At 28.4% G+C, this 144,179-nt stretch overlaps 5 protein-coding genes and 1 long non-coding RNA gene across 14 annotated transcripts; 3 read left to right on the forward strand and 3 right to left on the reverse strand.

Moving 5' to 3' along the window:
* The first annotated feature begins 643 nt into the window (after nt 1–643).
* LOC111039353 lies at nt 644–1,356 on the forward strand. The gene is made up of 2 exons (XM_022322842.1): nt 644–848; nt 919–1,356. Exons 1-2 carry the CDS (start codon nt 778–780, stop codon nt 1,199–1,201), a joined length of 354 nt encoding a protein of 117 aa, XP_022178534.1. The 5' UTR covers nt 644–777; the 3' UTR covers nt 1,202–1,356.
* Nucleotides 1,357–15,367: 14,011 nt separating this feature from the next.
* On the forward strand, nt 15,368–47,498 carry LOC111039348 (sodium-independent sulfate anion transporter-like). 2 transcript variants are annotated; one of them, XM_022322828.1, is made up of 13 exons: nt 15,368–15,487; nt 26,499–26,789; nt 37,556–37,779; nt 40,451–40,646; nt 40,862–41,082; nt 41,188–41,365; nt 41,436–41,600; nt 41,849–42,010; nt 42,937–43,077; nt 43,233–43,378; nt 44,636–44,809; nt 44,899–45,052; nt 46,570–47,498. In XM_022322828.1, exons 2-13 carry the CDS (start codon nt 26,570–26,572, stop codon nt 46,605–46,607), a joined length of 2,019 nt encoding a protein of 672 aa, XP_022178520.1. In that variant the 5' UTR covers nt 15,368–15,487; nt 26,499–26,569; the 3' UTR covers nt 46,608–47,498. The 2 variants fall into 2 exon arrangements, with proteins under 2 accessions (XP_022178520.1, XP_022178519.1); XM_022322827.1 differs by lacking the exon at nt 15,368–15,487 and adding an exon at nt 21,562–21,752.
* Nucleotides 47,499–50,718: 3,220 nt separating this feature from the next.
* LOC111039377 (cryptochrome-1) lies at nt 50,719–65,787 on the reverse strand. 3 transcript variants are annotated; one of them, XM_022322880.1, is made up of 11 exons: nt 65,542–65,786; nt 58,739–58,939; nt 53,779–53,919; nt 52,711–52,883; nt 52,483–52,644; nt 52,319–52,423; nt 51,945–52,189; nt 51,601–51,874; nt 51,261–51,508; nt 51,043–51,199; nt 50,719–50,901 (listed from the first exon to the last, which is right to left on the reverse strand). In XM_022322880.1, exons 3-11 carry the CDS (start codon nt 53,900–53,902, stop codon nt 50,725–50,727), a joined length of 1,665 nt encoding a protein of 554 aa, XP_022178572.1. In that variant the 5' UTR covers nt 53,903–53,919; nt 58,739–58,939; nt 65,542–65,786; the 3' UTR covers nt 50,719–50,724. The 3 variants fall into 3 exon arrangements, with proteins under 3 accessions (XP_022178572.1, XP_022178571.1, XP_022178570.1); XM_022322879.1 differs by having other exon boundaries at nt 58,739–58,945; XM_022322878.1 differs by lacking the exon at nt 58,739–58,939 and having other exon boundaries at nt 65,542–65,787.
* Nucleotides 65,788–69,740: 3,953 nt separating this feature from the next.
* LOC111039351 (sodium-independent sulfate anion transporter-like) lies at nt 69,741–95,219 on the reverse strand. Of its 2 annotated transcripts, XM_022322837.1 has the most exons (12): nt 94,723–95,219; nt 78,268–78,602; nt 75,302–75,497; nt 74,121–74,341; nt 73,890–74,052; nt 73,640–73,804; nt 72,918–73,079; nt 72,712–72,852; nt 71,817–71,962; nt 70,949–71,125; nt 70,493–70,649; nt 69,808–69,887 (listed from the first exon to the last, which is right to left on the reverse strand). In XM_022322837.1, exons 2-12 carry the CDS (start codon nt 78,454–78,456, stop codon nt 69,808–69,810), a joined length of 1,797 nt encoding a protein of 598 aa, XP_022178529.1. In that variant the 5' UTR covers nt 78,457–78,602; nt 94,723–95,219. The 2 variants fall into 2 exon arrangements, with proteins under 2 accessions (XP_022178528.1, XP_022178529.1); XM_022322836.1 differs by lacking the exon at nt 94,723–95,219 and having other exon boundaries at nt 69,741–69,887; nt 78,268–78,456.
* A 26,934-nt stretch (nt 95,220–122,153) lies between these two features.
* LOC111039339 (sodium-independent sulfate anion transporter-like) lies at nt 122,154–132,409 on the forward strand. Of its 5 annotated transcripts, none has more exons than XM_022322814.1 (12): nt 122,154–122,257; nt 124,519–124,871; nt 125,865–126,060; nt 127,033–127,253; nt 127,321–127,483; nt 127,563–127,727; nt 128,508–128,669; nt 128,736–128,876; nt 130,322–130,467; nt 130,860–131,036; nt 131,340–131,496; nt 132,175–132,254. In XM_022322814.1, exons 2-12 carry the CDS (start codon nt 124,683–124,685, stop codon nt 132,252–132,254), a joined length of 1,797 nt encoding a protein of 598 aa, XP_022178506.1. In that variant the 5' UTR covers nt 122,154–122,257; nt 124,519–124,682. The 5 variants fall into 5 exon arrangements, with proteins under 5 accessions (XP_022178506.1, XP_022178505.1, XP_022178507.1 ...); XM_022322813.1 differs by having other exon boundaries at nt 122,184–122,487; XM_022322815.1 differs by lacking the exon at nt 122,154–122,257 and adding an exon at nt 123,764–124,134.
* Nucleotides 132,410–132,695: 286 nt separating this feature from the next.
* LOC111039340 lies at nt 132,696–134,710 on the reverse strand. The gene is made up of 2 exons (XR_002605086.1): nt 134,580–134,710; nt 132,696–133,174 (listed from the first exon to the last, which is right to left on the reverse strand). It is a non-coding gene; the product is annotated as an uncharacterized LOC111039340 (long non-coding RNA).
* Between the last annotated feature and the right edge of the window lie 9,469 nt (nt 134,711–144,179).

Consider the following 144,179-nt stretch of genomic DNA (forward strand, 5'->3'; position numbering starts at 1 on the left):
AAATTAATATCATACTAATAAAACACCAAATTTTTCTTCGCTCAAACTTAATTTTTATGTTATGGTCATTGGTCAAAATTGTATTTCTATATTAGTTAATAATAAACACATAAGAGTCATATGGAAATCTGGGTTCAGTTTAAATTTAAATACTCTAAAGTCTAAAGAAATGAACATTTCCAAAAAAAAAAAAAAAATTAAGAAAAAATGCTTGGGAAGTAAACTAGATTCGTTCGCAAAGTTCAAATGCGGACACCGTCACACAGTATGTTTTGAAGAATCGGCCTTCTTAGCGCTCCTGGAGGACAATGCCCGCCATAAATGCCGTCAAATTACGACTCAAAAATGTCTTAATAAAAGATAGGAAGTGACCACACCGTGTTAACTACATCGTGGTTATAGAAATATCTAACACTGTAACGTCTGTAACTCAAAAATGTTACACATCGGTTATAGTTGCTTTAGACAGCTAATTATAAGATGAAATATTTACCGCGATCTAGGGGAAAATATATGAGGTTATATAGAGTAAATATTTACGCATTTAGTTATATCACGGACGGGACTTCAACGGGCGACTACAGATGTTGTAGCAGCTGTTTTTCTTGTGAAAAGGACAATGTGATAAGACAAATCCGCGATATGAGCAATTCACGATATTATCAAATATGTTATTAGTCTCGTTTTTGGACTTAAAAGTTTTCGAGTTGAATATTACTGGAATTTTTAAAGCCTAGGCAAGTTACGCCAACCATTTTTTACAACTCAACCACAGCCATGTTGTCAAAGCAGTTATGGAGGTCATTCGCCGCTAGGAACAAAATCGTAAATGGCTTATTAAAACACAAGTAATGTTGTTACATTTTTATGATAAATCAACTTTATGTGCTGTTATTCATTTTTAACACTGGTTTTTAGTGAAAAGAAAACCCAATCATCGTCGATAGTCACTCGAAATGCATCCAATAACTTTGAAGAAGAGTTAAATAAACCCGTGAAATATACAACAAGTCCTGCGCACAATTGGAAAGCTCAACATTCTCGTATAGGAAGCAAGGCTGAATTTGGTCCATGGTATGAACCCCACGTCGTCAGTGCAAGCTTAATTTTATTTATGGTATATTTTTTCATATTACGTGAAGAAAACGATCTCGATTTATTGCTAGAGAAACCATTGTCAGAGACTTTAAAAAAGGAATAATAATTTTGTTATTTTAGAATTTTATTAGGTACCTATAAATACATTTTAAATAGACCGATGAGTCATATATGTACATTTGTTTTGATTTTCAGTAGTACATTTATAAATTTGAATATGTCATAGGTTCATACAAAATACAAATTATGTAATTATAATTGCTGTGTATGTATATTTATTTAATCTGTAAGCTTAATAAAATATCAATTGATGAACGGATAAATCTGAAATAAAATGTGATGCAAACTCCATTTCTTTATATTTTTAATTAAACAAGATTAATATACAATATAATAACGAATAACTAGTAAGACTATAAATTAGAAAAATATTTTAAATTCTTTAAACATTCAAGTGGTACAATATAGTCAGGGAAGGTTGTTGACAACTATGTGAATTTTTTGTAAGTGTACACATTATTTTGGATATTTTATATTAAATATTATTGTGTCAATGTGTGTAATAATAATATAACTGTTATAGGTATGTTGTACATACTAAATTAAACATTAACATTTGATTTCTAATTATAATTCATCTTATATAGTTAGGATATATTCCCCCATGACCCCTTTTCAATGTTTAATTTTTGGTAACCATAAATTATATTTTTAATAATTAAATAGTGAATGTTAAAAAATCAGCCTTATTCCCTCCCATGATAAAATCATTTGACCATCACTGACTGAACATCTGACATTTAAACTTAAATTATCATTTATAGTTCTAAACATAACACTATGGACAAAAAGGACAATCAAACAAGTTTTTCTTTTCCTATGTTCTAATATAAGAATACAACCACAAAACAATTAATAAAATATGTTTTTTGTATATTTTATGTATAAAGCAGTGATCAATGGATAAATAATATATTCATCACAAAATACCGAAAATCAACATTTATTACCTACAATTAATCCACTTAACCACACTCTATAATACCAACTTATATTATCTAAGTACCTATTTGACTATAAAATTATGATACTATACAATACATTTAGAAATTAAATTTTGATTCTCTATGTTCTATACTTTATTCAGTCTTGCCGACTCGAGTTATTTCAGTTCTTTCTAACTGAATCAGTAAATAAGTATTAATTTGATATATTTTAATATTTTAGACTTAAGTGCTTTATAAGTTTTTAATTTATTTTAAATATTTTATGTATCAGATGGTGAAATGGAGTTTGATAGTGTATATTATATTGTAAATAACAACTATATTTACAAGAAATAATAAATTGATTTATCAATATCATTGTTTCTAAGAAAAAAAATGTCTATTGTAATGGAATTATTGGAAGTAATATTATATATTATATAATTCAAATATTGCAGTACCTATTTTAAAATCTTTTGATCATTTGTATTAGGTATCTGCACCTCGTACCTACACAAAAGTGTCTACACATATATTATGAATATAACATTGTGTCGTTGTACATGTCTTGTACCTCTACGAAAATATTTGTGTGTTTTACATTTAATACGACTTAAAAATATGCTCATCACTCCGCTCAGAATCTAAATTATAAATGTTTCTAAAAATAAGTTACTAAAATCCTTATTATTGTGGACATCATTATCTAAAATAACATTTATTAAATAATAATATATTACTGAATTTATATTAATTTTAATTAATGAAGATATTAATGAGATGTAATGTTTTGATAAAAAAGTCTCTTTTTTTGATCATTTTTAATGTTCTTGAATTATTTTGTAAGACACGAGACTCTAGTATGTTTACTATAAATAAAATTTTGGTCTATATCTTGCATCGTTAAACATAATACTATGTCGAAAAATGAGACCAAACTTAAATAAAAATGAAAATTGTTGGGATGAAAACTTTAAAATCTCACCTTAAAATGTAGTTTTTTACAATTTTAAAAGTCATCAAAAACAGTTATGTTTTGGTGGCAGGATCTCTACACCATTTTTCCTTTCTAATTGTCTATCTACTTAAGGGGAAGCGTAATTTTTCAATATATATATGTACGAATATTATATCTAAATTTGTCAGTTCTCATTTCTCCATAGTCTTACTTTATTTTGCATGGAATGGCATTTCCGCGGATCAATAAAAAATTGTGAGCTGCTGACATTTTGTAAATAAATGCGTGTCTACTGTCTATCAGATTTTGAGCACACCGAATTCTCAGCACTTTTCAAAATAATTGGAAATAACCGGATGATTAGTTTTTGACAAAATCAATTTATTTTTTTTTGTTATAATACAAAAATTACCTAATGTAGAGACTTGACATTTTCACCTTATGTTTATAGACATATAGTTTTTAAAATAGCTTAGCTAACTTCGAGCTATTTACAGTCATTTTACATTTTTTTAAAAATTTTTATATCGAAAATACAGTCACAAATAAGCGTTTTAAATTCAAATTTGGACAAAAAAAATATATCTCCTTAGATCAAAATCGTTTTTCGTATTCAATGAATTGAATTTCAAACACAATCATTACAATAATGGTCAATGACTGAATGACGATGTATTAATACGCTATAACTTGTGTGTAGTAGAAGCATAGATTAGTATATTATAGAGTAGATTATGAATAGAAGCTAGCTCCTTGCAAGGGTTTAGGTATTTACATATTTTTTTACTAATATTAGCAAAATTTGAATTATTTCGTAAAATATATTGATTGGTGTATCCAGTAGGCACTTATTAAGTATTTTTAGTTAAAATACAATTTTTTATATCTATACCATTTACTTTAAGAGTTAATATGCAGTTGGATACGTGATTACTTCCCGTGTTTCACTTTTAACCTTCCTCCGTGTAGTCCTCGCAATAAAACAATTCTAAAAAATAATAATAAATGCATGTGCGTGTTTATTAATAAGATTATGTGCTATATTTTTAAATGTACTGAAAGAAGTCCAAAAACGGATTCATCAAGTTCAATTGTGGATATTGTATGAATACTTAATGTCTATATACTTCTTATGTTTATTATTTTAATTTCGAAACAACCTGAGATTTGTGTTTAAAAATATATAAATTTATAAATGAGCACGTGATAGCGAGTATAGGTAATAATTAATAAATAAAGACTTTTTGTTAAAATGTGGAGGCAAAATTTAGTTATTTATATTGTATTGTATATTTAAACTTTTATATTTTACATTTTGAAAATATATTTTTAATAATAAATCCCCTTAAACTCAAAATACGAAGAAAATTATTTATATTTTTCTAAATCTGAGAGTTACTGCTGGGTAGCTACTCTCCTCAAGATGTTAGGCCATTATTTTGTTTTTGTCTTACGCTTGTAACAATGTAACTATTATTACAGATTGTATATATTCCAATAAATAAAAAAAAAAATAATTTTCAATTTAAAGACATTTTTTTTATAAATGATTTCCCTTAGTATTATATAGTTTTCCGGAATCCATACAGGTTTCTTGAACATTTATTTTAGAATTGTTTTAGTTTCTTAATTGTCTATAATTACAATCCATTACTATATATATACGATCACTTAAACAGCTAATGTAACAATAAATTCGACAACAGTCGTCGTTAAAAAAAGTTAATGAATTTTTTATACCGAGTACATTACTCATATAATGCGGTACCTACGAGCACGGTAGATAATAATAATATGATGTATAGTGATAATAAGTAAGTGCAAATTGGTATTTATACTTCTTCAAATATTAATTTTCGTTTTTAGAGACAAGTAGATTCATTTCAGTCATTAATATCACTTTAAATCTGGTCGAATTCAATCCTTACTTGAAACTTTATAATATTATGTGTATAAGCTTACATTATTATTTGTTTTATAGATATTGTTATGGATTCTACAGTTAATTAATTATTTCTTATTGTATAAACTCTATAACTCGTAACTGGAATATTTATGTCAATACAATTTGTTTCTTGCGTTAAGCCTTTCTTTCATTGTGTTCTACTTCTATGCTTGATTAAACTCAGTACACTTTCAATTAGGATGTGACGCATTTCCTAAAGCGCATCGTTGAAAAGATTAGGTATAGTTGTTGCAGATTGCAGATGATCCTAATAAATAAATCGCAATCCATTCTGTTTAATTGATCGCTATTTAGTTGTTATAGTTACTTGTTAGTAATTAGAAGATATAATTTTATTATTTATTTTTCAAAAATTGTCCAATCCTTTTTTTTGTAGTTAGGTATATATTTGATGTAAGCTGAGTCTAGACTAAATCACATACCCACCCAATTAAACAAATACGATTGCTCTGATTATTTCAGTGTTGATATATGTTCAAATCTTTTCTAAAATCTGTGACGACATGTGAAAGTAACCAGCGTTTTAAACCAAACGTTTATTGATAATTATAATAGATTAAATTATGTTGACATTATTAATTATTGCCTAAGTATCTGTAATTAAGTATTATATGAATTTAATCATTTGTTTATGTAAAATATACTTGGTAAATTTGAGCTTTTAGAATATTTTTTTTTGTCATTATTTCGTTTTAATTTATTGATAAATTCCATTTAATATGCCGAGCTCTGTATATTATTCAAATGTTTGAACAGTATTAAAGCTTAAAAGTTAACATCTCTGTTTATTACAAGTTTATTATTGTTGTAGATCATTTTTACCAGTAGATAAAATCCTCCCAAAAAAATGTATGCGAAAACAGTGAAATTTATGTCATATATAGCTCTACGTATAGTTTTAAACATAATCTTGAAAATTAAATAAATATAATGCATTACTATATTATAGTTTATAGTGTTGTTCTGAAGTGAAAGAAATGAGACGTGTACCTCAATTAGGAATCTTTGACCGGACTGCTTTATTACTATTTACTAGTATTTAGTTTTCCTTTTGAACATTTAGTGAGTTGATTGATAGCTCTATTCAAATATGAACAGTGAACATTTTTAGATTTTTATATAATTTGGTGTGTTAATTCAGATTGATAATATAGTTGGTCGCCAGAATGTTATATCGTAACACGACAAAGAACTAGATATTCAAAGACTGCAGACACGTGTTTGTATGCAGAAAACATATTCTGAGGAGTAGTTTACAAATCATAACCGATATAAAATATAAATTATAATATACAAGAACAATTTTCGTAAATCACTTAGGTGGAGGGGGGGGGGAGTGGTCGAACCCATAGATAGAGTCATAGTGTCAAAGATACCTACCTAATACAACTGAGTAATAGATAGAGTCATGTTATTATATTATGTTATTACTATCTATACTCAATAGTCAATACTAATACCTAGGTATTATGCATACCGTATACTAAACTTATTTATTTCAGTACCTAGTCATAGTGCATCCCTCGATGCATCCTTATTTTGCCGTAATTAATTGTTCCTTCTACACTTATTATACATTTTATATTTATGTTATTAATATGCATTTACAATAATTATTATTATAATTACTATCTACTAAAAAAGTATTTTTAATTCCTGTTTATTAAGTGCCAATGTCGATAACCTTTTGGCGTAAGGAATATACAATTGTATAGCAGAACCTTGTCCATGACAAAATACAATGATATGCATGATAGATGGATTTCCGGTTTTCTATTGATACTAAATAGTTAAGAGCATGCGTATCAATGAAAACAAATTATCATATCAGAACCGTCTTTATTATTTTTCGAGCCAGCCATAATATAATATATGATATATCATACGTGTGAATATTTTTTTTCTGTTTTAGTTTAATAAAAAAAAGTGAATTGACTTGCCACCTGTAGTGCTATAATGCTATAGTAATAAAATTAGATGCGATCACAGGTCATACTAATATATTATACAACATAATTTTATATTGGATACATGTATGATGTTTTTTTTATAGTTTTTTTTACATACCATGATCTACACTTCCTTTTAAACTTCCGATATTGTATAAGGAAGTGTGATTTATTTCATTATTTTAAAAGGTAACAGTAATATTAATTTGTCCATCTTTATATTATGTTTTAGTGCAATTCATTGCAAAAATAAATGCAATTATTAATTTGTATTTATTTCATTAATTCGATATTAAGTGCAAGCAGCTCTCTATATAGCCACTTGTAAGTTGTTTGTACGTAATAATAAATTATTTTATTGCATGCTCAATAAAATATTAAAAAGTATTAGTTCAACAATAATTTTGTAACAAATTTAAATTATGTAACTTCATAATAAATGAAAAGGATAAAAGTAAAAAAAATTTTTTTAACTAGGTGTTTGAACGAACGACTATTTAATGTAATGCATTTATGTTTGACGGTGAATATTAAATTATCAGCTTTACTTTGGCTATGTTAACATCAAAAGAAAAATCAAACAACGATAGAAAAGAAAGATTTGTTTTATAGGTGTACTTATTGAATAATAAGTGGTAATAAACTGTAGACGCGCACACGAAGACTCGTAGATATTTACCTCAGAGCTATTTAGTAAGTGGTAACAATTATTATACAACACGTGCAAGGTCCTTATTTTAGCTGTGTCAATTGCATAATAGATTAGGTTAGGTTAGGGCCTATACGAACGAAATGGCCGCCACATTAAGGTCTTTCACATGCTGTCTCATCAGTCCCACGGATCCTGGGGAAATACTATTGCCGTTTGATCCATCTCTAGGCCTAAAATTCAATATTATCGCAGATTGTAAACCACTTAACGGAATTACACATGTTTACTCCCCCCTGAATTTTCTACTTGTATTATAAAGGCTCGGTACCTAAACGGTGCCTCATTTTTTCGTTTATGATCATGGGTGACTGGTATAGGTAATTTATAAGTTTATAAATGTAACGAGTTGAATTGAAAATATAAAATATATTTAAGTTGACTGTCGTAGACATAAAAAATAACGAAATTGATTATATTGTAGTATTACCTACATAGGCTATAGGTCTATAGAATACTGTTTACTTTTTGACATGACTCTTCTGGAGATCTATTATATATTAGAATGAATGTAGATTATTTTGTGTGATAATTCATCAGATGAAAATGACAAAAGAAAAATATTTTGCATGCAAATTCTTCCAAATCTAGATATAGGTGACTTTTTTTTTCCTCCGATTACCTTCAATTTCTTGTGTTTTCGTGTGACTTAAACTTCTATTTGGGTGTAGGTACTTGAATTGCTTCCCATATCATCTTTATCATACCCACACAAAATAAATACATCGATAAACTTTATCGTCTTCATCGTAATATTGATAATTATATTGATTTTTCTAATACGTTAGAAAAATATTATTTTTATTTTCCTACTTCGTCAAGCGTTGCAATTTTAATTTGAGACGGATTTAAGCTTGATTTTTGAAAAATTCTAGCAAATAAAGTAAAATGATACGAAAAAGATTAAGTTAGGTTTAGTTCGGCGGCTCTCAACCATAAGTCGAGTATTATTTTCAACGTGTCACCAAAAAGTTAGTTATTAAAAATATTATTAATATATAGGTAAGTACCCAATATGAGTAAAAAAAATAAAGAATTATAGTTTCTCTAAGTTATGGTAATTGAAAAAATTAAGGCGGTAGGGATAGGTGGATAGCCCTCTTATTAATCAATATTTTCAAAAAGGTCACATGAAAAATTGGGAGATTGTAAACTCGGCCCGAGGAAAAAACATTTTCAAAAGGTCGATGGTAAACTCGGCCTGGGTTTTTTTCAGGTCAAAATTATTTAGATGTAAACTCGGCTCTGATTATTTTCAGGTAAAAATAATTTAGGTGTAAAAACCATGATTTTTCTTATAATATTGGGGTGAGTGGAATTAAAACTTGAATTAAAATGCGCATGAAATGATTCACATGCATTTGTTGTTAAATAAGTTTCAACTGATGCACTGGCCCACATTTCAGGCGGAAACATAGAATCTTCTCCTATGATGTTTTCGGGCCGAGTTTACAATTGATTTATTTTACTACCTGAAATTTCCGGGCCGAGTTTACAATCTACCTATTTTTATTACCTAAAATTCTCGGGCCGAGTTTACTACAAAAAAGGTAACTTCGGGCCCAGTTTACATTTGCCCGAAAAATTGGGTAAATACAGAGGTTGAGAATCGCTGGTTTAGCTTATTTAATTACTCTGCTTTTACTAGTGATGGGCATAATCGAATTATTTCTATAATCGAGTTATTAGTAATCTATATATTATTATAATCGAGTTATCACTCGAAATAATCACTCGAAATTTACGATTGATATTACTAATATTAGTTATTACATATAATCGATATACATATTTTCATAATCGAATCATCAATCGAAATAATTACGCAAAATGTTCAATTAATATGATAACTTGGAATAGTATTAGCCTTTTACCCGAGTATAACTATAACCTAAGTTTCATAATGTATAATAATCAATAAAAATAAATTTAGGTAACGAGCTTTAATAAGTTATGAAATCAATATATAAACTAAAAAGTAAAAAAAATATTCGATCCATCGATTTTTTAAATTTATGGAAGTTAAGTTGAGTACCTATATAAAGGGTCAACTATCGAATGTAGGACTTAATTCGAGAAACCTTCTAAAAAAATAATCACGAAATACAAATACGTCAAATAGTATGTACCCAAAATCTGTAGTGAGTGTATAGTTTGTACCTTATGTCCTTATATACCTATAACTCGAAGCTAAGTGTTTGTACATGCGGAGTTTATGGTTATTTTTGTTTTATTAATAATAAATATGTATCTATGATTCGTTCTGCATAGTACAGTTGAATATTATAATCTACTCAAAATATTGAAAATGTATGCTGATGGTTTCATGAAAAAACTATAGGTAGGTAAAAGTACAAGTAGTACAACATTTAAATAATAATGTTGAAATAAATTATATTTCTGTTAATCTTGAACAGTTAAACCACAGGTTGTAATAATTTTCTTCGCTCTACATTAAATCTTAATTTTTTATCTAAATGGAATAATTATTAGAATAAAACAAATAGATTCCCAGTGGAAAGTACATTACTTAGGTAGGTATTTATGTTTGTACAGGCATCCTTGACATCGTCACCGCAAGAAAATTTTAATACAAGAACATTCATAACTATTAAAATTATAAGTTTTTGTGCGAGATATAAAATACATATTTACATATAATAATTACTTATGATTTATAATGAAAGCTGTGTACCTGTTCCAAAGAACCACAATTTATTTAAGTTTAATTTTTCACTGAAGAGAATAATACAGATCTCAGATTTAAGTGATATAAATATATAATACATACATCAACTTATTTTTATTATCTATATGAAGGTCTTACAAACCATTAATAATTGAGTGTTTTGGTTTTTCATACTGTATATAATCAATTTAAACATTGTGTGTGACTTACAAACAAATATGCAGAACCAATCGTTTTAGTTTTGGTACCTAGGTAGTTGAAAAGTTTTTTTTAAGTCTGCAATATGCATTTTCATGATTTTTTTATAAGTTTTATGTTTTGATAATGATATTATTATGTTAAGTTTTATTTTATTAAACACTTTTTGAGATAATAAAAGGACGCCGAAATATTCACCTTTTGACCGTAGGTTATAAATGTAAAGTATTATGAATAAAATGTACATAAAATAAACGTATAAAAAAAAAATTGAGCGTTTATCAACATAATTTACTATGTATTAAACAATATTGGTTATCTACTGTTGTTAAAATAATATACTTTTACTAGGTAATGGTAACTAAAGTTAGTATTTTTGATTTTTAAGCAATAAGTTGGAACAATGATGAGTGATGACTTTTATTATAATATTTAATAAATTATAAATACCATTTATTTTTAGAATCATAACCATCAAATTTGTATTTTTTATAAGGTTTATAAGGTACCTCAAGAACTAACCATGCAACATATAAAGTAGTAGTAGTACAATATAATGTGTGTATATATTTTTATATTGACATGTCATATAGTTACCTATCTAAAATATTTATTTAATAATAATTAATAACTACTTGCAAAAAAACCATTACTCACAATAATAATTTTATCATTACATACTCCAATTTATTTAGAAAAGTATTTTCTTTTTACTCTCTATATTAAACGATTGGCGTTTTTATAAAATTGTCTTTAGAACACTAATTATTTTGGTAGGTTCAAAAATAACTACTATTGGCATATTTCAAGTCGCAACTCAAAAATGTATTACAAACTATGGATAAAAATTAATTAATTTCTCGTTGTGCAATTATAATTGAATATGCATGCATAAATATATAAAATTTTCATTATTGTGTATTGTATGTGAGTAGAGCATGTATGATATATTAAAATTTAAAGTATTATGAATAATCGTATACACATTTACTTTGTTAAATTGATTTGAACAACTCTAAAAACTAAAATTCAAAACCAACTTTTATCATTTGCACGGAATTGCTGTATGTTTGCAAAAAATATTTCTGAATATGTACCTATCTAGTTTTCTATAAGATAACAATACATAAACACAGTTACACAAATATTAGTCCATACAAAAATAGTGTAATAATGTGATTGTAAACTTGCCAACATGACCCATGGCTGTAAAAAGTCTCGGTCACATGTATCGTAGACTACAAATGAATTGATAATACTTCAATTATAATCTATCTATCGCTGACTGGATTTTGTTTGTCATATTACGAAAACAAACTAACCATTTGAAGTATGTATTTATTATTTATTTTTGTCCATATTTCACTGATTAAAACTTTCTCCAAAGATGAAGCACATGAAGATAGTTTCATCTATTCTACAGTAGATGAAGTATGTGTGGTTAGATGAATTTCGTTACTTTGTTATTCATTTTTAAATGCCGATCTTGTCTGGAATATGTACAAATGTATAATATACAGAGTGATACTCACCCTTAATTTTTTCTACTATAATTTTTCTACTAGGTATTCAAAGAGTAACTTGTGTAGAAATTTATTTTTTTTCAAATCTAACCAAATTTTTTTATGTCGATTTTTAACCAAATGATTTTTTTTTGAAAATGTTAATGTATTCAAAAAACGATTTTATAATAATATAAAACATGTAATATTGGATCTAGCATTTATTATAGTCGAACATATTTACAAATTATACAACGTTGATGGATTAATATTAATTATTTACTTATATTTTTCAGTCATCATAATCCCCACGTTATATCAAGGTCCATGGACCTACATCCTTGGTATACAATGTTAAATAACTCGGGATGAATAACGAATCTGTGAATATAAGCCCTCAGATATATTTAAATTTTAAAAAATCAGAATTTGAATAAATTCATTACTAAAAGAAAAATGGGGTAGAGTATGCTTAGTGAATAACCTTGTACATATTACATATAACGTACCTACAATTGCATTATTTGATAAATGCTGTCCTTAGTAGTTTCGTTGTTATAGTATATATGTATTTCACAATACGTAGTTCTTGATGACTTTGGCATTTCACTAGCTTGGTTTACCGTTATATATGCAAATCTTTGCATTTATTTAATTTAGGTTTATATAGTGATGTTTAACAATGGTTTAAAATTTATTTTTTGTCATCATTCGATGGTGTCCCACCGAAATACCGAATCCCTTTACACAAATATTTATTTTGATCACATGTCCATGGTCCTCCACGACTTTAAGATTTTTTGTTTATGTATACACCATGCACATAATATTTACAATTGATTAGAGTTCAATTTAAATGATACATTTTTCGCCGTCTCGCGAGGTCTGAACAATTTTGATTTCGTCGGTTGTAATAATACCTACACTTTCTCAGATACACGACGAATGATAACACACACACGTCACACACATGACAGTGCTAAACATTTCGCTGTACAAACTGGTAGCACTTAATAAATAACATAGGTATTAATATATCATGTTTAGTAAACTTGAGAAAATTAGAAAACGCCATCCAATGAACAATCCATGTATAATGTAGTTATATACAGATATACAGATATGTGAAATGCTCAATCCACTAATTTTCGGTTGAAATCCAAAATGTATTAATTTAATTATTAGCACCTAAAAAGCAAAATAAATATAACATTATGGTTACAATTTTTAACATTATATGAAATAATTATGTGATTGTGAGTCAAATAATATTAGGTAGGTAGGTATAAATATATAGGTATAGGTACATCGTACACATCTCTTATAGAAAACATTAATAACATATTATTTAATATTATCGTCCATTTCAGAAGATCGGTGTATCGCAAGAGAGAGTATTGATAATGTAACTGTGTATAGTTATCCAGGTAAGGAATAACTGAATTTTTCGAATCATTTTTATTGTTCAAGTAATAGAAAATTGCGATTTTAACTTTTTAGTTATGTCCGAAAAGGTGGTCAAACAGACATGATTCTATAATTATTTTCCTTGAATTATTTGATGTAACGAATGAACATTTTAATAATTTGTACTTAAAAATACTGATAAAGGGGTTTTCTGGGAACGTATCAATTATTGCAATGTGGCAGTGCTATAAAGCCTAAAATATAGGGTGAGGCAAACGTAACACTTAACAGTGCAGTTTTGAAAGACTGGTACTTCCGTGTGTTTGGAGTAAAGAACCTGGGAAGGGTCTCATTGTGTTGGGCAGTTATACCATGGTTTGGTCCTGAGAACAAAGTTTTCAATTGTGACAGACGTTCCCTGCTTACCACGTCTCTCTGAGGGTTGACGTTTAGTGGCTCGCTCGTTTTCACGCTCACCTTATTTCAGCATATTTTGTAACTTCTTCCTGTGTGACTACCCGAAGAAAGATGTTTTTAAAAATCGGCCTCACACATTGGAATAACTCAAATATTGCTACACCCGTCAATATTTGCCAAAATGCAGTAGGAAACATAAGAAATCGTCTTCATTTAGATGCATTGCTATCGAGAGCTTTCATCTTTCTAATATCATTTTCAGGACATAATGCATAAAACTGCTCGATGTACCTAATATATATATATAAAATAAACCTAATTTCTATAAGTTGAGTCGTTTTTAATAGCATTTCAAAACTTTACTGTCTGTTTTTCCACACTCTGTACAATCTGAATTTCTTCGTGTACCCAACGTGTTATGGCCACCGTGGTGTTAAGAAGAATTGAAAAGGTTAAGTTAAGTTAAGGTGGGTTAGCCAATCAAAGCATGTTTGGCTTCAAAAAAATTGAGAATTTTTATATAGACACACAATTAAATTAAGTGACTAATTAAAAAATTGTATTTTTTATAGTTTAAGGTTTCTTCAGAACATGTGTTTAGAACCCTCTATATCCCCTTAATGTCCATGGTCCATCCGTCCATCTTTCAGTTATCGTATCCAGTTCATATATATAGTTACGATTGTTGGTGTTAAGGTATTTATTTATTGTCCATATACTTGGATTATATGTTACTGTACATAAATTATACACGGAATAATAATTTATTGCGTTGTATTTGGAAACCTGGAAACCGGGAATTAAGCACACTCGCAGAGTGAGTTTTCCTAACTTGTTTTTTTATTATTGCATTACGAATGTAACTTAAATTTAAACAATAATAATAAATAATATTATAATAATATTATCTATACTGAGTAATTAGCTACATACAGGTATAGGTGTATGATTATAATATATTCTAAGGATTGAGGAATTACTAATAACGTAAATAACGTACCTACCTAATCTCTGAGTTGACGAAGTTTTTATTTGTATTTATCTTTGACCAAGCTTCATGCAGATTTCACTGCAATTCATAGAAACAAATTGCATGATTATTTAAAGAGAGACGTGATGTTTTTAAAAACGTATTGAGAAATGTATCTAATAGGTATTTTTTTTTCATTATATTTTTAATCGTACTAGAAAATTATCAATTTTACGTTGAGGTTTTAGAATTTGTACGCGTCATGACGTGTGTATTTCGTACGATTATACAATTTCATTGACATCACACGTCAAACGTGACTGAAAATTATAAACATGAGAATAAATTGACTAGCTATATCTACTGTAGAAGTTTAGGTGTTAAAAACAAACAGTCGGAAACCCGAAAAAGGAATACTTGCGTTTAAAAATGTAAGAAATGCGAACATTTTAAACGGGAGTGGGGTCTATAGGCATTCTAAGCTAAGCACACGATATGCTCTCTAGCAAAACGCCAAACCGTTGTACCGTAGCTGGACATAGCCTACACTCTTATATCCAATTTTCCAACTATCCAGATTGATACATGGCAGCCCGGTGTTCAATAGAACGTAATCTTTTACGCGAAGTGTACATATAGTGAGTTATATTGACTAATATATTTTTCATCCTTTGTTTTATTTTTTTTTTTAGCTATTGTTATTAAGTCTTGATAGTTTGTTTTTATTGTACGTAATATTTGTTGCATTTAGCATGAGTAAAAAACCTCAAAAACAACGACTGTTCCTAGATGACTAGGTACTATTGTCTATTGCATATTATGTCAACAACTTGGTTCGTTTTAAAAACATAATTATTAATTGTGTTCAGAGGTTGGCGAGTTGATGAAAACGATTGATTTGACTTAGTTAAGTCAAGTCAACATTCAGAAATAAAGTCATATACAAAACAATATATTTAGTACTAAGTAATGAAAAAATACTAATCTAACTCAGTTAAAAAAAAGTTGATTGATATTTCTTAATTACCATTTGGTCCAGGGGTGCCATTTTAATGAAACAACTGGAGGTGGTGAATCTATTTTTATAATTAGTTTTATGGCCGTGGATTACACGATGAGCGAATACCCCCGCCCCACCCTTAAACACACCGAACTATTAAAAAACATATTTATGATACATATTAATTTTATAAGCAAGGAACATAAAATAAGAACTAATTATCCACAATAAATGGTATAAATTACAGTAGAACCTGCTTATAACGATATTCAGGATAAAACGATTCTTAGTCATGCACTTGGTTTTTCTTATATATCACCTAGTCACGCGGATAGCATGTTTTTGTCATCCGGATATAATTGAGTTCGGATACAACAATTTGATTTTTTAGGTTCCTTGAAGATCGATATGAAATGATTCTACTGTATACTAATATCAAAATTTGGACCCTTTCTCCCCAAATTGCACGTATAGCTGAATCACATATAGTGACCGTGGAATTTAAAAATAACTAAACATTTTGTTGTTTTTATTGAACACCATTATTGTAGCGGCTTAAAACTTTATAGACGTTTGTATTAACTGAATAGAGTAGAAATTCGAACACCGACATCGTACGTTAGGCTAGTACGTCTTACTATAATGCAATAATACAAGTATACCTAATATAAATACACATTATAATAATAGAATATAATCATATTATGAGTTATTATTGCCCATAAAATTCTATTTTCGTCTTATATCATATTAATAAATTACAGTTATATGAATATTACTACATTGTCAAAGGTATTAGTTCAAGACATTTTCTAGTGGCGGGAGGAAAGGATTTATAGATTATAATAGTAGAATATAGCTTTTTTTAACAGTTCTCCAAAAATAGTATTAGGAACAGAAATTTAAATAAATCTTATTTATTATATCCATACCTGCGTAGTTTAGTGTTTATGTATAATACAATCTGTAGATTGTAATTTATGGTCAATACAATTTACATAACATACCTATATTAGACAATTCCAAATACACCACCAATGTCTTCAAATTGTCAAAGAAATTAACTTAATTTGACAAGGCATATTAATACTTTTTTTCCTTTTTTCATTTTTGGTCCTTGGTTGATATAGTTTAATGTTCAGCATGATTGCATGAAGTAACCTTGAACACATCCATTCCAATATAGATAGAATCTTCCTTCGCGTACGTACATAGTGTTATATTTGCCACACAGCACGACCATTCCTCACACACATCTGGATGAATTTATAATATATTTCGTTTAAGTTATCATAATGTTTGTAGGTACCTGAATTCTTGAATACTTATAAAAAGAAATGTTTATGGTTGATAACTGGAAAAAAATACTTATAACAATAATACCGGTTACCTATACAATTTATCCGTAATCCAATCCGTGGATCTACGTTACTACATTAGGAATACAATTCGTAAATTTATTTTATATTATTTTTACTTGAACAATCTTGAGGTAAATTCATTCAAATCACAAATCACAACTACAGAAAACGAAAACCCAATATGGCAATATCCAGTGCTTGTGAATGAGATTTGTGGGTATCCGGTATATAGATATTTAGTAGATGTAAGATCCATATACCTAGTATTACCTACTATTTATATACCATGAACCATGGTTAAGTATTACAACTAACTATAGAAGATAATATATATTCTGCCTTGTAAAGAATATTTAAAAAAAATATATGAGTATATTTCTTACATACTTTAAGAATATATTTTTTTCCCCGCTTATTTATGTCAGTTTTGGAATGATTGTATACTCGTTTAATGTTATTTTTGTATTGATTAATACATAAACATATGAAGTATAGAAATAAGTATTATTATCGTTTATTTGTATTTATATTATATAATATTTAATAATGCTATACATTATTAAGTAATAACATTATACAAGTAGATTGATTAGAAAAAATTGTTTTGTCACAAATTCAAAAATATTGTCTGTTATGAAAAAAAGAATATTTAATGAATAAAAAAATAGAAAAAATGTATTCAAAATACGTATTTGAATACCCTTAATACAAATTATTTAAAATAGTAGGTATTAGAATTTCGAATAAAATAAATGTATAAGAGATTCTTAGAATATTTTTATACGAATGCATTAAAAACTGTTTACAATACCTACTCGTCTAACGTCGGAAATATTGAAAATATTTTGCATTTAGATTATCCCCAGAACAAGACACTCACTTGTATGATTTATGACATTAAAACGTTCAATTTATTTACACACGCAGTCGCGTATATTATATTGTATCAAAGCGATTAAAATCATGTATGTAAATTATATAAGCTTCGGGGTGGCATGCAGGATGCAATGCAGTCACTATAATATAAGTTATTGCCTATTGGATGCAATTTTGAAGTTTAGGTTTAATATTATGAAGAAAACACATAGAATAGAAATTTAAATAATATCGACTGAATTCAAAAATGGGAACGTAGGTATATGGTATATTGATTATAAACACAATCAAGGCTGTAACGGGGGTTGGAAGGGTTAGTTGTCCAGACCCTTCTCTGACATTTTTAAAAGTATAACAAGAGTACAAACTCTTTACTTCAAATACTTTAAACTCTTTACATACTTTGAACTTAAAAATTGTTTGTATCCGTATAAAACAAATGTTGGACTCCTAAAAAGTGTTTTCAGTTAGTACAGCCTTGAATACAATATTAAAAACAATTAGAGAGATCTTAATCATACCAATGGAATTAAAGTCATATTATGCTATTTAAAGATAGGTAAGACGTACAGTATTTAAATGTTTTTTATAATTTGATTTAACCATATTCTTTTAGTTTAAAACTTAAAAGCAAAAACACTGGATTTATTCTTGTTTTATCAAAAAATGAAAAAATAGATAATTTATTGTAATACATTAATATACGCATTACAATTTATAACTATGAACTAGGTATAGAATAAAAATATTGTTTTATTATTTATGTGAAGGAGTATATTACGAGAATTTATGATTACCAAATTATCATATTATGAAATTGCTCACTAATTTTAAGTGAATAAACAAATCAATAAATTGAGTTTGGTAAAAATAATTATTATATTGTTTACCTATTTCATGACTAAAAATAATTTTTTTTTTATCATTGAGTAATGTTTTTTCCTGATTTTGTTATATTGGATCCGTTATTCATAAAAAATATTTTTGTTGAGAATGGCCAACCTAACAAATTTGTTTATTAGTAAATAGTAATGCTTATTAAGTTTTTAAATATCTAGTTTTTATCAAATTGCAGTAGGTAGATATTATACTACAGTATAGTATTTTTTCCCCTATTTTTTCCTTAAATAATGAATTTATTCAAATTTTGATAATTAGGAATTTTTAAACATATTCAAAGATTTTTTTGTACTACTTGAACTCTCCTTTTCCGATTTAAATTATTTACTGGGTCATATTTTTGGAAATGCTGAAATACCTAATTCAAAATTCAAACACTCCTTATGTAGGGGAAAAGATTTTTAAACATTTGAAAGAATAGTTATTCAATATATTTAAGAATTTAAAAAATCAGATTTTGAATAACGGTATTATTGAAGAAGAAAGGAGTATGTTTGATGAATTACTCTGTATAAAAAAACCATACGATTTTCAGGCTGTATACCTGAGCCAAAATATCGTACATCGTTTGCGCATCAGTGACCGATTATCGTTTGTGCATTGTTTGCTTAACTCCATCAAATTATAGTACATCATATGCGCATTAACATACTGAACAACAGAAGGGTATAAAAATAATTGTTGGTTGAAAATTCAATGATTTTCATAATTCACTAATAATACCTAAATAGATACAGACAACTAAAAATAAATTGGATTAATTCAATTTAATTGCAGTCATAATTATATAAATTATGTAGACAATGAATAATTTAAGATTGTTCAGATTAAAAATAATAAAGATATATAAGCACGAGTTATCGTTTAATTAAAGTTAAAATTTAAGTTCAAATTTTGACGTTAATTCCAAAATTAACATTTTATAATTTTTTAATTACAAATCAGTAATCACATAGTCATAGTTGTAGTATAATATATATATAATTTGGGTAAAAATGAATTAAAATAAATAAATACATAAATAAACCTATTTTCAGTTCTATTTTTGAATAATATTGATGCGCTAATGATGTACATTCTTTTGATGTATAAGGTAAACGGTCGATGCGCACACGATACACAGCCCAAAAATCGAATGATGCTCAACCGTCTTACAAAAAGGGTCGAAATTAACAATTGTGATGTGCGTTGAGTGATTTCCATTTGCTAAAACAAAATCCCTGGGTGAGTCCATACTAAAAATGTGAGTTTTAAAAATTCTTAGAAATTTTTAATTAATGTATTTGCTGTATTTAGGCATTAGGTATAAGCTTACAGGTATTAATTGTTGTGCACTATAATACAACAATACAACCTATTGGTATATAAGTAATACTTATATAGTATTATTAAGTATAAATATTATGCACACGGTCCTAATACTAAGAGATTAATAATAAAATAGAAAAACGGTTATTTAAAAATAGTAATAATGCATACAATATTAGGAATGAAAAAATAACTTTTAGTTGTCCAGAGGAATAACAATTACTATTTAAAGTTTATTTTAAATAGTGTATACAAATATTAAATATAAGAGGCACTCGGCTTCTACGGTCGACGAACAAATCTGTTATGTTGGTATGTTTTTTTTTTTTTAAATAATATTATATTATCTTATTAGAAAAATGATTCTAACTCTTTTTCTATAGGTGTTTATGTGATGTTTTAAAGTTTTAAATGCCCATAAAACAATGTAAAGTATATTTTTTCTTAATTTATTATTCTAGCCTATAGGGGACTATTTTAGAATACCACTGCGTTTGTTATTTTGCATTCATGTCTAAGTATTTAAATTTTAAATGCAAGTTTTATTAAACGAAATAGTAATTTAAAATTAAGTATCATAAAAAAATGTGTATGGGAATCTTACACATTTTTTAAAAATATTTTTGTTTTAATTTTCTACGTAATTTAATACTACGCGTATTATGTAAAATATCTAATAATTACAAATTGCATAAAAACAAATCGAAAACTACTTAGTATATATTTCGTATTATAGTAATTTTAGTCTCGTCAAGATAATATACATAATACATATATTATATAATATTATTGATTCTAAACCTAAAATGTTTTGTTTTATTAGAAAAAAAATATGAACTCGGTAATACATGCTTTGAACTTGAACCTTAATCATTGTCTAGGTCTAGCAATATTAACCTTGCTATGGTATTCGGTTTTGTTGGTTTTTTTTTTCATACCACTATTGTAATTTGTAACACAATTATTTATAATTTTTATCTGTGCGTGAATGTAACAATGAAAGAAAAAGTAATGACTTCTTAGGTAAGTACATTATATTGCAAAAAAAAAAAATAAAAATAAAAATAAAAACAAAAATAACCCAAACGTCTTGTACACCATAACGACCATTGATGACTCGGTCATCAAAGTGATACTACGCGGTCCCTTGACCTTCGGTTTCCCCCTCTGCCCCCCCTAAGTCAACCCCTCCACCGATAACCGTTCTATATCGACTCGTTTTGGCGTACCTATCTGCGTACCGGTTGTGTACCTACATGCTACCTGAACCTGAATATCAGTGTTTACTCGCGCTGGGCTCGCAGTACCTACTACACGAGTACACGACTGTATGCGCCTGCTAAATGATCCATTAATAATAGTCTCGCAAAATCCGAAATCGTAATTTTCTCAAAATAGTGTTTTTAATCGGCCGTAATATTACATTCAGACTGAGTGCGCGCTTCCAGGATTTAAATGGTGAGTTAAAGAATTGTTATAATAATTCAACCTACGAATGCGAAAATACTTACCTATATTTTTAACACTTATATTATAAACTATTGACAATGCGATTAATACGAAATAGTAATAAAACGGCGAATTACCACATTGTGCCACATTCGAATGCGAAACGATTCGAACAAATTAAATCCAACGCCTCAATAAAATAATATTGTACTTTTTTTATACTGCTGACTCTTTATTGTCATTAAACAATATACGTAAACAGTCGCGCTGTTGGAAACCCCACCTCTATAAATGGACTCGTATTCACGGTTGTCGATAGAAAAAGTATTTCGAAAGTTAATTCGTTTTTTGTTTGAAAATTGTTCAATAGTTTTCTCGTCGTACATTCGTACAGACATCGTGTTGAATGTATTCATTTGTTGTTATCGTCGACCGTTTTATTGAAAACAATTTCAGCCTCTGTTCAGTGCTGTTTACTTATATATATTTCGCTGACTACATAGTACAGCTTACAAAAATTATTCGGCTCTATTCGTTGGACGTTATAAAGTCAAGCTGACTTAAAAATTGTAAATTACAAGATGCTGGTGGGAAAATCGATCGATATCCACTATGCCTCAATAAGTTCTCGATTGAGTAGGGTTCATCGCGTGAACGGTTTTTTTTCTTAATTAGCCACCAACGTCTTCATAAATCGTCGATAGTTTAAGAGATGGGGTGCTTATTAGATATTTAGGGTCAAAACGAATGTACAGTTTTCAGCAGTTTTGTGAGCATTTCCTTATATTGTCTGATATAATATGAGCTCTTCGAAATAAGTTATATTATACTTTTATAGTTAAAGCTGCTGGCACAAGTATTTTTTTAGTATCAGTTGTCTTATCGGTGTCTAGTGTTTTTGAAAAAAAAAAATTATTACTTCATGAATATGAACAGAATGATTTTTGTCACCATTGTTTGAAAAAAAAATGTAAACTGCGGACCCTGTATTTTCGTATATAATATACATGCATACTTATATTGTATAGTTACTTAAATATTGTGAAATAGTGTGTGAACTTAGAACTTGAGTTATACGTATGCTACTGATGTAGAAAGATGCAATTTTGTCTGCAGATAAGGTACAATGTGTGTTCGATGGGCAACGGAAGATAAAATATGTGTTTGGAATGACGTTACGCTATTAATAATATAAGACTGTGGCTCAGAAACACTCTGAGTGTACGTACCAGACGGAGTTGCTATAGCATCCGGATGGGTGAACACCCGGGATTTTTAGCTTCAAAACCCTTGTCACACATACAATGTGTGTTCTAAACCAACCGTTTCCACTTACAGACAGCTAATGGCCATAGTTGCCGGGCTTTAATTCAATAAGAAAAAGAAAATTAAACTATTACCTAAATATAAAACTATATAAACTGCGTATAGTAGGTGACTTAATATTTTTCAAAACCATGATGTCGTTTTCGCGCAGTACTCTGAAATTTAAATTTAGTGTTTACTAATTGTATGTGCGTACTTTGCCTACACAAAACGCCTTTCCTACATAGACACGTATTATTATTATTAGATATACATATTAGTTTGATTGAGGATAGCTTAATTCGTAATGTATAGCAAATGTTATTAGGCATTTATAAAATGCTGCATTATGAATATAGAAATACAAGTAATAATTATATAAATTATATTAAATGCTGAAACATAATTTTACAATTTTAAATAATAAACATTTATTCAAAATATTATTATTTTATTTCGTATCATGTTTGAAATAATAGATTATAAGGTTTCTACCTCATTTCAGCTGTTTTTTAGATTACCAATATATTCTATACCTAGTTATAAGTAAGGGTTATTAATTAAAAACTAACAAGGTTATAGATGTAGTTGTACAGTTTATTAAATTAAAAACATAAAAAAAATTATAAGTATCAATATTATCAGTTTCAAAGTTGCACATACTAATAATTACATATTTTGGGTTTTAACTTGTAGGCTGGTTGGTGATTATCAATATTATCCTACAGGCGTAGAAAACAATTGTTTTGGACCTACATTTATAGATTAAATTAATTTTAAATTGACGAAATAAATAGGCGGGTGTCTTAAACTGTATTCTTATTATTATTAATTAAGCTATATTTGTATTGAAAATACAATCATTCTATTTCAATATTTTTGGTACAAAGATGACACTTTGTGGTTGTTTCATTGTGTTTTTGCTTATATTGCATTATAACTTATAGATACCAATTAGGATTGTATTATGAATAAAATATTATTCGTTATGTAAAATTATTTGGTTCAATAAATGTTAAAATACATTTAAAATGTTAAAAATGTATAAAAGTTATTAAACGGAACAATTTTTCTTTTTTTCAACCGCAATAATTGATGTATTTTACCACATGATGTTAATTGAGTTATGATTGTTAAATAAATAATTTCTTATTAAGTAATATTTAGGTAGGTACATTAAGGTGTTACATTTTATTTCAACTATAAATTATTAATATTAACGTGTATATTTATAACTATCCTACTGTATATAAATATATAATACTAATATTTTCCTTATTATTTCGTAACTAAATGAATACCTATGATTCAGACAAAAAAATAAAAATAAAAATAAAAATAAATTTATATTTGATTATGTTTAATAACAAATAAGGAATATCGTAAATAACACGTTTATAGTTGCAATTGATTGTTCAGGTGAAATGTCAATTCGTGCTTTCATCATTAAAATGGATTAAAATATATATCAATTCAATTTTCATCTCTAAAAGTTTTTAATTTATTCTAATTCAAACCGTTGTTGACGATTATTTATCAACTACTACTAAAGATTTAAAAATGTGTTTATAATAGTAAGTTACTATTAACTTAATTATACATACGATATTAAGTATGACTTCACATGCTATGTGTATGTGAGGACGTTAGGTACATCCTAGAATAAATTATATGTGCATATAGGTATCATTATAGGTACCTAACTACTATTCATATTAGTATAATATTTGTACCATACAAAAAGTAGTTGAACAACATTATAAAATATATTACCTATTTTATAAAATATTACTATTATTTTATTTCATGTTTTGTATTCAAGGATTGTCGTCTTCTACGAATTACAATTTACGATGTTCAATCATTTTGGAAGGGTTAAGAATAATTAAAATAATAATGATAATAAGTTATAGCAAATATATTCTGGTTGTTCATTTCAAAATGCAAACAAAAATACTAATTTTACTATCTAATATTCTAATGGTTTTTTTAAAATTATATGATGATAAAAATCTTGTATTTCAATGATTGAAATAATTCAATTTATATTATAAAATGTATTTGTTGAATGTGATTTAAGTTTGTTCATTTCTATTTCCTATACTGCTTATTACCTGTCAATATTGTTTCTACATGGATAATATTTAAAATTTTGAAAATGCTATTATATTTGGAGGTGTTGAATTTTAATACTTATAAATTATAATAATAAAGTTACAGTTTTTTAACATACTTCACAATTTTATAACTATTGCATTTAAATTAAAAATAATTTTTATAAATTGTTTAATTACACTGAGCGGGAAAAAAATAATTCAAGTATAAATCTATTTCAAAGCTAACCTTCTTCTAGGTTCATTATTGTATTCAGTCATTCCGAATTCATTTTTAAAATTAAATGACTATTATATTATTATTATGCACCTATTATTGTGATTGCTGAACCGATTGCTTGTGTTATTATTACATTACCTATTATATGACTGCATCTAAACCATAAGTGTGTTTATAACATTTGTTGAATCGCAATTACTGTAGTATAGTAATGAATATAATTCATAAGCCTCTCTTTTGTTTATATATTTGACTAAAAGTACTTCAATACCCATCCAAAAATTGATAATACGTCATGAAGCTAATAATACTTTTCGTACGGAGGTACACGGGTACATAAATTATAGGACTATAGGAGCATTAATTTGAATAAATATTCAAACCAGAAAAAAGTATTTTATAAGAAATTGAGAAGAAACACTACAATGTTCTTGTCCTTCATAGAGTAGACATTTTAAAAGAACACATACAATATACAATTAAGTATTTAATGCTTAGTGCTACCAATTTAAAACATGAAATTCTATAGTTTATTTTGTTTTAAGAATTATGAAACTAATTAAAAATATTATGAATTATTAATTTAAGATAACAAACTATTGTACTGTTTTATACTGGAAATTAAGGAATAACACGTAACTGCATGAAATATTTGGTTGGGTTTAAGTTAATTTAATGGAATAACAATTAGTTTCAGCAACCTTAATGTAATTGTAACTTTTATGTGAAATATTTTTCGTTTTTATTTATTTTTTAATGAATAATTTTTTAATATTTGGCTTTTCTATTTTCCTGAAAACTGGAAACAAAAATAGATTGGTACGTGGTATCGTCGTTAGCGTATGCCAACCATAGCGATGATGTACAATGTCACCGTGCGCATCATTTTTATGATATTTGTATTTAAATTTAGCCGTCTACCGTTCGGATGGAGCTGAACATAAGATAAATAGTTTTTTTTAACTATGCTATCATCTATTAATCATTGGTAGAGTGCCTGCCCAGCTACCTCCTATATATTATTTAATTGACGAGTGCCGGGGTAGATAAGCTTAAGAACTCATAAGATAGTTAATTTAACTATATCATACCTATTATAATAATTTGTTTGCACAGATTCGCATTCGTACAGTCATTACCTATAAGCGGATAATCACATCGATGCCTTGATTCACCACAGTGAAAATATGAATAAAATTAACAACCATTTGAGCTACAAAATGGAAGGTGACAAGTCGACTGACAACGGCGACGATTACTACAAGAACGTTAAGCTGGTTGGATTCGTGAAGACAGACTCGGAAACACTGCCCGGATATAAGAACGATGCGTTCCAATGGAGTTCAGAAGACAATTTGCCCAGTTACCCGTCATCTTATAACAGAGTAAACGACATTTCAGCTTCTAGTAAGTATTACTGCACTGCATTGCGTAAGAATTATTATTGTCCATTTAATACTGCCCATACATTAGTATTTAACCAACAATTCTCACCTAAATTTTTTCTTTTGGAGTTATTCAAAATAAGATTTTTGAAATTTTTAAATATTTTTCTTAAAGACCATATTTTTGAATACTTAATGAGACTTTTGTACTTTTTGAGAAGTGTCTTGAGGTGCAACAAATTAAAGTTTTTCAAATAAGTAACACCGTTTTTTTACTTTAAATTATTTAGTAGATTATATTTAAAAAAAAATTGTATGTAGGTATTTAAACATTTGAACAATTAGCTTCTGAATTATTAAATTTTATGCATTATGGATAATAGATATTATGCTTATATACATTATAAACATAAAATAAAATAGATAATTATGTAATATTTATTTGTATACATTTACGAAAAATGTCAGATAATTGATTCGATACAACATAAAGGATATTATTGTATAGTTTTCTTTTTAATTGATTTAAAAATTATAGTAAGTAAACTATATTAATCCAAAGGTGGGAAAGTGAATAAAAAAAGATAACACAAAATCGACAAGTTAGGAGTTCATAGTTAACAAATCTTAAATTCAACTCGAAAAGTTACAGCCAAAAAAATGTTAACTTAGTTCAGCTTAAGAAAAGTTAATCTTTTTTTTTTAAATTTCCATGTGGATCGCATAAAGACTAAAAAGTGGCTGCGTTCTTCCTAATTTCCTAAATTTTAATAAATAATTTTATTGATCGTGTACTGTAAATGTACCTATTTTACTTTTCATGATTATTAAATACCTATTTAAACTACTAATAATAACTAAGAAGAATTAACTAAACATTTATATACGTAGAGGTATCTACCGGCTACTGTACAATTTAATTTTTTTGAGTAACTATAGCCCTATTTGATAAAGTTTAATAAGTTGGAAACTATTCCTTCGAATTTTGGTTTGGATATATCAGCATAAAAAAAAATTATCCCATGAATAATTTAACCCAAAAAAGTGTGGTTCTCATTTGAAAAACAGGAGTTTATTTCGCCACAGAACACACAGTTTGAATGGTATAAAAAATCTAATGTATTCAAAAATATAGTTTCAAAGTATTTTTAAACATTTTTAAAATCAGATTTTGAATAGCTGCATTATTAAAGAAAAAAGGGGGACGTATACTTAGAGAATTACCTTGTATAAGGAATGCTCGTTGATGATGATTATTATTTTACCATCGTGGTGGCGTTTAATTAGTGTAGAGTTACCTATATAATTTGAAAATTATTGTAAGACCTGATGTAACAATAACATGTATACCTAGGTACGTATACTGTTTATTTCTTACTCTCGTATTATGTACAATACGAATCCGGCACTGTTATAAGTTATAATATTTAAACATTTTAAACGTTAAATTACTATGTGTCATTGTGTCCATGTGTTTACTTCAGATAGTCTAGTTGATTACAATAATTTTATACTCTGGGAAATCTGAAAAAAAAAACAAAAAAAATGTAGGTTGCTGAGCAAAAAACTTCTAATTTAGTACTTTGTGAGTATGGAAAAAAACTACCATACTTTTTTAATTAAAAAATTAACTCAATAGACGATTTTTAATGACGATTCAATAACTTTATCATAACTGCATACAGAAAATAATAAATCAATTTAAAACTGAAGGTTCGCTTACGTCCTAATTTTACTCATATTAATTATTACCTACTTAAAATAGTATTAATCTTTTATACCTGATCATGGTTGTATGACAATTCTAATAGGTACCTTGGACAATTCGACGTGTATAGCGAAACTAATATTTACGATTATTATGAGAACAGCGTGTTTGTTAATGCGATCAAAACTCAAACGATGATGATATTATCACCAAAGTATATTTTAATAGTTTCAATATTCGAGAACAAAACATTTTGGTATTGTTTAGATGACTTTACAAACAGTAATTATTATTATTCATAAATATCATAATAATTCACCCGACACTGTCATGCACATCATAGGTAGGCATTAAAAAAAAAAAAACCAGCATCTGATGTGTAATCGAGACATTCCCATCTCCCGGGTATTTCTATGTAAGAAAGCGTCGTTCTCGGGTTTCCCCAATATTTTTTTACCCGTTCTGGTAATTACATGTTCGAGTAGGCAAGCTTCCCGCCTAAAAAAACGCGTACCTATAACAAACACGATATATGCATATGTTTCGAGTAATCGTGACGGTCGTTGAAACATAACCCCTTCCACCGCAACACTGACGTAGTAACCGGACGTGTACCTACCTACATTAACAGCGATGTATTGTCATAGGTACTGAATAACTCGAAAAATACGTCATAGAGTGATAGACAGCTTGGGTAACTTTAAAAGACGGGACTTCATAAGAAAAAAAAATTTGATGAGGACATTTTTCGACACTGCTTTTTTCGTTTTGAACCAATCATATAACGCTTAATTTTTTAGCTGTTTTTTGAGTTAAGTCCCTTGTCCCTAAGACACAATGCTTAGTATACAAGATTCAGTCAGATAAATAGAGTTTACTAAATTATGTTTTTTAGACTTCTGCATATTCCATTATTTACATTTTAAATTCTACATAATACAATATTATTGTGTTGAAATCGAAACGATAAAATGAGTTACTTGATATTGTTACAGAAACGTTTATCTTTTTATGTTTTCATTTTGATGCATAGGTACTGTTTGTGAAATATGTTTTTGAGATAAGGGTATTATAATTCGAATTATAATATTGCAAATTGTAATCAATACTTCATTGGAATGTTGTATTTATATGCTTGGGTTATTATATGGTAGGGCACCCAAGTTCTTCGTAGAAGTGGATTCGTAGTACCCAGTATTATATAGTAGTTGTAGGCTAACTGTCGCTTGACAATGAAATTACAGTATGTTTATTTAAGTCCAATTATTATGAAGGTTAAATATAATAATATAATATTAGAGGTGTTTTTATCAACACTAATATAATATTCAGTCAATTTTTGATTTAATGAAAAAATTGGTTTTATCATATTATTAAAAAAATTATGTCATTATAACCTTTTGTGATATCTGAGTATATTTTGTGATACATATTTAATTGACTGATGTCATCGACCATTAAAACAATAGTTTATTATTTAAAAGTATTTAATGTGATCAATATGACAACATTTGTAAATATAGAATATATATGTTGTAGGTATAAGACATATTAGAAAAATAATATTGCGTGTTTCAAATTATGGTTATTAAAATAATCCGGCAAGGCTACTGACTACAGTGATAGCCTTAATGTGTGTGTTTAATGATATTAAGTTAGAATAAAATAATAAAATATCGCAATGAAAACACGATTTACAACACTGATTACTCAAAAACTTGTTGGATCAAATTTTCAAATTTCAAATTATGTATAGGTATCTTATCAATTGTATGAATTAGGTTCGAAGCAGTATTTAATATTCATCAAACACTACAATCATTTTGAAAAGATTTTTCTGAAAGTAATTACACTATACCAACGTAGAAAGCTTATCAATTTCAGCTTAATATATATATAGTATAGTCTTACGGTTATCCATTATCTGCTTAAGTTTTGCACTATTTTTAAATCAAAAACCGCTGCAACCTTCATAGAGCTGGATTTATTATTTTTATTTTACCACCATTCGGTACCGTTAAAAGTGAATGACCACGCTATTCATTTATCACAATTCACAGTTGATTCTGGACAGTAATTTATTCAGGCCGATGAATACAAATATATTATATTCGTTAAATTATACTTTTCCTATAGATTGTAATATGATTGAGATTTAAGACGAATGGAGAAACTAAAGAATTACAAACTTAAGAGATAACCGGATTTTTAGAGTTGCGAATATTATTTTGCGTAAATGATTAATTAAAGTTGTTTTTATGTGTATTATGTATACATTGTCAAACCTCCGCTTCCAGCAAGTTCTTGGTAACATCGATTTCTTCTTGCAAAACAAAAAATGAAATACAGCTAAAACCAATTAACTTGTAAGTAATAATATTTATGCTTGGTATTCATGTATAGGGTACACAGTAAACGTGCGTCATCTAAAATACCAATTTACCCATGTTACTGTTAACCTGTCGTAAATTCGTAATACCCATTATAATATAATGATTATCCTGTTCAAGTTTAGATATTGATCATGCTAGATGAACGTAAATAGTTTCTTAAATTGAATTTATGTAGTTAGAAATAGATTTTTGTCTATTCTTACGAAAAAGTTGAATAATAAAATGACTAAGGATATTACCCGCAGTGTTTCGAATATGAAATAATTTTTCACTGGAATGTTCTGGAATAATGTACGTATTTATTTAAAAAAGTGTTTGGAAGTTGTCGCATTTGTATGTTTTTTTCGTTCTATTCAATTTATTACAAAGTAAACTTGAAATTTTTTTCACGGCACCACGAAAAAAATAATAAATGTTTTCAGTGTATATTTTTGCATAATTATTAATTTTGTTGTTTAAGAGCATATTTCTTAATTTCACCATTTTTAGAGCATATATTTTGCATTTTTTTAAGCGCATAAGTGTAATGTGCATGCATATTAAGTACTTTTTAATTGCATCAGACATTTAAATAAATAAATATGACTAATGAGCAATACACTCTTCCGATCCCTTTGGCCTTTTTGTGATTCATGAAGAAAATCACTTAACCGTTTTTAAGAAAATCTTCAAGCTCTACGTGATAATTAATTATCTTACAATTTTAACACCTATTCCATTTCTGTATAGGTATGTGTGTGCTTAATTTTTAGTTTCTTTGTATACATGTTTCTTACAAATGTTGTATTTATGATACTGACTTCAGTGACTGCACACTGTGACAAAAATTGAAGGGGATTTAAGTAAGAATATAGTGTCGTCCTCATTCCGCTATAGTGCTATACTCTTTGATACGTTAATTAAGTACAATATATCATGTTAATTAAATTCAAAGCTCTGATACCAAATACAATACACGTACACATTCAAATTATTTCGGTAAAACACGATTGAGTATATACCTGTTTATCAACACGGTTGAGCATAGAATATTTTGTGCGATGTTGCCACATTTTTACAACTGAAATTTTGTAACTATTATTTTCAAGTAATATTACAACAATAAATTATTATGATATCAAACTTCAACGAGCAGTAACCCCGCGAGCCAAGCCAAGCCTTATCGACAATGTTGTCAATTAATAAAATAGTTCCGGAGCAATAAATATTAGTTATATCAGTATAGTATACTGAATCTTAATATGAAACTATTAAAAGCTTATAATCTAATTTTGTTTAAATACAGAATAAATGTCCAAATATTTTCATAAATAAATTATAGATGCATATTTTTGATCATTGCCACTCGACACAATAAAAATTATAACTAAAAAAAAAATAATTTTTAAAAAAATGTGAGAAAATATACATTATATATTTACATAATAGCTAGAAGGTTTTCAATACACTATTTAATTAATAATTAGTACAAATATTTGGATTTCTGTCTTTAGATAAAATTAGACATTACACAAAAAAAAAAAAATTTCATATTAAATTACAAATTTACAAATAATATAAACGTTTAACACCTCTCAATCAACTTTAAAAAATATTCGTGGGTGGAAATATCAGCATCAAACAATTTTTCGGGGTAAAATGTCCAACTATACCAAAAACAGAAGAGGGGGCGGAATGTCAGGGAAGAAAATGTCCATTTATCAAATAACACAACGATAGTTTTATCGAAGATAACTAGTATCATATTTTGAGTTATTATAATTATTTAAAACAAACATCGTTTGTATAATACAGTTCAACATTGAAAATGGCATCACCGCAGAGTTTTTATGCTCAATCGTGTTGGTTTTATTTTATATTTCTATATCTTTTGATATGATACAAATTGGCTCAGCGGTGTCGTAAAATAGATGGTTTATGCTCAATCGTGTTGTAGCCACCAATTATTTACAGATAACACCATGTAAAAGGGATTCAACAATTCCCATTTTTGTTTTAATATCGAATTTATCCGAGTTAAAAATCAGGCAAATTTTAACTATAATTATTGACTATCATATTTTTAATTATTTAGATTTTTAAAACATTTTTAGGAGTGTCCTATGGTGATACAAACTTTTTTTTTCAAATAAAAACCAACTCTTTCTTACTGTAAATTGTAGAGCAGATCATTTATGTTTGAAAATTTTTATAAATAGAAAACAAAATTCGTACCAGTCATTTTTGAGTTATTAAAATGTATAATATTATAAGAATAATATTCTTAACAATTTTATTACAAAAATATAAAATATAAATAATATTGAAACTTTTATACAATTTACTAGGACATTTTTAAAAATTATAAAATTATAATAGATAGATATTCATTATAACAAATTAAAAATAATTATAGCGTATTTATAAAACCCTTCATTTTAGGTTTGTTATTCTTAGTACACAAAGTTAAATAGGTAACTCAAGAACTACTCTTTTAAAATGTTCAAAAAATTCATCTGGTTAATAATTTACTAGAAAAATAGTTAATTCTCATTTGAAAAAAAACCGATACTTAAAATTAGACCTCCTTAAATAGTAAAAACAATTTTGCCATTTAAAAATATATTCCTTTAGTATAATTAAAAATTCCAAAAATCAAAATTCGAGTAAATTCAGCATTTTAGGAAAAAATGGGGGGAGAGCATGCTTGGTGATTTAGAGATTAATTATCATCCTGTATAATTAATTCGTGTAGCAGAATATCATAATATCTTGCTAATTTATATTTACTATATTAATTTTATTTTATTTAAAACGAAACAGGATTCGTGGCGGTCATCTGGTCCTTGTCATTTATCGTCGTAGAAACTCATTATGAATGCAATTACACTATGTTGTTTAATTATGGTTATAATCATTTTACTAATACATCAAATGAAACCTTTTCTATAGAAACATTAGAAACTGAAAAAATAAAATAGTTCTTATTCACTCTAACGAGTGTTTTACTGCGTTACATGCATTTATTGTGTAGATGATATTGTTATGTACAGTTTTAAAAATATATACTATTATATATCTCTGCCGAGATAAAATTACTTAGAAACAGTACAAAATAAATAACAATAAATAAATTATCAAAGTCATACGCTTCTGTTTTTGTAAACTTCGTAAATATCAAATACGTACAGTCCCAACATAAATATGGGGAAAGTTTTATGCTATTACATATTTTAATTTTTACTTAATACTGTTTTAATAACTAGTTAGTTCAAACTAAATAATTAGTACTTATGATTAACTGCATCAGCAACTTAATTTAAAATTGTACTATAATTTATTACATATACTTTTACCAGGCTGTACCTATGCTTTGCACTACTCTACTCTCGTAAAAAAACATTCACTATCTAAAAGTATAAATATTTAAATTTTGGTAGTGTTAGTTTTATTTATTTGAGTTTAAACGTTTGGATTTAATTATACTCAATACAAATAATAATCTACATTTTTGTTCGCAAATTAATTTATTTTAAGCAAATTATTACTTACATTGTTACTATAGTATAGCATAGTCATTTATCAAAAATACAATTTAATTAGGCACTGTTAAATTTTTATTGAAATAAAATATATTTTAGATGATAAAAATGATTTATCACACGGTGGATCTTTTGTTATCTTGTTTCCAGTTCGCACAAACACGTGCTAATTATTATTCAAGGACATTAGGGCGATGTTCATTGTAAAAATAAATATAAAAAACTACCGAGTATGATAGGTACTTTAAATATAGATGTGTTGGTATTATGGTTCGTTAAATTTCGTCTTTCAAAATTTGCAACGATATTAATGTAACTAACTTGGGTGTATTATGTATAGTGTATATAATATACTTGACCGGAATTAACCATGACCCAAGTTTGACCGGTTTTGTAAGCGTGCAAAATGAATATATTCCTACTTGATAATATAATATATAATATATATTTTATTATAAAATTATTTTCCTTGACTCCTTCTCTATAATTCTGATTCGTTTTCAGTATTGCGTCTACGATTATAGTCAACTGATCAATATTGATGTATAATAACACGAGTCAGTAAACTTAGAGTAACAATAACATGTTTTTTTTAGTGTATGTATCATAGAATTATTTTCAAACAGACGTAATTTTTTTTGTATTACTGTAAATCCTCAACAATTAAGGTTATTACCTTACATATTTACAATACTACTATAACATTCACATACTGTATAAAATTTGACAATATTAAAATATGGTTAATCTTAGTATGAACAATGTATACAATGTAAAATAAGAAAAAAACGGCAAAAAAGACTTATAAAATTATATGAGATTATGAGGTTTGGTTGTTTTTAGAAAAGTTAAGATTTTGTTGGAATTTTCATAATCGGGTCCAAGTGCTTCATATAGGTGCTCAGGTATGTTTAATGAGGTTCAAATGTCTGCATGATTACGGCAGCGCAGAAGGACGTGTTTGACACAGTTGATAAATAATGTATTACATGAAAAGTTGTTGTAGACAAGTAAAGTAACACACAGTTTTGTTTTTCTTCATATTTTTTCTCTGAAAATACTAAATAGTATATACCACATCCAGATTTAATTTAGGGTACAATATCTCTGTATTCGAAAAGTTCAATTATAAATTATAAACATATTATATTTTGTTTGACGAAGATAAGTTTATAACAACTATTTATAATTGTAAATAATATAATAGGTAGTAACTTTTTACCTACATGGCTATTTTCAATTCATTTATAAAAAACGTACTTTTTGTTTCTGGTATTATAACTGTAATATTATAACCATCTTATATAAATTATTTTAATACCACAAAAATGTTAAATATTGTTGGATTGGATGGGGTGAGCTAGACAAAGTATAAAAATGCCTTAAAAAATCATAACTTTTATTTTGAGGTGTCGTTAGCTTCCCCCACAAGTTATCCACGTGAAACTAAATATTGATTTATATTTTAAATGAATAAAACTGTTTTGAAGCTAATATTATTAAGTTGGCTACCAATAATTATGTTGTTCCGATAAATCTATTCTGTATATAGGCCACCTTCAGATAAAATTAATGAATTTTTTACTCGTTTAAAAGCAATCATTTTATCAGATAAAGACATGCACGACAAAACCATGATTATCCTATTAGGTGTTATGGAAATAAGTATATTAAGTATAATAGGTAATAAATAATATTAATGTTAATAACAATTACCTTGATTTGTTATCAGCAAATGGATTTAGTTCCCTTATAAACTTTTATATGAGAGTTCCTAGTAATAGGAAAAACTCATGTACCGATCATATATTATTTATTAAATTAAATAAAAAAATAAAAAACACCGATCACTTTCAAGCTGGTGTACTAGCCTGGTGTTCAAACAGATTTTTCTATATTATTAAACTAATATTAGTAATATTATATCTATTCCGATTATAATTCAACACAATTCTGGTACATTTGAGAGTATAAACTATTGAATGATAAATTATATATTAAATAATGGGAAATGGACTAATTTATATAATATTTGTAACTTAAATGATGTATTAAATATTGTTGATGCTATAAATAGTTCAAGCAGTGGAAAAAAACTAAAAAAGGTAATTCTAGATCAAATCGTTAAAAAAATTGTATGACTCCAGGATTAGTGTGCTTAGTTTGAAAAAAACAAGAATTATCTTTAAAAGCTAAAAAAGTCAAAAACAATAAAAAAAAAAAATGTAATTGAGTACTATAAGAGTTATAGAAATATGCTAAATTATAAAATTAAGATGGTATAGATAAGTTTTCACAAAAATTAATTCCAACGTTTTTCCGGAGTCGTTAAAAACTCATCGAAATTATAATAAAAAGTCTAACAAGTGTATCTCATAATGATAATCACAAAATGAAAAGTTGAATCTATAACGGTAAATTAATTAATGCACAAAAAGAACCCCAAATTGGGTATAATAATTTAAATAATTATTTTTCCACTATTGGCCAAAACCTAAAAAATATTTTGGATCAAGATACCGCCGAAAGATCATCAAAGTTTTTTTTTGAAAAATATTTCTCAGTAAAAATAGATACTATACTGAAGTCGTGACCATAATAAATAATTTTGAAAAATATAGCACCTTATATTATAATACATCCTTTAACGACTATTTAATTTCAGTCTGCAACATGATATTTTTCCTGTTAAATGAAAAATAGTGATAATTAAACCTATGTATAGAGGTGCTGATAAGGAGAATATAATACGAGCAATATTACCGACCGATATCTATGTTAAGTAATTTTTCAAAAAATCATTAAAGGTGGTTTGATAAATTATTTAAAAAGTAACAATCGTCTATCAAAAATCATTATGATGGTTTTAGACCTGGAAGAAGCACCGAAGATGTTTCATAATATGCAGTCACAGAATTTTTATCGAAAGCAATCGATTCCGTACATCATAGTTTATAGTTTTAAGTTTTCACTAGTTACGGTATAAGTGGAATGTGTTTAAGCTGGTGTAAAGGTTATCTCAATAAGGGTCAATAACGCATTTTTTTTTTTTAATATAGTCGAAAGCTAACATAAGTCATAACTATAAGCTTTAACCGTTTTTGAGCTCGAAAAATAGGATAACAATTATTATTCCGTTATTAAGCCTTGATTTGTTTTCGTCCAGGTAAAGTTTTGGGTTTCGACACAGCGGTGCCCGTCGACCAGGATTCGGTGAACAGGTGCTGTACGAGAAAAGTGTTGTACAAACGCCTACCCATCCTCCAATGGTTGCCCAAGTACACCGTCGCCGAACACGGCATATCCGACCTCGTGGCAGGCATCACGGTCGGACTGACAGTCATACCACAGGCCATAGCTTTCGCGAACGTAGCCGGATTACCTCCACAAGTAAGTCGGTCGCGTCCACGAATCTTTGAAAACCGCGAATAGAAAAGTCGTTCATTTGTGATATTATTATCAGATGTACTATACCTACCGATTAGTTGTTTATCCGTTTAAACCGATGATGATATCCCCCCCCCCCACACACACACACACGCACACATCCAACAGGGAGTGAGCGAGGCGGTCCGAAGAGAACTGACAAATAATGTGGACTACATAGGAAATCACTTTAAGGACGATTACCACGCAACGTGCATTATTGTAATATATTACCTATGATAATATTTTGTATGTAATATTATTATTATTATTACCGTCCCAACTCGTATGACTACATTAATTCTTTTCCTATATAAAACATACTGTGTTATGCAATCAATCGGTAAAACCTATTGCGAGGTTATGTACACTGGTATTTAATTATTCTTCTTCCTTATTAGTTATTATATTATACAAATGCGCCCAGACGTCTGGTGCGTTCAAATGCCGTTTTCAGGAAATTACAAAAACAAAACAAATACAGCACGAATTGTTTGTTTATAATATAGTTACTTTCATTTAAATCGGTGGCAATTTTTAAATAACAATTTCTATATACTTTACTCTAGCTGCTTTAACGAACCAAAAATCGAAATTGTCGTAATTATTATTACTTTTATCATGAGTAATATTTCATACTTAACAGTTAACAGTTCTTACTATTCTATGTTTAGTTTGTATAATTACGTTTCCCTCAGAACGTATTATTTAATATAATATCGAAATTACATTTTTCATACTTCGGTAATTTATTTTTACCTTTCAATACATTTTTTTAGGCAAATATTTTATGAATCTAATATTGCCTGCCCAATGACTGGGACTATTTAAAGTTTAGAATGGAGAAGTTTAGCTAGGTACGCATAGTACATATTTAAACATGGATAAGAAATCTCTGTCCCATTGGTTATTTCCACAATCAATACATAAAATTACTAAATTTAATTACACAAATCTTTCTGTTTCTTTGAGCTATGTAGTTAAATTTAAATATCATCACAGTTGAGTATAGATAATTAGGTATGTCAAATTACATTTTGTTGAAAATTTAAAAGTTAATTAAAAATATTAAAAAAAAAAACTCAATGTTATCTAGATTCTAGAGGTACTAATACCCAGAATTGTTCTTTTTAGAATGTGACGACTTTTAAATTAAATTTCTTGATATCATATTATTATCTTAATGATCTTTCTTGAATTTAATCTCTCCAATCAGCGTTCCATTTTATGTAATTTCAAATTAACTCTTATTTTCTTAGCAGTTACGTCGTAATTTTCACAAATTAACCTAACAGATGACATTTCCAAACTCTAAAAGTGGGGCTGGTCTAACAAACTTCAACATAGTATTTTTTTGTTGATTTTACACGAATACGCTATTTATTTTGAACAACGATATTAAGCATTTTAATATATGATAGGCACACTCTACTATGTTTAAATAAATATTAATAATTGTAATAATCGTTTGTATAATATTCATTATGATTGCGTGTTTATTTATTTACGAGTGTTTGCCACAAAACATAATATATTATACAATATACAACTCTTATGAATAGTCCAAAATATTATTAAACAATTTGCGACTACATTAACTTATAACTTATAAGGTACCTAAAGTTTAACTACAAGTTAAAGAAACTGCAGATAATTTATGATCTACTGTTTTTTACTGGTTATTTCGTTCTAAATCACGCTTAATGACTAATATTTATAACTATAAACCAATAACGACAATATACAATTTAGTATTTTAGTTAATAAAATTTATCTCTACCATGAACAATATAATATACTGAGAATACAATAGACCATAACTCCCTTGGACATTTTAAAATAAATTATAGTTTTTTTTTTTAAGGAAAACTTAAATTTGTTTGGTTGTGCGTTAGGTAGTAATAATAATCAACCTATTAAAATATTATTTCTTATTTCTTTTATACAAAACGTTTTGTCGTTCGACGTTCATCATAAAATGCGAGTGCCATTGTATACAAAAATATTGCAGTATCACCAATATCAGCATCCGGTTAAAATTTTAATTACAAACGAATGTTATTAGAGTCGTATTCGTATTGCATTCGATATAATATGTTTCGATTGTGTTTTGTCCAATGGTTTTCGCTCGTAAATGAATAAACGATAATCTTCACAACGAGTTCAAAATAATTTCGATACTGTCACGGTCATATTTGTGGTTAATCTGCTTACCAAGTGATGTTTATACATTATGCCCAAATGTATAATGTTTAACTCTCGTGTGATTGCGTCGCAAGTTTGAGGTCAGGTCTTCTGACGAAAAGTAATCACAAAATTACACACACAAAAAAAAATAAATAAGTCAAAAACCTATAATAACGTGTATAATAATATATAGGTACCTACTTACATCTTGCGTATACCTACGCGTAACCTTGATAAGTATACATTGAGTATAATAATTATAATATAAATATCAATTATATAATATTTCTAATTCGTGTATAGGGATATATTTTATACTTAGAATAGTGGTTATAATTATTACCATTGATATATCTATTCATAGCTATAGCTATTTATACATTTGATCTAGTTATGATTATTATACTGTTATAAGACTGTGGACTGTGACCGAATGATTATTTTTTAGATTGGTTTGTACTCTTCGTTCATGGCATGCTTCGTGTACACGATATTCGGTAGCTGTAAAGACCCGGCGTTGGGTCCTACGGCAATCATGGCCATCATGACCCGTGAAAACATACACGATATGGGACCAGAATTCGCCATCCTGTTGTGTTTTATCACCGGTATCGTACAACTTATCATGGGTTTTGCGCAATTAGGTAATTTCATATATATCTACTGTAGGTACAAGACGTGTACAACAGTATACGTATATTATTTCATTATAATATTGACGTGGTCAAGTGGGCTTGCCAAACATTATGCCGGCGATGGTTTAAACGCCGTGGTTTTTCGCCCGATCAAAACGTTTTGCCAATGTGCGGTCTATGAACATAAGCTTGTATAACTAAAATAAACTTCGTGGATTTTATAGGGTTCTTAATCGATTTCATATCCGGACCGGTGTCGGCTGGTTTCACGTCAGCAGCAGCGATCGTGATAGCAACATCCCAACTGAAAGACCTGCTCGGTATCAACATAAAAGCTAATTCGTTCATAGGCTTCTGGGACCAATTGGCCATTCACATCAGAGAGATCAGCGTAGGCGACGGGACTCTCGGCATTACGTGTATGATTGTGCTGCTGCTGTTGAGGGTAATATTATACCCTATCTATTAATATTCTCCCATGTTAATCTACCTATTATATCATCGTCCAGCGTTCTCGAATATATTTTATAATTGTTCATTAAATTCACAGAAAATGAAGGACATACAAATCGGCCCTCTGGACATGAAGGATAAAACGACCGGGCAGCGAACGGTCACGTCGATAATTTGGCTCATATCGACGGCGAGGAACATCATAGTTGTGGTTTTTTGCGCAGCACTGGGTTACATGTACAAGGAACACGGGAATTTGCCGTTTAAACTGTCAAGTAATTCAACAGACATTTTGTTTATTTAACTCGCACAGCGATTTGACGAGAAGATATGTTCTGTTTCCAGGTCACGTGGAATCTGGTCTCCCGAGTTTCAGACCACCACCGTTCGAGAGTCGGGTCGGGAACGAGACGTATAATTTCGTAGAGATGGCGTCCAAATTAGGTTCAGGGATTCTGGTAGTGCCACTTCTGTCTATTTTAGAAAATATATCACTAGCTAAATTTTTCGGTGAGTTGATTTTACGTTTAAAAACGCGCTTAGGTAGGTGCGTTTATTTTACGAAACGACATTGAACAATGTCATCATATTAAAACATTGAATGTGCGTTTTTAATACGACAGTATAGTCACTATACCGTCGTATTAAAAACTATACTATGGTGTATGATATTGACTAGTCACGACTCGCTCGCCTGCAGTCAAGTGAAATTATATATTAGCTAAGTTCTTGAAAACATGTTCTATTGTTTTATTTAGCCGATGGTAAGACCGTCGACGCCACTCAAGAAATGCTCGCCTTGGGCGCTTGCAATTTGATTTCGTCTTTTGTTGGGTCCATGCCCATATCTGGTGCTCTATCGCGCGGTGCCGTGAACAACGCCAGTGGAGTAAAAACCACATTTGGAGGAGTTTACACAGGTACAATATTTCTTTTGGTTGCGATTTCGTGGACTATACGGTTGGATTATTATTTGTATTACTAATACTATGTGCAATGTGCAATGTGCATATAGCCGTTATGGTGCAAGTCATACCCTGAATTCTAGGGTAAACACCAAGAATCCTACTTATTTTGATATAATATTATAAAAGATATGCTTATATTTTCAGTTTGCATCAGAAAATTAATATAATATTTAGTTATCTATTAACCTTTTTGAGAAATTCATATTTTTATATATCAAAGCCAATACATATAATAAATTATACTATTTTGTAGATAGTGTTATACATTATTTATTAGAAATAAAATATGGAAGAAATATGTTAGAACACTATTGATAGAAATAATTCAAGTTAGAATTCCATAGTTTCAAAAAATAAACAATCAAAACAATGTTTAATCAATGATGATGTATCAATGTAAATTCATGTCAGCTTGGGTAAACCATATGGTCTTGTCAGATTCACTGATCATTTGTTATTGCATATTAATATGTTTTGAAAAAATTTGGGGATGAAACTGGAAAAAAAACATGTTTATTACATATATTTTATGTATATATAAAATCTATTGAAAAAAGTTTGTTAGTCAGATAATAATTTTTAATTTCATACTTTTAAGCAGAATACTATTTAAAAAAAATGTTTTTGTTAAATCTCTTAAATTAGCTACATTGAATACCACATAATCTAATAATACATGTTTGATTAAATGGGAAATATAATTACACAATTATATATTTTTTACTGATAAACATCTAAAGTCTTAAAAAGTCTGCGGCTTTTAAATTTTACGATACTAACACTTTTAATATGTTTTTCTGGTGATTTGCGCTTGTAATGTATTTTATACCGTTACCTATATAACCAAAATAATGGAAAAAACTGATTTAACTTTTTAGGAATAATCGTCATAATAGCTTTACAATTTTTCACGCCGTATCTCGTGTACATACCCAAAGCTGCTTTGGCCGCTGTGATAATAGCCGCCGTCGTGTTCATGGTCGAACTGCAAGTTGTCAAACCGATGTGGCGAACGAAAAGTATGTGTCATCGTCGACATTATAATAATAATATATGATATATTATCTATAACACGGTGTTGTCTCGTTTAACTTATTGTCTACACTGTCTTATTTATTAACACGCTACTGGATATTTTTACGAACAACGAGTAAAATATGTTTAAAAATTTCAGAAATCGATTTGATACCGGCATTCGCCACTTTCCTTTGTTCGCTGTTAATCAGGTTGGAAGTCGGGATCGTTGTCGGCATAGCTATTAACGTCATAATACTGCTTTACACCTTGGCTAGACCTAGCGTCCATGTCGAAAAACAACAAGTCAGTAAACATAACAAATTCAATAATGTCATTATATTTTTAAGATTACACACTTTGACGTTATATAATACAATAAATATAATATTGTGGTTCACCAGGCATGCTCACTCCCTATTCATTTCATTACTACCGAATTTATTCAATATAATCTGAGTTTTGGAACTCTTAAATTACTGGAGTGCCATATTTTCAAGCACTTAGATTGTATAATGTATATGTAATTTAAAGAAAAGTATCCTGTTTAATTAAATTTTTTTTTTCAAAAGATAATTTCCATTTTTTCCTACATTTTTTAATGTTCTGATGTATCTAAATCAAAATTTGTATGAGTGGTTTTGAGTTATTTAACTTTGTATACTACCTATCAAGAATGATATTTCTATGATAAAGGGTTTGGGAGGTATAGGGCTTATAGATGATGTGAATATTTAAGTAATTATTATAATATTAATCCATCAAAGTTTAATAATTTTGAGTTTAGGCTCTACTTTTATTAGTTAGTCAGTCAGGACAAGTTCGATTAGTATCTGGTATATGGGGATAAGTATTGTGCAAACAGTCCACCTCCATGTGCCGATGCCACAAGAAAAAAAATTTTCTGGTATATATTACACTCATAGAAATTTGGAGTTGTTCTGACTACAACAAGTGTCAATGTTATACACATTTGAACTTCGATTTTGCTCTAAGGATTTATAAGTGTTACCTTAACACCAGAACTGTGTCAAATTTCAAAAAGTAAAAACCACCAATAGGTCATTTGCACAACCCAGGAAAGTTGTTCAAACAACATCATGTTTTAAAATAACTCCAAATCGATATGTATACAATATACATAGTTACTAGATTCAATATAAAGTCTACTTTATGTCTTGATAAAACCATTTTAGAATATATTTTGGATTATCCTTAGTATATACATTTTAATAACTCAGAAATTACTCATTCGAATTTTGATTTAGATACATCAAAGTTTTAAAAAAAATCGTTGGTCAAATAATAATTTACAGTAAAGAGTGTTAATCGCCACTTGCCACTTATTGGTTTTCGTTTGAAAATTAGAAGTTTGTGTCGCCAAAGTACTCCCCTAAAATAGTATAAAAAATCTAAATAATTGAACATATGGACCTTAACTATTAAGTCTTAAGACGTTTATGTTAAAATTCTAAAAACTAACATTTGAATGAATTCGTTACTAAAGAAAACAATGGAGGTTAATCAGTTTGTATAAAACCCTGAATGTTTTGAAATCTGCAGAGTGAATTTGGGTACGAATATTTAGTGATAACGCCGGACCGTAGTTTGGTTTTCCCGTCCGTCGAGTACGTGAGGGCAGTGGTGTCCAAGGCCGGACTTAAACAAGGACTGAGTTCGATTCCGGTCGTAATGGACTGCAGGCACATACAAGGAGCCGACTTTACCGCGGCCAAAGTATGTACAAGTTCACGTATTTTAAGTCATATACCTAATACGAGTTGTCCTGTAAATAACGTCAATAATCGGTTTTTTTTTTGACACAGGGTGTCAAATCTCTAATAGACGACTTTGTCAGGAGAGGTCAACCATTAGTGTTCTATAATGTCAAACCTAGTGTGATATCCATTTTCCAAGGAGTACGACCGACTGAGTTCAACTGTTGTGTCACCGAACAACAATTGCACGAAAGACTTAAAGGTATTTACTAATTATTGATATAATTTTTTTTTTTTACAAATTTAAGTTACTTAATTTAAATGCATGTACCCAATTAAGCTGTATACCTAACACGTTAAATGTTTTTTTTTTATTTTATAACAAAACTTGTTATTTAGAGGACGTCATATTATAATCCACGTCCCGTCTTATAAAACATACCAAATTTGTGTTCAGCAGAGCCAATTGTATGTTGTTAGCTTAAATATTATAATGAATTCTTCTAATATTAAACTTAAAGACAAGAACATTGTCAGTGTTCTTACGTAAGCGAATGGGAGTTCTCTCAAAGGTCCCTTAAGTTTAGGTTATTCGCAAGCGGTCTTCGATACGTTTCGACGGGCTTACATTTGCTTAGCGCCTGCTAACCAAAACTGTAATCGATATTCGATAGGTAATCATAATACTAATCACAGGCGCACCCTGGTTCGTTTCCAACGCGACCCTTAACTTCGACCTCAAACTACCTTCCATCGACAATACAGCTGATACCTACTACAAACGCTTCCACGCTAAACTTCAAGATATTCCCAAACAACTAATAAATGAGCTAGCTTCACTAACACTTCCAGGTAACCCAACCAGACGCCTCAAGAGGAAATGGTGCAGTGATTTGAAAACTTAAGTTAAAACTTATAATTCTAAGAGGTGTCACAAATGTGTGATTTCCTCCTCATGTTATTTCTATGTCAACTGTGTAAATATTATTAATATTACTTATTGTACAAAAATGTATAGATTGTAATTCTCCAAATAAAGTCAATTATTTAAAAAAAAAAAAAAAGGTAATCATAATATATCATAACGTGTGTCGTGTATTCCTTAAATATTATAAATGTATATGACTATAATGCTTGACTAAGTCATTGATCCGGGTAGGACACAGGTCGACGTACTTTGTCGTGGGTATTACATTTGAGGCGTGTCGCATTGTTTCGTTTTGCGAGACGCTGAAAAAATGTTTGCATAGAGATTGTTTTTAACTTTGTATTGCAAAGTGTACATAACCATAAGTTTGTAATAAAATTTCAATAAAATTGTTCAAGTCATACTTAAACTGTATCGTTGCATGTCAGTCTTTTAAATGTATACGATTAAAATAACGTACACAAAAAACATTTTTAAAAACGACGCGAAAATTACAATGTCGAATCACCACCGTTTACAATCTATAGAGGAGGAGAAATGATTAATAATCATGGTATTCGACAATAATGCACATAGCATGATCAGTTTTATTCCCCCAAAAGTGTGATTAATAACTTATATACAATTTTTATTAAGTTTCTTAATTTCTTTGCGTATCTTTAGGACATGACGCTATAGCTTTATTAAATTAAACAATTGTGTAGGAGAATTAATTAAACGATATACAAGAGAATAATACTACAATAGTAGTTTTACTCCAATACCTAATTTGTATTGTATTTAATTATAAAATCATTATTAAACATAATATACCTTTATATGACTATGTAAACTGTTTGTATTTGTTTCAGGATATTATTATAGCAGAATGCAGACACCGACATTATAACATCGATATTTACATTAAATCTTGTCCCACCGACAAATTGTACAGATATAACGATAACTATGTAAATATTGTTAATATTATAAAAAAATAAACTGTAAATTATAAATAGATCTTAAATACAAACAAGAGCATTCTAGACAGTTAAGTTTCCGAAATTCTCTTAACTGACTTAACCAAATTTTGTTTGTTAAATTGTAGTTATTTAATTGTTACACATCGGTATTATTATGTAAGTTAATGCATTTTGTTTATCGTAATTTATGTATTAGTACAGTATTTTTCAAAATCAATTACTTTTTAAATTTTGTGAACTTAAATGTGAAGTACTGAAATGTATATAACTACCTAGTGTATACAAAAAATATAGGATGCAACGCTTGCAGTCCTGTCACGTTTATTGTTATAAAAAAAACGAGTTGCTTTTAATATTGTAGTTGACGAACTTTGCTTAATTACACACTCTTAAAAATTCAAATGAGTAAATAATATTTTAAATATTGAGTGTCGCGTGATGTGATGAATAATATATTGATTTTACGATGATGTGTGGGAACTTCTTTTTTTTCAAATGTGAATCACCCATTATTTATGTAAATAGTCGAATTAATAGTTTCTCTGTTGTGTAACTAATATCCTAAGGAAGATTCAGAATTCATAATGAAGGTTTTAGTTTTAGGTATCAAACTGGATCAAACAGGTATATTATGTAGTATTCAGTATAGTACTTATTTTACTCATTCTAAGTAATTTTACAAATCATATTTGTAATATGTTTTTCGTAAAAATAAATCAATTTTAACCAATTTGATGAATTTCCATAACGATTTAGCGCAGTGGTTCCCAACCAGGGGGATTCCTCCCAGGAGGGAATTTAGAGTCTTCTCGGGGGGGGGGGATATAGCGATGATCGAATTACGAAAATAATTATGTTATTTTACTATGTATAAAATTGAAAACACTATATTAGTTTTCAGATTATCGGCCATCGATAGGAATTATATATTAGGAGTACCAATAGAGTCGATAGACCGAGATATTATTTATACATTATGTTAATATTTTTGTTTTTATATTCAATATTTTTTTCTCATACTTAATATTATTACTTCGTAAGTTGATTTATAATATATTTTTAAAATTATGAAAATAATAAAAGTAAATAGTTGTATATTGTGTAATATATTGTTATTTTGAATGTTCTATTTGTACTACTCACAAAAACAAACATTTGCCTAAACTCTAATTTAAGGGAGGGAATGAGATTTAAGTAAATTTACAAGGGGGGCGTAGAATGAAAAAGGTTGGGAACCACTGATTTAACGCAATCAATGAGTAATAGTGTCCAAGTTAATGCAATCTTTAATGAAATTATTAAAGGCCATTGATAAAATAAATATTAATAAGTAAACTTGACACTATTGGTGTTAGAGATCTCATCATTTCGTGGTTTAAATCAAAACTATCAGACCGAATTCAACAAGTTAAAATAAGAAATTCAATTTCATAGAAAATTAATGTAATCTCAGAAGTTCCACGATAATTGTTTATTATAGCCTTTATTTTTAAAGTTTATCATATATATTTTTTATTTGACTGTTCCTTGTAAGTTGTAACCTGTTTTATAATGTATACTGAAATAACGTTGAATATTTGTACTTTATGCTCACAGTGCGTTTATACATATATATGTATAATGCTAATAATTAAAATAAATTCAAATTTCTGGATAATTCGAGAAGAAAGAAGAAACTATAATATTGAGTTTGATTTCCAAAATAAATCGATCCTTAGCTAAATCAGGGTAGGTCATGTTAGTATTTTTATATTGACTATTAATATACAATAGTAGGTATTTATTTTAATACTTTTAAAGTTTAAGGTAACTTAATGTAAAATAGTGTGTGATTTGTATATTAATCATAGAATAAGGTATAACTATAGTTTATAAGGTTAAACAAAAATAGTTATTTTATACATTATCTTATTCATATTATAATTTATAATGTATTAATCTTTAAAAAATATATATATTTAAGTTTTTCCCCAAATAAAACAAATCAAACTTTACATTTCGTATTTTAGAAGGATAGGTTGATTTTGTTTTGTGTACTTCAAGCATTCGTAATAGACCAATTTAGTACCTAATCGTTTTAATCTCAAAGAACTAATTTTTTTTAGAAATCCGATTTATGCGAATCATAAAATTTGTATGTACCACAAAAAGCATGTTTTTCGTTTAGTTGGTAATATGTTTAAAGACATACGAGTTCATATAAGTTTTTTGTTATTTAAACTTATTTCGTCCATATAAATTTGAATTCGTAAACGTTTATAATTATTTATATGATGGAGTTTGTACACTGCTTAAGTTATAACTAACCAGCACTTAACAAGTAGATTTTGGTCATGATATAACAAATTTGAACTTAATGTTATTTTTAAGTACTACAAAGGTGAAAGGGGTTAAGAAGTGTTCTTAACTATATACAGTGTAATTATTGTGTCCCTGTTTTAAACAAAGATTTCGATATCTAATAATGTTTTGGAATTTCGAACTGCAGTCGAGAACGTTAACATATCCATTCGCCTCGTTTATTCAATATACTTTTATTACTTTTAATAACAATTACTACTTATTGATGATCATTGATTAGCGACTGTGAAATTGACTGCTGTATGTCACAGTATAGGTTCGCTGTGTTTCCTCGGTGTTTAAATGTTCAATTTATTATTATAGTGATTGGTAGTTTATAGTAGTCATACAAAGTAGAGTTTGCCGTTCAAACGTGATATATATTATAGAGCAACAGTCGATTCCAAAGGCAAACGATTTAATACTGTCATACCTATAATATTTGGAAAGAAATCCAATGTATGTTTATTGTTTATATGTAATGATAACTACGATGCCATAAAACTACCTACATTTTATAAATTTATTAAATCATTTAAAATTTAAATACTTACTACTGATCCAATTGAAAATTACGATTTTTATTTCAAAAAAATCAGACGATCTCCTTTTATATAGATAATTAGGTAATACGTAAAATACCTTCATGAGTGTGGTAAGTTTTACAGAGTATACTAAAATTGACCAAATAGGACGAGGTAATAATAATTAATTAAGTTTGAATAGTGATTAGAGTTTTTAAGGTTGACTTAATGATAAATGCACATTTCAACAATTCAATATTGAAAATATTTATAATTTTATCTCGAAAAAAGAAAGAAACAACATTTTAATTTTTCGAATACAATATAGTTTTTCCGTACCTATAAGAATATATTGGAATGCAGGTGTAGAACAACATTTCTGTTATAACTACTACACTATACACACTTTTAATATGTAAATTCTGAAAACATTAATATCAAAATTAAACTAGTTATTTGTTTGGAATATTTATGGCTAATTTGATGAATAATGCAAGTACTATATTTTATGAATATCGATTAATATATATTGGTAGGTAATAAGTAATATTTTAGTGGAAATATTGTGTGAGTGAAATTCTTAATTGTTTAAATCTATTGTCTATTTATCAAGAAAAGTGTGATTAAACATTAAAATTAGAAATTCAAAACTGATAGTGTATTAATAAAACCGTAAAACAGATAATACGTTTTTCAATTGAGTGATGAAATATATATTATAATATATATTGGCTATTACGTACTTTTTTTTTAAAATGTAAGCTAATATTCCTTAAATTTAGAAGTATATGCATATAATATCCATGCATAGTAATTTATATAAATTAATTTTTATCGTAATGTTTTGTTAAATTATTAAAATCATTCTATACTAATTTCACGAAAAGTCTAAAAATAAGTGATTTAAAACTAATAGGTTGTAACACAACTACACAAGTAAGTAATAAATAGTTCAACTATCATATAAACACACATAGTTATTGTAATAGGTAGAATTTTAGAATAGTATAAAATGCAAAGTATGACTAATTAACAACGCCGTTTTCAAAATAAGTATAGAAGTATTGTAGAGGAAATAAAATAGTTTGGCATAATCGTCATGGTTAGTTATGAGAAACAAAATGAAATCGTACTGCTCAGGAATAGTATGGGCGTTGTTTTTAATGTTGTATCCTATGATTCAATGACATTTGTAGAAATCATACGCTTCGCTATCGTTGTTTTCCAAAGGAAGCAACTGTTGGATGCATTCATCAGGAAGGTACATGAATTTTTGAACTTCTTCACGATCCGAAGGACAGCAATGTGGTACCTGCATGTTATCGTTTGTCATCGAAACACGCAATGCCAGCATTTTCTAAAATTAAAATAATTCAAATTTTATCTATTAATATGTTTTATTAAATGACTGTTATTGACTTTTAAATTTCTACATAGATTACGGAGTAAGTGGAAAACTTGTCAAAACTGTGAAGTCGAAATGAATGGATTCGCTTACCTTTCTGTTTCCTCGTGATGCTATTGTATGGTCGACAATGCGATTAGGGTAGTCCTTGCCAATAATGCATCCCACCTGTTTTTGAACTGATTCGGGACACTTCCATGGTTCGTACAAATATTGGGCGGGCATGTTTTTTAATTCAGGAACATATCGTCTACGAACATTAGATTAATATAGATGTTTATTTTGAAAATCTCCTTATTTAATGACCTTACTTAATGTATTCGCCAGATGGATCGAGCCTTAAACCATAGCTGACAGGGCAAACACACAAAGGGCAGTCCAACAGCTGTTCAAACGTAGAGCTTGACACCCAAATCCAGTTACCAGCGCAAACGGAAAAATCAGCATCCAGCAAATACTTCATAAAATGATTCAAACCTTCGACCCAGCTAATCCAGAGATCGCCTCTCGTCAAAAAAGATGCCAACGAATTTCGTACTACGTGATGAACCCATCCTTCCTAGATAAACAACAAGGATGTTGTGAAATGGAAAGTGATATTTGTATACGAGAAGGTACATCAAAGTACCTGAGAATTTTAAATTTATTCACCTGCATCAATTGTCTCATCCCGGCGTCTATGAAAGGATATCCAGTTTTGCCGGCTTTCCAACATTCCAACATCTTTTTATTTTCGGGAATTTTTACATCATTCCAAGGTATTGAAATACATGCCGGGTTATCCTCCATTTGGCCAAAGTTCTTGTTGTCAATAGACATAGTGTAAAAGTAATCTCTCCAAATGAGTTGGCTGGTCACGCTGTACTGAGGTAATAAATCTCCTTCGAATTGTTTGATAAACAGTTTTGAAAGTTCCCAGTGAAACCTAACAATAAATTATTGTATATAATATAAGTATATATTATTTATTTTTATTCCAAAATTATATTTATTACTTTCTTATGGATAAACATCCATATCGTAAAGCAGCGCTAAGGCTAGATGGTGGGCTCAAAAGGTCAGGATTTACTTGGTTAGGCAAGTAAAATCCATTCACGAATGCTTCTCTTTCATATTCAAGTCGTTCCTTTAACTGTTCTAAAGCTCTGGTCTCACCGCCGTACCAACGATATGGAGATGTAAGATTTTCTGGAACTTCTGGATAAATTCCAAAGGTTTCCGGGGTCGGATTGTGCAGAACCTAAAAATTAATTAATGCCCATAAGTAAGGCAAATTGTAAAAAAAAAATGTCTATAAATTACAATATTTAAAAGAGTACCGTATAAAAAGTACTAATATGACGTATCTACTTTTTTTAAATGAAAATACCTTAATTTCGTCTAGAACAGAAGCTGGAAGTTCCTCAAATATTACACTCAGCCAGTCTACATTACCTACTGGTATTGGAGGATGACCAATTTGGTTTGCTGTATTCTAAAATATTCAATGTGCATTTTAATATATTGTGAAAGATATTATTACCAATTACTCACTTGGAACTGTTTAAAAGTAAATGGAGGTACTCCACCATTTTTTTCAATTATTGTTTTTGGATTCCACAGTGTATGGGAAACTTTCTCAATGTATTTTACATCATTTTCATTGCAAAATGTCTTCACCTTTTCATCACGTTTTCTACCAATATGGTCACAATCCTAAAATTATAAATGCCCAAGATTAATCTACGTTCAAAAATAATATATAAATATAAAAATAAATACCTGTTCAAAAGTAATAAAATTTAGGCCTATCTTTTCTTTGATAATTTTAAATATATTAACAGGGTTTCCTTGAAGTATGTACAAACATCCTCCAACTAAAGTTAAATTCTTATTCAGGTCCTTTAAACTTTCCAGAAGAAATCGCATCGGATTGTAGCCATACCATTTTGCATCTAATTAAATAAAATACACTATTTAAAATAGATTAAATTAAAATTAATTAGTTAAAAATTAACACAATATTTTATTCGTGCACATCTGTATTATATTTTACCCATAACAAGGACTTTAATTGTAAAATGTATCAATTTGTATGTGTAATTTTCCTCAGCGAGATTATAATCAATAATTGTCTATTTAAAAAATAAACAAATTACTTTTTATTTTCACTGAAGCTATGAATTATATTTTGATATTTTGATATTTTATTTGCATTCTATATCTACATAGCTGTTATTATTGCAATACAAAACTCAATTATTTACACAAAATAATTGTAAAATAAATTCAATTTCACGATGATATGATACATATATCATATTAAAACATATTCAAACGATTGCTGACGAAGATCGATATTTCATAAACTAATTAATTCTTAGGCAAAAACAATATAGTAGGTAGGTACCCATATTTTTTTCATTTAGGTATGTGTTTTTCCATAATATTTTATAATATGTTTTTATGATATTATATTAATCCATTTATAATTGTTTATAGGTGTATTGTAAATAGTTTCAAATATTTATTCATTATTCATGAATTAAAAATTAACTGCGATGTCTACTGTTAGTCACAGATATATAAAATCGTAAATAAAATATTCGTGACTTAATTAATAATTTAATAGACCACATTGTGATCACTGATCAGTTATCCTTATCACTAATGCCACTGTACGTGTATTTATTGACTAATTTTACGAACGGACCGAACGGTGACACTCAAATTTGAGTTCCTAGGTGACTAGGTAATGATTTACATTTTAAATATTCATAGATTTGGTATGAATAAATATATCATACGTGATGTAACGGAGTCCATATTGCCATGTGTAACTATACTTACTGAACGTTGTTTCGTCAAAAATGTACAGTGTAATAAGCTTTTCAGCATTGTTATGAGCTTCAATCAAGGCTGGGTTGTCGTGCAACCTTAAGCCGTTTCTAAACCAATGGACAGCGACAGTCATAATTACCGTTTTACGACCTGCACAAATAATATCATATCATATAATTACCTATAGAAAATAAGTTATATTTACAATAATTTCAACATTAAGATTTTGGTTTCGGTTTCGGGCGATGGCTACGGCGATGGCTATATATATCATAAAGCCTTCAACACGTGTCCCAAAAATTAGTTGCAAGAACAAATTGTAAATATAAAAAGTATTTGTTCAATTGTTGAAAGTTTTCACTTTAAGTAGGTTAGCCTTTAGTTTTTAAGTGTGTACAATGTACAAGTCTACAACAGAACGATTGTAAAACGTTATAGCTGTATGTATTTTTTATTCAGAATAAATTCATGGAGTAATAAGGATATAAATCCAATTTAAAAAACCTATAGCTTTAAAAATTAATTTCTTCTTTAATATCACTTAGACATATAGTGAATTTATTTTTAACAAATAAAAATTGTTAAAGCAAAAACTAGAGCTTGGTTGACTGACCCTCATCATTTAGTAAACTTACTCAGAATTCTTTGGTCTGAAATAGTGGAGAGAAAACAGTGTTAAATATCCAATTAAAAATAAATAATATATTTTCTTAAATTCGTAAGATAAAAGATATAAATGAAGTTATAAGGTATAAATACACGAAAAAATTGATTTAAATTTAAAAAAAGATATAGGTACGAACAACACGTGCTACTGTGTTATTATGAATAACGTAAAAATTGTAAAATAAGTTGTTTCGTTGTGTAACTATCATGTCAGTGTGGACTACGGGCGGGGAGCATGCTCTTCTTATAAATATACGTTTTACACAAAATATTGACAATATTTCGACGCTTTAGACGATTGTTTCGACTTCTATGAATTACTTCGATGTAACATACTGACATACATATTTTATTTACGTATAGATATTATTAAGGTTTGTGTTTTGTTATTTTTAAAGAGTTAACCAACTACACACATTTTAATATTCAATTTTTGTGATTTTGAAAAAAAAATGTCCATGTAGTTAGTTTAAAAAATTGTATAATAATACATTTTAACAACAAATATAGTTATTATACTAATTATTTTTCTTAAAAGTAATTTTTAACTTTTTTAAAATCTAGGTACATAAATTTATGACCATCTTATACTGCAATAGGTACCTATGATTCCCTAGAGTGATTGTATGAAAAATGTAATTCTATAATCGTTTTATTTATAAGCCTTTTAAGTTTAGACGAGTTTGGAATATTGCAACACAAATTCATAGTGGGCTCATGTGAAGATGCTATTTTATAAAACGGTACCATAAAATATTATAATAGACCTATCATATATTATATATTCCCTGACGTGATGTATTACCAGATTTCTTCAAAATTCTTTCTATCTTTTACCGTTTTTCTTCAGTTGAAAATCATAATAAAAACACAATTATTACAATGATACATTTTTTGATTAATTCTAGACATAGTTTTGATATTAACACTAGATACAGATGCAACGAATGCTCAAAAGCCGATGTAAATACGGAATACAAACGATTTGTATTCGTATTTATGTGTGTACATGCAAGACACGTCAAGAATTAAGAAAGTAAATCATTATATATAATTGTATTTATAAGTAAAGTACTCGTATGTTTATAGTGTTTGATTTGGATTTTTTTTTTTTATATTTATTTAAGTGTAAACATTTTTATAGAGGACAAACTAACATTGGACGATCCATTGCATAGTTAGTACCTATCACGGTTATACTTGTGAAAAAAAATTATATACGGAATTCTATCGTTTAACAAACGATGGACAATATTATAATGGAGCGTCCAGCGACCACGACTTTCAGAAAAGAGTTAAGATTTGATTTTTCACTTTTTAGTCGAATTTAATACTGAACGAATGTAAAAAAACATTAATAATAAATAATAATTATCTGAATATGTAAAATAATAATATATAATATTAATACGTATTTATGTCAAAAATATCTAGTATTTATCACTTAAGTGACGATTGTTACATTGTGCCCAATATAATATGATATCTTGTTTACATAGTTAGATTGCCAAAATGTATAGAGTATTTTTTCAGTTTTATTTTCACATCATGTTGAGCATTTTGTTTGACGTAGGTATACCTACTTCGTCAATTTTTTTTATGTATCTGCTTATCTACTATTTATGCATTATAGTTTATACTACCTTTAGTGTTACGTAAATACATTATAGTAATGGTTGGAGAAACTATACTAGTACACAGTATATGGTGTATAGCGTCTGAACACAGCAGCAGTGCAGCACACAATTATGAAAGCATAATTTAATATAATTGTGCTAAAATTATTATGATTTAGTATTTCTTTTATCTAATTGAATCTCAGGAATATCGATCAAATATTACACTACGACTACTTATTACTTAAATTATATTATGTATATTCAATTCAATTGATATATCATATTAAAACAGTTCATAGCCAATTTGAGTCATTTCTAGAAAGAAAAAAAATAAATATCTACTCCCATCATCTTTAAGTACATTTTATTATTTTGTTTTAACAGTACTCTGAGAACAGTTACTTAGTTTTTTAAAAGTACAGTATGCATATATTTATTTTTCATGTTTTTATTAATTTGTACTGAATTTGATTCAATTTATGTTTAAAAATATTAAAGGGCCTTTATTAAATAAACATGTAACTAAATTATTCTATAAAATAATATGGGTACAATAAGAAACTAATCATTTCAGTGTTTTCTCTTTTTGAATTTGAATTTTTATATAAAAATTGAATTATTTATTTTTCACATTTATTGATATACACTTTATAAATTAAAATTATTTTTTAATTCAAATGGAACAATGGTTTACATTTTTTTCAGTAAAAACTACTAATATATTTTATTTTTATACTTGATCGTTGAGTAAGGTGCAGCCCTAAGTAGCAGGGAATCGCCCACCCAAGTTTATCACGATGGATAGTTTATCTGATATGTATATCATTCGACAGTTAATTGACATCGATACATTCTATACATGTTTAGTTCTAATTTTTCTTCAGAACATGAAATACACAGTTTAGGTTACTTTTGGAAAAAAAATTGTTGATCACAAGCTAAAACCACTGCCTACGATAAAACAAAATATAGCAGAGGCCAGAGGAGTATTATGAAATTATACCTCGAGTTTTTATCGTTCCAACACGTGTAAGAATGTATAATGCGGTCGTACCTATAACTTATTTACGTGGTGTATATGCAGTCAAATTTATGAACGAATTTTTTTTTCTTCAAAAATACATCAAAGTAAAATTTAATTTGAATTAATTATGCTTATAATATTTATTTTTGTTACAATTAATAACCGTTATTTGTTATAATATTTTGTTAGTAAACACAGAAGTAGTATTCTATTCATATACATATTTTATAACAATTAATTGAATTAACTTACCACAATATGAAAATATCAAAGACCCGATTTCACTTATTACCTATAATTAATTATTTTATACGATGATAAATAATAACTACTATAGGCCATAGGGCTCAAAAAATTACCAATTTTCATTTTTTTTTTCAAAAACGTCTCTATACGTCTCAGCTGATACTTCCTAGATAAATGTTTTTAATTAACATACGAATCATAACTAATTTATATTTTTGTATTTTTTGACAAATTTTGTAATTTCAAGTCAAATTTAATTTTTTTTGATCATGATTTATATTGAATATTACTATTAAAATAACTTAAAAATCAAGTAACTCTAATTAAATTTAAAACTATTCGTGACAAATAAATATTTATTAACTCTTCCATAAAAGCATAGGCATTTTATTTATTTATGTCGTATTTTAATATTGAATGTTAATAAATAAATAAATGAATCAGAAAAAGTTATTTATCTTGGTATTTATACTTTTAAATTGCGTTGTTTTTAACGTCAATTCCTAAGCCCTAACAATAGCTAATAACCGATATGTGAACATGATTTTAATAAACACATAATGAATTATTTGAATAACGTAAAACAAAAAAATTGTTTAGTCGAGAACCACACATTACGAGTTTACGACAGTGGATAATATTAATAGTGTTTCCTTTAAGGCTGTAACAGACATCGGTCGCATATACATTGCAACAGACTTACAATATTATTAACATATTATACTCAAGGTGATAATAATCAAACGTACCTATGAAGTTTGTTGGACTCGACATGGTTTTATGATTTTATAATAAATGTATGAGTATTAATTATTTTCCTCGTTCCGTTTGCGAATTTCAGAATCTGGATTGTTACAAGCACAGATTGAACGTCATCGGACAGTACAGTATAATATGTTATTATCATCTGTCGTCTATCATAATATCTTAAGAGCCGACCAAACTTGAGAAAAACGATCCTAATTAGTGAACAATTTCGAAAACGATGATGGTTCATTTTGACAGTTATACATTTGTAAATACATTTATAGCTGAAATTTGATAAAATACTATCGATGGACAGTAGATATAGTCGTATTAAAATTTAAATAGGTAGTTAAGAGTAGATAGGTATTGTATACATACAGTGATTTAATATTTTATAAGATCGAATGTCGAAAAGTTTCTCAATGATGCCATTCACATCATGGCTGTACTATGATATTATTGTAATAATTATTCAATAGATACTACACATGGATAAAGATTTCATAATATTACAATATAATCGTAAACAATCGCGAAACTTTACGGATTAAACCCGACGAGATAATAATAGAATAATTTTACGTATATGCGGATCGCAGTCAGAACGTGAATTGAATGGTCTTCGACGGACGATATAATATAGTTGTTAAAAATATGTTAATTTTACCTGGTCGTGAACAGCGAACAGGTATACCGTGATCGGTTTCTCGTTATTACGCCAATGCAACAGTTCGAGATTCGGCCGTGATGTGTGTGCGTGGTCGTAAAAGTCGGCTAGCTACTTATATACAACTGATGCTGGAACGAGTGTGGAGGGGTTCGAAATCCAGTGACACGTTTAAGGGAAGGGGTGCATTGGTGGACATTTCTGTAACTAAAAATATATAGACTTTATCGTGTGCCAGTAAGCAAACGTCGTTATTATATTAATCAATAAATATTATTGCAATTTGTAGGTTATTAATAGGTACATATTTATATTATATTATTATTTAATATTTATTGATATTATTTCAAGCATTCAAGCATAAACGGGTTGACCCCGGTTCAAAATATTTTACTAAATACAGACAAACATAACAAAATTAAAGTAAATTACATCAAAAGTAGTAAAAATGATACCGAAACAATTTTAATAATCGTAACATTTGATAATAATTAAAAAATAAATCAAATTAGGAATTTTCTATTGGCCAACTTATCATTTTATACAAGGATTATTTAAAAATAATGTGTAGGACAAATAGGAATGGAAAGATCGTGGGAATGGTGAAATTTCCGAGAAGGGCAAGAAAACTAACATTGCCCAATTAAATATACTGGAGCATCTATATTCGTATCAATATTTGCTGATAAAAATAATATAATATTACTATTAATACTTCTATCAATAGTTCTAATTAAATATTTTAAGTCGAGTACAAGAAAAGGAGAGTATAATCATGACTCATGAGGAGGACTGAATCTTATCAGTATAATAGGGAAGAATTCTAGACGATACATTTTGTAGCGTACTGGGAGTCAGATCGAACAATAAGTACACTTGAATATTTTCAATCGAGAATACTTCGTCATATTTGCAATATTATATATTAGGTAATATATTACACCAGGTTAGTATATCTATAGGTACCTAGTATTATAAATCATTTATCGTAAACTAATTATTTTGGAAAAACATTCTAAATTCTACAATTTTTCTAACGATTTAGAAACGAATAACTTGTTGTCATATTATTGGGTGTTTATAGTATGTAGGTACGAGGTATCTATGTAGGCACTAGGCACCATTGGTATTAACAGAAAGAAAACGACGTATCCTCGTTAGCAGCAGGTATCATCCTGACTATTAGAGAGAATAACTGGTGGTGCAAACGGGTATGAAAAAAGCATAAGTTATATGTGACTGGAAGTTAGGGATTTTGAAACTAAATCGACTTAGCAATACAGGACAGTATATAGAGCTGTCAATGAGCTTACTTATAAGAATATTTGGTTTTGCAGAAACAAGTATATCAGTTAAAACCGAATGTCCTAGCGCAGTAGTTCTCAATCTTAATACCGGGACCTAAATTTCCTCCGAAAAATCTTTCACGACCCACATCGTTCCACTTTTCAACAATTTGTGGAAAAAAAAATTTGTATTGTATAAATATGTATACATTTTTATTAGGTATTTAATTTTTTTACAGGTTTATAATTAATATGAATAAAAATATAATTAATATAATTAAAATGTACTTTTTATAATGAGGTACTTAACATAAATTTCTATAGGAATCTATATAATTCAAAAAAATGTTCCCGACCCACTAAAAATTGACTGACGACCCATCACCAGTGGGTCGCGACCCACACTTTGAGAAACGCTGTCCTAGCGTGTTAAGTACCGGATCCTAAGGGCATCGCCCATTTGCCTCAAAAGAATTTATTCGTTTTGGGTACACCCCATTTGCCCCAAAATCAAAAAGGTATGTTTTTTCAGACAGCCCATTTGCGCCAAATTTTTCCAACGTAAACATTTTAAATTAACGGCTTGGTTAATTCTTATATTTTAAAAACTTCATGTCTGTAACTTATAGTAAAAAATATGTAAGTACTATTAACTATTATTATTTATTTGTTATAAACTATAATAGTTTGTAATAATTTATCACCTATAGATTTTAAAAACAATTTGTATTTATTCTGATTATTGTTTCAAAAAAATATGTATTATACAGCTATTATTTATTATTATTTAAGAAAAATTCATATAATTAATTATGATTTAAATAAAATTGTATATAATAAAAAATATATTACTTTATTATAATTATACATTTATACCAGGTAAATTTGGCGCAAATGGACTATACCCAAAACGAATTCATTTTTTTCGGCGCAAATGGGGAGCACCCGATCTTAAGCATGAGGTATGTAGTAAATGTGCAGAATCCCTAGAAGCAAAACTTAAGAATGTACGTTGAACCCTTTCTATGTGGTTCCTACTACTCGCAGTACCAGGGTCCCAAACTCCCAAATAAAACGGCATACTCCAGAATACATCTAACAAGAGCACAGTTTATGCTTTGGATTTTGTGGAAGGATATACAACGGCACTTTGAAGTATTAAACTTTAAACCAAAGTTTTTGGCCCACGCAAATATCGTATAAAGGTCACTTTGAAGTAGAAGTTAGTCATTTTTACAACAAATTTCTAAGAATAATTGTAAACCGTCAGCAAACAGCAAAAAATGCAGTATGACGTAACTATAAGTACCTTGGTACTTAAGTGAGTTCAATATAGTTGTTTTATAAAGAAAAAAATATTTTCTATTAACATTTAATAGGAATACAATTTAAACATCAAAAAATGTAATACAGGTTTAAATTCGAATGTTATTCCAAGTATAATATTATTAAAATCGGTAAATATCAGCTCAAATTTTTCATGAACTGTGGTCGATTATATTTATATGTTTGTGAAATTGTGAAACCATCATTTTATAAACGGCATCTATTCTAATACGCGCCGACATATGCTGGTATTTATGTAGGTATAAAGTTTAATTTTGTTGTTGAGGTTAAGTTTTTTCAGATTTTGATTTCCTAATATCAAAAATAAGATATTTCATAGTTTTCAGTAGGTATAACGAATAAGAAAAAATTGAGCGTCTTAAAAATAAGTACCTACCTAAATTTAAGTGTACCTTGATGATGACCCATACAGTTTTAAATATTTATCATTCAAAAATATAATAGATACTAACAAACCATTCGATTTCAAGTTTCTTTTTATACTACTCCTCACCTCGAATAATTTAATTGATGAACCACTAAGAAGATTAATGTTAATTGGTTGATATCCCATATTTATCATAGTTAATATTTGATACAATATGATCTATAATTTTTTAAACGAGTCCATAAGACAAATTGTATGTTGTATATTATACTATAGGTACCTATATAATAAATAAATAAATATTCTTCTTTTTTTCTTCGCCCTTCGCTCAAAACCATATGGGGTCTGCCACCCTTGGCCTACACCTCCATAGGGCCAATACGCATTTTATTATATTTGGTAGTTATTAATTTGCCTATGCAATTACGTCTTATATGAATTATAATACATAGGTAGCATAAATAGGTATCTATTATAATATTTTTACTTATTTTGTAAATTATATGTTAATTGTATTGATATATGAAAAAAAACATACATAGGTACTCTTCTATTTTATTATGTGGATAACGACCAATTTTCCTATTTATTTATTATCCTACTGCTGCAGGTTACAACCCATGGGTTGCATGAAAAATCACTAAACATTTTAACGAATCAATGGTGAGCTAATTGTCCTTTAAACATGATTTAGTGATTGGTCCATTAAATTTTATTGGACCGTTAAATGAATACAATTTTTCATGATATCTAGATAATTATTTGATTATCTGGACCCAACACTCATAGTCCGCCTCGGTCTTCTCGCCTGTGCCTGTATGTGTGTGTGTGTGTGTGTGTGTGTGTGTGTGTGTGTGTGTGTGTGAGTGTGAGAGTGAAAGAGAGAGAGAGAGAAAGAGAGAGAGAGAGAAAGAGATAGACGCGGAGAAAGAGAATGAAAGACCCTTGAGAAAGATGAGAGCACGTGGTTTGAAATTATGTGTCACGCGGTGTCACGTGCGGGCACACGAATCGTATCGAAAGCACGTTAGTCAGTTGGTATACGCCGTGGGACACGCGGTTATGGCGGTCAAAAGTATTCCAAACAGCTGAAGAGCGCCGGCTCACGTGTCCCGTGCACGCAACATATGTATAGGTAAACATACCTTATTTATTATATAACAGTGATATTATGGTATACGGTAATAATAAATATCGACGAATTTCTGTGTACTTGGCTATTGTTAATATCGTCCCGTTTGACTGACTTTAAAGTTCCAATGAATTATGTACATGATAACATATAGGGGGCTTAGCAGTTTGATTTTCGACAAACTCCCTTGCATTCTTATGTAATAAATAACAATAACTTTACAGTCGTCGAGAAACCATACTATAATATATTATATTCTAAAATTATAAATTTTACAGTAAAATCCTTAAAAGTGTACAGCACTCATATTTTACCGCCCACGTTTTGCGTATTTATAATAATCATTATTATTACTATTATTTTAACGTTATGTACAAATTACCCGTACTAAATTCGTCCAACGGTTCGTCGTTGACGAGATTGCTAATGACCCGCGACGTAGATGTAGGAAATAGGAATTGAAAAAAATATTATCAACGAATCATATCACAATATTATAATTTATAATCATTTTATACCTAGGTAGCACCCACGTTTTTTTTTGTTGCAATATTTAAATGTATTAGTAAATCATAAAGAAACGGCTATAGTCAATCGACAAAGATTATTATACAATATATAAATAAAAAAACAAATTGAATAAATCACTATTGTAGGTACGATCTTTTAACCATCTATCATCTATGTTTAGATTTGTACAACCGCCTTAATTCTTAGTACCAGACATTTTTATTTTGAATTTTTCACGCGATGCAGGCGCCTTCCATTCTTTTCAATGCAATTATTGGTTTCACGTGTATTTTAAGTTGCAAAACAGTGAATAAAATAATACGCAGTTACTATCAAAATAATATTATCATTACACACGTTTGTGTTTGTGAATCATGGGTGGCCAATCTATTTTCGATAAGATCGTTTATTTATATACTATATTCCTTTATTCACTTTTTAATTAATGGGATATCAGCCCACCATTTATTTTCTTTTTCCGATTCACTTGCAACATGGCAAATTTACATTTATGATTTAGCAAAACTAACTCTGAGTTGCTATTTTTTAATTTTGTAGAGTCCATTTACCTATTATCAAACTATATAAGTTAAGAACATTTAAGTGTCGCTAGATTGTATTTTGTATGATACTTTAATTTTGATAAGGCTTATAAACATTTATAAAATATAATAATTTACAAGCTCACAACTAACAAAAAAATTAAAATATCATAAAATAACTTAGTGACACAAGTAATGTTCATAATTTAAACTTTGATAATTAATGAGTTCCACTTTGATATTAAAAGTAACAATATCAGGTTGCTGCTGCTAAACGTACACTTTCGATGTTACGCGTAAGTCAAAGACAGAAAACAAATGGTACTCCGACATCTTCTTAAGTAATTTTAATGATATGGTGCATTCTTTAATAATAAAATGTACCTTAATATTTTGTTTACAGTACAATTTTAGTATATACAATAATTGCTTATGAATAAATAAGTGCTTCATAGTGTTATTTTTGGAATTTTGGATTATTGAAGAAAATTATTGGAAAGTGCAAATCATGGTCGTAGTAATAAATGTACAAATAGATAAATCCTTCCAAATTACTGATGGATCGATCGCGATCAACAGTTTGGTAACCACTGATATACCTACATAAGTGTTACACGAGGATTTGTAAGTCTTATGAAAAAACAAGTAACTACGTTGGAAAATAAACGCTTGCGACGCATCCCATTTTATAATATTTGTAGACTATCAATCAATTTAAATGCCTATAAATAATATATTTTATTACTGTTTTTATATAAAAACCATTACCTAATCAATACCGATATAGCGAATAATTTTAAAATACATTTTAGAATTGCATTTATAATAGTTAAGTAGATGATATAATATCATATCATTTAGTATACGTATACCTATACTACATAGTACATACCACAATAATTTAGTATTATAGTGTAATTAAGTTTTATTTTGTGTGAATTTGTTTTAATACTGTATAATTTATAATATATTATATTATAAAATAACTATAAAAAAAATATTTAACCTTCATTATAACTATAACGTTTCAGAATTGTAAATTTGTTTTTAATTTTGGATTAATGTTATTGTATTATTTAAGCTACGCAATGTGTAAGTATTATTTGAAGATGGACAAGGTTAATGGTTATTCTTAATAATGTAAATTGACGGATAATGCTTATCGTGTGGGCCAACGGGCAACAATACATAACTAAATTTGATACATTATCGATATCGTTCTTGTTTTCCAGATATCGATGTGTGAAAATTGATATCGATATCGAAATATAAATATTAGTCATTACTACGGACTAAGACATAATTAGATGGGTATATATTAAAATTAAATATATATATCAATAAGAGTTGCATTTATAGTATAATAAATAATAATGCTAGTACCGAATACCTAAACCAACACACGATCATTTATTAAAACAATTATGATTTAGGTTAATCATTATTTAAGAACAAAGAAAAGTTTGTTAATTGAATTAACATTTTTATTTTTATCAATAATATGGGTTGGATGGAAAATATTTGTGATTAGTTTGAATTGTTTTATCTTATTTGTCATAACTCACAAGTCTAACATAATATATAGGAATCAAATCAAAGTACAAATTCAATGGACTCACCAGTTACCATACAAAGTCTGAAATTGTTAGTGTTACCACTTTTACTCGTTGTCACTCATTAAATATAGAGAAATATGATATTAGAGAAATAAACATCCGCACTATTAACACAATATTAAAACAAATTTTAATAAAAAAATATTGTCTGTTTGATTATTTAAAATATTAAAATAAATGGTGTCTATTTCTTTTGTCGGATAGTTATTATGTTCTGTAGCTGTTGAGTAATCAGTGGCACGTCAGTATTAATAAGTCAAAGTTTAAGGTCTGGTAAGGTAGGGATATTATCATACATATTTATTAGTCTTATCGTTAGTGAATGAGAAAACTCGTAATATCAATATTAAATGAATGAATTATGTCCAGCATTTATGTAATTAAAATATTAAATAATGACTAGGTACACTGTATATCTTTTTACAGTTCGAACATCGATTATTATTCAATTATTTAATAATGAATGAAACAAACAGTGGACATATTTTTTCAGAAAATCAAAATTTGAGATAACAATATGCGTTTATCTGAACAAGTAAATAAAACAGAAATTACTATCGATATCAATTTTATTAAAAACTAGCTGATCCCGACGATCCCGTGCACTACGTTGCCTGTTAAAAATGCCAACAACTCTATATGAGACTAGCGTGTGATAATGCGAGCAGTATATTATCAGGTTCTCAATTCACATGGATTGCGGATCCCGCTTGGGGTGTACTCTCTACGAATAAGTTTTTTTTATTTTTTACTTTTATACGCCGATGAGTGGTCATAAGAACAACTCAGCTACCTTGGTTTTGCCATATTCGGCTAGGGTCTCGTCAGGATGTTTTAGGAATTCTAGGATGAAGTGCATAAAAATACCCGATTTTGAAATAAGTATTAGAGCTCTTTATTTTAGATAAATTATTTGTTTATTTATTAAGGTTACATACAAAAAAAAATATTTTTTATACTTTTATAAGACTCCACTCCTTCTTGTAGTCGTCCGAAAAATGGCACTTTCTCTTTTCCGCCGCAAATATTTTCGTAAACAATTTATTTAAAATTACGCACTCTCCGAAAGAAAAAATCGTACCGTACTCCGTCGAGTAAATAAAGCGACTTACTGATAATTATCGACTTATCGCAGTTAAGCCGTGTTCCAGTGTTCTACGTTATTAGTAAATTTCATAAATCGATAACAATAACGATTGCGATAGCGATTTAATTGGATTATAATGACATACGTTTAGTTGTACAAGATTATTAGTAGAACAAGTAACAAGTTGAAAAACAAAATTTTTTTGTTTTCAACCATGATTCATTAACCTCATGACATTTTGGTCTTTTATCGGGACGTCAGGAATGAGATCTCAGTTCTGATATAGGTATCGGGGTAGATGTCAACTATACCTTGGTAGGCAATGTGCGAAAATTTGATTCGATGCATGCAAATACCTGATCTGCTCGATTAATCGATGGCAACCAATAAACAAAAAAAAAAACTTATTTCTACTAAATCTATATATAACAAATAGCAACCATTTATAAACAAAAATTTCCTTCTTAAATCACAGAATCCCTGTTTGAGCACCCTCCCTCCACGGGTTAGACCTATCGGGTCCAATTATGAATCATCCAGGGAACCGCTCAAATACACACAAAAAATTTCATCGAAATCGGTCCTGCCGTTTAGACATTCATAAAATACAGAGTAACAGAAAGGCAGACAAACATTCATTTTTATTTTTTATACATATAGAATAAGATGTATAGTGAACGATACACGTATTAAAATAAATTGCTCAAATAATGTTCTTCAAATTATTTGCGAAGTTGAAATTCAAAAAATTCAAAATTTTATGAGTGATGATAAATCGCGTTCACTTTCAACCCTATATTGTTGGGAGATTGCAATCAGAGTAAAGAGTGATGAACATGTATTGGATTATTAGTTAATAATTTATTATGGATCATGCCCGAAGAAATTAATAATTTATTTTTATGAAAATTTAAAATTTTATTACTTTGAAAATTAAATTCCTTGAAATTATTTAATACAAAGTTTGAGTGTCTTAAAGATCTAAAATATCACCCAAATTACTAAATACAAATAATATAATGAACAATTTTCGATTTTAATCGTGTCCTGCAAGGCCAATTAAATTTATAGTTATTAGTTACGTATAGGTACTCGAATATTATTTTAATACTTTAACGTTGTAATCCAAATGGCTAACAAACGTATGGTTTTGCAAAATGCATAACATCAATCTGTAGACCTGTCTTCGAAAACCATTATCAATGTGTATTTAAAAAACGCACCACATAAATGTGTCATTCGATTTTCGTGTAATCTAGTAGGTACCTACTTTAAGAGAATAAACGTAACACATTTCCAGTACTTCAGTGAGAAAGGGGAAAACACCGAGAGCAGATTGCCCGGTCTGGTGATGACTGACTTGCTAAATATCGGAAAACTTAGATTATAAATTTGTATATTTACAAAAAAGCATAGGGCATATGCCAGAGGCTGTATCATCCGTCCAATTACCGATTTACACGGGTCGTGATAGCGATTGCTAGACACTCAAGTTCAACTTTCAAACATTCCCGCCTTCGAAAGAGTTCGCCAAAATTCCAACCCTTACCACAAACCCTTATCGTCAAACCTTATCATCTAATCTCATAACTGACGTCTTACTTATCACCTCAATCTTTTGAATTTTGATTGACTGTAGACGTGCGACACCTATAGGCTATAAGCCACGAGAGTGCGTGACTTATGTAATTCAAACGAATAGTCCTTCAAAATCGGATCTCCCACTGATCAGTTATAAGGCAGCTAGTAATTTAATAAGATGTGAATATATATTATATCTATGTATATTATATATCATAGATGAATAGATCATAAATTGTGGATAGAGCTATGCCTAGAGAACCTTAATGATTATTATTAAGGCTCTCTAGCTATGCCCACCTCGTCCGTGTAAACAACTTTAAATTAAGACGAGTCTCTGAATTACATGTTCTATGTATAAGTATTTTTTTATACGCATGCATGAGCTGACCGTCTCATATTTAGCGGTTTATCGCTGATTAGCTTATATTTAATAAAGGATAAAGGATAAATATGCCACAATTCACTTCATGTATGAACAGCTTCTTCATCTAATTCAGAAATTAGTCAATCATATAATTATGCTTAAAATTATCTAGACATTAGTCCATCTATATAGTATACCTATGATCTAAGCTTTACCCTATATATAGTATAATAATTAATGATGTGTATTATATACATTATACATATATATATTTAATATACAGTCATATCGACGGTGGGCGTGCGTTAGTGTGTAAGTGTATTGTTAATTGATTTTATATCTACGATCTACCAGGTTTCCCATGACACCAGATTTTTTTTGTATAAATATCGATAAAAATATTTTGCTCGATCAAAAAGCTTGAAAAGTTAATACAAGGTTTCTCATAGGTCGTTAATACTGTGATAAAAAAAAAAAAAGTTGAGCTGAAATCTGCAATATTTTTGTATGGGTGTTTGATGTTAGGGTTTTGAATAATGTCTTTTTTGTCACAAAAATGTTTTAATTATAATGTAGCTAACAATTGATAATATTGTTTATATTCAAGGTAACCTAACCTAAGGTTTGAAAATGTGTACAAGATTCCATTTACATTTTGCTTTCAACAAATAAAAAAAGTTGAGTGTTTTTTCACAAGTATTTTTTTATGACAAACTGAAGTTTAAATTTTTTAAAATAACTTAGAAGTCATTCGTGACCGGAACATCGTCGCATAATGCGAAGATTTAGGTGAAATGATATTTACAACAGTGTATGACATTGGTTGTAGAAAGAAACACATCCGTCGGATTACCGACTAATTTAATTAAGCCATGTGCCGGAATCGATCAAATTTTAACAGGTAATATCTCTTTTAATACAATAATTTTTTTACATTTGATATCGACATTTTAGTTTAGGTTAAGATTGTTTAAGTAGAATGTGTTTAACATGCTCAATAATGTCAGTGTGTTATAAGACGTTTATCAAAATTACTTCTATCAAAACAGTAAAAGAATAATAAAACATTTATTTATTTTTCACAAAATTTTAAAATAATATACATTATTTATATATATTCATTAGTATATAAATATATTGTTAATAATAGAGTCGTAAAAAATTATATAATAATTTACAAATTTATAAATAGGTATAGTATACAAAAGTAAAATTACATAATAATAAGTAACAATCACGCTTTACGTTCACAAATATTGTTCATTTTCATCTCGTGTAATGTCATTGATTCAATTCCAGTCAGATCAGGCTGAACTGTTAAGATAAAAACATTTGGCAAATTAAAAATAGGTACATACATTAATTTATATGTTTAGTATAATTCAAGCCTTTAATTAAGAGAAGATTAAAAGATTCACCCTTAAGTTGAAAATTAAAAGAAATTTGTTTATCCAATACTGTGACAGACAGAAAAACAATTCAATACCAATGATAATATAAGGTATGTAATTTGTAATTAATGGTTATTTTTGAATAAATGTTAAGGTGTGATAACTAAATTTGTAATAATGATATTCAATAAACGTATGTGTAAAGATCATCTTGTAAAAATAATTATTTTTTATTTTTTAGTCCACATACCTAAGTAAACTAACATATGTCATATCTAAAGATGTTTTTGTAAGACAAAATTAAAGTGGTTTAATGAAAAATAATAAACTCTATAACGAAAAATAGATGGTCAAATTCATAAAGCCGGGAAAATTTGAGCGTTAATTTCAGGAAAAAGTGAATGGGTACTTGATGGATTTCTTCATATTTTACTAAATTTAAAACAGTTTTTCAGTTTCCGTGAAAAAGCTGATTTTGAGACATGGCTGCAATATATTATATTGTAATGCTAAATGATGTATACATACTAAAATTAAATTTTTTAATCGAATCTTGAAGAGGAACCATTGACAAGATTTTAACGTTTAGAGTGGCTTCCAATATAACCGCTACACACTCTTTGGCGTTCATCAGTTCGAGTTGACATGACTCGGCTTTCAGTTCATTTATCAACGATTTGATTCCCTGAAAAATAAACAAGAGATTAAATACGATCATCGTACACACAACATAAATCAAAATATACTATTTGTTTTATGCGTATAATACTAATAATGTTTGTATTAGTACTATACTACCAATAAAATATCAAATTATATTTATTAATTGCTATACTAAAATCAATATTACAGTAGGTATTTTATATCAAACATCAAACATTTTTTTAAGTGTCGTCCGCTGGATGAAAGGTAGACATAACAAGTTAGTTTGTGTTGGGAAACACTAATTACAATTGTTGTATTACAATTATATTATATGCGTACTTGGGCAGCTGTGAAGTCGGTCTTGTCGAAATGAACGCAGTCCACGATTATGAGTTTCGGTTTGTTCGAGCGTTCCGAAGACGACATCTCGGCAATGATCCGCTGTCGCATAAAGTCCACAGCCGGGAACAGTAGCCCGCTGCTAGGCCTAACCACCCATTTCACGCAACCCGAGTTCTAAAAAAAATTATTTCGTAATTCGAATTCAGCAGGTGTACACTGTGAGAATAATACGTTGAATATAACAGAGTTTCGTCATAAAGATCGGAAAATTCCGATTATTATTACAATATTATTCATATTATGTAGAACACAACATTGTATGCTTATACGAAAAAAGGTTAAAAAATAAAAATTGGTTATATTTCAGGTATTATTATTTGTTTGTGTTTTTTTAAATTTCAAATGGTACCTAACATAATATTTTAAATTCAAACTATTTTTATACTAAAAACTCAGAATCAATGTTAGGTATTAGTTTACAAATTAAAAAAAATTGATACCTATACACTAAAGTAATATTGCATTGTGATTTATAATAATTAATACATATTTATTGTTATGTGAAATAAAAAAATAAAAATAGTAGGTACATAATTTACCAAAGACCAATTCATTTTATTTTAAACCTTACAAAATTTTGTTTTGTAAATTGATGTTGCAGCACAACAAACTTAACTTTCAGATTCCACTGTTCGAGTATTGGACTGGGATTTCCTTTTTACTATTTTTAGCGAATCACTTGGATAAAAAATTGAAGTAGAAATAAATAATAATAATAAAAATATATTCATGCATTGAAGGGTTGATTAAATGTACCGTGATTTGCAGTGGAAACAAAAAAGATTTATGTTTTGTGTTTACTCACAGTTTCTTTTTCGATAGAAATCGACGGTCTAGCGCTGCGGTAGAGCACGCACAACAAGTCAACACAGATTCCGAACAGAAGTCCAAGCTCGACGTCGAATATCAAACATGAGACGAACGCCGTGGTGAACGGTATTAGATCACGTCCTGTGTAATAGAACTCAACTTGAGTTTTGGTAGGTAATAGATAATATAATTTTGGTCTTAAAGTATACTTTAGGCATTGTTAAATTTTTTCGGATTTAAACTGTATTCAATACTAGTACGTACACATATTTTGTCATAAAAACGAACGTTGGACAGTATAAAGCGTCCCAACACGTACTAGATACGTACTTAATATAAAATATGTCTAGGTAGAATACGTATTATGTTTCTGCGTACACTATTATAGCAATATATTCAATATATTATGTGTATAAGATAATAATATAATACTGTGATATTAATAATTAGTATTGTAATACCACGGTGACACGGTGGTATTATGGCAATCGCAAAAGAGATAATTCTAAAATTTGGAGGACGTAAATAATATCCTCATGGCCTTCTATCAAATGAGCAATGTATATATCCAATAACTGTATGTTCAATTTTAAAAAAGACACAGACCGTGGGTTTTGGTTTTAGGTAACGTATTGGATGTTATAAAATATTTTTTAATAACGTTTACATGTATTTATAGCTTTTTTTATTTATGTCTAAAGTATGAAATAAAAATGTAATATTATGGATATTGATGAACAATTTTACCAGTTGTATGGTATATTTTAAAGTTGTATAAGGTAAATACTACAACTGCAGACTTTGACACACGTGTAGATATAAACTCATATAAATTATTTACAGTTTAATTGTAAAGTTGTAGATCACATTATAATTGAACTGTTACTTACTATTGGTTTTCCATAACGAAATTGCCATGTCATATCGAAACATTGAAGTCATCGCACATATGAGTACAGCAGACAGACTAGACTTGGGTATGTAGTAGAGAAGTGGTGTCAAAAACAACAACGACAACATTCCCAATATGGCTACAAATTGGTTTTTATAACGTTAACAGTGTGTCAAAAGTGCGATTTTATGTTTGGAAATGTACTTGTAAATATTGAGCTGAACGTTGTACGGACACCGGTGGTATGGTTAAGAGCAGACCGGGTCATACTTCCCGCTACGGGCATAGATCCCATAAACGAGCTGAAAATATTACAGAATCCCAACGCTATCATCTCTTGTGATGCATCGACGACTTTTCCACCACCTACGGAAGATAATGATTAAATAATAATTATATTATTTATATTATTATTGTAGTTATATTTAATCATTAGTTAACTATGCTCTGTCAATTTGATGCAAATCAACCAGATTGCATTCACAGCAGACATCTTTAACATTTTCTATCTATAAAATGTATTCGACATGCAAGTCAGGTTCATCAAATCAATCTTTGAACAAATATATGATACATTTTACTATAACTTTGAATGATTCTATATATTCTGTAATATTGTTTTATTAAATATGTATAAAGTGCAGTTATTTCAAATCTAAAACCATATTGAACTTGCATAGGTACACTACATAAACGTGTAAAATGGCTCAAGTGATGCTGTAGAGTCAAATATTTAGCATGAGTGACAAGTGAATGTGACGACATACAAGTAGCCAGTAAACACAAAAATATTTTACTTATGGAGGGATAACCGACAACCCAATAAGGAAAATTTAACATCCACCCCCAATGTTCTCACGGTAACCATAACACAGTATATAATATTCGGTACTCTATAAATATCGAAAGTCTGATTAGTAACTTACTGAATGCCTTAGCGACCGACACTGTGCTTAAAATCGACACCAACGGTACAACTATCGCACCGGGCCATAACCTGGACAAACCTTCAAAAAAGGTAAACTTCTCGTCTTCGTCTTCGTAGTCCAAAAACGGAAACCGAAATTGCGGTATGCCACTCGCTATGGTACCTATAAACATAAGTTACGATACACGGTGATATAAGTGTATTTTATTTACAATTTAAAATACATTACTGTTTTTGTAATGTAGTACCTGTCAATACTAATGGTGATTGGCCTTGTCTGATTGAAAAATATGCGATTATCGACGATACGACGACTACGAGAACATTGCTTCCGGTGGTCAATAAAAATAGTATCGCTGAATATGATTTTGCTTTTATTCCTTTAGCATTGACTTTAATGGATTTTAAGCTCTACAATTGAGGCGCTTTGTTGAAATTGACTGTTTAGTTTACAGTATTTATATATTGTGCACACTCACCTTCAGTCCTACCAGCACGAAGATACATATCAGTCCCATAGCGGTGTCTGCCAATCGAAAATGTTCGACGTGTTCAACAAACTTTACCCACATTTCCACGCAATTTTTGGCGTCATATGTTAGTCCGAACAATCCTTTCAATTGTGAGGAGGCCATAATAATAGCTGCAGCCGATGTAAATCCACCCGTCACCGGCATCGATACGAATTCCACAACGAATCCTATATAGGAGAAGAAGAAAAAAATTGTTGGGTGTTATTTACTTTAGTGTGGATCGAAGTTATGTCTGACTTAATAAGTTTAGTAAATAAAACAACCATCCATACTACATTTTCAACCAATAGAAGGGCTCCACGAAACTTCTATATTAATATTTACTGCTTCAACATTCGAAAATAAATATAAAACCAATTAGCTTAGAATCCAGAAAGATACTTGAGCGGTATTTAATTAAAATGCGTTGAAAATGAATTTTTATATAAGTATAATAGGTCTAGATTTATGATACCCATGATTATGATGTTAGTTATTTATGATGTTTTTACATAATCTTTTTTTGATTTTTGACCATATCTAGGCACGTAGAGAATTATATTTATTGTATGTTCACTCTGTCGTTTGTGTAACACTTTTATAATATAATTAGGTCCCTACCTATTACGATTACTTTTATAAAATTTTCTTTTTCAATGAACTTATTAAGAATTTTATTTAAATTTAGAGGTTATGCAGCCTACATTCATTCGGCATATTAAACACCGTGTAACAAAGTATTTCATTCGATCGATCGTACAGAGAGTCGGTAGGAATAAACCAACATTATTTCTGCGTTAAGTGTAACTTTACTATGTAACTTACTAACTTAAACTATGTACTTATAACATTATGTACCCGATTAGGGCATTAAGAAATGTACTACCTATTGTACGTATCGTAAGTAATGTATGCTATAGAAGAGTAGTCTCTAATCAGTCATTAAACGACATTCATTTAAGCATATTTAAGGTGACATAACGACAACGACCCATAGTAAAGGGAACACCTTTAATATATTTACATTGATAAATTTTTAAAATTTTTTTTTGTCATCATTAATTATATTTACTATAACCATACGGTTAAATTTAATGTAAATGAATTGGGGTTTAATCGGATTTTATCTGATAACAAACTTGCTGTACCTAAGCGGAAAAGTCCACAGATGAGCTCGACAATTCCAGACACAAAGCAGAGAATTACTGCCGTAGTTGGTAACTCTGGATTGACGTAGTTGAAAGTGAGCAACGCAACAACGGATGCAGGACCAATAGTAATTTGACGTACTGATCCAAATATTATGTACATCAAGCTACCGAAGCATGCAGCATACAATCCAAACTAATAAAACAATTGATAATGATCAACAAATCAAAATTAGAAAATATTTTAATATTATATTAGGTACCCTTAAGCAGTTATCAAATGTATTTACTATTTACACATTGATACGAAAAAAAAAAATGTACACATTATTTTGTTAAATTTAAAAAAAGCTGAAATACGTCAACTATACCGCCAAAGTCAATTTTAATTACTGGTAGAGGTCTGTGTATTACATTTTTTTTCAAAGTCTTAGTTGATGATTGTTTTATTTCTTAAAAATACTAAATAGGCAATACCTATAGGCTATATTATTCTCTTAGAACATAAGATACACTCCATAAGAATACATCTGAATAAAACCTCACCCCGCACCCGACACTCACTAAAAACAAATTAGTTAAGTCTCGAAATAAAAGATTCAGAAATCGACTCGAAAATCATTAAAATCTAATGATCATGGACTTTCATCTAATAATCTGACTACACCGTTTGAAAATTGGTTTTTATGCCATTATAATAATCAACCCACTGTGTTTATGTTAACCCATATACTTAATATTTTTAATTTTGATTTTAAAATAAAAATACACAACTGATATGCTAAATGTTAAAAACATTATCATCTATAATTTTTTTTTAGTAATTGGTGATTTTACTCTAAGATTATTCATAAACTATAGACATCGATTTTGAGCGAATGCGTCGAGACTCAAAAGTGGGTTGTGATTATATTTTTAGTGTGGGTCGGGTTATAATGCATTGTTTAGATATGTGTTTCGATTTCTTTTTGTTGATGTTTTATTTAAATTTTATTATAAATCGTTTTCCGCGTTTGTGATAATTACGAATTTATTGCAACCATGTCGATACGACGCAATAAGATTAATAGTTTTTATTTTGGATGCTGGCTTTATTATTTAATATCTGTTCTTTAATTAATTTAAATGTTCTTTTTATTTATAATTATTGAGCTATATTAGTGTTTACTGTTTACTTAAAGCTATAATAAAAAAAAAAGATCAATAGTTATTGAAAAAATAGCAATTTATTGCTATAATCAATTCCTTGATAAAAGTTAAAAAATAAAATAGACTGTTCATCAATTCAAAATTATTCTTTTTTATTTTTTATTCGTAACAACAAAAGAAAAGGTCATTGGTATTATTGTGAGCCTCCAAAATGTAAATAATTTCCAAAATTACCATAACAAGCTTGGAAACCTCTACCATAGAGTATAGATGATTATCAAAGATAAAAGTTCAATATTTATACCCACATATAGGTATTGTAAAAATTACAGTTTTTTTCTTTTATCTAAAATTAAGCTAGATTAGCAATAAATTTGTTTCATATCATGTACTGCAGTCTGCACTGATGTAGTAGGATATATTTTTAGCATTGATATATCGTTTCATTTACAGTAAAACTAGTGTAATCTGTAGTCTTTCAAAGAATAATTTTTAAAGTATTTAAGTATAGATACAGATACTTATTTTAAAAAGTATTTAGAATACGTAATTGAATACTCAGCAATAAAAATGTTTCTGTACAATTTAAAACTTAAAAAATGTTTTTATAGATACTTTCAAATACTTAAAAATTTTTTATAAAATATTTTTTTACCTTATAAATTAACTGAACTGATTTTTATGTTTCATGTTAATTTTATAAAGCATACATTTTAAACCTCATCATTTGGCGGAACTTGAAAATACTTTTATGTTTTTTTGTCGAAGTATTTGATTTTAGATTGAGTATAATTCACAGTGAAAAATATATCATTTTATTATACATTCTCAATTCTTTATTAAAATTGAAATAAAAAATATACAAACTAAAAATAATTATTATAGAATTTGAAAATTAGTATTTAATTTTAAACATAGATACTTCGAGTAGTATTTTAAATAGTATGTTAAAGTAATTTTTTTAAAGTTTTTAAAATACGTATTTAAGTGTAAAGACATATTATTGTTTGGTAGTAGATTTGCATCGAATTAAATAGTGTCGTTGTAAAAAATCTTAAATTAAAAGTTAAATTCAAATTAATTATTGAAAGATATGAACCTAAAAATATTTATGATGGTTACAAAATGAGTTTATTTTTTTGCACATTACAAGGCAAAACGTTATTAGTAAGAAAATGAAAATTGCAAAGGTAACTTTTAAAAAGAACGTTTAACCATTTAAAAAAAAAATATTTTAAAGATGATTTTTTTGAATGTAATGTATCTTTTAATGTATCTTAATCAAAAATAACTTTAAGTAATACGGCAATAATAGTCAAAGATGTTTGCCCCGGTGACCGGATATACTTATATAAACAATTAAAATATACGTAATATTTGTTTAGTCATGTTCTTATAAATTATTCAGACAATTTTTACAAATTGTAAAATGCTAATATATTAATATAGTTTCCCTACTATGGTTTTTTTTATACATTAATAAATGCAAAGAGCTAGGAATAAATATTATCCCCCCAGTTATATGGAATCCTTATTCAAAATTTTTCGTAAATATAAATTAATAAATATTAGGTACATAATAATAATATTTTTTATGTCATGTGTATTACAAGCATATTTATTATCCTAGTTAGATAATGTTTAATAGCTGTGAAACTATCATCCAAATTCTGATTTCGATATATAATTATTTAAAAAAAAAACATATCATTTTTTTAAAAATCAGGGTTTTGATGACGATTTTGAAAAAAATAAAAGATAGGTGAGCATGGATGGCGAATCATCCTGTGTACCCACACGTGATCAGGTGCACTTACGAGTGGGTCCAATCCCGCAAGCGACGCGTAAGCTATAGATTGAGGCATCAGCGTGAGCGCGACAGTGACACCCGACACGGCGTCATACAGCAAGTCCGACTTCTTGTACTTTGGCATCCATGTCAGTATCGGCAAATAGCTGACCAATATATCGTGTAGCCGGTCGCCACAAGATCCTGCGTGCACCATGATGGCGGATTATGTCCTCGGTCCGGCGATGCACTGCTAGTCGAGCATCAATCGTTCCCTGTTCGTTCGCCGGTCGTGCAGTGCAGTTACAGCACCCAGATCTCCGGGTATGCACTTTTGATGAGTGGCTTGTGTACCTCGGTGGACTGGAACAGAAATAAATTCGAAATTGGAACAATATTGCAGTGTACAAAGAGAATAAGGTTAGTGCACTCGAGTATTGAGTATATAATGTATTATATAACCTTAAGCCTACGCATTGCAAATATATTAGATTTTAATTTTAAAGCAAAATTAAGCGTATTTTAAAATTCCAAAAAAATGCACAGTTCTAAAATACTAATAACTTGCTTTAAAATTAAAATATAAAAAACCCTACGCTGCTCACCAGATAATATTCATATTTATAAATTGTGTAATTGGTCAATTTGCTCCAATATTAATCATAACAGACTCAAATAGATTATCCAGAACGTACAATTTGCCATGTTACTCGTTTGTAAGACGGAGATAGCGCATGTGGATCAAATGCATCCTCTTAATAAGTAAAATTCAACACTACTTCGTTTTCAAAATAAACTTAAAAGAGTACCTCAACTTTTTGTTGACTTAATATAGTAAAAATAAAAATTGATTTGAAAATTGTAACGACATTCAACTTAACACTAAATGTGTGTCAAATTTGTATTACACGACATTACTAAAAGAAAAAAAACTTTTCCCAAAACATTATCATTACGATTATTGTAATCTTAATTCAATCAAGTAGTGAAGCCACTTAAACGTTTAAGTTGTCATACCATGTGCCCTGTGTGGTTATATTTAATTATATTTTCGTTAATACCATGGACAAATAACAGGCGCATTGAGTTTATAGTTTTCGAATAAAATAATTATAATTTGTATCCGTGTTTATTCGGTTTCTTCGACTAATAACTTATACACAAATTTTAAACCGTTCGGCATTCATAAAATATACCAGTCCCGTAATCTCCTTCATAAGTTGTTATCATCATTAAATTAGTTATGACTTATGATATAAACGTCGCAATAACTGACTTTTTCAATTTATTTTTAAACGTATAACCGTAATTAATCTTACTCCACAGAATACACTATAAGACGGTGTACATTTTTCTTTTTATAATAACAGTAGCTAATATAATGCACTACACACATGTTTTAGTTAATACAAAGATTAAAAACTGCACAGTACCTATCTACACGATATAGTAAATATTACCATAAAAAACGACTAGGTATGAACTATGAACTTCTAAATTCCTGTGTGAGCCACTCTATGGCAACCTATAGAGTATTATAGGGATTAAAGACAAACATATAAACACTCACAGAGTCTCAAGGAATATGTGTGTAAAATGTAATGCCGATTGGTTCAGTAGTTTCAACTTTAATAAAGGACTATATGGGCTGTAAGCCCTATCCTAAAGTACATTTGTTTTTATATTCATATGATGAAGTTAATAATATGATAAAGGTACTACTTTGTTACTCAAGGATAGCTTAGATTTTTATCGGTAAAATGACTTTTTGAATCCATTAATAAAATACTGAGATAATCCTCTACATTTAAAAACATTTTACCTCTTTATAATGTTGTATAGATTATTGTATGCAATGTTAAGGAAAAATACAATTGTACAGATGTTCAGCGATGACCGAGTTTTTTAATATTTATAATTTTACTACTGTGGTTGAACTTTTAATGATTACGGTGATGCATATGATATTATGTGCACCCAAAAAATAAAGAACATTTTACAATATGCATATTCTTTAAACTATAATAATAATAAAAAATAATAATAATCGCTTTAAAATGAAACAAAACTACACGGTACACTAGCACTGTATCGACTGAAACATTAGTGAACATTGTTTTTTTTATCAAATCAAATTAATATCAGTTTGTATTCGTCAGTTAATGTACCATTCATTAGTCATAGATTAATGAAGTTGTATGGGTGTAAATTGTTATTGATTAGGAAAGGTGCTGAGATAAGGTAAAGCGATTAAACCTAGTTTAACGACGACGAACCATTTGTTATCATTACCTGAAAAGCGAAGAAGTGTATCATTGTTTAGATGTAGGTATTCAAAAAACAATTATTAGTAGTGCCAAATGATATAGCTTCATAATCATAGAGGACCAACTATTATCGCATATTTAAGGCTATTACAGTAAATTATAGGAGTATTAGAGCTGTCTTCGACTGCAGGGGCTCTTGGCCACACAGAGTTTAGGGGCCGTTTGAGGAGCAATGAAAAAATGATTCCAATAAAAACGTCTAAAATGTACTTTTGTTTTATGACTTTATCCTTTTAAATTCAAACTTTGAATTACCAAGAAACAATATCTTTTTTACTCTTCATTATTTGTTACTTAGGTGAATAAACTTACATAAACAGTTAAGTTGTTTGTATTTTGAATCTGAAAATATAAATATTAATAAAAAAAAATGAAGACGACTAGTATTTGAGGGGCGACAGTCCAAAACGTACTATTTCCAAAATTGACTAAATTGAGTTATATATTGATATTTATAGAGAAAACGGCGGAGAATCGAATGGTACTATCAAATATTGACAAAAAGAACTATTTTCCTTTGTTAAAATTAATCTGAAACTCGCAGATGACGCTAAAACGCACTATTTTCAATGCTGGGGGAAAAACAAAAGTAACTATTTCAAAATTATGTCAAATTATGTCCCATATTAAATAATTTTTTCAGTTGACAAAATGATGCAAAACATACCAATTTCTCAAATTTTTACAAAATGTACTATTTCCAAAGTAGGCCATATTGCACTATTTCCCATAGTACTATGATAGGGAATGGAATTTAATTAAATGCATTACGTACTATTTCCATTGGTCAAAAAAAAAAAGATTTTTAATTATATTATTGTTAAATTAAATTATAAATACATACTGTGCGGATTACATATTTTCATTCGATTGTATACTTTATCAGCTGATAGTAAAATCATCTACCTATATTATGTATGATAACAAATTGCGCTAAAACTACAGTCCTGTCTATTATCTCATAAATCATCATAATTAAATCAGACTAACAAAAGACAATACTAAAGTTTATATTTTACCCTAAGATTTAATTATGAATAAAATAACTTAGTATATAAATTGTAACTTTATGTTTTGTTTTATTATTTTAGAAAAAGTTTTGTTCCTAAGTAATGGACCTATATCCTAAACTATTTAAAATTTTGGTATCAATTATTACAAAACAGTAATTAAATAATAATTATGTCTATTTTATATGATATATCTATAAACACAATATCTTTAATTATACAAAATAATTATGTTACATATAAAGATATTTATTTTTTTATGTAAAAATAACATTAACGATTAATATTGATTATATTTTTGCAAAAAGATATCAGTTGTGACTCTGTCTTATCGCTAAAGAAGTAATCGACGTATTTATATAATTTAAATTCTAAGTAAAATATTATTTGATATTGTGTTTAAATTATAACTTATTATTTAAGCCTGACCGTCAAATATTTAGTTGAGATATGCGCCAATAGATATAGCCAATACGTTAGGGCTTGTCCAGAGCTGAAGAGCATTCAGGGTGAGCATACATGCTCATTTAAAATTCCTCACGATGTATATTTATATGAACAGGAACGTGAGCAAATTCAAACCACGCAAACGTGATCGCGATCCATGTCGAGCACGAGCCATTGACTGCCGGTCTCCTGGCCATGCTCAAAGGAAATCAAGATATTTTGCTCACTGTAAATGTGCTCATGGTGTAGAAGCGCCTTAAAGGCTTCAGTATAAAGAACAAAGTAAAGAAATAAATTATATTTTTCGGAGCTTCCGCCGTGCCCCACTTGCCCTTAGGGTAAAGACAGCACTGAAGGCTATAGAACATGGGTACAAATATATTAACTATATACATATATATATGTTTTTGTAAATAAATAACCATTGACAACGAAAACCTTACGAAAAATAGGTCAGAAACAAAAAAATACGGTCTACATTTTTGGGAACTAGGTATAGGAAGTCCGGAACTCCTACCAGCTAAACCGACAGACACATGATCATTACATAATTACTGTAAATTTAATTAATTTACAGTTTAATATACTTCCACATTATTACTTGTTAAAAATACAACTTTTTCGTGAAATTGCATTTACAAAAACGTTACTGTCGGAAAATCGTACTTATATGATAATTTTTAACATAGGTGTGTTGACGGGAAAGGCCGGGTGCGCACTGCCCCCTTCCCGGCAGACTCAACATCATGCCAGGACAAATTTTTCTTTATTATGTATCTGTTTTTAATTTAGTTTTAAATGTATTTTTATAGTTTTGTCAATGGTTATACTTTTTGATCATAAAAATGTATTTTAAAAAAAAAAGTGATGTGTAATTTAATCATTTCATTCCAAACAAGTAATTTAAATTTTGACATTTTGTATACATTACTGAATATAAAATGGAATTAATTTATCATCAAATTACTTATAAGTTATTTCAGTACTGTAACTTTTAGTTTAAGTTAAGTCTTTTCCCAAAACATCAAAGATTTAAAAGATGGATTGAATTGAAGAAATTTCAAACACCTACTGAACATTTCTACGGACAGAATAATTAACTATGATCGTCCGTAATAATAACTAATAGGTAGTTGAAATGATCCAAGCTATAGTTATATGACTAATGATAACTATGTATGTAATATTTTACCAATAGATGCGTAAGGTGACATAGGAGTATTAATATGATATCTCGAATCAGATAGTTTCATCATTAAAATCTAAAAAATGAAAAGCGTTAAATTTAGTTATTTTTATCGACTTATTAGCAGATTTTTCACATTTGATACCCGAAACTTTAAACGTAAGGGAACCTATATATGAACTAAAATTCAGCGAAAGTCATTATACCTAGCTTATATCATAATATAGATTATAGATTTAAAAAATCAGTTAAGTTACAATATTTTATTTTATTGATTTTAAATTTGTTTCGTTAATTTTAGGACACATAAAGTCTTTGTAAAGAACATGTGAAATTGTATAACCTTACTACCTTAGTCCTTAATGTAGTTTAAATAAAGCTATAGGAATTGTATACAATGTTAATTACTTATGTAGTTATGTACATTCTAAATGTAAGCCATTGTTTCCGGTATACAATTATAGGTAATTGCTTTTAAAATATATTTGTACTGAATAGAAATGTCACAGTTTAAGAGTAAATACTTAATTTTTTTAATTGAAATTCCAAATAAAATTATAAAATGGTTTCTTTAATATTTGTTTGAAGTTTGGTGCGAAATAATAATATGAATTGAATATTAAGTAGGTATTGTTTAAAATTGGTTCTACGTAAGTACGGACAAAAAATTGTTTGAAGTTCAATACAATGCTATAACGGAGCGAATTTAAGGCAATATGTAAACGACAAATGCTTGTCATTAACTGATTTTTTAAGAAAATAGTCTTAAGACAATCCAAATAGAGCAAAAAAGTACTGTTAGAGACGTTTTCTGATAAAGGATTATTCGGTAAATCATTTTCAGTACATTTTGTTTAGAGTGTTACCTATGTATTATACAATTTCCCATTGCCAATTGTTTTGTTTATTTTAGATCAATAATACGTATTTGATTTTTTTTAAATCATTATATCCTTATAATTATACTCCAATCACTAATATAAATATTACTATTAGACACTGTTAATTTTGGTCGATGTAGTAGATAGTTAAATTATTACGTACGCCATTTGCTAATAAACCTTAAAGTTTATCATTGAAATCATTGTTTAAATGTTTGAGCATGTTGCAGGTTGCTAGGTTATATGGGTATTTAAAACTTTTAAATAAATAGACAAAACTCACTTATTGGAAACTCAAAATTTGAATTAATTATTATAAAAAAGAAAAACAAACTGCGCTTTTGCGGATTTAATCCCGTGTTAGAAAATGTTCAAAATAAAGTTTACTAAAAATGTGCCATTATTTTATTTCTTTATAAGATTAATTATTTCGTGTTTACTTCCTAACATTTCTACAATTCTAAAGTATTGACGTATTTTCATCAATTAAAATAAATTAGAAGGTACTTCAATAGTTCAATAGGATTTACCGATTTTTCAACAATTTTTGGCGAATCAAAAGTTCTTTAATATTAAAACATAGGCACAAATATATTTTTCATCTCCTGATTGTAGACATAATACTAAGTTCACACAATTTGCTTTTAGTTGTCCTTGCGGCTTCAAACTAAGGTTTCCAATTAAAAATAAAAAACCAAACTTTTCATTAAATTTCAAAGTTAGTTCAAACCATCGAGTGGTTGTAATAATTTTCTTGATCTTGTTATAAGTCATCATTGGATTTGTTGGAACTCGGTTAACTGCCAGAGCGCGCTCCCTATTACGATTTGAAGTGATCCGGTTCCGTGGCTATCGACACTGGTCAACCGACGTTTCTGGCCGTTTGATACGTATTTAAGTACAAAGACACACGTGACGAAAGAAAATAACGTTTTTTTTGCTAACAAGTCTTTTTATTATGTTTTTTTGCCGAGTGCCGTGTATAATAATTGTCGCCGTTGCGCGGTACGATTCAATTTTGTTTGTATTGTCTGCTGCTGTATGTTGCTGACGTGAGGGATTCACATAATTATTCGTGTCGTATGCATAGTTTTTTGTCAAGTTTACGATCGCCGTCCGTTTTGTTGTGGCACCGAGTCGTGCTTGGTCCGGTTGCGTAATACGTTTTCTCACAAGCTCGCGAGTGAACGACATTCGCGTTGTAAGAATCCGTGAACTATACGCTTTAATTCCCTGTGTCGGACATGCTCGAACAATCGACGTTTGCATAGTCGTCTAAGTGCAAGTGCACAGCAAGCACAGTTCACCTATCGATGTCCGTACAGCAAATGTTATTCGTATTGTGTCGCTTTGCCCTCGTGTACTAACACTCCAGTCAACATTCGATGCAGATACATCAACGCCGGCTGTAGTACGGACCGTCACCTGTCCAATCCGAAGAAGAACCTACCAGTACCCAGGTCAGACGTATCCATGGACATATTATCCACAGTCCATGGACGTATCACGTTTATTTTCCTTGTTATTGTTAACTCACTATCATGCTAAGCCTATATTATTATTTATTTATTATGTTATGAGTTAGCTAGGACTAACGCTTAGTATAGAAGAGTCTCCTTGTACGTAGTACATTATTCAAAAAAGTTAACAATACGTTTATACAGTCCACTATTAGACTATCATTTTATTTTTTATAACACATTAGATAGCATCCAGCCTATAATTAAGTTGGGTCTCGACTGTGTTCAGTTGAATCGGAATTTGCGACAGACAGCCTAAGTAATCGTTTTTCTTTCTACAACTAGGAGTGGACATTTGTTTGACACTTTTAAATCTGTGCTTCCGATTCAGCTGTGTTGAATCCCGTTTCTCTGAACCAAAACCAGTAAAGCACACGGGAGAGCAGTTTGCTGAACTAAATATTTTAGTGTTTTTATGCTTTATGAAAAATTAAGCTTTGACAGACTTATTAGTTACCAATGGTAATATTAATGCAATGGTCGAAGTTTAAGTGAATTTAAGTGAATAATTGTGTGATACCTTATAAAAATAATTACATGAGCTCTTTCATAAAAAAACTTTAAATGAAGACGATTATTCGTAGAAAAGAACTAATGACTTCTACTGTTGTAATTAACTATAAAATTATAAAAATTTAAATAAATATAATAAGTGTTTTATTTCATTTGTGTATTAATTTATTTTGTTTTAAATGTTACAATGATTATATTATAATCGTATGCTCGTGGTCCGTGGAAATTTTTAATCACGTAATGTGAACCATCCAAGGACTGTTGTTGATAAATGATAATATATATAGAAGTATTTGTGGTTTGTATTGGTAGTATATATTATTATAATCATTATTATTTTTTAAATTTTTACCGTCGAGATGAGTCTTTGTAAACGTATTAATGACCTTTCATAATATTATTGTTATTGTTATTATTATTTTTTTTTTGATACTCCAAATCGTACAGTGATGTTCAGTATTATGTTATTATATCTCAAGGATCGACATTAAAAAAAAAAAAAATGTTTAGCTTTTAAATACAATTAAAAAAGAGAAATACATCATCGCCTTGTTCAGAATCTAATAATTTTTATAGCAAGTGTAGAATAAAAAAAAAATCCATACCAACTGAATAAGTATTCGTGTATTTTCGATGGTATCCACTATCAGGTCATAATAGCGAAATCAAAACGACGAAAACAAAATGAGCAAATGTAGTTAATACTTTAATAGCGATTACAAAAATATCGAAAATGTAATTTATAGCGATTACGAAAACATTTTATTTTATTTGAATTAAAGTTATATGCAGTGATATATTTAAAAAAGTTCTAAGTGTAAAATAAAATAATTAATAATAATTAAAAAGAGAATGGTATATAAATCAAAAATAAATGTATAATGTTTTGCACTTGCAAATGAAAAAAACAACCAGATTATTTGATGTTCGGAAATATGTTTTTAAAAGCGATAAACTGCTATGATCGAAACTGTCATAATAGTCTCTAGATTCAAATTGGAATTAATTTCTTTTATAAATATCTTGTGTTTTATTCAATAGTTAGTAATCAAACATGTATCGTATAAATTTGAAAAAATAAGACGGTGGAATTTTTAAACATTTTAGCTGCGGGCCTGTGTTTAGATTTTTCCATATTACTCTGGTGTACAAACAAATTCTTATTTTTTTTATTTTTTATATATTGCATTTTTAGTTAATATGACACTTACACAGAAAATAACTTATTTGATATTGCTTAAAATACCTTGATCATATACAATGTTGAACACTAACTAAACCAATTTTATAAGGCTATAAAATAAAATACTAATATATATCTACTTATCTCGAAAATCATAATCGCTGTCATAACCTATGTAGCTCTATAAAGTATGGCAGAGAGCCTCATTAGTAAGACTCTCTAGAGTATGGTAGTAATGACGTCATGATAATATAATCAATTAGTGATCAAGATGTCTGGTTCCAAACAAAGCGATTCATATATGAGAATTAAGTATAAAGTTTCAAGTTTTTAGTAAAAAATCCAACAAATGTTATTAAGTTTCCTTAAATAAGTTCTGGTGTATTGTACAATCGTTGTCATAAAATACCAAAAAGTAAATTCAAAACTGTCTTTCATTATGAAAACCCCATAATATTTAATGTGAAATATTGTTTGTTTAGAACCAGTAAATCTTAAGACAGTGTGCTAACATAATCATAACGTCACACGACCATACTCCATTTGTTATCGCGGTTTTACCGTCGCTTTAATGGATTCTCTCTTTTCGCCTAGACCTATTTTAGATAACAGGACACCTATGTACCTAAATATATATCACAATTCTTATTTAGGTATTAATGTTTTTTTAAAATTTTTTTTTATTGCGTTGAAAGTGTTTTGCCTGGACATTGTTCCGCAACACGGAAAAACATCGAAATAACTGTTTTTGAACTATACTTAAATCCCTTTTTTCAACACACTTAGACTCCTATTTGGAGCCTCTTTAGAAATAACCTTTTACGGATTTCTGCCACGTTTTTAAAAACTATAATAATTTATTGGTTAATTGCGAATGAGTTAAAGAAACCTACACACAGACCCTACTGCGATGTTTGATTATTTGATGAGATGATGGTTTTACTACCTAGTTGTATCAATTAATAGCTAATTGGTATAACAAACTATTATGAGACGATCAATGTCCATTGACGATTTGGAATAATCAACAAAACACTATCTGTTAGTGCATAGTGCATTTTCGTGCATTTATTTATATAATATAGTATTACCTAATTCAGTAAATTGTAAATGGTTTGTACTTTTAAAATTATTTCGGTGTTGGATGGCAAAGAAAACCACATTAATACTATTTGTTAACTCAACTCGTCAACATATTACATGGATTACAGCTGTAACAGTTTACCTAACCTAACCTAACCTGTCTCCAGTAGTAAGTACGAGTTATACGACTACGTTGTGTGGAATGACTATTTGGACGGTTTGTCTGTACCCACCAACGGTATGATCACCTTAAATTTATCTTACAGCAAGTGTTATCGTATTATAATTTGATATAAGCTTTGAATGTATTCAGTTTAATACTAACATATTTTCATTTTATATTTTATCTTTTTGTCAAAATTCATAGAAATTATCTTATGAGTGCACTGACCATGTATAAACAATGAACATGTCAAATTAATTTAATGTGATTTTTGTATGCTTAATTGCCAACTTAATATCTGAAAGAAAATAATGTATTGTCTAACTTTGGTTATATACTGGTGTGACGTGTGATGTGTATCGTGTATTTGCTGTTTAGTATGAGGGCCCTGAGATATGAGTCACCATAAAAATTGTTTTGACAATTTTTTTTTTCTGATTATAAAACATTTATTATTAATTAATAAAATGTGTGGGGAATATTTCTTTGTATAAAAAAGAAAAATATGGTAAAATGTAAATTAATTATATTTACTCAGTATTAAATGGTTTTTTGATCCATTCGTTTTAAGTGTTCCTATCCCTTTTTACTAATATTTAAACTTTAATATAAACTAAACCCTTTATCAGATGGGTAAGATACTTAGATTAGGATTTTTACAATAATCAGACTATTCATTCTGTCTTTATTAATTTAGGAAAATGAAGGAGGAAGATAAGCACAGCATTTTAAACCAGGAACGTAGGGGCCACATTATATAGAAATGCAGCCCATTTGGATCAATTTTATATTCAGAAAATATACCTATAAAATATTATGCACGGTATTATAATATAATAATTAATAATGGATTAATACATTGGCATTATACATCTAATCCATTTAAATTTAGAGACTTAAAGTAATTGACGTTCTTTAAGTGGTCGAAGTTCAGAGATGGAGATTTAAAATAATAAATTAAATTTTAAATGTATAGCTAAATAATAGTTCGAAAACACGATATGATGCCTATAATTGGCGATTACATAAACGCAGGATGCAATATACAATGCTTAGATAATATCTCAAAGGACAATAATTGAAGAAAGTTGGACAAAACTTTAAACCAGCTTGTATTATTTTAATAACTAGGTAATAATTTAGTAACAAAACAATGCATTAGTTTAAATAAAATAATTATTTATATAAATTAATAAAAAAGGGTCATATATATGTTTTCAATTTTAAAAAAATATTACCAAAATTAGACGTATTATACCTACTATAGAATATTGATACAAATAAGGAGCCGCATGCAAAGGCACTCTGTTAAAATGGAATGAAAATGAATGCTAGTCGAAACAAGCTGTATAAAATAATATTGTTTAGTTATATTTAAAAAAAAATGTGTTTACATGGGTCCTACACCAGGAAATTACACATGGTAATAAATTTATTTCTGTTTATTGTTCAGTAGTAATAATATTGTTAACATTATTGATTAATCATTGATGAGTTCACATTATGATACTATTTTTTTCGTTTTAGTTTTTAGATAATCCACTATTTAACGATGGCCTCTATTTAAATAAAAAATATTCAACGTAGAAATATGAAATCAAAAATAAAAACTGCCATAAAAAAAAATGCAGGAAATTCACTTTTTAATTGTACTTAAGATAAAAAAAATCAGTAAAATATTATGTTTTTTTCAAGAGTACTTGTTACAAGTAACTGTATAATTATTAAGTCTACCTTATCGTTTTTGCTTTATGTTATTGTAACCAATATGATTTATCTGTGATAGTTTAGGTTAGGTATATAGTATTAATACTTGAAGTAGAAAATCGCTCTGTATTATATTTTTTATAACTAGGTAAGTACTTAAGACAATTTGTTTGATTTTTTTTGACAGAAAAGATCGTATAATAATATGCTATACACATTTATTTTATGAAAAATAAATAAACAAGCTTTCAAACTAATAAAACATAATACTTTTTTTTGTATATATCATAACATTATGATATGCACGAGTTAAATTAGTGCAACTTACAACATAATTATTTTTTATTAGATTCTTCTATTGATCGGTAAAGAAAAAATATATATTTGAATTATACATTTCAGCGATAAAATCGTTATGAAATACAATTATCAATATTATTCAAGTATACAAATACATCGTAAATCGTAATCATATCGTGTTTAGTGATGTGTAGTAGGTCATTTTAACGCTATTTGGAATTGTTATCATGCTTCTTTTATTATGATAAAACGATTTCGTTTTATTTAAATAATCAAAAGCATGGATAGTATATTTTATATCCCTATATTCCTTTATATTATCTTATCAATAAAAGGAAATATTTATGTGTGTGTGTGAGCGATCCACAGCCAAATTTATTACACTCATTATTTCGAAACTTCATTCGTGGTAATCCTATATCCGACGATATGCACCTCAAAAACAAATTACAATTTTTTGGATTTTGAAGAACTAACACAGAGATTGGATAATTTTTGAAAAATGTTTTTTTTTATATAGGGTGGCCGTTCAATCATTGGTTACAGAATTTAAAATTGTGTATAATTTTTTACCGGAATTTTATATTTGGTTTAAATCGCCCAAATGACTGCCAAAAATGTGTGTAGTTAACATTTAACTGAGTAGAAGGGGTAAATCCATGGACATTCAATTTGTTACGGACAATGCCATGTTGCATCTACAATTACCAGTAATATAATTTTAATTTTATTAATTGTTATTTTTTTCCAATAATTACTTCTACCGTGGTTTTTCCATTGCTGCATATTATTACAACTATATGACCGTGTTTGTGCATTGAACATGCACTTACTTATAGATTTTAAAATTAAAAATATATGAATTGATCACTTCATCAGAAAAATAGTAGGTAGGTTCTATAGTTACTTTCGTGCACTTGCACGTATTTATGTTTAGATCTTAAAGTAGGTGTATAAATCGACACAGACAAACGATCTAAACCTATTTAATAATAATTAATATGCTGCCTTGATGCTTTATGGGAATTTGAGATTATTTTGTCACGATTGCTATAGCCCATCGGTATTGGTCACTTTTGATGCGCTGTGCATTTTAAAACAATAGAAATTCACAACTCAAACAAATAGAACACAGCACATCATTAAAAAACAACGAAGTATATAATATATGAAATATTTTGGTGCCTATGACATATATTGTACATCAACTGTTGTCGAATTCAATTTAAACATACAATTAAATCAATTATTATTTGAAAAAACAGATATTTGTAGGTTTTTGTAATACTGCCTCACATTCATATGAGCCTATTATATCTCTTTGTCGGTGCATCGAATGCATCATATTATTCGTTACCATGACAAATTATCAATAGGTAGGTCCTCTGATTTATGAGGAATCTTGTGTTATATTTTCAAGCATTTTGTTTCAACAGTTAAAATGTTATAACACTATTTTTAATTACAAAATAATTTACATATTTTCGTGATTTTGACGATTTTGATTGAAATTTAAAATTTAAATGTTTATAAAAAAAATCTTCAATTGTGTTTCAAGTTTTTTTACAAATCTTGTAAAAATTTTATATTTATTAATTAAAAATAATCTAAAAAAGTCAAAAATTTCTATTTCCTAATAGGCTCTGACTATAACTAGCACAAAATGAGCAAAAATATTTTGAAAATTATTTCATTAATATTAAATGTTAATAGGTGAAAATGTCGAATATGTATCAAAAATTATTCATTTTCGCATAATAACAGAAATTCAATAACAATTTTGTCGAAAATTAGTTTTACTTAAAAATTCCAGCTTTTACCTATTTTGTTTTTGTTTTTATCTGATTGTTTTGAAAACTACCTACTGGGAGTTTTTATTTCAGGCCGCCCATAATACAAACTAGATCTAATCATTGTTTTCTGATCCTAAATGTGAAGTCAGATACACAAACAATTTTTTTTTTAAAAACCCATATCATTGCTCCATTTAGAATTTAAAAAGTTAATTTTTTATTTTGTCTTGCGGAAAATCGAAATGTTACTCGTAAGTTAATTATTATAATTAATTTGGTAGTGAACATTTATACATATGTATGAAGTTCAACTATTAGTTATTTTTGTTTGTAAATGAATTTATCTTGAATATCAATCATCTCGAAATTGTAAACATCTCGAAAATAATTTTATTTTTACTGTGTAATTAGTTTTAAATCAAATTATGTAGGTATCAGATCTAAAAAATAAAAACAAAAGTAAATATTGACGGTGGGAATGAACATAATTTACCTCCTTTACCTCAGTCCTACATAATAATGTTATTTATCAATATATACATACTAGTAATGATTATACTACCTATATATATTATATATATATATATATACATATTATATATAGATAAAATTCAATATTTATTGGAGGTGAGTATCTATCAAGGCTAATTTGTTTAAATGGCTTAATCATTTCGGTAATTTAAAATTGAATAAATTAATTTTGTGAGACAATGGTGTTATATTTCAATCCATTCATAAAATACATAGGTAAACGTGTGAAAGTCTTAGCGTGCAGAATACCGAAATGTGCTTTTCTCACTTACCTTATAGATTCTAAGCGAAGCGATTGATGTATGGATTTTAGTATTTCATTGTATTTTTTAAAATGTATCTTTTTGTAGTCATCACTTTTTTGAGTAGTACAAATTCTTTGATCTGAAAGGTAGTTCTTACAGAACTCTAAAAATCTAATAATTATTTTCAACACGGTTTTTTAATAGACACTTTAAGTTCAAATTTGGATGAAATAGGATATTTCAACAATGAATTGTAGTGATTTAAGTAAATTATTGTTATTAAAAAAATATCCGAGGGGGCTTGATATTTTTAAGTATATTATTATATTTTACTATACGCAATGATATTTTCAAAATATTTAGATTAATTTTAAACCACTACCTATTTTATACAGTATTACTATTATAATTATATAATATAATAAATTACTATACCACAATATGGATATAAAACTAATTTACTAATATAGGCTTACAGACCATCTCCACTCAAAATAGTTTTTTTTTATGTAATGGTTTATCATAGTAAATTCAAATTTAATACATTTTTTAAAATTACCTAGTCAATAAACGAGCAATTGTATTGCAGATCAGTTCTATACCTCTTCACTTTTTTTTTTAAATTTTGTATATTATCATTTAATAAATGCCTATTGTACGATAGTCAAAATGTTAGTGTAGTGTTTTTAAAATATACATTTTTTGTATCTATTAATTTTTGGGGGTAAAATGAGTAATATCACGTCACGTTTGCCATGATTTCGAAAGAAAATATTGTATACTTTAAAGAGTTCATCTTTTGATGTTCTCTTCTCCCGTGTCTTAAGTCCAAGCCAAATACAAAACATCCCAAAAAATGATGGTTTTTTAAATTTAAATTTGATAGTTGTTTATTTTAAATTTAAATTTTGTTAGATATGCATTTTCTATACTTAAATAATATCAGTTATACTTGAAAAACTCTAACTACTTATGTATTAACTCTAACTACCCATGTACATTTTTTATTGTTTTTAAATTAAAGTATTAAACACAGTGGTTTGCGTGACCCAATCTCTGTACCTATGTGGTAATTTTCGTTCCGAGAATAAATACTAGCTGATCTATGAATGAATTCATTTAATACTTATAATTGAGATATTGTATTGAAGTGGATCTACTTACAAGTTCATACAATTAGAACTTCTGTGGTGTAATTATTTGAATACATTTACGACTTATTTAATACTCAACCAAAGTTGTACAACAACAAGTTATTATTGGTATATAGTATAATATTGGTTTATTATTAGTGTTCATCGAAAAAAAATATAACGACACTGAAAATTATGAAAATTATAATTAATAATTAATTTTTATTATTTTTGTAAACTATAATATTAAATGTATAATTATTCTTAAAATGAACTTAATTTTAAATTAACGAGTTGTGTATTTGATAAAATCGTGCACAATTAATGTTAAAACACTATTTAGTTTTTAATTTTCTCATAGCCTACATCAATACTCGTACAATATGCAGGGCCCAATGGAAAGAACATTTTTTCAGGTATTCTTTGAGGTAAGAACTTAAAATTAATAAAATAAAACTTACCGTCTTGAATACTGTACGCACGTCTTTGCTGCGATACAATAGAACGAGCTGAAGACGTTGACAACGGTCTCGGTCAACGCATCACGTGTGACAAAGAATTGTCGTAACCGTAAAAAAACGTCGAACCGCGAAAAAAATCTACTCACGACCGAGTGTAAATTTTTTCGATTAAAAGAATTGTATTTAATTATCGTACAATATTATGTTTGTACGGTACAGATTATTATAGCTTTTATAATATAGTATAATACATATATATTATATATATAGAAGTAGGTACTGAAACGAGCGCGAAAAAACGAAGACGAGCAAAACCGGTGCGAGCGTGCGCTTACGATTGTCTCTAGAATAATAACATAAATATATAATACGAAGCGCGTGGCGTGCTGCGGTGCGAGCGTAGACAGATATTGTATACGTCTAAGAATGAATACGACGATTATATACTGAAATATAATACAATATAAGCGTATTAAACATTTATACACCGCGATCGAAGTGCGCGAACACCGGCAATCGCGTAACTTATGGTATGTCTAATAGAATATTGTTAAAAAAATTCGCCGCTCAGGAAACGGTAGTGTTGGCTCTACAGTGTGTTTGCAGGTCGCCCGCGGATGATAATTTGATAGCAATAAAATATTGTGACTATATATATATATATATATATATGTATATACAATTAAGGTAACTGGGTAGGTAGAGGTAGGTAGTGTCTACTACCTAGTGATATATATATTTCGTACTCGGCCGCGGCGGGAGTGGGATAATCTCTCGACCGCGACGGACGCTAAACATAATATATGATATACAAGGTGGTTCCATTAATGGTAGTAAACACTAATTTTCCCGAAAAAAAAGTTTTGGAAATTAAGTTATTTGTCACGATAAAAATAACATTTAAGAATAAAAATACTATTTTTTATAATTTTTTTCTTTTATGTTCATACGTTTATAATTTTGTGAGATTTATCTTTATAAGCTGAAATTTCAATACGATATGATATAAAAATCGAATTTTGAACCAGCAGTTATACCCTACAAATTATAATAATATAATAATTAGTCATAATTGTTAACGTATAAATAACAGTAGACCTATACATTTAGTGATAAATAATATGCACGCTGTTAATCGTAAAAGAAATACAATTTAAAAATGCAATAAAAAGGTATAAAGTAAAACGAAAAATTTAATAATTTTTTTCAAAAACACTGTTGTACAATGACTTAAGGACTGTGTACCTATACTAAAAAATAAAAATCTCAAAAATGTTAATAATTTTCGAAACGATGAGTGCTTACATTAAAATTTATCATCCTGTACATAATATAATCTGTATGTGTGTACACCGTACTAATATTCAAATAATAATACTTATAATATTGTGAGCGGACCTTGAGATCACGCATCCAACTATGTGGTGGGGAGGAGATCACCGGTTTTTTCCTTATTTTCGGTAGAAATTTTCGACACACACACACACCTCGCGGGGTTCTGCTGTCGGCGGTTTTTTTTCCCGTGCAAGTCACAACTTGTTTTGTCGACTTTTTTTCGCCAGTCACATGGGTGTGCTGTTAATTTGAAAAAAATTCCGACCACACACCGTTTTTGTATTGTGTTCGATTGACTTGAACAATTTGTCGTATACGGTACGACCGCGTGACTATATTATCACAATTTTTTTCATAGTGGCGAATCGTAATGATAGCGTAATGAACGCGACGTATATAATTTTATGATGAGTTGCGTTTTTTACACCTCGAAATATCGTCGCCAATCCTCGTATACCAAATTTAACCACGGGAAATATAACACCAGTAGACTTGATGTCTGCACGCGATCCGATGCGACGGAGAATTAAAAAATAACTATAAATTAGTATAATAATAATAATATAGCGAAAGTCTGCAAACAGAAAACTTCATATTTACTAATAATTCGGTTACTATTCGACAAGTGCAAAATGCATGTTTGTAGCACTCACTTTTGTGACACAATTATTAATTATTTGCTTTATCGTAGGCAGTTTCAGTATTAAAGATTCGTTTGCCTGAAAAAAAAAAAGTGGTAAACAGAAAATTAATAATTTACACACCGAACGGCGTGCGTGTATGGTGGAGGAGAGGTGTTAAACTCCTCTCGAATTTTTACTAGAACGGTGAAAACTGAAAACATATATATTATTACAGTAGTCATATAAAACGTAGAGTTATAATAATTATATTATAATGATGCCCTCACGAAATTCCCTATCATATCATCTACTGCAGCCATCTTCATTTATTTCAACTCTATTAATCCTTGCGAGTGTTGAAGTGCACGTGGTTGATAGGCCTAGGTATATTTTATACCTAGTTGAAATACGTGCCATATAAGTTAAAAAAAACGTGTAAATCATACGATTGAACTCGCTTGACTAAAATAGTCATTTTTATAAATATAATACCTATGCCGGGTCATTGCTTTTTTAGTTTGTTTGCACGTTTCGCAAGTACCGTATATTTTGTGTTCGGTTGACGCGTACCTAAATCAACAAAACGCTATATGGTAGAAACATATATATAAATATTATACCGGGTGAATCATTCAACGTAAGTCACTCATTATTCCAAAAGTATTTATGTTTTTTAAAACATTTTTTTTCATGGCTCCAATAATCGTTACACAACATTTAAGAACGTTTTTAAAAATACAATTCAATTTTTAAATATTTTTTTACTTATAATTTTTTAATTCTTTCTATTTTTAATTATGACATACACTTCAATTTGATCTTAAAAAACAAAAATTTTCTGAGGATTTCCATATTTAAAATTCGAATTTTTGACTAGTATTTTTTGCGTTAAAATTATTTTTAAGTGTTGGTGAGCGGAGTGGAGTGGCACGTGTTTACCCCGCAAAATGTTGGTCTACTACTCCACTCATCAACCTTTACACTTTAAATACTTATAACTCGTAAGCTACTAATTGTCCTGAATTCGATGTTTATGTATTGAAATACTTATAAAAATATTCTACTTAGGAGTATGAATTTTAAATTTTAGAACTGTATCTTGTCATACAAAAGAGTAAAACTAATGTTGAGGATGAAAAATATTAAAATATATGTATATTTTTTAAAGTCTAAACACCATATACATTTTTTTTTTTAAAAACATTTATACTTTTTTGAAATAATGAGTACTTAATGGTAAAAGAATCACCGCATCACTCGTATATTTAACATTTCATACACTCAATTATATTAAAAATTTAAAAGCGTTAATGTTTAAAAAATGATAAATCGTGATGTATGAAATTTTAGTAAGCTTATTATTTTATTGAAAAAACCCTATACTATTGTTAGTTTAACGACGACAAGTGTATGCGGAAATGAAATTGACGACAATTATATCATGAAGGTAAACGGAATACAATTATGCTCAATGTTAAATGATTCCGCAAATGCGAAACACATAAAATCTATGCAATTTGCATGTATCATTGTCAAGTCTTGTGTAACCCATCATTTTAATAACTTATATTGGTACACGCGGTGCCGGTAGTACATAGGCAGTATAGGCACCCACACGGACACAAAATATAACAGCTTGACGACGACTCCGGATTGAGGAACTAATGATTTTGATAATTTTTGCTTATACATTTGAATTATAAGCTAACTGATGTTATTAGATTGAGCTGTTTTATAATATTCGCAGGAAACAAACGCGTGGTTTTATAATATAGTCAAGTTCACGCATTCGATCAATGTGTTTTTTTGATTTTAAGGTATGCGCGTAAATACTTAAAATGTATAATTTGTTATGTACATTTTATTTCAGAAAGACAATTTTGTATCTGCATATAATTACACTGTGGCACGTGATCAATTTTCGCTTGCTAAACGTAAACATTACCTATTTAATAAATTTATGTTAATATATCATCGTATAATATGCATGTCTCTAGACAATATTATGTATGTCGTTTCTCAAGGTCACGCACTGTTTTATTTGGAAAACAATATTATATTTTTTTACTGTATGAAATCTATGAACTACGAACTATAAACATAATGAGTTCGAGTTAAAACATTTACTTTTAATTCATAAACTTATCTTAAATGATTTAACCTTTTGCTGCGGGAATTCGTTTTAATGCAATATTTTTCTGCATAAAAACTTGTTAACTGTAAAATATATCGTTAGGAAATATTTTATTTCTAAATTAGTTCCTTCCACAAAGAACAATTTCGTTTTTATCGTAAACTTATTGTGATTTGACAAAAATAATAAATTATTATTATTAATCATCAAACATCGTGATTATCAAACGTTTTATTATTTTTAATTATGGTTATATATACTTCGGTAGAATCAAATATAAACGACATGCGTATAATATTTAGTTCGACTTAATTTGAGTGCACTGATCCATACGTTATGGTTCAATTAATTAATTATTTATTTTGTCAACACTGCGCAGTTACCTAATGCTGATAAAAATATATTATCCATATTTTATACTTGTATAATAACTAATAAGTTGTTCTGATTTCGACAGCATTGTGGGAGCAGTTATGTAAAATAGAAGTTAACTTTAGGAAGACTTATGAAAAATAAAACATTATGTAGTATTATGTAAAATACTAAAATTAAAACTAGAAATCTACACTTTTGGAAAAACAGTTTGTAAGGAGAGAGAGAGAGTTTAACAATTAAGGCCGCATATATTTCACACGGGTAAAAGAATATTATTTTATTATCAATTTGGATATATCTGTTTGATACATAAAATAATGTATATTTTTGCTCTAATTAAAAAATATATTGTATAATTTACAATGTACAACATTGTTTGATCTATGTGCTACTTTATTTAAGTATATATTAAACGATTAAATATACAATCAACAATTATTATTCATTGTATAATAAACATTACATAGAAATTCTAAGTGTTAGCTATTATCTACCTTCTTTATAAATTTAACAAAGTGTATTAATAATCTTAAGGTGGGTCATTTAACACAGTTGAATAAATTAATATATTGGTTTATGTTAGCTCAAATAGCCAGTAGGTATATATATATCGATATTCAGTTTATTGTAAGTTAATTTTTATTCATAGCAAGTCATTAAAGGGTATAAATTGAGGTGGTGTTGTTGATTCGGTATGATAAATAATTGTATTCGTGTAAGAAGGCTATTGATTGAACAATGTTGGTTCTTCATTCTCATTGAATGCTTGATTATTGTTTGTTTTATATTTAGGTGTATTTATAATTATAATCGAACATGTCCTGACTGACTGATCAACGTAGAGCACTAGCTAGAGCCTATAAATTATGATAGCTAGAAATTTTTAAATTTTCATGGTACTCCCGATTTTTTACCAGCATAAAAGGGTGTACTAAGAAAGAATTGTCTAGGGAGAGGATTTTGAGATTCATTATGAAAATCTAATTTTTTTTATCTATATGGTTGCCATTGGTTACTTTGGGCAATTAGATAAAAACATTCATCAAATCGTTGCGTTTACGATATCGAATAAAGAAATTATATCATAAAACAAATATGAGAGTTGGATGTATATTTGTGGCGTAAATGCTCAAAAACTATTTGACCGAGTTTAATAAAAATTTCAAATTGCTCTTAGAGAAATCAGGAAAGTTTAGAGAGTAGTTTTAACTACGTTCGAAAATATACCAAGTGCTTTATCCAATCCACCACAGACGAATTGTTCATCTCGGTCGAATTAGTTCACAAAGCGATAGGTATCTACACTACACTGACGTCGATTTGCCCGTGAACCAGTGCCGTAGACAGGAATCCAATATGGGAGGGGGATTCATCATAATAATTACATATTATATAAATATATAATAAATACGTTTACATACTTTCCAGTTTTCATGTTGTAAGGGGGGGGGGGGTTTAAACTCCCCCCTTATATCTACTGCTCTCCTGCGAACTACGGTACTCTAAAACTAAGATTCACAGTTTTCAAGAGTGAAGTCAGGTTATACAGCTTGCACATTACATTACATTTTTTTTACAGAAAATTGATTTACCTATATCAAACGCTAATCCTTTATTTATATTTTGTATATTATCCCCAGTATTGCATGTAATCGTGCTCCGAAGCATGTATCGCAAAGCTATTCAACAATTAGCCTACCATACTTATATTTAAATGAGTTATGTTGCCTATTAAAGATAATTCTTATATTTTTCCTAATAGGTTCCTATAATAACAATACATTATAGGGTGGATGTAAGTTCCTACTCAGTAAAAAATTCTCATATTAGTTCCTTTCACTAATTGTTTGTTTGTTATTTTATATATTATAAAATATACTATATTTTCTATATTATATGTAATCAAACTGATGATATTATTTAAAAAAAGTTAAAATATTATACTACATGTTTTCATAATTCAATAATTGTAAAAAAAAATTGTTTATTTTATGTGGTTTATTTTGTGTAGTAACTAACATATTAAGTAGGTAATTTTTTTTTTTTGTGTAGGAATTTAACATTTCATTATTACGTACTTAGTTTCTTACTTACTAGTTTCCTAATTTTGTGTGGGAACTTACGATTCTCCATATTTCATAGTCTGCAAAAAATAAATTGGTCTTCTATTCAGCGATTATATCATGTTGGTGATTAATCACTATTTAAAATTAATACCTAACTAATGAGTTCAGATATCGTTTAAAGTGTTTATACCATCACGTATTATGATTTATGACCTAAACAAAAAGCTTCCGAACCTATTATAAATTTGTTTTCACTATACAGGGATAATATCATTCAAAATGATTCATGCGATTTCAAATATTTAGGTAAGTAATTTTAGTTTTTAGGTTAAGATTAAATATGAATATATGATTTGTCAAATAAAATAATAATATTTTAAATTTATATGATGATATCCAACCTATATTTACAATATGTATTCATGTTCTATGAGCCAAGGAGCTCACACGAACATCAAGTCAGAACTCAAATCCATTCTATGCTTCTCCGTTGTGATATTTTAGCTCTTCTGTGATCGATGATAATGGTAGTACTTGCACAGTGATTTTTAATATATCCCTAAAATAAGTATACCTTGATTGTTCACACAAAAATGGATTCGATTTTTTTTATATTATTGGTGAAATTTACATTAATACTGTATTAATGTATTAGTACTGCTGAAATTAACAATGGGACTTTTAGGTGAACTTTTTTTGCCGTCAAAGATAAAAACTTATGAGAAATCTTGTATTAAATTTTTTAAATTTAGATATAAAAAGATAATTTGCATTTCTAACACAAAATAGTTAAACAAATGTTCGTCATTTTGACAAATTTTGTCAAAATACTAACTTTAAACGCTTATAAAAAGATATTGTGAATATATTTATTAGATGTTTTTAAACTGGTGTATAACCAAGTTATGAAGAATAAACTTACATTACAATTTCGAACTTTTTGTCAGAAGTGAAACATTTTATACTTAAAAAAAAAAAAGTTTCAAGCGTCGATAAATATCTCAGAAAGAGTCGTTTTTAAATTGTGAGGAAAATGATCATATAAATATTTAGTGAAATAATATATCTTGTATCTAAGTTTATTTGTTGTTAAGTAACTACAAAAAAACAACATTGATTTTGTCAAGCACTGGTTTTGAGTATAAATGTCCGTTTTCCTAACCTAACCTTTGAATATTAATTTTCTATTTTTACCTTTTAAAAGTATCAATAAGATGCAATTTGGCATCAGAAACCATCAACTCAAAATTTAAATCAAAGTTTTTTTTTGGTTACTGTCTGTGCAAAAAAACTAAAAAATCTATCATTGTAAAATCAATACATTCAATCAAGCTCGGAATCTAAAAGCAAAGTTTTAGTTTCTTACTCAATCTGGTTCTAAATGAAATAAATTTAAGTTTTTTTTCGTCTGAAAATATATAGGTAAAACCACCACAAGATTTCTTTAAGTATGGATTAAATATTATATTGCATAAAATACTAGATTGTCAAATGAAGTTACCATCAATGTTACTACTTAATTGCATCATTGTTTCGAGATAAGATAAAATTCAAAAATGTAATCTGTCTATACTATAAGTGTATTAAAAATGCCCCTATAAGGTATAATAATAGCTATACCATCACCAACAAAAAAATGTGTTGTAAGTAAAAATTATCAGTATCTCCATAAACTTAAATCACACAGGCGTCGTAATTTGTGCGATGCATACATCGATTTAGGCGAGTGTTCACGAGTGTGTAAGTCATTGTATGCAAATTTACGTCCGATACAAATAATTATTCGTATACAAATTAAGCCGTTTGTAGACTGTATAATTACTAATATGTAGGTATTAAGTTTAAGTATCTGTAATGAAATAAGTTTGTTTACATTTTTCGTCAATATTTGCCCAATTGATTGTCACGTCTTGATACTTTGATAGCACATTAAAATAATTATAACGATGTGTATACATCTAGACATAACACGTAATAATTATTACAAATTTATTAGCGATTGCATATTATCGTACATAACGTTTTATCAATAAAGGTATACATGCAGGTACACGCTTGTCACTTGTTAGCCGTAATAACAAAACACATCAATCGCGAATTAAGATTAAATTATAATATTTCGCTATTTAAAGACGAATACCTAACCTAACTAACCTAACTAACCTAACTAAGTGATGAATAAAATTCTTTCACAGCCGAGTTAAGTTGAAACATAATATAGAACACAGCTAGCACACAGAGTCTCAACTGGTTCCTGTTATACAGAGTGATCGTGAGTGATTTACAAAGTATTGTCATTTCTCATTTATCCTTTCCTTTTTTACTGTAAATTGTTACTCGAGATAATTATTTTGAAAATATAGACTCGTCTAAACAAATATTTGAACTGATAGTTTCTGAGTAATTTAACTTTATGAACCTACTAAGGATAATATGTATAGTAATAGTTCTTACTCCCTTACTCCTTAATAATCATTTTACATAAAATATTAAGAATTTAAGTATAATATGTATTCAGCCAAGTAGGTACTATTATTATACATTTGTATTTTGATAATTTTTACAAACTATAAAATTGTTATACATTTATATAAATTAATATAATTTCCAAATCATCGAAGCCCTATGATATTATCTTCTAAACCTATTATAAGTTCATTAATTCACAAATTCAAAAAACTCAAAAACTACTCGTTTGAATTGCAATATAGATAGGTAGGCACATCGAAATTTTCAACAAATCAGTTGTTCGTCATAACAAAGTTTTTGTCAATATCAGATTTAGAATAAATGTACCGTCAGAGGCAAAATAGGTTTGAGCATACTTTTCGAATCACTCTGTATATATTTGAATGTCATGTGGATAATTTGGCTAATTTCACGATAAAATCAAACATGCAATGGGGAACGTAATTAATTATTATGCAACATACGTCTAATTGGAACGTGGGCCAATTAATATCATCCAATATTTATTCTATAAAATAAACAATAGTTGTATTGGTCGTAATTCGGGGAAAAAGTACAGCAAACGGACACCACAGTTCAGACTTCAGACGATCGCGAGAATGGAGACACAATAAAATATGGTCAGATATCTTTTGGTGAGTGAAAAATAACAAAACAGGGTTGACTGTATTGTATTGATTTACCTAGTACTAAAACTGTAGAAATTCATCAATTGTAATTAAGACTATATCATGTATATCATGTATAGGTAATCTATATCTCTACGAGGAAAAAATATTATTTGCCGTAAGTAAAATTTTGCCGATTTATCTAAGTGCATACATTTATCAAAATGTATTATTAGTTTGAAAAGAACTATAGATAACTGATAATTAATATGATATCGCTATTTAATTCAATATGTTCAAATTGACATAACGATAAATACATCCAAACATCACGTGAACAAAATATTAATTATTCACAAGCGTTCTTTTATTATTTTTTTAATGAGAAATTTGTGCAATTTTTTTACAGCGCATACCTACTAAATAAATTTGATCATAAGTCATAAGAAATAGAAACATTTATTTTTATACTTATATGAGGAGGAAAACCTATCCATTGATAGAACCCTAAGTGATTGTTATTATGTTTTTAAATTATATTAGGTATGTATTTACTGTAGCAAGTGTCTACACCTTTGGCGTTTCGGGAGGCGCATTGGGTTTCCAGAAAGTAAATTAGATAAAAGTGTGAAGATTAAAGGGTTTGAGTGTTTAAGTAATGTTGATTAAATAATAGTACCAAGTGTTTCGTCGCTAATTGTCGTACTGTTTCGTTTTTTAAATCGTTGTTGACTGTGTTGTTAGATATACCTAACCTAACCAGTAGTCATAAGACGGAAGGCTATTCATTGAAACGCCTCGCCTATGTGGTACGGACAATTCACAAACTCAAAATACACGCCTTTTGAGTAATATACAAACTACTGTTTACATATGTACAAAATTGGCCATTGTGGTTTGGTATGGCGTGGTGTTTGGCATCAGATAAAAACGTCTTCTGAGTTCTAGCACTGGTTCGTGCCACTAGTTCCCGAATGGGTGACCACTCGACACTCGGGCTCTCAGTGACAAATCTTCGACAAGTACCACACATACACAATATGTTACACTAACCAACTGTACCCTCCCCCACAGTAAAAACCAGCTAATAATCATGTAATTGATGCCATAATAATAATATTAAAAAAAAAAAGTGTTTGAAAAAGAAAAGAAAAACTATGACTAAAGTTTATTAGTAGTTAGTGCCTACTACCTACCTATTATATCTATATTAAAAAATATAATTTCAATAAATGTCAATAAACATAATATAGGTGTACAAAGTACATCCGTTGAAAATGTCAATAGTCAATACCTATGGCGTGGGTTAATATATTATAATAAATAATAATAATTTAAAATAAATCTTATAAGTACAAATATAAAGGTAAATTAACCCTGGGCGATGATAGAATTCTTAACTTTGACCTGTTTTTTTTATAATCAATAAACTGTGTTTATTTTAAAATCAACGGTATGTTTAAACTACACGTCATAATATATTGTTATTGTAATTTTTATAAACTGTTATAATATCATGGGATAGCCATGGGTTTTACCCCAACATTATCGTTTAATAATTTAAAATAATATTTTTTTTCCACAGGCGACTGCCATAAGATCATCCCATTACAAGAAAAACGATGAAGCTTTGTTTTACCCAATTTTTTTTATTGTCTATACGTCTAAAGCTGTAGTGATGAACTCACATATGATTAGCGGTTCATATCATTTCAAAAATGTTATGCGGTTACTTGACCGCGAACGATAATTGACTGTAATGACTACGGTTTCGTTATTACTTAACTCTTTATTTACCAATAATATAAATACATACGTATCTATTAATACTAAGTTCTCTGACTTCATTCGGGATAAATTTTATTAAGAATTATCATACACTTTGGAATGGAAAAAAAAACAAATTGAAAACTTGAAGTACATTTAAAGGTGCCTTTATTCGTTTAGTGATAACAATGTTTACTTGCTTGAAAGCCGGCACTAAAAGTAAGTAGCCAACAAGCTTGGCTCTGGCAGAAATAAATGTTATTCTTAATTTCTGATTATCAAAATAATGGACCTAGCTGATATATGTAATGTTATTGCGTTTAAAAATATACAATTGTATTAAAATAATTAATATAATTTATTATTATATTGCATTGATAAGTTACTCTATAATCTCTTCAGTTCAATATAGTTTGAATCGTATAATATGTAGTACGCTCCTTTAGTTCTTTGTATGCACAAAGCGACGTGCTCTTATATACTATATTTTTATTGTATACTAAATAAATATTGTGAACTTTGAAGCAATCGTGAAATATGTCTTATACTTTTATTTTCCATTTATAGTGATTGAATACAAGCTAGTGTTATTGTTCACGCTTTAAAATTTTAATTAATTACAACTAAGGTGTGTTTGACTTATAATTGGTGAAGACTTACAACACACAACTTTAAAACTAAAATAATTGACAATTAAAATTATTGACACTTCACAGGAAGTATTCGAAATTAGAATTGACTGTTATGGTCGACAGAAGTATAATACCGAGTACAGGCATACAGCAGCCGAATATAGCATTTAATAATATATAATAATATAGTCGAAACTAGTTTAAAAATATATCAGGTCAAAACGCAGATATTTTTTTTATTGATTGTTTGAAGTACATCACGTATATAGGTACCACAAAGGGTTACATCATTTTGAAATATAAAATAAAAATAAATAACTATACTGGCAAAGATCTGACGTAGGAAGGTTCAATTGTGGTAATAATATCGTTACAAGGCTATCTATTACATCATTTTTTTTTAGGGCTTAAAATATTGTAGAGTGCCCCTTAGTCTATTTAAATGGATATTTATGAGAAAAAATATATAAAACTACATTAATGATGGTTGTACTTTAAAATATAAATATAAACAACGGACTAGATAACTGTTAATAATAAAACTATAATGATTAGAAGGACTTAAGTATTCAAGTTTGTGGCAACGAGATTTAAAAGATATTATAAAGTTGTAAAAAAAAATACTATAATACCTAATAAACGTACTGAGTGGTTGAGAGTAGATTAACCAATGCCAATTATTGTAAAAATATTATCTCTAAGTCGATGTCGATGTCAGTTTCAAATTATATTAAATAAAATGAATGGTAGTTGTTGAAGTGAATTAATTATTAGTATGTACCGATGTAGATAATTCAAATTTTGCATGAACGCAATCGTTTATTTGTAAATGAAAAAATTTATGAGAAAAAATAAGGAAGTCAATAATTTTTTTATGGTAATGATCAATACATGTATTATTTCCTAGAAAATGCTAATAAAAAAAATGTTTATTCTATGTTTTTTAGCGTGGGTAGTGACTAGTGAGTAATGACCAGGGATCGGGACTTTATGCATTTGCATATTTGTTCGGGAAGTAAATAGAATAAATCTGACCCTGTACAAATTTGTGTTGTGGTGTTTGAAGTTCGAGTTTAAAAGTTTATTTCGCATATTTTAGATTTTTTCTATACACTCATAATTTTACGATTAATTGATTTTTATTGCATATTTTAAAATAAGTTTTGATTATTTACTCGTAAACTTTTTTTTAGTAAATTAGTAAATTAAAAATATTTATGTACAATTTTCATTTTTGACGCAAACAATTTAGAAAACAAAATATGCGTTGTCACAAAAGGACCAAGTTTGAGTCAAGTCGGCTTTTTCCTTCTCATTGGTGACTTCTGTTTTCTAACAATTTTTCAAATCATCCCACTAATTATACGATACATAACTATAACCTTTAACATTAGACTTGACGTAAGTACTACTGGTACTACTGAACATATTGCAGGAAGCATGAACAATGTAATTCTAACGTCGACATAAAAGTTTTCTTCGCAAGTCAATAAATTGATTTTCTTAACTAATTTATAATAACTGAATTGAGAACAATTAAGATGATGTATATTGTACTATTTTTACTAGTATAGAAATTGATATTAGTTAAGTACATATTTTATGTAATTTATAATATTATTTGTGCAAAAATTAAATTTCATCCTATTCTAATATATTTTGTGGGAAGTATAAATGCATACTAGGCTGGCTATTCATGAATGGGTTTCGTATGCAAACGAAACTCAATAAATCTATATAGTTTACATGTTTCGTTCAAGGACAAGCCTCCCGGGGTTGTGCGATCGCACAACACGACACCCTCTAAATGCCACCCTATTGGTTGTAGCCAAATGTAATAACTACAAGCAACAGGTAAATAATGCAACAATAGATAGTTATGGGATAGAAAAATATACCATTTAAGTTTCATTTGAACTCAAACAAAATGGTACCCAAATGTTTCAACTTATTATGTATTAATTGAAATGATGTGCGAATCATTTATTTTTAAAACTTATTTATAAAATACTTATTACATACATTTTACATTTACTATCTGAAAATAAGTTATTTCTATTCATAATGAATCATAAAATAATATTAAAGAAACTGTTATTATATAAACATTACTATTGAAAGCATTATATGTCATTTATTTTAATTCAATAAGAGATTGTCATTGTTGTAGACAATTCAGTTAGTTGCAATTAGTCTTGAATCACAAGACTACAATCAATATTTTTAAATTAATTTCCTTTTTTTACTGAATTGTAGGCAAATTAAAAAAAATATAAATTTAGAACACTTCTAGCTATAATATAAATAGAAAGTAAGTTACTTCTATTTTTATAAGAAGTACTACCATTGAAGTTCTGAAAAATTCAAAGAATGACTGATGCAAAATACATATTTCAAATAATATAGATTGGATATTGTTGGCAAAAAGTTATATGTACATTATTGCACATATGATCGTTCAAACAAGTATTAACATGTTTACCTCGTTAAATAAATGCTTTTTTTGAAATTTGTCCAAGTATTTTTGTATCTTCGTACTATTATAAAATTGAAATCCAATTATGTCTAAAATGTTCCAAAATATGTTTTTGAAGTAACTAGGTACAATTTAAATAGAAGATATTTTATCGAATTAGTTATACTTAAAAGAAAAAGTAAAGTCATTGCAATATTAAAATATTACCAAAGATAATAATTTATAAATAGAAACGCCAAACGGGCAAGTGCATATTAAAATATGGCGTGTAAGCCTATAAACTTCACACAGTCTCCATCATGCTTTTAAAAGGGCATTGTAGATTTTTACCAATTGAACATCGGTTTATATGCTTAATCTCCTTTAATATTAAATACTCATATATATTAAATGGTGTTTGGAAATCTTCAATTCTCAATGTTAGATTAATATTATTATTATCATAGTGAAATTGTACCTAAATTGATATGTTTTCTTTTTTTATTTATCATCGTATACGTCATATTTTAATTTTTCATTCTGCGTTGTCGTATTTATGTAATCGTGATAGTTTAATATTATTATCTGAACACGTCGTCAGTTGTCACGATATGAGATAGACGAGGTCAAAACACGTTATGCATTGTTTTTTCATCTTACGGACATGTGAATTCGATTAAATATTTTGTTATCAAATTGTTGCAATGAATAGTTATTATTTTATATTTTCAGTAATTTTCGGGGGCATTCTGACAGGCGATGGTGTTAACCGGTGTCAGTTAAATATTGCAAAAGTGTACTGAACTTATTATTTTTTTCCAACAGCAAATTCTCAACTTATTATCTTGTTGTATATTGGTGACTACAAGAGTTAAATAAGTTGGAGAGCTATACAAAAACGAATATAATAACACAATATCTCATACAAAAAAACATATTAGTTAAATCACCAGTCAACAAGCAGCGATAATACTAATTACCAACGGTATCAATAAAATGTATACAGAAATACAGAATAAATCATAAAGCATGGTCATCCCCATGTATTGATGTATCCATTATCATTTGCTTTATTCTGCAATAATATATTTTAGGTATTTGCAAAAACCATATACTTAGATGTTTATACTCTTTAAGAAGTGTTGTGTGGTTATATATATTTTTTTTGTTTAATGAAAATCTCCTTTTTTTTATTGTGATCGGTCAAGAAGATTACTTTAGAAATTTAGAAGAGTAATATGTGGGTTATTAAATGAAATGTACTAAGGTGCAAGAAAGTAGCTAGCGTAGTTAGTTAAAAAATGTAAGCATTTTGAGCAATACCTATTTATTGAATCCGGTATCTGTCCATTTGGATTACAGTTAATTCAAAACGTTTACACCGCATAAAATTCGTATTCAACGTTACATAAGTATCAAAAACGAGTTACTCGTAGTTAACTTTTAATACCAATCCATTTCAGATAAAAAAAAACCTGTTGAAATTAATAAAATAAACATTCAATGCTTTACATTTATAGTAAATTAGATTCATTATATGAATTCGTGGTCTTTATAACCACGGTAATAAAAAACAATTCTATCAATACAGTAAATAGTATTTTTTATTAATTTACCTCTGATTAATGTATTTTTTATCCTTTTGATGCATACAGTTTATTTAATTTATAATTTATAAGTAAATTAATTAGTAATTAGTTATTAATTTCATATAAATGTGTTTTCGATTTCAAAATTAAAATATTAGTTTAGATCAAGAAAATAATACCTACACAAAATATATCATAAACATAAATATAATATGTCAATGCCTCAATGGGCATGTTGTAACTTATGAAAGGTATAATTTTGCGCTTTTATTACATAGCATCATCATTTGAAAATATGCTATAATATTCACATTATACTATAATAATATATACGTGTAAGTACCTATAGAATGCATGTTATACTAAAATATGTACGCATACAATATACTTCTGCTATTGGCTTTGATTAATATAATATAAATGAGAAATGATTTTTTTTTACAAGTGGATTTCAAAAACCAATAAAATGTATACGTCCAATCGGTTGAGTGTAAAACTATTTTGATCTAAAACTTTCACATTGCATTTGAGTAATTAGAGATTTGATTAAATTAATTTTATCCAACCATATTTTAGTCTTAATAACAATGCAGTGTGATTCACCAACCCTGATTATTGTTCACAGTTTTATTTAATTATTAAAATTCTGATTTTTGAAATTTGAAATATACGCTAATATATAATACACTCAGAATCATAATATTAGCTACAAAATACAAAATTTTGGTTCTTATTTGAAAAAAGTTGTTTGAACCGCCACAAGATACTCTTTAAATAATATAAAAATCCATTTATTCAGTGGATTTTGAATAAATTAAGTATCAACGGATGAAAAGAATTTATTTACAATAAATCACATTTCAGATGAATGTATTATTCAGTAAAAATCACTGTTATTGCGATAGACTAAAAATATATGTATCATGTCTGTATAACAATTTAATAATTCAAACAACCCGTATTACTGTGATAATAATATAGTCAACTTTGGTGAAGCAACTTTATTCTATAAAATAGTTTTGTATCCTATGTAAATTATATATCACAGTAAGCCGGTATACCTAATTCGTATCCACGTGGTGGCTCAAAGGACACACTGTGGCTGGTAAATACGCATATCAATATGATATTATAATAATACCTATCCGTAACTGTATACGTATGAAGTGACAGCAACCTTATGATAACTAACTTACACAATACACCCAAAGAGTGTGCATTTTATCGCCCAATATAATAATAATATATCTGCATGACTGCCATGCCCTACATATTAAACCAATTTATTTCTATCAAGACAATGAACTATTATACCTATACCGATAGGTTAGGGTGGGTACCAAAAAATGTACCTATTATCTATTTACACGAGCACTTGTTTAATAATATACATCATATTATTAGTGTATACAACTATTATACCAATGAACTGATATAATTTGTAGTTTATTGTACGTATACGTGATATGGATACGATAATAATATTGCAAGTGTAATAGGTATAGTAGAAACATGCTTAAACAAATTATTTACATTGTGATAATATAATACGTACATTATGAGTATACCTACTTTAAAATGACTACACATTATAAATATTATAATATTCATGAATTAACTGTAAAATAATTAAGATGTGGGGGGGGAGGTAGGTATCTATCAATTCAGCTTAGTACGATTTAAGAATATTATTTACTATAATATCATCATTTTATTATATATATATATTTTTTATTAGCTTTCAATATACAAGTTATTATAGCTCAACAATTTCATAATGTATATTTATAGCTAGGTAATAGATAATAGTAAATACTACTCGTAATTCGTAATAAGCTGAATTGATAGATACCCACATAATTATTTTATATACAATTATATATTATACATTTGTATGTTTTATCACGCTGTTTACATTGATTTTGAAAATTAAAAAGGTAGACAAGTGGGTACCTCTCTGCTGCATAGTAGTTGTCGATCACATAATTGTGATGGGTGTGTTATATTTGAATTCAATGATAAACCAAGCATACGAAAAACGATTCTGAGCCAAAATGCTGTGTTTTTCTATAAATAATCCTGATTAATTTACCGGTAAAAAACCAATATCGTAAACATTTTTAGTTCAAACGCTCATAAAAAATTACTAACTAGTGTAAAATTTGTAAGTATTATTAAAAACTTTAAACCTTTACAATTGAAAATAATATTGTTTGTTAATTATTAACTTATGACTTAATGTTCTTTACTTCAACTTAACTAGTTAGAAAGCCTTTGTAGAAACTTTTACATATTCAAGTTAATTTTTTTATCAACTTGACCACTTAACCTTATTATAACACGGGGGCGCGTTTCGTGAATAAATGCAAAAATAACAAAATCTAACGTAATAATAAACAATAATAATTTTCCTTCGATAACGTTGTGTCGACTTTTGTTAGAAAGTTCTAAATTTGTTTTTAAACTATTCAATCCACAGACACCACTATTCGTGACTCATCTCAATAATAAAAATAGTACAAACATTTGCCATAAACATTTCATAATTTGTATTTTGACAAGTTAGATTTACAATAATTACAACGCAATCATAAATCATAATTTATTACAATCATTACTTCTTTTCGGACGTTTCCATAGATTATCCATCGCTATCACCTTAGGTATTATGGCGCGTATTATGACCTGCACGAGTATAGTTTGTCTGTCAACGCTCACTATTAATTGTTGCCGCGGTATAAATCAATACCATGGTTGTCGATATTGCGCCACGTCTAAGAGCATGTAGGTATATATAGAAACAAATAGGACTTGGCACAGTGATCTAAACACGGGGTCTTCGGGATTGTAAGTTAACAAAAAATGTTTAAGTCTGGTCTCTGCCCTCTGACCGCCAAACATTGACTAACGTGAATTACCTTGATTTATGTGTACATGACAATTATGTAGATATAGTGGAAGTGCAATAATTGATTATAAATACTAGCATTTATAATCTATGGTACAATTTACTTAGTACATGTTAATACAGCTGATGCAATAGATCTCAAATTTTCATAAATGTCTCTGAACGTTTTTTTGTTACTTATAATTTCATAATTTGAAAACTTAAAAAAAGTAAAAACTATACACATTTAAAAAACAATTGTGTCAACGTTTGTACATAAAAAAAATGAACAATTTGTACTTTTTTTTCCAGTGAAAAAAACTTTAGAGGAATCTTGTATTATATTTTCGGACTTTTTGAGTAAGAAAAATATTTTTTATCAACAGAAATCTATAAAAGTCAACATTTAAAATGTCAATATTATATAGTTTAAAAAGAGCCAAGATATTTTTAAAATTAAAACATATTATGACTGTAAATAGTTATTATAAAATAAATATTTATTGAAAATAAGTACTTATGGTAATAAATTTAATCAATTTAATTTCCATCAATAACTGGTATTGTATAAATATTTTTATTTTCCTTAAGTTTAGTTTTCTGGTTTTTCAGATTATTTTGAAAAATACAGAGAATTTTTTATGTCTCTAATAGTAGGTACGTACTAGTTCCAATTTTCTATCATTAGCTGCCATCTATATTGAAAATTCTAGCATTTTTTTTTTTTTTTATTATTATTGAGTCTTCAGTAATTTAGACAACAATAAAAATAATTCATATACAGGCATCACTGTAAAAACAGTACATTCATTGGACCACTCAAAATCTAAAAGGCTCATTCACCAAAGGTATTCAAAAATTCTCATTTGTTTTTGAAGAAAAGATGGATGGATGGTTCAGTTATTAATTATTATAGTAAAATATGACCTATGTGCAAAACTACTCAAAGTCCAATTTTATTGAAAAAGTATGTTGTGATATTTATATTTTTAAATTTAATATGGTTGTATGTACATTCAAAATAGTTTAATGATTATAAAGAATAAGATAATACTTTCGGCATAATACTATAATACTCATTTTAAATTCAGACATGATAATAATATAGCGATTCCCCATATAATAAATTGTACACACTATCATTAATTAAAATATATAATGAAGTAGTGATTGTACGTGTTAAAAATAGAAAAAAAACTTAAGTCATTAATTAAATAATTAAATCTTTTTTTTTAGTTATACCTAAAACACACGAAACCCAAGTTAAACTCACCACCTTGTGAACAGTTTTTACCTAATAAAAAATACCTTTAATTAGATTGAATTCATCAACACATAATTGATTGTAAATTATTTAAACCAGTCGTTTTCGTCGTATTTCGCATTTGTCTGGTTAAACTGCACTGTTTTGTTGAAACTAATGGTTTTCACCAAGTTTCTTAAAAAAAAAAAAAAATGCACTGTTTGTTTCGATTTAAATGGATGCGAATAACATCACGAGTGGTTCAAAAATAAATGACTTGAATGAAATAAAAGTAATTTATGTTTTGGTTGTAAAATGAGTAAATAGCTAAATAGCTTAACAAGCTCTTGAAAAAAAAATAATCTTTACATACTGTTATAGAACTCGATAAATGCAATAGTTAATATTTATTTCATCTTCAATTCAAGTATTTACAGTAGGTAAACATGCAACAAGTAGATAGTCAACTAATATCAACCAATTTTATTCTGGTGTAATTCAGTATTTGTGCTATAATACACTCGAAGCGTACATGTTGTTTATGATTTTTTATAAATAGTCTTTCATGAAACATGTTTCAGCAACTCTATTTTATCGGCTATACACATAAAATATATTATATTCGTTCAATCGTTCACCCCTCAACAGGTATGTAAAATATTTATTAACACCGCATTGCCGTCATTTGGCGATGTACTTATAGTTAATTGAATAATCATTAATCAAGTGAAATACTAATAAACAAATCTGTCTAATAGAACCCTAATAAAGCACTGCAATGTTTTACTTAAGAACTGTGCCTACTTACTGAAATGCCTCGAACAGTATTGCAACGACGTGCAGCCTAGTGATCCAATTGATACGTTCATCTACGTACGATAAGTTGGTAACTAATAACTATAATATAAATAATATAAACATTACTATTTATATTAATAATATAAATTTATAATATTATAAACTACGTATAAAATTGGACCACATGGTTTAATATGGTCAGACACTGTCAGCGAATGATAAATTTACACAACGATGTTATTCGATAGTTTTGTTCTAGAAAAAGAAATGTTTGTTTTATATGATATACATATAACAATTTATTATTGAATGATTGAAAGATTAATTATCATTGTTCTAGTCAATATTTTAACATAACATGTATATACATGTGACTGTCAGACGATTAAATCTCTATAGGTGTTGACGTAATTGATGTTATTCTGATGAGAGTGCAATATTGTATTTGCACTCAAAATCCTTGGCACATTAATGTTATTATATCATTGTTGTCACCAAAATGTAATCAAATTTTAAAATATACCTCACCAACAACTGTATTGAGTAACTTATACTTTATAGAGGAAATTATTGCTATTGTTTTTCCATTATTCAAAATATGCGACAAGTCGTAACATTAGAATATCGTGTGCTTACTTCAGTGGTTTATTTTGATGAACACATAATTTCTTAAGGTACAAGTTAGATATACGTCGTCCTTCCCATAATATACGATAAAATTGAGTATTTTTATATGTATAACTCCCTAAACAAAATTAAAACTGTCAAAAATTTGGTATCCAAACTCTTAATTAGAATGTAAAATAATTGCTGTGCTATATATGATAATTGAACATGTACTAAATTAAACATTTACGTTATACATTGAAATTCGATTATCTCAAAACATAATAGTTATACCTACTAGCATTAGTGTTCAGATTGTGCTATGTTATTTTACGACAATATGAGTATAATATGTCGTATGTCTTATAATATGTATAAATATTAAATATCGTAGTTTATTAGATTTGTACCCATGTACGGCAGATACTAACAAACACGTTTTAATGTAATTTTTTTGTATAACATTACATTTATTACATGATCATAATCGTTAATATACATACGTTTGTAACCATAATAATAGTTATGTAGTATGTACATACTTTTTAAAGTACTTATAAACTGAACTATAATATAATTCATAAAACTTAGGACATTTATATATTATATATTATAATTGAACTCGCAAAACTTATTATAGTATTACACATTTCATTATTTTTTAAAAATATTTTGTCAGTGCAATTTAATTGTAGAGAAATTGTGGCAAATGTGGAATACTATTTTGTTTTCGACCTTTACAGTTATACTAATAAGTAATAATGTAAAACAAATATAATTTATGAATTAATTGTATTTTTAATTGTTTAAATTTTAGTCGTATACAAAATGCCAATATTCGGTGAACTTTTTTTTCTTTTGACCCTCAAAGTATAACCAACTAGATTCTTTTTCCTACCATAAAAGTTGTTTAAGTAGAAAATTTGAATTATTTTTATTGTGCCAAAAGGTGATGAAAAAAAAAAAAAAAAATACACATTACTGTAAAATCTATACATTCATTACTCCTCTCGAAATCTAAAAATCTTATTGTATTTATTAACAATTAATAATAACATAACATGGAAGGTATTTATTTAATTAATAAAATAAAATAGTAAATTCATTGTATAAAAAAAAACTCTACGCAAGATTGAAGCCATAAAATGAAAAAAAAAAATTTTAAATACTCAATGCTGAATATGATTGAAAAATCATACCATAAATTTGCCATCTACAGCTGCAATAGATTAATATTTATCATTATTTTATAATATAATATTATGAAGTATGACAAAGATAAAACGTTTTAAATGATATACAATTTTATTAAAATGTATTGTTATGTTTTTTAAACTAGTAATCAGACATCAAACAATATTGTTAAGCCAATATACGTACAGCCCAACATAAAGCATTGGATTAATAATTTGAAAAAAATGAATCTATAGATTTTTTGATGATGCGGTTATTATAAAAAGTTACTTACCTACGAAATTTCAATAATATTTAACATTGATAATTTTTTTTTGTTAACTATTTTAAGATTAATATTATGTAGTTGACCTTAAACAAAAAAAATTACCACCTTGATAGTTAATTTTGATCGTATTAATTTACGTTACAATACCTATAATTTCGATAATTGTCTCGTAGTGCGCGATTTTATCTCAATGACTTATAATGGCATTTTGATTTAAATGTTTTAAAATAACATTTATTCCAGAATTCAATATAAAATATTACAAAAATGTTGAGTTTTTTTCGAAAACAGTTGATGGTAAATGCCCTAACCTGAGAGAGAACTGCGGTCTCAGGCTAATATAATATGCCATATATATTGTGATAATATTATAAAATCGATCAAGCTCACACAATTTCGATTTAAAAATTATACTTCTTCTACGATGTGTATCACTTCTATAGCAAAACGTTCTATAATGGGTTATGTACTTACAATGTATATGTTATGAAATATAAATAGCATACTATAATAATTGTGTATTAATTGTATTACACTTAGAAGAGTTCATATTGTTGAAACCAATCACGCGTACACGGATGCTGTAGTTCTGTAGGTTTACAGTGTGGTTGTGTAGTTTCAAATACTTATGTAAGTAGGTAGGGAAAAGAACGACACAATTTCCAGTGAAGGTAAAGTGGCTATTTGAGTTTTCTTTCGAATTGTAGTAGCGCTGCAATCATGCGAGAGCCGGCCGTGTAGTTGTTTGGACAATCGTCAAATTTTTTCACAACTAGGTAATAAAAACAATGTGTTTGGGCGAATATGATAAAATATACAAGTCTTAATATTATGTTGCACTTAAATTATTCTATCAACCTATACTTAATAACTATGGCACAAATATCAGTTTTGATCAAACACAGGAAACGTTCAGTTTGTTATTAAGTACATATAGAATATAAATGCATTTTGATTTTGAAAATTATATTTTAAGTATTAGTTTTAGTGAACCTATAAGTTCGGATCTATTCGTTTATCCGTGGTCCGTGGAATTTATGAACAGTCCAAAGTCTGTCAAAACGGGAAGTTAGGATAAAATACTGCCCAAACGCATCAAATAACATGATATTAAAAAGGTCACCCAAACACATTACAATGTTTTAAAATCACTCGCCCTAAAACATTATGTTAAATTCCCCAAACACATTGCAATTTGTACAAACTCGTCAAAACGCGAACCACTTGTTGTATTGTTTCAACTTGTTTTATCACTGTTATCAGTAACATTTTTTTTGGGTATCGTTAATTGATGTTTTGCTTCACCGATTTCAGATTAATACTTTTGATTCTATAGATAAATATTTATTAGGATTGTATTTATTCAGTCTATAGCGTTGTTTGATCAGAATCATCTAAGCTTTCAAACGATTGTTCGAATATTTTCAGCCATGTAGATTATATCCTAGACCAGAAGTTCCTAAACCTAACCCATGGGCCGCAGACAACGTGGTATTGGTCCACGGGTGCTTATCGAGGGTCTAAGCAAAGGGTAATTTTAACTGTCATCAACGCCTGGATTTTTATATGATTTTATGCACCTCTTTATTTCTGGTTAGATTAGGTAATTTTTAATTAATAATAATTAATAACCACCTTATATTCATAAAGTGAATATAGATGTTTTGGTATTGCATTTTATACCTGTACATTAAGTAAGTAGTCTACAAAGTTTTTTTTACATAATTGGTGACCCACACAAATAAAAAGGTTGGAAACTTCTGTCCTAGACTGACTGCCATTTTTTTTTTTATTGAGTCGGTTTCGTCAAAGTAGTAACTCATAGGCTTCTTGGCCTGACAAAGATTATTCTATTCGCTGTGCGTAATAAAATGTTATTCAAACCATTTTTAGTGAATCAAATGGATATTATGTAATATAACATGTAATATGAGTCATACTATATAGACCTATTAATATTATATTCATAGGGACTGGCAAGTGTGTGTCAATTATGGGTACATAATAATTTTATTTATGTAAAATATATTTAGTAGATTTACACCCAAAAACAAAATCTTCGTTATTATTTAATTTTAATATTTTTTTTCCAGGAGCTTTTGAAAACCTCCCAAAGTACTAACTAGTTTCACTTTTTCACCAGAAAAGATGCCGTTGTGAAAAATTGAAGCATTAAAACATTTCAAACTGACAAAAATAAATAACTGGTAATGAAAGAGTGGACGTAGTTGCTAAGGAAAAAGCAAACAATCCACACCAACAACATCTATGGAATATAAACTCAGACAAAGATTTTAAAAACATCATCTACCACCGATTTAAAAATAAATGGGAAATAAACACTAAATTAAATGAAATAAAAAATATTACAGATAAATGGAATAATCCTATGTTTTTCAAATGAAGAGACGAAGTTTTACTAAATCATCTCAGAATAGGTCATACACAGTAAACGCTACCATCTTATGAAAAAAAAGCCACCCAGAACATGGCAAATATGAGGCTATCCGAGTTCAATCAAACACATTTTAGCAGAATCCAGAGACACACAAGAGAGGCCAGATAAAAATTCGGGATTTCCACGTTGCTGCCAAAAGACGTACCCGATAAAACATTTTTGAAACCAATGGTTTTCATTTTTAAGTCTGGGTTGCTTATATAATTACTATAGCGTGTACACTTAACTGTCGAAATTAATTGTGAACTATACAATTTCAATAAAAAAAAAAATTTAAGCAATACATGTCATAATGATACGTATAAAATATAGTAATATAACATGTAATGACATTATTTTGTAAATAATTGCGGAGACTATAGGTACAACAATATATGCAGTGATAATCATCGATAACGGAAACAGAAACTGTATCATAGTTTATTTATAATTCACACACAATATTATTATCTGACAAATGTTAAATTCTTATATTTCGATTCAGTATCTGTTCTGCGTGTCAAACAGATAATACCGTTCTAACTATACTTGTATTATAATATTCATAATTTTTGTGACATTTTTGAATATTTCATAATAACGAATATGTGATGTTTTAAAAACTATAATTCAATTGTGTATATATTCGACTAATGTATTATTGTCTACTTGTACTATAATTTGAAATATCCAAATATTTCAATATAGTGGATATGTGATATGCAATTATGTAACGATAAGGACATTTTCATAAGATAAGAATATGCAATATTTATACATGGTTCCCAAATAATAATTTAACAGAAACGTTTTTTCACAAAAATACATTTTGTCAGAAACGGGAATAATGGTAACTTTTTGTTTATGCTGGAAAAGGGCTATTCGTAAGTCAGGGAACCATTTTTATGGCGGAAACGGCCATGCCCAAAAATTCAACATATCTGAGTACCTGCACGACACACTTTTCACTAACGAAGGATCAGTTTAAAAAATGTTATCTTCAATGAAATATATTAAATTATACAGTTTAGCTTAAGTAATTTTAGTATGTAATACAAGCCTAATTATCCTGTTATCAAGGCTTTAAATTTAATAAAAATATATCATTATAAAATAAATACATTCTCTAATTATATAATACATTTCTTCGATCAAAATCTAAAATGAGAAAAATTGTTAACATTTTAAAATAATTATTAAAATAATTTTTGGTTTGTGAAAATTCAAACCATCTTTGCTTAGATGTTCTCTCGTATTTTGTTTGTTTGTTTGTTTGTTTGTTTGTTTGTTTATTTATTTATTTTTTTTTAAATGTAAATAAAAATTACTCGTTTGGTTAAAAATCATTACAAATTTACGCGTCATTGACCATTGTGTATAGATTTAAATATAAAAATGACTACCACGTTAAACTAATGATCGAGATTGGTAGTGATAGTGGTTTTGACAAAACCACACAAGGGGTGAAGTGGAGGATTAAATACCATGGCACAGCAAAATCTGGAAAATAACCTGTTTTCATATCGTCGTGCAGAGACTGTCCGCATTCTTAAGCTTTATTTTTATTATACTTTAAAACTTCTATAATAATATCAAATTTAAATTTAAAAAGGATCTAGTACCAAGAGAAGAGGGATAGTTGTAAACATTAAACAATATACCTAGATATGTCGTGTATACCGTAATTTGTGTAAAAGTCTGCAGGAACACCTGAATATAGTTGGATGGTAAGTTATGAAGGTATTAATTGTTATATAATTCAGAAATATTACTATTTACTAGTATTTTTTGAGTACGTCTATGCAATGATAAAATTCGTTGGTTCGTCGTCGTTAAGCTCGTGTCTTGATTGTATTAGCTTATCTCACCACCTTTCCTAATTGTTAATAATTTAACTCACATACAATTGAATTAATCGACGGCTATAATAAGTTTAATTACTGACTATTACGGACTGATATTCATTTGTTTTGTGAAAATAATATGTTCACCAATGTTTCAGTCGACATAGAGCCAGCGTACCGTGTAGTTTCGTTTCACGTTAAAGTGGTTATTATTATTTTTTATTATTATTAGCTTTTAACGAATTTTAGTAGTGCAAAATGTTCATTATTCTTTGCGTGCGCATATCATAATATACATTATCATAATCGATAAGGATTCAACCATTGCAGTAAAATTATAAATATTACAAATTGCGGTCGCCATACTGAATGCCTTTAAAATGTTTTTATCGTAAACGTTGGATACGATAATCTAGAATATAATATTATAAAGAGGTAAAATTGTTTTGTTTGTAGAGGATAATCTGGGTTACTAATAAACCGATTCGAAAAATTCTCTCGCTGATAGAAAGGAACTCTTGGACTTGGCAACAAATTAGCATTACATTTAACACACATATTCTTTGAGGTTTTTGGGAGTGCTATCGATTCGATTTCAACCTTTATTCTGTGTAGGTTGGTGTATAGAGTGGCTCACACGATTTTGAAATATTGTTTTAAGAAATAACAGAAAAGTTTAGAGAGTAGTATGAATCATGTTCGGAAGTATACAAATAGTATGCGCAGACGAATTCCCATCTCGGTCGAATTACCCGACACCGACACCAATTTGCCAGTGAACTGTACCCACACTAATTCCGAGATAGATAAACCGAAATAGCGCAGTATTATAATACTTGTTCATTTTTTCCTCAAGTGAAAACAGGTTATACAGCTAATATTAAATGTACATTTTTAGTAGGTTTCAAGCCGAGATAGTTTTATAGCATTTAAAAAAATAATCACATTTTAAATGATTACTTTTTGCATCTATATTATTACCTCTCTCTCTCTCTGACCCACACAAACATAGACTAGACGTCTTGACGCCTTTGCTCAAAATCGATGTTTATAGTTTTTGAATAATCTTAGAGTAAAATCACCAATTACACAACAAATTATAGATGATAATGTTTTTAACGTTTGGTATATCAATTGTGTATTTTTTATTTTACAATTAAAACTTCAATCATTATTAATTTATTTTTATTCGTTTAAATGGTTATTTTATGTTTTTGAGACAATATTAAAGCATAGTGACATGTGAAACCCATAGCAATATTTGTAACAGTTTCTACTCACATCACTTAAAACCAGTATATTAATCACAAATGTTTATGTTTAACTTTTTATTTTTAAGTAAAATAAAAATATTAAATATATATATAGCAAATTTATAAATCTTAAAGTTATAAGAAACTCTTTTTTCTACGAATAAATTGAAAATTGAAAATAGAATTATATTTGTTGGTTATAATTATTTCGTTAAGTTGCAAGATCTTGATGAATAATGCTAGATTTTAGGTTACAGAATGAGATTAGAATTTTAAGCCAGCAAATTACATAACAAAACGTTCAACATAATTATGCGAATCAAAAGTATTATAATATCATGATAAATTAACTATTCATGCCGAATTTTTCAAAAGTGTTGAATGAATTTTAGCTTAAATTTACTGATTTGTATGTTGTGTATTGTATGAGTCACGGTTATTAATATTATGAAATACAATTAACGGTGTCTTATAGTACATTATAATGCGGAGTACGGTTAATTGGTAATACGTATAGTAATATATTAATAACATAGGTTATTGCGACGTTTATGTCATTATTAATTTGGCGATAGTAGCAACTTATGAAAGAAATCACAAGATTGGTATATATATATAATATGTGTAAGTACGGTTCATATTGTGTACGAGTTATTTGACGAAGAAACCAAATGAACACGGATACAAATTATAACTGTTTTATTCATAAACTATAAAAGTATAAACTCGTTATGTTGTTTTATCTGTTCATCCATAAAGTATTAACGACAATGTAATGTTATATAATCACACAGGGCACAGTGGGCACACACCAAAAAAAAGTATTATAGTAAGACAACTATATGACGTTTACAGCCACTTTACTACGAGTTTAAATTAAAATGATTACAACTATAGTGATGTGGGAAATTTTTTTTCCTTAATAATGTGTTAAAAAAATTACAGTTATTATGCAAAACACTATAAAGTCAATCACAATATAAATTAAACATATTATTGTACCGCGCATTTAGGTGTATGAGGAAAAAAAAAACGAAACATCGTATTAATTTTGTTCGCAAAATAGTATTTTTTTTTTTTCCTTAAAATACATTATAAATCACTATATTATATTATTAAATATGACCGTTATATAACCACCAGACTACCTGCTCTGTTCGTATAACACGGCAATAATGTCTCAACAGCGTATGTTCGTTTTATTTTCTTACAGTCGACTGTTTCCACTTGTCTGCAGCAGTGTTTACCCGGACACCTGGCTGCTGTAACCGCACCTCACGACCAGTAAACGTACAACAAACGTACAACAAAACGTACAGAAAACGATTGATGCACGACGATCAGTACATCACCGGACCGAGGATATAAACCGCCATCATGGTGCACACAGGATCTTGTGGCGACCGGCTACACTATTTATTGGTCAGCTATTTGCCGATACTGACATGGATGCCAAGGTACAAGAAGTCGGACATGTTGTATGACGCCGTGTCGGGTGTCACTGTCGCGCTCACGCTGATGCCTCAATCTATAGCTTACGCGTCGCTGGCGGGATTGGACCCACTCGTAAGTGCACCTGATCACGTGTATACCCGTACAAGATGATTATTCGCCATCCGTGCTCACCCATCTTTTTTTCCCCTTCAAAATCCTGATTTTTAAAATGTTTGATGTGTACATTAAGACCGTGGTTTCGAATGCATGTAAAACAACTCATATTTTCATTTGATAACCCCCCCCCCCCCCCGATCTTTTACTTTTAATTGTTCTGCAGATGTTTTTTTTTTTTTTTAAATAATATATACCGTTTGAGTTTATTGTATGATATCTTTATGTATTTAATTCTATTGTACGCGTGCATGCCACTGAACTCCTCCTAAACGGCTGGACCGATTCGAAAGAATTTTTTTTTGAATGCGTTTGGGTGACGCCTTGGATGGTTTAGATTCACGATTGGACCCGATAGGTCCGACCCGGGGAGTTGCCCAAACAGGGATTTTAAGATTTACAAAGGAAATATTTGTTTGTATGCGGTTGCTATTGGTTATAGGAGAAATATAAATATATTTAGTAGAAATTGGTATTTTTTTGTTTGTTTATTGGTTGCCTGCAGTGGTTCATCGGGCAGATCAGGTATGCGCACGCATAGAATCGAATTTTCGCACATTGCCTACCAAGGTGGCTGAGTTGCACTTATGGCCGCTCATTGGCGTGTCCGCAATCAAAATAAAAATTAAAAATATTATTTATATAAATATAAGTACTCATCAGCGGGGTCCTCAAATCCACAGCAGGTAGGCATAATATACACATATAACCATTGAGTCTTATATGGAGTTGGCATTTTCAACGGGCAACAAAGTGCACGGGATCAGATAGTATTTATATAAATGGTATAGTAATTTTGTTTTACTATTTCCATAGTTGACTTTCACAGCTTTTTTAAAATTTGGCAAAAGAATGTCCAAATACTTTGATCATTAATCGAGGGTACTTAAAATAATATTTAAATATTTTCTAATCGCGATGTGCTAACCATTATAAATCGTCTTATTATAGATTGGATTGTATGCTGCATGCTTCGGTAGCTTGATGTACATAATATTTGGATCTGTACGTCAAATTACTATCGGGCCTACGTCTGTTGTTGCGTTGCTCACTTTCAACTACGTCAATCCAGAGCTACCAGCTACGGCGGTTATTCTCTGCTTTGTGTCAGGCATTGTCGAGCTCGTCTGTGGACTTTTCCGCTTAGGTACACCAAGTTTGTTATCAGTGAAATACGATCGCACAGCAATTTATTTCCATTCAACTGTGTTGTTAGTAACAATGTAATTTATAAGGACAAAAAAAATGTCTTTTATTATTTTATCAATGTAAATATCGTTTATAGGTACCTATTCAGTTTATAATCAGGCGTTATGCCATCTTGGATAATATGCTTGAATGCAAGTTGTTCGAAGACTGATTAGAGACTGCATTAACAATAGCAAACATTAAATACGACGCGTGCAGTAGCAATTTTCTTAATGCCCTATTCGGGTACATAATATTATACGGACGTAACGTAGAATTACACTAACACAGAATAGAACAATGGTTTATCCTAACCAACTGTGTACACCCGTACAGTAATCATATAAAATATTTTATTACCACAGTGTTAGATGTACAGAATTAATGTAGACTGCATAAACTTTAAATTAAAATAAAACACTTAATTCATAGAAAAAGTATTGTATAAAAACAATCGCAGTAATTATATAATAGTGATATACACTTCTGACATGCAATAGATGCAATTTTCCGTGGATATATCGATGGTGTAATACAAGGCAAATAACATACACATATACTGACTATAATACTTACATAAGTAACTTACACATTTTTCAACGCATCTGCATTTAAAATATCGTTCAAGCATCTTCCCAAATTCTAGACTAATTGGTTTTAAATTAACTTAAATTTACTGCGATGGTATAATAACTATTGTGTGCTTGGAGATTAATATTGTATTTCTACAAATTCGAAAATTAAAATAGAAATGAATAAACGCGTAATATTTTACCTCCGCAAATATTAATAGTGTTAAATTCAACAGTCTACGGAATATGGATTATAGCTAAACTAGTATATAGTGAGCGTAACTTATTTAGTCCGTCCTGTCTATGATTCTCGCATAAGTTAATAATGTCTGAAAATGTTTTTCTTCTCTCCAATGTAGGATTTGTCGTGGAATTCGTATCGATGCCAGTGACGGGTGGATTTGTATCGGCTGCAGCTATTCTTATGGCTTCCTCACAATTAAAAGGATTGTTCGGAATATCTTATAAGGCCAAAAACTGTTTGGAGATGTGGATAAAGTTTGTTGAAAACATTGAAAATTTTCGAATAGCAGACACCTCTATGGGACTGATATGTATCTTCGTGCTGGTAGGATTGCAGGTGAGTGTACATAACATAATGAATGGTGTAAACCAAAGTCAGTGTATACATCGTGCTTTGTTCATAGAGCTTAAAATACATAAAAGTCAACGCTAAAGGAATGAAAGCAAAATCTTTTTCGGTGATTTTGTTTTTATTGACAACTGGAAGCAATGTTCTCGTAGTCATCGTATCGTCGACAATCGCATATTTTTCAATCCGACAAGGCCAGTCACCATTAGTATTGACAGGTATATTACATTACGAAAACAGTAATGTATTTTAAATCGTAAATAAAATATATTTATGTGCACTGTTACTTATGTTTAGGTACCATAGCTAGTGGCATACCACAATTTCGGTTACTGTTTTTGGACTACGAAAACGAAGACGAGAAGTTTACCTTTTTCGAAGGTTTGTCCAGGTTATGGCCTGGTGCGATCGTCGTGCCGTTGGTGTCGATTTTGAGTACAGTTTCAGTCGCTAAAGCATTTAGTAAGTTAATCCGACTTTCAATTTCTATGTACTATAGTACATTATTATTATTACATACTGTAGTAGCCAGTAGGATAACCCTGCGAACAGTGCTTGGGGATGTTAAATGCTAACTATCGGTATTCTTCCACAAATTAAATATTGATGTCTTTTCTGACTACTTGTGGGTTTTTGTCACATTCACTTGTTGCTCATTCTACCTACTTGAGTCTACTGCATTGCGTGCGCATTTCACACATTTATGTTGTGTACCTATGAACGGTTTTATAGTTTAAGATTTTAAATAATACGATATACACATCAACTAAATCAATAGCTAGTATACAGTGATGCTACATTTTAATAAAATTACTGGTTTATATTTTGATTTCAAATGCATTGACCTGAGTTGCGTGTCTAATATAGCGTTTCTTAATCAGGGTTCCGTGGAGATCACTTCAAAATTCCGAAAACTTGTGCATTTTTCAAAATTTTAAATTTTAAATTTAACAAATTATTAAAACTAGTATTGTAAAATATAATGCTCAATTACAATGAAACATTAAAAATATTGAACAAAGAAGTGGTTCTAATTGTCGAGCTGTAATAACCTACTGTCGAAAGCTCAATAACAAGTTGTGGTTCCGTGGATAAAAAAGTTTGAGGTCTTATGCAATATTTTATAGATGGGAAATGTTAAAGATGTCTGTTACATACAATCTGGTTAATTCGCATTAAATTGATGGAGTATCATGAAGTAATAACAATAAAACAATTATGTAATTATTTTCTTCTTCCTAGGCGGTGGAAGAGTAGTTGATGCGTCACAAGAGATGATAGCGTTGGGATTCTGTAATATTTTTGCCTCGTTTATGGGATCTATGCCCGTAGCGGGAAGTATGTCCAGGTCTGCTCTTAATCATACCACCGGTGTTCGTACAACGTTCAGCTCAATATTTACAAGTAAATTGTCAAACATTAAATCGCACGTTCTACACACATTGCAACGTTTTAAAAACTGATTTATAGCTATATTAGTCATGTTGTCGTTGTGGTTTTTGACACCACTTCTGTATTACATACCCAAGTCAAGTTTGTCTGCTGTCCTCATATGTGCGGTGACTTCAATGTTTCGATATGACATGGCAATTTCGTTATGGAAAACCAATAGTAAGTAACAGTACAATTATAATGTGATCTACAACTTTGCAATTAAATTGTCTATAATTAATGAGAGCATAATATATATCTAAAAGACTACATAATAATATGTGTCTTATTCTGTATAAGTCAGATGTATTAACCTTATAAAACGCATCATTTTAATATATATTTATAAATATTTGGTAGGTAGTATTAATATTACATAACTAGTAAAATAATTTTCGATTTCCCAAATATTTAATCTTGATTTTATATTTTAGCTATAAATAAGAAATAATTAAAAAGAATAAAACGCATTCTTACGTTTTTCTAGATTCAAAAATGTTAATACTCGTATTATATCAAGAACAAAAAGTATATTGTAAATCAATCAAGACTTAAAAATAATGATGTTTATTTATGATGTTATTCATCTGTTAACTTTTCTCAATGTTGTATCAGAAAGTTACATTTTATTACATTTCTTTATTCAGTATATTTTTACTTTTAAACTTACACATACGAAATATTATAATAATGTATAAGTAAACCTTATATGGGGGTCTAGGGCCTAGTTATACATTGAGTTTATAAATTAAAATAATAATAGCATACGAATTTAGTCTTGTTATCACAGTCACAATTGTGCACAACTATGTTACGTCATATTGCCATAAGTTTATTTTTATATGAGTAAAGTTATTATGAGGACATGATACATAATGTGTTTATAATACTGTGTCTGTCTGACAAGTACCAACAAAAATAAAAAATGAGAACCAATATTAGTGTTTAAAGACGTAATTAAAATGTTTTTAAAAGCTACTATTGTGTAACGAAAAAATGAATACACAAAGTTTATTTGACGTTTTCTTATACTACTGCCTAGCGGTTGTATTATATTATTAAATATTGATGGAAAATTGCATAAAATGTTTATGTTGAAATTCTCTCAAAAATAATATATACTAGTCTTCAAATTCGATAATAGGTCTTTAAACTTTAGTGTCCCATCATAGATATCTCAACTTAGACTTGGTAGATATACGTAATATACGTTGCTCATTAGATAGATGACAACGTGTTAATTATTTCGTACTTTGAATTTTGGAGTTATCTCTGTCGATTTCCATAGTACCATTATGTAACCGTGATATTCTGATATTAATACCACGATATTACACTATTATTTTTTACAAATGTATAAAAAATTGCTATAAAAGTTTACGCTGAAACATAAAACGTATCGTACAGATATTATATATTATGTGCGTCACTGGTACACTATGGTACGTGTAATGGGTCACTTTATACTGGCCGACGTTAGTTAATATTAACAAAATATGTAGGTAAACGTACCAATTTAATTATAGAACAATGTTAACTATGCCAAAGTACACGTTAAGACCACAATTATATTATCTATTAGTGACTATTACCTACTGAAACTCACATTGGGTTCTATTACACAGGACGTGATTTAATACCGTTCACCACCACGTTCGTCTCGTGTTTGATATTCGATGTTGAGCTTGGACTTCTGTTCGGCATCTGTGTCGACTTGTTGTGCGTGCTCTATCGCAGCGCTAGACCATCGATTTCCATCGAAAAAGAAACTGTGAGTAAACACAAAACATACATTTTTATCTATCAATCATTTATTTCAACAATAAAAATGTATTAATCATCATAATACTCATAATACTACTTTAGTATAGGTATCACTCGTTTTCATAGATAAATACCTCTTAATAATGCCAAGATTTTTAAATAAAAATTACTAACATTTTAAATAAAATGTTACCACTTGAAATTAAAAAGACAAGAACAAAAAATGTAAATTATTTTTATTTTTTAATCCTGTTCTATATAAGTTCACAATTTTGTGATCTGCGCAATAATAAAAATAATTAGAATTTTCCAATAATTATAACAAAACTCTGTTACAGCATATTATTCTCACATTATACACCTACTGAATTCGATTTACAAACTCATTTTTTTTTTCAGAACTCGGGTTACGTGAAATGGGTGGTTAGGCCTAGCAGCGGGCTACTGTTTCCGGCTGTGGACTTTATGCGACAGCGGATCATTGCTGAGATGTCGTCAACGGAACGCTCGAACAAACCGAAACTCATAATCGTGGACTGCGTACATTTCGACAAGACCGACTTCACTGCTGCCCAAGTACTTGTGTTTGCCCTAAAATTTATGTAATATAATTTTAATACAACCGCTGTTATTGGTGCTTGAGCGCGTTTCAAACTTTTTTGGTATGGTAACTCACTTATTACGACTACCCGTCATCCGACAGAAGACGCTTGAAACAAAAAATGTTTTTTGTTTGCTACGTACAGTAATAATTAGTTCTGGTAGTAATTATACTATAATGTTTTATCTTTTATTCTCTTGTAATCAGCTAGCGACACATAAAAAAAAAATAGTATACTTTGACGCGTCGTATTTTAATCTCTTCGTTATTTTTTTCAGGGAATCAAATCGTTGATAAATGAACTGAAATCCGAGTCATGTCAATTAGAACTGATGAACGCCAAGGAATGTGTAGCGGCTATACTGGAAGCTACGCTGAACGTTAAAATCTTGTCGATGGTTCAGCTTCAAGATTCTATCAAGAAATTTAATTTTAGTATGTATACACCTTAGGCTTTACAATATATTTCGTAGACATGTGCCCATGTCTTAGTAAAATCAATCTTTTCACGGAAACCGAATTTTTAAACTCGGTAAAAATAAAAAAATCCACTTAGTACGAATTTATAATTTAATTTGATGAAAAATATTTTACTATATTCACTGAACAATAATTATAAGCGTCCATTGAATTTTTGGCCTATGTAGTATGAGAAAAACTTGTTCATACAAAGTATATTATACATTCGTAGATAAATGCATTTAATTATAATATAATTCATAACTTGTTGTGTATACATACAGTAGGAATACTCACAGTTTGTTTTTCTGTTTAATTTAAGGTTTATTAATTTATAACTTAAATGATTGATAACACAACTTATTGTTTTGTCTTAAAAGTAATTACAATTTACCATCAACTCTAAATTATTCAATTTTAAAGTTATTTTAAAATAGATAATCAGGCTTGTTGTAAATATAAATAATATTTTTGGGGAAATGAAGGATGAAATAGTTAGGGGTTGATAATTAATGAAAAAAAGTGTAAAATTATCACAGCCTATATACAAGTGGTGAGATTCTTAATTTTCCCTTGATTAAAGACTTGAATTACAATAAAATTAATAGTATATAAATTAATTGATGTATTTTTAAAATGTTTTTATCTATGCAGTTCAACCTGATCTCAATGGAACTGAATCAATGACATCACACGAGATGAAAATGAAAACTATTTGTGAATGTAAAGCGTGATTCTTACTTGTTATTATGTTATTTTACTTTTGTATACCTTCTGTACCTATTTACACATTTCTAAGTTATTATATCATTTTTTACTACCTATTCTATTGTATAACTAGGTATATATTTATATACTAAAGAAAATTAAATATAAATAATGTATATTATTATAGAATATCTTGAACAACTAAAAAATGTTTTATTATTCTTTTAGTGTTTTAATATAATTAATATTAATAACACACTGACATTATTTTATTTTCAAATTTTGATAGAGCCAAATGTTAATGTTTAAAATATGTGCCCTAAATGAATTATAAAGTCCAGATATTACTCCGTAATACACTAATATCTCTATATCACCACATTTTATATGTATAATTGGCTAATAGGTTTTATCAGCTTTTTAGAATAATTTTAATGACGGACCAAACTGATTTGTGAAATATTTACTTTATTTATTCTAACATAATAAATATTATATGTTGTAAAACAAGTTTAAAATTTAAGAATGTATAATCTATAACAATGGAGATATTTCAGTAAATTTTCTGATCATCATTATGTCGAATTTCAAGAGGAACAGGAAAAAGTTCGAGATACCGAGTCTTATTAAAAAATTTAAAAAAAAATGTACATATGTATGTGAATAATAAATAATACGAAAGCTTAAAATACATAATTTGAATACTTAAAATACTGAAATAATAGAAATGACCGAATAAATATATATATATATTTTTTAATCTGTAATTAAAGTGTGCTTAATATTACATTTTTCTGCTCAACGTCTTCCAAATTAGATAATGCAGAAAAAGCCTTATCTTCCATACCTCGCTGCAGTGGTATCAACAAAATTCCTTACAGTTTTTAAAGCATGTTGTAGTAACTTCAAAAGTGACTTCCTCCTCATTTTGTAGTTCTATTGTGTACTTGATACAACGAAAAACGATTAATTTTATATCGAGTTATCAAGAGAAAATACTATTAAGCGTAATAGTAGTTTCAAGGGGAATTCAATTTAGTTTGAGATAACGAAAAATTCAAGATAGCGACGTTTGACATAATTAAGAATCTTCTGTATTTTATTTTGTACGAATGTGAAAATGTTGGTTTCTATTAAAAATGAACTATGTTTGTTTCGTGGATTTATCTATTATATAACACTTTAAGCATATTCAGTATTTTAAAAAACATCCTTTGAAATCGTTGATAGATAGGTACTTCATATTGTACGTGGAAAAATACAATTTCAAAATATAGTTTTGAATATTAAAAATGTTATTTATTTTTAGCCACATAATGATTAAAACATTCTAGTTTGTTAACTGCTTTTTTACTTTCTACTTTATTTTTAAGCTTTTTGACCGAACAAAATATTTATAGAAAATAAATAAATTAAAAATAGATCAAAAAGAGACAAATTAATTTTTAAATTATATCATAATATGTACATAAAATGCTAATATAAACATTTGTTGAAAACTTTAAATGTCTACTCCGTAGATTCTTTATTTATTTGTTTTCGAATTACAATAAATTAACAAAATTGATTTTACTTAACACTGGTTTTGCGGAAAAGATCCCATTTTGTAAGCTCTTGGGAACTTTCTATTTTGACCTGTCAAAAGTTCTAACTATATTCAATTTTTCACCAGAAAAAATACTGAAGTGGAAATTCAAAGCATTATTTTGACTGTATTAAAATAGTACATAATGTACACACATAGAACACATCTTTGTAAAATCAATACGGTTGTTTCTCTCAGAATCTTAAAAACTTAGAATTTGACCTTTTAAACTTTTAAGTTCGTTGATTTTAAACCTCAACCATTGTACAATAAAATATTTAATTATTAAGTTAAATAATTTAGAATATATTATTAGGTATATTTGTGTAAAATTCCGACTACTGTTTCAATATCGATGTAGCCATCTATCAGCAGCTACATCCGGACAAGCGATTCACATCAATGGTCTTCTAGAGCGCACCACACGAACTGAGAACAATTCTCTCATCGCCAGTCAATTTCAAGTAGATTATGGATACACCCGTAATATTACAATATTTAACTAAATGTTATTTAAAACTCAATTGTTTTTTATACAATTATACACATAATATTTTAATTACTTGTGAACATCCTTTAAATTATTATATACTGTTCGGCTCACGACAACTCTATTATCGATGGATATCCTCCTTATTAAGTTGGTTAACCCATAAATAAGCTTTAAGGTAATATTTTCTTAAAAGCATTTTTTTCTTGATATTTTAATTTTACAGCGAGTGGTAAGTGAGTAAATTATTACATTATAAAAATGAACGTAACTCACTTCAAAATTGAAATATATGAAAAAAACCACCTCCACAAAATTCACCTCTTTACGTAATTTACTAATTATAAAAAAAATATTTCAGCAAACCTCAATAGTGGGTGCAATATTATGTTCATTATAATATTGTGTTGAATATTATTTTATAATACTAATTGACGCAGAGTACTTACAGACGAAAATTATATGTGACGACTGGATTTATAATTCATAGTATATAATTATTATTGATTACATACTATTTTAAGAGCCATTTTTATGATTAGAATTTATCTCAATATGGTTGTTGATAACAGTACTTAACTAAGATTAACTTCGTATTCATTATGATTATTATGAGGTATGAAATACAAAGAGACTTTATTCGTAACATATTAATTACATTATATTATTATTATTGATTTTTCATCTTTTAAAAACTAATTTTTTTTTAATTACATGCCGATTTCTCTTTAAATTATAATATTGTACTCGGCAACTTATTAGTTATAAGTGATTAATATTTACGCATTTCTTAGACCTACCTATCATTACAACACAACTTTCAAAACATTATTGCTTCTGTGCAAAACTTATCAAATATTAAATATTGCATCGTCGTGCCTATAGTTACATTTTAGACATTCTAATTCATAATTTAAGCCACTACAGCCTACAAAAATCAGATAACCTATAGCAATACATAATTTCGGCGATTACTTATGGAAAGACGAACAAATTGTATTCATATCACTACGAATTTACATCATGTTCAAAGACGTAACTAGAATCAAATAGTTACAGGGGCCAAAATTATATAAAACCAAAGATTAAAATAATCTGGGAGGGGGCGGGGGGCTTTGCTGAGTTCTAAAAAACTTTCAACCGACTTGGCCAATGTTAAACCATGTTTAGAAAATCTCAGGTTTCATATTGATTACTATCAAGTATGTGGAAAAATACATGAACTTTCCATTATCCAATTCAAGTGATTTCATTATCATTTTGAAAGTTTTGATCAACAGCACCTGTTGTCGTTGTACACCATAAAATCATTTAGCCGTAAAATCTATCTTCTCTTTCTCTTTGACAGAAGGAGAAGAACTCTTCAGTAAACAATATAATAATAATATATTAATCATTCGATAATTGTATAACTTTTAGACTTTAGTTAGTAAAGAATAACAAATATCTGTAGCAGTTAAGCAGGAACTTGCAAATATGACATTTTTTACTGCATAGTGGTCAATACTTCCTAAAAATTAAAAAAAAATTAAAACAGCTGTAATGTATTATTAAAAATTACTAAACATACTTTGTTGTATTTGTTTTTATTCACTAACCCAGCGGTTCTCAATCATTTGAGACAGCGGTCCTTCTATAATTTCACCAAGATTTTCAGCGACCCTTTACCATTATAAAGTATACCTATGTATCGCTGCTCTAACTCACAAGAAACATATCAATTTGGTGTTAAGCAGATCTAATCAGGTATTGTTGGCTTTAATATTATGGTAAATGTTATTATTTAACTTAACTACTTAGGAATAAGTATATTATTTAAATCATCCCAATACATACTTTAAATGATATTTTAATTTATTTTAAATCATGCGATGGGCATTTAAAACCGTATATTTTTATATTGTAATAATCAAATTTTAAATTAAAATTATTAATAAAATATAATATTTTTGCCCTAGATAAAATTCTTGTTTTGAAATTTGTTAATTAGTCAATTTACTCTAAAATCAAAACTAACTGCAAAAAATTTGATTCGCTGATCACAAGTTTCGTTTGCATCATATGGGTCACACAGAAAACAATAATGCGTCGATGATCTCTTAAGTTATTTAATGATACTTACATAAGTACATGGTACATAATCCATACCTTCTAATTTTGCACACACCAACTACCGCTATTATTATACGGTGGCAGTGTGGGCAGTGTGGCACACACAGTGAATGTATGCAGTATGTCAGTACCTACACAGCACTTGGATGGTACTCCTTAAACAATGTTTGCACACCTCTACACAACCAGACGGCAGACATCACCCTGTCTCCGCCATAAGACTGAGTGACCGCAGGAATGTTTAATAGGTTTAGTTGTTTCAATGAAAGCTAAAAGCAAACTGCAGGCTCGGTGAAATATTTGCAAAGCCCAGAAAACGTTCAAGTATTTTAAAATGTGTGTATCAATATAGACAGCCTAATGCTTATGGTAATGGCTCACCTGAGCAGTCAGTTAAATATTATACTCTTATTTTTTATAAATCCGTCACGTCATAAGTACTACTGTTGGGTACTTCCTTAAACTCATGTAAATTCACGTAAAAACACATAAACACCGCATATATGCTTATTGTAAATTTATTACCCTTACAGATTGTATATTTTCCAAATAAATGTTAAAAAAAAAATTTTTTTATATAAATAAGTACAATATCGTACTTAAACAAAGTTCGATTTTTGTAATTTATTAAACTGTTAAATAATGTTTTAAACTGTAAATTGTGGTTGGAAAATAATTATTAACTGCTGTTTATCCTTTTTAGCTGACATTTTTATACCCACACCTAACCTAAAAAACATATTTTTTTTTCGTTTTTAAAGACAGGATTCTCAGATAGTTCTAACTACAGTATGGTTACATGTGTTTCTCGTATACAATTTAAATAAGTGTTGCTGTGTTGGTATTATGTGCTGCCAATTATTTCAAATGTATCGCAGAAAATTGGATTACCTATAAAAATCCAAAAATGTACTTCCAACAAAACACCGTTCTAAACTTTAAGTTTGAAAATTGATCAATTCTTTCAAATAGTCTTATACTAAAGCCAACAACACTAAACTAGGTTTGTTTAAGAGGACGTCACACACATAAAATCCATTGGCTACACACAGTTACACAATATGTTGAAAAAAGACTTGCGTGTGAGGTGAGCAACCAGTAGGGTTAGGAAGTTGTTGCATTAGATGTTTTTCTTTTGTTTTGATTATTGACTTATTTTGTAATTTTAAGAGTATATTTCACCTGCTTTCTTGCTGTATCCACTGTAATTGTTGTTGAGTTATAATAGTTTATACTGAGAATCTCTAAAAAAAAAAAAATTAAAATAAAAGATTATATATTTCTTAATTTTACAAATTTTTAGCATATTTTGTCATTTTATGATAAATGATAAATTTATAATATAATTTGAACAAAAAAATAGTATATATTATATAAATACACAACATTACAAATAAATATCATTTTAAAGTTTTAAACACTTTAAAATGTAATGGTCATTATTTTTACTCAATCGATCTCATAGGTTATGATCAATCTTATCGATTATTTTAAAAATATTTCATTAATATTGATAGCATGTGTGCATAACTGTACACAAAAAATGTATTATCTCGTTTAATCTGACTTCGGCGGAAACTCTGTTTCACGAGAATTGGCTTTATGGTTGAATTATTGAAGTGTGTCTTTTTTCTGAACTCGGAAGCGATAAATCGTATTTCAAGTTCCCGGAACATGACCCCGAGGACCACTGTAATTCAATACATTGATAATGACTTTAATAATTGTTATGATTATTTCAGACAATAACGAGATAAGAATTATATGGTTGAAGTAATTAGAGTATTTTATAATATACGTATGTTTATTATGTAACTGTGTTAAGGGGACGCCATGTCCGCATGCTTCGTCTATGTCGTACAAACGCATAACATAACAAATTGTAAGTTCTGAATAATTCATTTAACTATGTTATGTTTAAGCTTAGAGTGAGATGACCTATTATCAAATTTAAAAGTAAGAATATTATTAAGTCGATGACATAAGTTTGTTTTTATATTTTAATTTTAAAGCGAGTTATAAGCATATTAAGATACTAAATTCTCTGTATATCTCAAAATGTTCTTACTTTTAAATTTGGTGATATGAATTCACTCTAAGATTAACATAACAGAGTTGAGTGACTTATTCAGTACGTACAATTTGTTATGTTATGCGTTTACGAACTGAGGCTAAGCATGCGGGCATGGAGTCCTCTTAATGATAAATTTCAATTTGGAGATCAAGGTTGACTGTCTACGGTTTTATCGCGTATTCGTATACTTGATAAATATTAGGATATGCCATTCAAAATAAATCAAACTCTTTTTAGTTGTAAAAAGACGTTGTTAATTTAGCAGCATAATAATAATACGAATCTAAATAAAATAAGTGGAATCCACTGATTTCGAAAGAATATAATAAAAAAAATACTCTATTCGGCAATTAAAATAATATCTTATGTTCACGTTGGAAACACGGAAAAACACATTTCAGTACTCGCAGATTACAGCATCACAGTGCGTTCATCTATCGTGGAACGACCTGTGGGATTCCTCTGGAAAATAATGATAGTAATAATACACCACCTTTAAACAGGAAAAATGCTCACACAATATTCAACAATAATGTGCCTACGACGCGTCTTGCAAATTGCAATGCTACAGATAATGTTTCATCGGCGAGACGAAGCCCGCGGTGAATATTATCGCACGTCGTATTATTATTAGACATCGCGATGCACCTCTAAATAATTGTCCTGTTTTTCGTCTCCAATTACCAAATAATAATAATAATAAAGTTTGTAATGTTTGTATATCTATAATCTACGGCAATCGACAATAATAATACGTAGTCGATTGCATTTCTTTAACTGCAGTCGTCGACATATTATTCGATAAGAGAAAAAGAAAAATGTTTTGAATTTTCTACACACGGCCATAGTTGTTATGATATCGGTTTGCTGATGTTTTTTTTTTATTATTGGACATTTATGCAATCTGTTGCTGTCTTTTTTAAAACCGCATACATATGCGCACATTGTGTACAGAATGATTCGCCAAATATGCCATCAGCGGATTTATGGGGCGAGGGGAATTTTTCAAATGTTCAAAGTCCCCTCTCCAGAAATAAAAATACAAAGTTCCACTCAACTGTTTTAATAATTCTATCAGTATAATATATTATTCATATTTATATTAATTTAACTTTAATACGCCGTGCCTATCAAAGGGTCGCTCTGGCACTCTGAGTTCTTAATTTTTGCACCAAAGTTTTACAAGGTTGTACCAAAATACCTTATGCCAATATTGTACCAGTTATCTTAGTTATCGGTTAAGACTTCAAAAAACATATTTTAATGCACCATGCACATGACTTAAAAATCATATTTTTCTACCTACTTAAACTATTAAACCAATTAAAAATATTTTAATATATGTTATTCTTAAATGTTAATTTTAATCAAAAGTAGAAAATTCCCAATACTTTTCATCAAAAAACCGTAATATATAATTGCGGAAAAATAGGAGTATTAAAGCAATTTACTTGTCATTTTTATAATATTATTTGTTTAAAGACATTTTAAATATTCAAAATTGTTTAGTTTTTTTCAATAAATATTGATGAAAATATTTATTTTTGGGTAAAAACATAAATATGTATTTTCCAAGTTTTCTCCAAAACTATTACCAATTTGCACCAAAACAAAAAATATTAATAAATACAATTTTTTATAATCGCTCAGTTTTTAAATGTTGACTAAAATTTCATATTTATTTAATAGTTAGCAAAAAGTAATTAATATATTTTTAAATTTTCGTAGGTATGGGTAAACGAAATACAAGGTTCATCATAAATAAGTTGTAGGTAGGTATCTATAGCAAATTCAAGAATATCGAAAATACATACTATATAGGTACATCCGTCACTACACCTTATACTGTACACAATTATTTTATAGGCATTTAAGTAAACATTTTAAGGAAAATTTTACATTTAAATAAAAAAATATGATTTTATTTTTAAAGGTTTGAGTTATTTTCTTGCTATTCTAAAAATATTAATCATTCGGACTTCTCGCAATTACGTAAACTATTTTTTTGTAAATGAAATTTTCAAAATATTAAGATTAATTTTAAACGAATTAAAACGATTTTAACTAATATAATATGAACCTACTCCTCATATAGTTTGAAGCATACTTTTGGACTATATTTTAAAATGAGTACTTCAATCTCTTTTTAATTCAGTACAAAGTTTCCTGTAGCAATACAAACTTTTTTTTTGCCAATTCGGTGATAACCTAACTATTAATTAGTAATTTTTTTTTTTTAATATTCAAGTTCCTAGGTACGAACGAGTTTTTGATAATTTTTTATGCAGTATAAAATAAATAAAATATTTATGCAGAATCGCATAAAAAAGTAGTAACTATTAATGTTTAGAAAAGTTAAGTTCTACAATGTAATGGTCCAATTATGTTGAACTTGTTGAAGGGACCATTTGCTCACTAATGATTCATTGGATGATCGCTCAAAATATCCCTGAAAAAATATCCTGTTCAAAATATCTCGGATACAGAATAATAATGAATTATAATATATTCATCAGATGTTTAGTGATTGGTCATGCAACACTGCATTAGTTCAAACTCTAACGGTTAGGTTATTATGTCCAGATAATATTTACATTTTACAAATTATAAACTATACATTTTGATTCCTAATCACGCTTTTGGCTTATAATACTGATTTATAAGATTTTCTAATCATCATGATATTCTTCATTGGTTTCTAAGCTATTTATCTAAGCCTAGATCCTCAGTACACAAAGTTAAATACTTAACTCAAATACTTGGTTTTGGTTTTGAATTCTATTTATACTCATAGAAATGACTTCTTTTAAATTAAAATAAAAAGGATGGTTTTCATTTAAAATAAATATTGAATAGCTGCAACAGGTCACTTTTAAAACTGCATGAAAACTCAAGTGTTAATTTAATAACTAGCTGTCTTTTAAAATGTAGTCCTGAAGTAGGTACCATGCTGCCGGTGTCCATATTTAAAAAATCCAACATCCAGAATATTGGAATAAACAATTCATTACTAAAGGAACAGTGGGAGTAATCATGCTTGGTGAATCATCCTGTGTTATATTTATACTATTATAATATAATGTGGGCAGGTGTCCAGGTGTGATAAAATAGAAATATAACGTAATAAAATTACATTTTTAATGGCATGTTTCTGTGTTAGAAACGATAATGTGCCGCATCCCTAACGACACACGATAATAACAATATATAGACAATATTGCCATTGCGTCATCTTTTTCTAGAAATACGCGTTTGAGACACTAACGAGTTGTTTTTTAAATTTTATTGGTGTAAATAGATACATAATATGGTAATATTTGTATAATATTATTATTATTGCTATATCGTTATCATTTTTGGACTAATAATGGACGGTTATATTGAGGAACAGGGCACTTCGACATAGTTAGGCGTTTTGAGGTGGAACCATGATCGAGAAGAATATTGATCGTTTTACGAGTGGACGAGTGGTTTTCACGTGCAGGGCCACGTGCTTTGTATAATACATCTTCTTATTCGACGTCCGGAATTCCAAAGGTATACGAGAATGACATGTCGTAACGTGTAAATGCAATCACCCTACCTATATATAATAATGATCGTATATTATAATCACTTAAGCACGCGATATATGCATGAATATTACATTAACCCAACGCGGGACTGAAAACATAGAAATGACACATTTTAATCGCATATCGTTATAATATGTACGCCTATTTTTAAAATATAACTGCCACGTCCTTGTTTGAATATTTCGTTTTTGACCTTATTGCGCAACACTAGCATTCGAGAGCAGATTGAGTGCCTAACGGCTTTTTTTTTTTAATGTTTGTCCTAAAATTAACTGTGTTTAACTATTGTTTATAGCGTTCACAGTCAATTTCTGAAAACTAATTTTTATTCGTCATGAAGCTAATTAATATTTTGTATTTCCAATCATCTTTACAAAAAAAAATGATCCAGAATATATCAACATTTTTTATCTAGATAAAAAGTACCAAGTACTTATATTAATATAAACTAATTAGTATGATATATAGGTAATATTATGCGTGTAACTTATTTTTTTGTAATAATACAAAAACAAATACAGTTCATAGTCAGTGAAAAAATATTTATTAATTTCGTTTATTTTAATTGTGTCTACAGGTACATAATAATTTTTGGAAAACTAATTTTTACTTGCGTCAAAAAAAATTTTTTACTCTTGAGTCTAGGTAAAAATGTCCAACACTTATTATTTTTTTTTTTTCAATGATTAGCTAACCACACTCAATTAATACACCCAAAGTATCTGTATGTGTAGTTTTACATATACGATTATAAATTATAATGTAACATTTGGAAGTAAACATAATTATTTAAATTATATTATAGAGCTATAATAGTATTATTATGTATTATCATTGATTGTAAAAAATAGTATATACAGTATAGTAGTATTTATAATCAAACCTATTATATTAAAGTACCAAACTACAATAGATGTATAATAAATTATTATTATTAATAATGTTTATTAAGTATGGCGAAAATTGTTTTTAAAAACGTGAAAAAGAGAAATCGTATGAATGATTATAGTTTAATTTTACTCCACCAATAGTCTGGAATTAAATTTGAAAGGTTATGTAGAGTGCATACTACATCATATTATTTTTATACAATTATAAACGTATTTTTCATTTCCAATTATTGAACTATTAAGGTAATTAATAATAATAAGCTTATAATTTATTATAAATACTATTACACTAACACTAGTTTAGTAAATGCAGTAGGTGTTTTAGGTTGACGGTTAGTGATGAAATATTTTTTTTATACTTAGTCTTATAACAACCATTAATGAGATATCATTAGCTTACTTGTTAAATGGTAATGAAATATGTCTATAAATTCCTCACAGTCAAAATGTTATGAAAATTATGTCATGATGTCATGTATAGGAGATACTAATAGATTTAAAAATTTGTTAAAAATGTCGAGTATTTATGATTATTTGTTTTTGAATACAATTACAATAGCACAGGAATATCATTTGACGAGAAGTCGTATATTACTTTATGAGTAAATCAAAATGAACGAATTTCCAATTTGGAATAATTTTTTACATCAGACACTTATAAAAAATATTTGTAGAATAAATTGCGTTAAACTTTTTTTTTAAATTTAAATTATAACGACTCTGTGATTACGTGATCTGAGTGATGTACATCCATTTTAAAATGTTCATAACTCGCATTTTAATTACAGAATGAATCATAAATATCAATGAAAGCCTAATATAATATATGCCCTAGATAATATTCCTACCTTCAAGTTGCTATGTAGTAAGTACTAATTCACTCTCCTATTCAAACTAAAAATTAAACATTTTTGAGCAAACTCTGAAGAAGGCTTGTAGCCAGTTATTCATGTTAAATAATTTATATCATGATAACGATAAGCCATAGCAAGATAATATTTTGAAATATTTTGTACCTAACTAATAACAATCAATAATGTAATAAATTATTGTTGGAATTGCCAATCATATGTATCAATATTGCATACACTAAACGCCGTGTTAAATTCAAAATTATAAGTTGACCAACATGCTAAATTTAAAATCTTCACCAACCAATATATTTTAAATACAAATTCTCTCCACATTTTCAAAAATTTTAACTTTTATTTATTGTATATTGCCT

Source organism: Myzus persicae, unplaced genomic scaffold, assembly GCF_001856785.1.
Source record: "Myzus persicae strain clone G006 unplaced genomic scaffold, MPER_G0061.0, whole genome shotgun sequence".
NCBI lineage: Eukaryota > Metazoa > Arthropoda > Insecta > Hemiptera > Aphididae > Myzus > Myzus persicae.

Excerpts from the sequence above, each read along its gene's own strand:
- LOC111039377 (XM_022322878.1), bottom strand. Across the intron at positions 51,509-51,600 it reads GGATGAGACAATTGATGCAG|GAAGGATGGGTTCATCACGT; the intron begins GTGAATAAATTT and ends TTGTTTATCTAG. Across the intron at positions 50,902-51,042 it reads CATCACGAGGAAACAGAAAG|AAAATGCTGGCATTGCGTGT; the intron begins GTAAGCGAATCC and ends TTTTAATTTTAG.
- LOC111039348 (XM_022322828.1), top strand. The coding sequence starts at position 26,570 with ATGAATAAAATTAACAACCATTTGAGCTACAAAATGGAAGGTGACAAG. Across the intron at positions 37,780-40,450 it reads TAGCCGGATTACCTCCACAA|ATTGGTTTGTACTCTTCGTT; the intron begins GTAAGTCGGTCG and ends ATTATTTTTTAG. Across the intron at positions 41,601-41,848 it reads ATCACTAGCTAAATTTTTCG|CCGATGGTAAGACCGTCGAC; the intron begins GTGAGTTGATTT and ends TGTTTTATTTAG.
- LOC111039353 (XM_022322842.1), top strand. The coding sequence starts at position 778 with ATGTTGTCAAAGCAGTTATGGAGGTCATTCGCCGCTAGGAACAAAATC. Across the intron at positions 849-918 it reads AATGGCTTATTAAAACACAA|TGAAAAGAAAACCCAATCAT; the intron begins GTAATGTTGTTA and ends ACTGGTTTTTAG.
- LOC111039339 (XM_022322814.1), top strand. The coding sequence starts at position 124,683 with ATGGTGCACACAGGATCTTGTGGCGACCGGCTACACTATTTATTGGTC. Across the intron at positions 124,872-125,864 it reads TGGCGGGATTGGACCCACTC|ATTGGATTGTATGCTGCATG; the intron begins GTAAGTGCACCT and ends GTCTTATTATAG. Across the intron at positions 127,728-128,507 it reads TTCAGTCGCTAAAGCATTTA|GCGGTGGAAGAGTAGTTGAT; the intron begins GTAAGTTAATCC and ends TCTTCTTCCTAG.
- LOC111039351 (XM_022322836.1), bottom strand. The coding sequence starts at position 78,456 with ATGGTGCACGCAGGATCTTGTGGCGACCGGCTACACGATATATTGGTC. Across the intron at positions 71,963-72,711 it reads TTCGTTATGGAAAACCAATA|GACGTGATCTAATACCGTTC; the intron begins GTAAGTAACAGT and ends TCTATTACACAG. Across the intron at positions 71,126-71,816 it reads TTTCTATCGAAAAAGAAACT|AACTCGGGTTGCGTGAAATG; the intron begins GTGAGTAAACAC and ends AATTTTTTTTAG.